The sequence below is a fragment of the Halichoerus grypus genome, chromosome 9 (assembly GCF_964656455.1).
Source record: "Halichoerus grypus chromosome 9, mHalGry1.hap1.1, whole genome shotgun sequence".
Taxonomy (NCBI): Eukaryota; Metazoa; Chordata; class Mammalia; order Carnivora; family Phocidae; genus Halichoerus; species Halichoerus grypus.
The window spans coordinates 95,667,307-95,793,283 of NC_135720.1; the positions used below are offsets into that span (position 1 = coordinate 95,667,307).

The 125,977-nt window shown below is 35.8% G+C and overlaps 1 protein-coding gene across 1 annotated transcript; it reads right to left on the bottom strand.

Moving 5' to 3' along the window:
• Positions 1 to 33,055: 33,055 nt before the first annotated feature.
• TINAG (tubulointerstitial nephritis antigen) lies at positions 33,056 to 120,999 on the bottom strand. The gene is made up of 11 exons (XM_078054408.1): positions 120,645 to 120,999; positions 113,218 to 113,281; positions 112,470 to 112,559; positions 107,424 to 107,538; positions 96,853 to 96,976; positions 93,173 to 93,323; positions 90,851 to 91,031; positions 89,313 to 89,358; positions 86,012 to 86,135; positions 48,680 to 48,725; positions 33,056 to 33,269 (listed from the first exon to the last, which is right to left on the bottom strand). The coding sequence occupies exons 1-11, from the start codon at positions 120,997 to 120,999 to the stop codon at positions 33,135 to 33,137; spliced, it is 1,431 nt and encodes a 476-aa protein (XP_077910534.1). The 3' UTR covers positions 33,056 to 33,134.
• Between the last annotated feature and the right edge of the window lie 4,978 nt (positions 121,000 to 125,977).

Here is a 125,977-nt window from a genome sequence, read left to right on the forward strand (position 1 = left end):
AGAGTGGGCATCCTTGAAGTGTTCCTGATCTTAAGGGAAAGGCTTTCAGGTTTTCCCCATTGAGGATGATATTCGCTGTGGGTTTTTCATAGATGGATTTTATGAACTTGAGGAATGTTCCCTCTATCCCTATACTCTGAAGAGTTTTAATCAGGAAAGGATGTTGTATTTTGTCAAATGCTTTTTCTACATCAATTGAGAGGACCATATGGTTCTTCTCCCTCCTCGATTGATTTGTGAATGTTGAACCACCCTTGCATCCCGGGGATAAATCCCACTTGGTCGTGGTGGATGATCCTTTTAATGTATTGTTGGATCCTATTAGCTAGGATTTTGTTGAGGATTTTGGAATCCATATTCATCAGGGATATCGGTCTGAAATTCTCCTTTTTGATGGGGTCTTTGTCTGGTTTGGGGATTAAGGTAATGCTGGCCTCATAGAATGAGTTTGGAAGTTTTCCTTCTGTTTCTATTTTTTGAAACAGCTTCAGTAGAATAGGTATTATTTCTTCTTTGAATGTTTGGTAGAATTCTCCAAGGAATCCATCAGGCCCTGGACTCTTGTTTTTTGGGAGGTTTTTGATCACTGCTTCAATCTCGTTACTGGTTATTGGCCTATTCAGGTTGTCAGTTTCTTCCTGTTTCAGTCTTGGCAGCTTATAGGTTTCCAGGAAGGCCTCCATTTCATCCAGATTGCTCAGTTTATTGGCATAGAGTTGTTGATAATAATTTCTAATGTTTCTATTTCCTTGGTGTTAGTCGTGATCTCTCCCCTTTCATTCATAATTTTATTAATTTGGGTCCTTTCTCTTTTCTTTTGGATAAGTCTGGCCAGTGGTTTGTCGATCTTATTAATTCTTTCAAAGAACCAACGTCTAGTTTCGTTGATCTGATCTACTGTGTTTCTGGTTTCTAATTCATTGATTTCTGCTCTAATTTTAATTATTTCTCTTCTAATGTGTGGCTTAGGCATCGTTTGTTGCTTTTTCTCTAGTTCTATAAGGTGTGGAGTTAGTTGGTGAATTTGGGATTTTTCTGTTTTTTTGAGTGAGGCTTGGATGGCTATGTATTTCCCCCTTAGGACCGCCTTTGCAGTATCCCATAGGTTTTGGACTGATGTGTTTTCGTTCTCATTGATTTCCATGAATTGTTTAAGTTCTTCTTTGATTTCCTGGTTGATCCAAACATTCTTGAGCAGAGTGGTCTTTAGCTTCCAAGTGTTTGAATTTCTGCCAATTTTTTTCTTGTGATTGAGTTCCAGTTTTAAAGCGTTGTGGTCTGAGAATAGGCAGGAAATAATCTCAATCTTTTGGTATCGGTTGAGACCTGATTTGTGACCCAGTATGTGGTCTATTCTGGAGAAAGTTCCATGTGCACTCGAGAAGAATGAGTATTCTGTTTTAGGGTGGAATGTTCTGTATATATCTATGAGGTCCACCTGGTCCAGTGTATCATTCAAAGCTCTTGTTTCCTTGTTGATTTTCTGCTTAGATGATCTGTCCATTGCAGAGAGTGGAGTATTGAGGTCTCCTACAATTAACGTATTGTTATCAATATGACTCTTTATTTTGGTTAACAGCTGGCTTATGCAGATGGCTGCTCCCATGTTGGGGGCATAGATATTTACAATTGTTAGATCTTCTTGTTGGATAGACCCTTTAAGAATGATAAGTGTCCTTCTGTGTCTCTTATTACAGACTTTAGTTTAAAATCTAATTTGTCTGATATAAGAATTGCTACCCCAGCTTTCTTTTGAGGTCCGCTGGCATGGAAGATGGATCTCCCTCCCTTCACTTTCAGTCTGGACGTATCTTTAGGTTCAAAATGAGTCTCTTGTAGGCAGCATATGGATGGGTCCTGTCTTTTTATCCAATCTGCAACCCTGTGCCATTTTATGGGATCATTTAGGCCGTTCACATTGAGAGTGATTATTGAAAGATATGAATTAATTGTCATCATGTTGCCTGTGAAGACATTGTTTTTATAGATTGTCCCTGTAAATTTCTGTTGTATATGACTTTTGGGGTCTTTTTCCTTTTATAGAACCCCCCTTAATATTTCTTGCAGGGCCAGCTTAGTGGTCACATATTCTGGCTGCATGTTCTTCTCATTTAGTACCCAGAATATGTCTTGCCAGGCCTTTCTGGCTTGCCAGGTCTCTGTGGATATGTCTGACGTTATTCTGATGTTCCTCCCTCTGTACGTGAGGAATCTCTTCCCCCTAACTGCCCTTAAGATGGTTTCCTTGGTTCTAAGATTTGCAAGTTTTACTATTACATGCCAGGGTGTTGGCCTGTTTTCCTTGATTTTGGGAGGGGTCCTCTCTGCCTCTAGGATGTGAATGTTTGTTTCATTCCCCAGATTAGGGAAGTTCTCAGCTACGATTTGCTCAAATACATCTTCTAGTCCTCTCTCTCTCTCCACTCTCTCCAGGACATTGGAATGCTTCATGGTATCACTTATTTGTCTGATTCTATTTTCATGGATTCTGAGTTGTTTTTCCCTGGCCTCCTCTTTTCCCTTTTTATCTATTATATTGTCTTCCAGGTCACTTATTCATTCTTCTGCCTCACTTACCCTAGCTGTTAGGTTATCTAGATTGGATTGGATCTCACTGATAGCATTTTTAAGTTCTGCCAATTCAGCTTTCATTTCTGCCCTTAGAGACTCTATGTTGCCATTAATTGATTTCTCCATTCTAGCCATTGTCTTCACAATTGCTACCCTGTATTCCATCTCCGACATCTTGGTTATATCTGCATCCATATGTAAATCTGCAGCATAAGTCATAATCTCTGAGTCTTTTCTATTTTGGGGGTTCCTCCTCCTAGTCATTCTGTTGATGCGTGGTTGAGGGAGTGTATAGAGTCCAAATTACTGACCAGAACCCAAGCAAGATGCACCTGTTTTCTAGGGACCTTAGGGTTGCTGGCCTCTTGTTTTCCCAGCCTGTCTTCTGGAGGAGGGGCCTGCTGTGCTGTTACTAGGGCAACCCTATTTGGGCAGAGTTGTCCTGCCCCCCAGTGGCAGGTGATGGGCTCAGTAGGAATCAGTTTTGGGGGCTTTTGTTCTCTGGCAGCTTTCCCTAGTGGCTTTCCACGTCTCTTCTGTGAGTCAGGGCAGAAGAGACCATTTCCAACCCTCTGCCTCAGAGCAGAGAGATCGCAGTCTGTTCTTCAGTGAGCTCTCCAGGCCACACTGTCTCCGTTTCTGTCCGTGCTGTTATAAACTGCAGCGGCCTCAGTTGTACGCCCGTCCGCAGTGCTCCCAGTCCTGCCTCCAGGTCGGAGCACGTCTCTGTCCTTTGTGCTTCTAAAACCACCAGCCACTCCCAGTTCGAGCAGGCGCGACCCCGCTGCTCTGGGTTTCTGCCCTGGGTGCTGCAGTTCGCAGGTGCGGCCCCGCCACTCCAGGTTTCCACCCCGGGGGCTGCCCTAAAGTCCTTTCTCCGACGCTACCAGTCTGCGAATCTGTGCCTGTCCCCAGTGCACCAGGCTGTCGCTCACCGGAGGTGTAGGATCCCCACGGCCAGGCACCCTCCCGCTGCTGTTTATCCTCCGATATCTGCCCGCAGAATCATGGCTCCCCATTTTGAACCTCGACACCAACTGCCTGCAATATTCTGTTTGTAGAGATCCAGATCTTACATCTCAGGCTGATTTTGTGGGTGCTCAGAGTGGTCTGGTAGATATCCAGCTCAATTCCAGGGACCAGGTGAAATAGGGTCCCCTACTCCTCTGCCATCTTTCCTCTCCCGTCTCTAATCTGTTTTTGAGGCCAGCATTACCCCAATACCAAAACCAAATGAAGACATCACAAGACAAAATAGTCACAAATTAATGTATCTTAGTAATCCCCCTTATTATTATTGTACCATTTAATGATATGGAAAGTATGGCTTAGAGTAACTTGTCCAGGATCATACAGCTTGTAAGTGACAGACTTGGGGCTAGAATGCAGGCAGCTGATGCTTTTAATTACTAAAAAAAAATTCTACCTGAAGCTGGGATTTCTACTTCTTATTAGATTCCAGATCTAACACCCTATAAAATTAGTATCTCTACAAATATCTGGTACCTGATACACTTTGCAGACTAATTGCCTCAATTGGGTAGAGAAGTACATAGGATTCCCTAAAAACCAGAAGTCTTGCCATAAATATATGTATAATTTCCACTATAAATACTAGCATTCTTTATTTTGGTTACTAGTTTTTAGGCAAGGGAAACAAAAGCAAAAATAAACTATTGGGACTTCATCAAAGTAAAAAGCTTCTGCATAGTGAAGGAAACAATCAACAAAACTAAAAGGCAACCTATAGAATGGGAGAAGATATTCACAAATGATATATCTGATAAAGGGTTATCATCCAAAATATATAAAGAACTTATAAAACTCAACACCCAGGGCACTGGGTGGCTCATTTGGTTATACAACTGCCTTCAGCTCAGGTCATGTTCTCAGGGTCCTGGGATCTGGCCCCAAGTCCGGCTCCTTACTGGGAGCCTGCTTCTCCCTCTACCCCTCCCCCTCACTTGTGCGCTCTCTCTCTCTCAAATAAATAAATAAAATCTTAAAAAAAAACCTCAACACCCAAAAAATGAATAATCCAATTAAAAAATGGGCAGAAGACATGAATAGACATTCTTCCAAAAAGACATCCAATGGTCAACAAATACATGAAAAGATGCTCAACATCACTCATCAACAGGGAATCAAGGAAATATAAATCAAAACTACAATGAGATATTACCTCACACTTGTCAGAATGGCTAAAGTCAGCAACACAAGAAACAGCAGGTATTGGTGAGGATGAAGAGAAAGGGGAACCTTCTTGAACTGTTGGTGGGAATGCAAACTGGTGCAGCCACTCTGGAAAACAGTATGAAGTTTCCTCAAAAAGTTAAAAATGGAACTATCCTATGATCCAGCAATTACACTACAAGGTTTTTAAATAAAAAATAAAAAAAAATACTAATTCAGAGGGATACGTGCACCCTGATGTTTAGAGGAGCATTACCTATAATAGCCAAATTATGGAAACGCCCAATTCTCCATAGACTGAAGAATGGATAAAGAAGATGTGGTGTATATATGCAATGGAATATTACTCAGCCATAAAAAAGAAAAATCTTGCCATTTACAATGACATGGATAGAGCTAGAGAGTATTATGCTAAGTGAAATATGTCAGAGAAAGACAAATATGATATAATTTCACTCATATGTGGAACTTAAGAAACAAAACAAATGAACAAAGGGAGAAAAGAGAGAGAGGGAGGCAAACCAAGAAACAGACTGTTAACTATAGAGAACAAACTGATGGTTACCAGAGGGGAGGTGAGTGGCGGGATGGGTGAAATAGGTGATGGGGATGAAGGAGTGCACTTGTTGTGATGAGCACTGGTGATGTATGGAAGTGCTGAATCACTATACTGTACACCTGAAGCTAATATTACACTGTATGTTAACTAATTGGAATTTAAATAAAAACTTAAAAAAACAAAGGAATTGAAAAATCATGAAGTTTTAAATGCAAAAACTTTGCCCATTTCTGTAAACCTTTAACAATACTTGGCCAGAACAATAGAAATCAGAGTTGGAAAAAAATTTAAAGAGCAATTAGCTCATCTACTCCATTCAATAAACCCTTCAGCCAATTCTATAACATCATTACAACTGATATTCTTTATAATCCAGGATATACTTATAGCTGTGGCAAACACCTAAGTATTCAGTGAAGGGGTAAATTTCTAGTCACTGCTCTTACATTTAGAAAAAGTCTCATCTAAAATAATGCCTGCTCTCCTGCTGCACTTCTGATTTTTAGGGCTTGGAGCAAATTTTTCAGTTTGAGTGATGAGTAGCAGGTAGGTACTTTCTAAATGCCATGAACACTGAAGGTACACACGTCTACTTTTGTTGTGTTTGTAAAGACATACACTAGGTGCATACATGCTGGCAAAGAATTCTCTACTATGTAAGAAGGGTTATAAAATAGAAATATCTCTGAAATATCCAGGTGCATGCACAGAATATATTATTTCTATCTTCTACTTGAATTTAAAGCTTCTGACTAGATTACAAAACATTATTTTAAAAAGATAATTTAACAAAAGCTCGCTAGCTGAACTTAGTTTTTTTGATACCCAGTCAAGGGGTTTCTGTTTTTGTTGTTGTTGTTGTTGTTGTTTGTTGTTTTTCCCTAATATCACTGGAAGCAAGCTAGGAGAACCTACCTAGTTGCAGCTGAATTTGTGAGCATACTCCCTCATAAATAACCAGTCAAGGAAATGGAGTCTTTTTTTGCAAATACAACCTATGCTGTAATGAATATTGACACATGAAACACTGACCACTGTTTTTGCATTCAAATTAGTAATTTGAAAACTATAAAGGTTTATTCAATAACTTGATTTAATTTTTCATTATTTAATTATTAAAACAATAAAGGTGTATTCATTTACATAACAAATATATATTCTTATTATTTATTTATTTGACAGAGAGAGCAAGTGAGCACAAGCAGAGGGCAGGCTTTGTAGAGGGAGGGAGAAGCAGGCTCCCCGCTGAGCAGGGAGCCCAGTGAGGGGCTCAATCCCAGGACCATGAGATCATGACCTGAGCTGAAGGCAGACGCTTAACTATCTGAGCCACCCAGGTGCCCCCATAATAAATATTTTTGAGGACAGTTATATAGAGGGCCCTGTAAAAGAATCAAAGATGTATGGGACATTTATTCTGGCCCCAAAAGAGTGTATAGAGTAAGAGAGCTGTCAATATATGTCAATTACCATAACCTAAGACAGGATATGATTAGAATCCATGTGCAACAGGGGGAAGGGTCATGACCAATGATGAGCAGGGAGGCTTTGCTGGGAGAAGTGACATTTATGCTGGGTCTTGTAGAATAAGCAGATTTCATTAGGCAACAATCAAAGAGAATCCAGCAAATGGCATTAAAAAAAAAAAAAAAAAAAAGGATAGAGAGCCTGAAAAAGGTGGACAGCATAAGGTATTTTGGAAGAATGGTTAGCATAATAATGCCTGGACTGATCTTTCTGAGGCAATAAATATACTTGATAATATATGATATAAAATTATATAATGATTTTTTAAATGTATGACTTACCTTAAAATGTAATATTTTGGCGGGTTTTACTTATTTAAACTAATATGCTGACCCAACATTTTTATGAGCAGGACAATTAAATCTGTACCTGAAAAATATAATTTTAATTACAAAGTTTTACTAAAATATTGTGTAGATCACCATGGAGGCTGTGTGTATAAGCAGTCAGATACGTCAAATCACTCTCTTTCTACCAGTGCTGCATTCCTGACAGACATAAAAAGTCATTGCCTATGAAAACTCCCGATTTCTTTATAAATGCACTCAAATTAGAAGTATTTCCAAGAAAGCATCAATTTTATCAAGGATAAATGAATATGAATCAAGGTACATTTTATTTTTAAACTCCACAGAGCAAATATGTATCTTGATTACCAAGAACCAAACTTTGCAGCCATCGTTTATGGTGAAAACAAATACTCATATTACACTTTGACATTAAAGGAAAATAAAAAATTATGAGGAACCATGTCTAGGTATTCAAGGGAACGAAAGCAAGTTTAGATGTGAACCCTCTGTGCCATTCCTTTGGTACCTCCTGACCGAGGGCAGCTCTCCGTGTTCAGCAGCAGCATGTAGCAGGGGATCCCATCCAGGGCCCCCCTGACTCTAAGACCCTTTTCTTAACATCAAGTTTATGAATCTGGGCTTCCTACCTCAAGATTCAATATCAAAAACCAACAATGTACTATACCTTGGCTAACTGAATTTAAATAAATAATAAAATAAAATATTCAATATTCCCCCATTCTCTCCTCCCTCCCTTTCCCTACTAGAAGAAAACAGTAATGAGGGTTACTATAGGGCCCTCACTCTCCTGATTTTCTCTATCTAAAAATGCATCAGCCCTCAAGCTCAACTCCTGGACATAGACAAGGGGTCTACCAGGATTTCTCGAATCTCATTACATGGTCTGATGTAGACCACAACTTTTAGAATTATGCCAGTTATAGTCTAAAGAACATTACTTTTTTTTAATGCTTCCCTAAAATATAGAACCTTATTTATCTCTCGCCTTTGGCAGGAGAGACATAAGACTTATGTATGTATTAAGAGGTCAACTTATCCTTTAAAATGTAAAGCTGCTGTGTTTGTCATTCCACATTCAGTGCATAGTCTAATACCACCACTGTGAAAACGTCTGTGTATTTACCTATGGCAGATTCTCTCATAAGTACTTCTGCCCAATCTCTGTTTTGGTGAACTTTCAGCACCATGTGTGCATCTCATCCTCTTTCCCTCTTTTCAGTGCTGACCCAGATAGAAAACTTGGTCACTTTTCCATGATCCCTCTCTTTGCTTACCCTCCTCAAAAAAGAGAATCAACAATGTACATATATTTTGTGGGCAGACTTGACTGTAGCTTTACAGCAATGGAAGGCTCCAGATCTGCATGTTGCTTAGCCACCTCCCCTCAGTCCTCTCCTTGCAGCCCTGTTTTGCCAGACACCCTCGGGCTCTGCTAGGAAATTCATTCACTTTCCTGTTATTGGGCTCAGTAATTTAGCTCTTCACCGCCTCTTGTGGGCAGAGTTTACTTTTGTAGATCCAAAGACTCATCAATGTCTCCTTTAACAGCAAAGGAGAACTGTCAGGGGAATTGCTGGTCCCCTTCCTCCACCAGTCTCTGCAGAGGAAAGAGAGCAACAGGAAGATTTATTTTCTCATGGATGCAAATGTTGCCCCCCATCTTAGAAGGTAGTGAGAGGTAGAGTAAGTTTGGGTTTTAAATAACATTCCTCCTTTGCACTTGTATGCTAGTTATTTGGTGGACTGTCCTTTTTTCTCACGGCAGTCCTAGCTCCTTGAAGAGAGAGTGAGGGAATTTGCAACATGCAAGCACTTCACTGCATAACAAGATCCTTTGTATATAGTATTTCTTGAGGGGAAAATGAATGAATGGGTAAATGGATGAATAAGGATAGAGGATTTTGCAATACTGCATATACTGTGCATATACTTAATGTTTGATTAATGGTCTGTGTGAGCAGTAGTTTGTGGGGTGGACAATGTCCAAGTATGCCAGTAATATGGTCTTATATGAGCTACTCAGTCTCAGTGAGATCACCTCTTAAATTAACATATTTAAATACTAAATATTCATAGAGAGCCATTAGGAGAAATAATGAAGATATAAAATTATACCAAACCCTCATAATACCAAGGATCTAACTAGAGTTCCTTACTTTCTGATGTAGTATAAGAAAGTGACTAAGTATATGGGATTGAGAATAAAGGAAGCCCAGGTGCAAGTCCTGGCCTGTCACATGCAAGCCATATTAATTCTGACAAGTTACTTGACCCCATTTTTCTTACCAGTAAAATAGTTATAATTAAAGAAGAGGTGTCGAGAGAATTAAAAGAGAAATAATAAATAAAAAGCCCCACCTCATTTAATGTAGTGTTTCCTACATGACCAGCAAATATACTAAGTCACTTATAATTGTCATGTCTCTCATTATTTAAAAAGACCAACAATAAATAATCCAACTGACAATAAAGAATATGCTCTGCACCCATCTGAGATTTTTTTCAGCTTCAACTTGCAGAATTTATTAATTCTTTGGTAATCTGGGAAGTCAAATGAAATTTTTTAATTGTCCCTCATTCCAATTGTTTTCAGCTGTGTTCAAGAGGTACAAGCTAAGCTCTATGAACATCTGTGGTTCAATGAGATCAAAACAGAAAAAATCAAAATATTCCATTATGTTATTAGCAAAAAAGAAAGTTGTCAGATGAGTCCAAGTGTAATCTAGTCCATGACACACTTATACATATTTTATTCTAAATTGTGAAGAGGAGCTGGTTGTATAGTTCATTGTAACTTGTATTGCCTACCATTGGGAAAATGGGTAGACAAATTATTTCAATGATTCATTTAACTGTCTTAAAATTATATCAAAAAAAGTGGGAACTTTGTGAAGACTATTATATGAAAAAAGACTCAATTCATTGAGTAGTTCGTACTTTGATAATGTGCGGTCCAAAAACTATCACTGGTTTTCAACATTGCTGTGTGAATTTTAACCAGGACTCAGCCATCTTTTCCCTTTCCATGTTTATGGTTGCTAAAGCCATGGTGATTAGTATTTGTGGGCCTGATTGAGGTTTCTCTGGTCCGCAGGGTGCTAACTGCCTCCACTTTGTCCCTTTGTATTGAAGTCTTTATCAACAACTGTGTGGACCTTTTAGCTCCATATAAATCCTAAGTCCTGTAAGAAATACAACTTCATCAAAGGGCAAACAGGATCCCATGCTGTTCTCTCTCCTCACATTTATGGGTAATCAATGTCCATTTAGTTGTGTTCTCTAAGGCATGGGGTCTGCCCCATTACATAAAATGAAGACTGCTTTGTATGAATGTTAATAGTATTTACTAAACTGTTTCTGGTTTCATATAGCTAGAAAGGCAATCTTTAAACACAGAAAGAGAAGAAATCGGTAATTGCCAATACATACAACTCCTTCCATATCACAAATCTATAAAAAGTCTATATTCCTAAATAAATGCAGTCTTAAATGTGTCAAATCCCCAGGAAATCTCTATCAGAGTTGAAGTATAGAGATGAAAGATAGGAAAGAAGCCTTATTTGGAAGGCAGATGAAAACGTCTCTAAGCAGCCAGCTGCTACCTATTAACAGCGTATCTGCGGAAAGACTTCTATTTTTCTTTTCCTTGTAGAAACAACATTGAATTTGATTCTTTTCTAACCTAATCTATGTCCCTACATCCCATAAGCACTTGGTGAAAGAGGAAAAACTTAAGAATAGAGAGATTCAGAACAGGATTTGAAGAAGGGACTATAAAGAATGCAGAAAGAAATCCTCCTAACAACTAAAAGTAGAAGACACTGATCTTCCATCATGGCACATGGACAGATGAGAAAGAAGAGAGTGAGAAGTAATGTGAGTTCACACATCCCTCTACATGCTTTTCCATTAAGTATTCATGTTTCATGTGAATAAGTGAGAGATGGCAAGTGGGAATAGGTGAAACTATGTAGCCTATACATTAACATAGGTTAACTCAGTAGCCAATAGATTTATATTTGATCCTATATTACATATTCATATACATCACAGTGCCATAGTTTGTCGATAGGTATAACTTTTTTTTGAGAGAGAGAGAGAAGAGAGAGTGAGCACAAGCATAGGGAGGGGCAGAGGGAGAGGAAGAGAGAGAATCTGCTTTGTAAGTTGGGAACTGAGGTGGGGCTCAATCACAGGACCCTGAGATGGTGACCTTAGCTGAAATCAAGTCAGACTCTCAACCAACTGAGCCACACACGTGCCCCAGTATAAATATTTTTTATAAGAAATTTCAGATCAATTTCACCTGGGTCATGGATGTTTGCTAAAATTAAATCTCCATGGTTGTTGACAGAATTCCTTTCCACCCCATCGCCATACTGCCTGTCTAAAAAATAATGTATTTAAATATTCAAATGAAGTCCTTAGTGGCTAGGGAGTGAGGAGAATTAATGCATTGTAGGGAATAGACTCAAATTTGTTTGAAATAGGCTCAATTTCAAATATTTAATCCTGTATTTGCCCCATGAATTTAAGTTTTATTTGGCAAAATATACAGATAATTCCCAACTTACAAAGTTGTTTTCACTTTACAATGGTGCTAAAGAGATACCTATTCAGTAGAAATGGTACTTCAAATTTTGATCTTTTCCCGGGTGAGAGATAAGAAGTACAATACTCTCATGACGCTGGCCAGTGGCAGCTCCCAGTCATCCATGCAATCATGAAGGTAAACAACAGATACACTTCCAAGCATTCTGCCCCCACACAACCATTCTGTTTTTCAAATTCAATATAGTATTCAATAAAGTATATGAAATATTTAGCACTTTATTATAAAACAGTCTTTGTGTCAGACCATTTTGCCCAACTATAAGCTAATCTAAGTCTTCTGAGAACACTTAAGCTATGTTCTGTAAGTTCAGTGCATTAAATGTATTTTTGGCTGATGATATTTTCAACTTACAATGGGTTTATTGGGATATAACCCTATCATAAATTGAGGAAGATCTGTAGTATGAGTCAAAATGAATCAAAGACAGAAATGAGCAGAGGTGGGAGTGGATAGAGGCAAGAATAGTCAAACAGCTAACCACTTTTCTTTTCACTTTTCTCTTTGCCACATTCCTCATTTGCTACTCCCGCCTCCATCCCCTTCTCAATCTGAGGAACTCCCACTTTATTATCAATGCTCCATGTACATGTTTCCTCCATAGTGAGTCTGACCTGAAAAAACTTACCCTGAAGAGTAATCTGTATTTTTTTCCTTTGTGAGCTCTAATAATTTTTTATATACTATGCACACTTATTATTTGGATATTATTTGGATAAAATTATTCATTTTTATGACCATCTTCACCTTTACTGGGTCTTTTCATATCTGGTACTTAGCATTGAGTAGTCACTCAATAAACATTTCTTGAATAAAATGGGAAAAAGCAGTGTAAGGAATTGCAGCTAAGCAGCAGAAAATCTGAGACATTCCCCATTTCTTTTCTTCTACTTACCATATTTCTTTTCCATTCCACCCTCCCTTGCCTCCCTTGCCTTCACTTTTCTTCCTTTCTTCTGGTATTTTTTTTCCTTTTTTATCTCCTATCATTTTCTTCTTTTGTCTTTTTCTCTGTTGTTATTAGAGTTTTTCATTTTTATGAGACCTATGAAACCTAAGTTTTAAATTTACTATGGACAAAATTTAACTGGGGTACCTTAGTGGTGCAGTCGGTTAAGTGTCCGACTCTTGGTTTGGGCTCAGGTCATGATCTCAGGGTCGTGAGATCAAGCCCCATGACAAGCTCTGCACTCAGGGCAGAGTCTGCTTAAGATTCTCTCTCCCTCTCTCCCTGCCCCTCCTCCTGCTCACACTCTCTAAAATAAATAAATAAATCTTAAAAAATTTAACTTTCAATTTTTAATTTATGTAGTAGAATTTCTCCTTGATCTTAAAATTTTAAGAAATATAGAGGAATTAATGCTTTATCTTTTTCTCTTTTTAATTACTCCTACTTTCTCTAATCCACCCCATATTCCCAAGATTTACTCACAATAAAGTCTAACTAAAGTTATTTCTATTTTCTTTAAAACATAACCTTTTTTTTTTTTTTTTTTCTTGATTCATGGAAGAGGAATTGCCCATCAAAAGAAAACAGATTTCTTCTGCTTGGTGCTCAAGATTGCTTATTGTTGAAATCTGTATATGCTTTCAATTAATCTGGGGAATCTTCATTTCTCGTAGATTCATGGTATCCCTAAACAGAAGAAGTTACCCGGAGCCAAGAATAATCCTGAATTTTTTTTTTTTTATCTTTATGGCAGAAGAATAAATCAACACATGAAAGATTATTGATTGCAGTTTAGATTTTTTAGTTCCAGACCTCAAATATGAAATCAGATAGGAGTATTTAAAGAACCCCCCAGTTTTTTTAATCATAGTGTAATTAATTTTGCTCTAATCAGTTCTTACATTCAAGCACATTTCAAAATAATTTCTTTTTTTCTATTTGAAATAGAACATATTCCTTGCCTTCATATAAGTTATTTAATTCTCAAAACACAATATAGAATATCTGCCTGCAGTTTTCTATTATGACAATCCCTTTCCCTGTTTATTTTTTCTTTGAGAAATAGACTTTTGTTTTATGGAGGATGCATTGTTCAAACAAAAGGTAATTTTCATTACTTTTTGACACCATGTACTCTGAAACCCACTTGTCACCACAGTGTCCCAATATGATAGGAAAACTACGTTATTTTCCTTATTTTATAGAAGAGCACACTAACCTTCAGGAAGGTTAAGTGATTTGTCGAAAGGCATGTAGCAGTGAGGAGAATATCGAAATTTATTATTCCTAAACAAGTATTTTATGAAATCTCATTTCCTCTTAACTCTTAAAGGCAATATTAAACTTACAACACTATCATTTTCGGTCCTTTTGTTCCTTCTGGCATGGTTCTTTTTGATCCATACCTATGATAAACATTTAAGGATATCATATTACACCAGTCCAATAGAAGAGGCAACATTAATATACAATACATCTCCTTGTTAGAGGAGAGGGGAATTCCTTGTAGTAGGATACACTGGAAGACATACAAATCCCCTTGGTATCCCTGTTAATGTCTAGCTTGTAAAAACAATATAATTAATTAAAACATGCACTTACAGAGTATTGGAAGAAGTAAAAATTAATGATCATATTACAATATAGTCAAACATGCAAACATCTTTAAAAATGCCTTACTTCTTTGTATTGCTATATTCTTCGTTTCTGGCAATGGAATCCACCGTAGCTGGTTTAAGCAATGAGGTATTAATGGAGCCATACTGAAAGCTCAAAGAATCATTAGGAATATCAACATCTACTACAGAACTGGCCTGATTGAAGCAGATTGCTTCAGACCCTAATGACACCACAACAACTTTGACTCTGCTATAATTGAAATTTTTAATTTGAGTGCTGTCACATTACCCACTGCCAGCCCCAAAAATACCATGCTGAATTGGCTCAATTAGGAACTTGTCACCACTGTCAACCCCAGAAACAATAATCTGATTCTACTACCAAACCAGCAAAGCACATTTTCCATGTTGAGCCTGTTTGTTCACCTAGCTCAATTACAAACCAAAGTTCAGGGAGGTTTTCTCTCATTGGGGGAACCTAGATCATCTGTCTCACCCTAGTGGGAAGGGAAGCTGAGGAATACAATTTTGTGCATTCTATCTTTGGAAGGTGGCATTCAATAAGACTATCAAAATGTGAAGGGAATGTTTAAAAGACTTTTGACAAATGGTTCTTTACAACTGTACAAAAATATTGCTCTCATTTGTAGATGTATATAGAACAGAAAGAAAAAATTAAATACTAACCATCTACTAAGTTTTTTTCATGTAGATTACCCATAGTTCATTGGCTCTCAGGTATTTCCTTGGCAAGAAGTTCTGAAGCAAGCTTTATTTTAAAATTGTAAAAGGTGTTCACACATTTTAGTTGTAGTTATTTCAAAGACTAATCAAAGGAGACTTCTAAAATTATGTTCTTCAAAGTGTTAAAGTATCTCTGGAATTAGTCGACACAAAACTGTTTAACAGGGATGTGTTTAATGAGGCATATTGCTTTCTATGCTTTTAGAGTTGCACTTCTGTTAGACTCAAGGTACAGTGCTGAACTTTATTTGCTTTCCTTTAATATAGACTTCCAAACTTGCACATTTTTTTGGTAAAACCTTAACAAACACTGTTATTTCCAGGTAGTTTTAGAAGATACTCTTCATCAGTGAAGAGATGCTATTTTGCATTGCTAATTAATCTAATCTGTGATCTATTCTCTTTTCTCTCTCTCCTGCATATTGGTTTGAGCACATAAAGTTAAATAATCAGGTGAAGGGGACAACATTATCATCCAGATAATGTCAACCACGGGATCATACCAGCAAAATCTTGTTTTGCTAGGAGATCTGCCACATCTAACTAGTAGAATATGTTTCTTGACTTGCTCATTTGTACATTTGGAGTCTAGTTTCATTGCATTATTTTGTGAATAACCTTGAACAAATCATTTAAATTTTATATGTTACATTTTTCCAGGGCAGTAAAAGCTAAAGCTGATATATATGACTTTTGCTTCCAAAGAACGTTGGTAAGATGAAACTGATAGCATCTGTACATATTCTGTGTTTCTTTCAAGGAGTTTATGAAGTAAATACGGAACTGTGGTCACCTTTCAGTTGGAGAAGCAGCTCCATTCTTCTGGGTTTCTGTCAACTTGAATCCTCTCTCTTTCCCTGGGTAACAGCATTCTCCTTGTCTTTAAGGATATCATCTTTCACTGCTTCACAGCTTTCTGAAAGGGCTACCAAATACAGAATCTCATTCCCCTGGCCAGGAGCGTGAATGCATACCTCAGGCCAACCTTATTAGAGTTTTCTACATCCATGCCTCTAGTCCATCCATCCAAAGGTTTGAGACATAACTAAAGCCAAGTCAATATGAGCCTCTCCCTGAGATTCGTGTATGCTCAAGAGACAGTCTCTTTATTTCAGGGCAATGGCTCTCTCCCAATTTTAGTATACTTCAGGATCACCTGGAGGGTATATTAAGATACAGTTTAAGGATGGGGAGCCCACGTCCAGAGTTTCTGAGTCAGTAGGTCTGTGATGTGACCCTGGCATTTGCATTTCTAACAAGTTCCTAAGTGTTGCTGATGCTGCTGGTCCAGGGGAAACACTTTAAGAACCACTCCTCTGGGATCACTAAGATGATGCAAGCCTAAAACCACCAGGGACCAATTTCCCTGCTATGTGGATAAAGTCTTTCACTTATTTAATGGCATGTGATGAGGCCAAAGCTCATAGAGGTGGAAAAAAAAGAGAGCAAGGAAGACATGAGATAGAGAGAGAGAATGGTGAGGTCACCACTTAGGCTCTGGATCCAGCTGACCCTATGCCTGGCTCCATCTGTTTGGTTTTTTGTTGTTGTTGTTGTTGTTTTAATTAACACATAATGTATTATTTATTTCAGGGGTACAGGTCTGTGATTCATCAGTCTTACACAATTCACAGCGCTCACCATAGCACATACCTTCCCCAGTGTCCATCACCCAGCCACACCAACCCTCCCACCCCCCTCCACTCCAGCAACATTCAGTTTGTTTCCTGAGATTAAGAGTCTCTTATGGTTTGTCTCCCTCTCTGGTTTCATTTTCATTTTCCCTCCCTTCTGTTTTTCCCAGTTATATGAATAAATAAATGTCCTGTCTAGCTTATTCTAATTTGAGTTGGCTTCCTAATTTTTTAAAACAAACAAAAATTCATCTTCACTCAGTTTCCAAAAAATAAAGGGAATTTTATTTTGATAGTGATCATTTAATGACCAAAGTTTTGTTTAAGGAAGGCTCCAGAAAAATGTATGGTACTGTGGCCACATTTGAGTATGTGGGAGAAAATGTTCAGGCATCTTTATACATAACAATATTTTGTACCAAAGTTTTTCAAATAGGTTTACCATTTTCATGCGTGATACACTGGAATATATTAGATAGTACAGAAGATCAGTGCATCTCTCATTGGTTTCTTAAGAAACAGATACACATAATTATTTTGAATTACCATTAAAGATGATATTTAATTTCAGCATAGCTTTTTCTCTGCTCATCATTCTCAGTTGGGTTTTGAAATAGTTCATCAACAGAGTTCAAATTATAATATAGGGGTAACATAATATTTTCCTTACTTACAAACATACTTCTAGTGCTCTAGCTTGGAAAATACCCAAAAGGAGGGGAGAATCTGTCATTTTTTGCATATTCGCCCTGTTTTACTAATTTTTTTTTAATATTTTTTAAAAATTTTATTTATTTTTGAGAGAGAGAGAATGACAGAGAGAGAGAGAATGAGAGGGGTGAGGGTCAGAGGGAGAAGCAGACTCCCTGCTAAGCAGGGAGCCCGATGTGGGACTCGATCCCAGGACTCCAGGATCATGACCTGAGCCGAAGGCAGTCGCTTAACCAACTGAGCCACCCAGGCGCCCCTGTTTTACTAATTCTTGTGTGACTCCAATCACAGAATCTATTCAGAAGTTTAAATTCCTTTCCAAAAATAAAAGTAGAAGGGTGTAAGACAGTGGTGCAGGAAAGGTTCAGGAGAAGAATTCTGATGATCCTGCTAGGTAATTAACACAATAAGTAATGCCTTCTTTGCATGAGCTCTCAATCCCCCTACAGAGCCAAAATCTAAGTCTTTTCATCTTTTATTTCACCATTTCTAAGGATCTTTTCTTTACACTTCACTGAAAAGTCCTCCATTTCTCATTAATGCTTTAAGTACAAAGCCAGCTCTGGTGATGATATAATTTTTCCCAAGTCTAAATTAGGTTTCATACAGAGCATTACAAAGTCAAAAGGCAGAACTCATGCTGTTCTGCTATTTTACTTAGTGTTTATTTGAACCAAAAGCATGGAGTTTCAGAAGTTTGTTTTTTTATTTTCTTTTCCTTTTTAAAATCAAATTTTTGTAGTTGACTTAGCATTTATTAGAGTGAAAATAGCACAAGTGGTCAGTTTTAACTATTTCTATCACTAGACTTGTTTTTCCTGCACAGATTACGAAGTATACATAGAGTTTCATTCAATAGAGAATGTTTATGTAGCCAAGGAAAGCCATCTAAATTTTAGTGAAAACCTTCCTTGTATTTGCATCATATGAGACTCTATTAAATTCAACTTCCTGTTGCTATTAATACCCAGTTTTTATTGGTTTCTTGTTGTTCTGGGATTTTGATTAATCAGAACTCTCTCATTCTATAGACACTGTTGATACTAAACTTGGCCATACATCATGCATCGGTTCTTTTATATTGTGCTTTAAAACATTGGCCATTCATTAGTGAACATATATTAAATATATGCTTAAAACAAATATTATATGATAAAGAGTTGAGGGGCACCTGGGTGGCTCTGTCAGTTGAGAGACCGACTCTTAGTTTCAGCTCAGGTCACAATCTCAGTCAGGGTCAGGAGATCAAACCCTGTGTCCAGCTCCTCAACCAGTGGGGAGTCTGTTTGAGATTCCCTCTCTCCCTCCCCCCAACTCTTTCTCTCCTCTCTTTCTCTCAAATAAATAAATAAAATCTTTTTTTAAAATAAAAGAATAAAAGCAGTTGAGGATATAAAAGTTTTCTCTCTCAAGAAAATTCCAATCAACAATGAAAACAATTACATTATACATTCAAACACACACACATGCAACACACATACACATAGAAACATAAAGCACATTTTTAGTACTTTTATGATACTGTTTAATTTCTATTTAATTGCTCATCCAATATTATAGACAAATAATGTAATATTAATCAATTCTTTTCTATTTCAGTCATTTCTATTCAAAATTAATTAACTAAGGATTTTTCTCTTTCCTGATCGCTTTCTGGAAGTATCTAATTCCTAGGACTTACTTGGCTTTAATTAGAGCATTGTGTGGTAAAGGAGTGGGAAGAAAGGTATTTAGACCTCATCATCTGCATCTGTCCATACTGGGATATGCTGACATGATGCTCATGTACTTGTCTGGTCTTGGGCAGGATCATCCCTCAATCCACTGATATGTTCATCTCATTGTCACTCTCCAGTCTATTCTCATTTTGTCCAATTCATCCAAACTTATAGGCCACTCTTGCTATTTCTCTGTCCATGTAAGTGGGACAGAGAATCTTTCATCTCTTCTATGTCACTCCAGGACAGTGGAAGGCTTGTGGTCATACCAGTGTAACATAATCGAATGTGAATTCTTGGCTTTACGTCATTACCTTCTTTGCCTCACTCTTCCACATCTTTGTGAATGCCACCACTATCAATCCAACTGGTTAAGGAAAAAACCTAGAAGTCTTTCCTAATTACACATCTAAGTCTCTTTCTTTCTACTTCTCCTTATTTCCCAGTCCTTAGTTACTGCCCTGATCTGAGCCTTTATTACCTCTCACCTGGACTACTGCAATAGCTTGCTTACTGGTTCTCTTTCCTTGTCTTTAGCTCTCTCCAATCCATTTTCCACAGAGAAGCTAAAGTGGTAATAGTTGCTTCCCACTGCACTGAAAATAACATCCAACCTCCTTACCATGGCCTCCACAGTCACATGAATCTGTCCTCTGTCACTTCTTCAAAATTACATTGGTCCATCCCCATTACATCCCACCCCACTCCACACTCCACACTTCACTTCCCCCAAAAATCTTTCCATACATATGTACGCTGTCTGGGTGAATCCTCCTTCCTCTACCTCTGTAACTGTTCCTTATTGAATCCTGTTTTCTTTATGGCCCTTAACTGCTAAGTGTATGTGTTTTTGTTCTTTTGTTTATGTTTTCTCACTAGATGATAGAAACCGTATCCATTTTTTTTTTTTTTTTTTTTTGGTCTCTATGTGACTAGGACTGTTCTCACTGTAATACAAAGTAGGCACTCAAAAGTATCTGTTGAAGTAGGTAGCAGATGGGCTGATGCAGAAGAATCACACTCAGCAAATTAACATTCTTCTGTCAAAGCAGTATTTCAAGGACAAATTCAAGAAATCCTGGAGCTTCACTCTGAAAATTCCCGAGGTTTAATTTTGTTTAATAACCCAAAACTCTGGAGTCATTCTAGAATCTCCTCTCTCCCTCACTTACCACATTGGTCCTAAATCAAGAACCTTGAACACTTTGTAGACCTGGACATTTCTCTTCTCCACTTCCCTCGTCTATACCATTGTCAACTTAAACCCCAAGCTTCACAAGCTGCTGACCAGTATCCTTGTCTCTAGTCTTGCCCTCCTCAAATCTGCCCTCCAAACAGCAGTCAGAGTGACTTTTCTAATCCTTTAACATCCCCACCCCACATTGCTTTGGGATTAAAGACAAAACTCCTTAACGTAATTTCTACAGCCTTTACAATCTGTTTGTTGTCTACATTTCTGGCATCTTCTCTGCCAATCTCTCTCATTCACTTACAAAGAAACTTTACTTGGCTTCTTTGAGATAACTCCTCCCTCCAGACCTCACTAAAACATAATTATTTGCCATTTAGGCCTACTTTCTCTGGCCAACTCCTACTTTTCCTTCAGGTATCAACCTAAACATTCCTCTTGAAGACACCTTCACCAACACTCTAAACTATACCAGTTTCTCCAGCTATAGCTCCTAGTCATGTGGAATTTTCCATCAAAATATCCCTCAGAATTTATTGTAATTATTTATTTAATGTCTATTTCTTTCATGCCAGACTGAAATCTACGTGAAATTATGGCCTAAGTCTGACTTTTTGCCCCAAATATCCCCAGTATCTAGCAGAGAGTCTAACACAGAGCAGGCCCTCGATAAATTTCTATCTAAATAATAAACTTCCAAATTTGGACATGAAAGAGACTCCTACTACCAAAGTTCCAAAAAGACTGTGTATGCGCATGCGTATATGTGTGGGAACATGTGTGTGCTCTCACCATAGAAGACATCACAATATTAAAACCACTGGCAACAAATGAATGCTGAGGCCATCCTCCCTACAGCAAGGAGCCCTCAGAATCCTGGAAAATGGATATTTACATTTCCATCTCCTGAAATAAGACTATATGTATTTACTTCCAGACCCTATCTGGCAATTGGAAAGCCTCCTCTCCTCACCATACACACACATCTTCCACCTCTCAACCCTCCCCCTCCCCCTGGCAGTCCTTGAAGTGTCTCTAGTAGAATCTCTAGTAGAGATTCGATTCTTTTTAGAGGCTTACATACAGAGTACCCATGGGTCCTAGATTTTCCGGAGCAGTCATAAGATCTAATAGACTATTTCACTACCTCCCTAAGTGCACTTGTAGATACTTGATTGGGCATCCTGATGATTGGTTTAGAAAATATGGACACTGGACTTACAAAGAACTACTCTGAGGTCAAGCTGCCTACTCTTAGCCAGGACTTGATCTTCAGGAGTAAGAAAATAGCTTCAACGATTTGGAAAGATCTGTGTTTTCTTCCCTCTGCCTTCCCTGCACCTGGCAACATGTTAGGATAGAAAGACAGACACTCTGTCTTCAAAGGAGCTGTTGCCTATGCCCCCCTTTAAATTATATTTTCTTGAGCTGCATGGACCACCTACTCAATTAAGTGAGAGAAGGTATGAACAGCACTTATTATATCACTCAGCCCATAGCAAAAGCTCAAATGAATGTTAGTAGGATTCATGTTAATTTGGTTGAACATGAACAAATAAAACAATAGAGGTTTGTAACTTCCCAAAGGCCTTAAAGCTACTTTATCTGATAATATTGAAAAAGAGGACTGAGGCCAAGTTTTACTGTATTTCTCAGGTGCCTTTCAACACTATATTAAGATAGGAAAAATGCTATTCTTATTACTTCAACTATGTCATCATCTTAATCATTGCATAATCCTTTTAAGTACTGTTCATATGCATGTCAATATGTAAAATACTCTGACAAGGGCGCCTGGGTGGCTCAGACGGTTAAGCGTCTGCCTTCGGCTCAAGTCATGATCCCAGGGTCCTGGGATCGAGTCCCGCATCGGGCTCTCTGCTCCTTGGGAGCCTGCTTCTCCCTCTGCCTCTCTCTCTCTCTGTCTCTCATGAATAAATAAATAAAATCTTTAAAAAAAAATAAAATAAAATAAATAAAATAATACTCTGACAAATAATCAAAATGGATTTTTTTTGACTATGGAGTGATTTCAATTTTAAATTAATATTTATTTCCAAGGAAAGATATCTCATGCCATATTAATTCATGAATTAAAAGCATAATTTAGAGTTGGTTAAATGCTAAAGAGATTATAAATGGCAACTATCAATGGTAATTTCAGTGATAAGAATAAAGTTTACTTCCTTTGAGCAAATACCTCTTTTCTTTACTATGAACTTACCTGGGAATTCAACATACCAAATAAAAAAAAATAAAATACCTTAAAGAGAGATATAACACACTACAAAATCTGAAACATTTTTTACAGCCAAAGTCATTTACATCTTGGCTGGCTTTCTTGCTACCTTATTTTCTTTGTTGTTGGAAAATAGTGGGCTAAGGAAGGAATGATCTACAGCTTGTACTTCTTGAAAAAGAGAAAGTTATCACCCTGAAATTAGAGAACTAACATATAACAGCCTGGCTGGCCAAAGATAGTGGTTCTCCCTTGGAACATGGCTTTCATGGGTAAATGCATCTGTGAACCAGCCTGTTGTGAATTTTCTAGTTTCAAATATATATTAGAACCTAAATGACTAAAACATGTTTCTTGAAACACAAAGTACAGTGCAGCTAGTTATCAAATCGTGGTGTTCATATTATGCTATTCAATTACTCCTGTATTGTATTTATAAACTCATTGAGTAGAGATGATCTAAGATGGTACATGAGAAATAAAAAAATAACTGGCATTGATGCAATTTTTCTCTAAGTTTGACTATTTAGAAAATGTGTTTTCTTTAAAACAAGTAATTACAAAGAGCTAAAGGAAGCAATGATTATACTGAGAGGCATCATTTAGAAAGCACTGTACATAAATGCTTAAATTAGAACACAAGAAAAGCTCAAAATTAATAAGCTAAGAATCCAATTTAAGAAAATAGAAAAAAATATGTTTTATAAAAAACTTATAAATGCAAATAAATTAGGAAGAAGATAATAAAGATGAGATAAAAAATAAAAAATAAAAAATAAAAAAATAAAGATGAGATCAGTCATTAATTAAACAGAAAACAAAGATACAGGAGAGTACAATTAAACCAAAATTTGTTCCTTTGAAAAAGAAAATGAAATAGACAAATCTCTGACAAACTTGTTTAAGAAAGTAAGAAAAAGAATGCATAAATTAAAGAATGAATAATACTAGGAAGGAATAGTAAGAAATAAATGCATATTCAGAAAGATTTAAATGATATTAATAATATGAATAATATAAACTTATATATTCCAATAATACAAAACATATGAAAGGGATATATATATTTATTGTTTATGTTTGCTACAAATATTTTTTCCTCATTTGTCTTGTCTAAATATATTTCTTTTTGAGTCACTTTGTTATAATATTAGACCTATTTTCATATAGTCATATTTATATTCATATTATATTTATCATATATAATATATAAATGTTATTTATACAAATATGTCATATAATTATATAAATTACATGATATATAATTACATATAAATATATTGTATATAAATATATATAAACAGTGACTCAAGAAAATATAGATAGTAAGACATAGAAAGCATTAACCATGAAATGAATAATTTTGCTACATGAAATTTAGAACATTGCTCACCAAAAGGCAGGATAAGGAAAGTGACCAGACAAGGCGAATAATTCAGTAAACTGAGTACATAAGGAACTAAATTTCACTGAATTCAGAAAGTTTTCTATATTTAATGAGTCTAGTAAATCATTTACAGTTTACCAAAAGAAAGCTATATACTTTCTAATGAGAAAAATTTTAATAATTTTTGTAATTAAAAACAAAGCTTCCTCAAAGTTTGTCAATAGAAATTATTTATGTCAGATCCCATGCTAGGACTGGTCATTACGTAAGCACGCTCCATGCCCTCTAGGAAATGATATTGTAATGGGGGAGACAAGGAAGTAAAGTAGTAATGACACACTAGTATGACAAGTCAAAAGCAGATTTGCCCCAGAATGATGTTTTTGATGTTCATTCACTTAATAATTCATTTAGCAAATATTTATTGTACATAAACTGTGTTTGCTACTGCTCATAGGAACACCGAAAAATAAGAAATAGTCTTTACCTTAGAGCAGCTTACAGTTTCCTGGATATCATCTTACCAAGCCCTTATGATTATCAACTTAGAATATAGAAAATATGCTCTAGAAATTGGAAGATTTAACACTTAAGGTTTTGTTATTCAAAAGAAAATTGTAGGTCAAGGACTTGCACAGACTTAATATCTCTGATGCAAGGATTTAAGCACTGTAAACTATGGCCCAGTTGTGAGGGTAATTGTAACATATAATGAAAGAAAGCCACCTACTAATGCTGACCTATAAAATGGGGGTGACCAAGGGAGGGAATCTAGCTTTGTGAGATTTGACTGACCTGAAGAAAAAGTGAGCAGTCTAGAAAGATAAATTCTATGTAACTAGACACTTGTTCCCCTTATAATCTCAGAAGAAAGATAGAAAGTCTTAGTCATTAATCAGAAGTCATCTATAACTTACACAGCAGAGGGCTGGAATTATTGGTAGCCTAGACCCATGGGAAGATTCCTTCCACCATAACGATCATAAAAGTAATGATGGTGATTGGTGATGATAATAGCTGATATCTATTAACAACTTACTCCATGACAAGAATCATGCAAAATATTTAGCATATACTTTCAATTACTACTCATCATAGCAAGGGTTATAACTATTTATTACTCCACTTATCAGATTCAGAAACTGAGTCTCAATAACTATAATTTGCTGACATGGGGCTTCCAGCAACTAGCTTGCTGCCCTGCAGAGAAAATTTACCTAGGAAGAAGCCTTATGGAGTCAAAGCTGAGACCTAGAGAGAAAGGCAGAGTATGAATGGAATCATTTAAACACCTGGAACCAACCATGTGTAAAGCTAGATCCCCCTCTTAATCATCCCTATTTTATAATAGGTCAATGTCATTCCTTTCTGGCTTAAGCTAGTTTGACTCAGTGTTCTGCACCCGATTATCAAATGAGGTCTAGTACAAATGGTTGGACATTCACAACCTCCTTGTGGTGCATCCCATACAGATGATAATTTTTGTCCTTCACCGGTTAAGTTTAGGAAATCTTTGATATAAGGATCACTGGAATCTTGGGCTGTCCTTAAAACATAATTCAATGAAGCACAGTTCTCTCACATACTTTAATGGTACTAATAACCCACAATCTTTGATTCTGTATACCAGTGCACTATCATAAGACACTTCAGACTAGCTCAGACCTAAGGTACATCCAGCCCAAGGCTGCATTCTGAGAGTGGCACCAAAGCTGATTTGTAGGCAAAGGTAAATGTTCCCACTATATTAATACTCAGAGGTTAGGGTATACCAACTTCTCACTAAAAGCTGATTATGGAACTTACTATTCAAAACTGTATCTAGGCCAGTGTCTGTCAAAATTCATTTTATAAAAGAGTAATTTGTGAGATAAGACAGGGCAGGGACTGTCTATCTTGTGAGTCTTCCTGTATCTACTTAGTCCCTAGCATAGTAGCCAGCACCTTGCAGGCATATAATAAATACTGAATGGACAATGTGTGATTTCACGGGGATTTTTAGGAGAAAAGAGTCTGTGGTCATATATGGAACCACTGTAAATACTTGTTGGTCACCCCAGAAGAGTGCCTGGCCAAGGTGAGTGAGGACTGAATCTGAGTAGTGCTTTGTCAGTGGCCTGACTATGAACTGTGAATCTCTAAAATGATTGATATAATACAAGATATATCTTAAATTCTATGCAACTAGACACTTGTTCCCCTTATAATCTCAGAAGAAACATAGAATCAAACAGCTTGTTTATACAGGGGTGACAGTTACAGAGAGGAGACAGATAATAGAGGGAAGAGTATTGCCAGCCACTCTTTTTCTAAATAATGAGACTCTTACTGGAGGTATCTAAGGAGAGATTCCACTCCATTGGATTTACCTGTCAATGACTTTTTAATTATTTCTATAAGATATGGTAGCAAAATGACATACAATACTGTTCATGGCTGAAGATGGAGAATATTTTCCCCTTCATTCAATTACCCATTCTTGACAGTGTTAGATGGATTTTCTTTTCTTCCTTCATTGATTTTTCTAGGGCAGGGATGTCTGTGAGTCCTGTAGAAGTCCCATTTCTCATACAGTGGCACCTGACAGATTGATGCCTTTCTCTCTTGAAACATTTCATAAAACAGCAGTTTGGGAGATAATATTCACTTTTCCCTCCTTTTTTTTCTTTTGAAAATGGGATCAACTTCTACCCAAAGAAAAATAAATGTCTTGAGATCAGATTATCATAATCCTTTTGATAGGCAATGATGTTAAAACAACATACAAAGTCCCCAGAAACTACTGTGAAGAAAATGGGAAAAGATTTTTCCCTACATAGACTAGAATATATTCCCTAGATGTCCCCTGAGTTTAACAACAAGACATGTAACAAGACATGTTTACAAGACATGTAACAACAAGCATTGTAGTACTTAAGACCCATGCATTAACCAAGGAATTGAGTTCATGAGCTAATCAATCACTGAGAAATTGTTCCTTTACATAATCTTAATTCCCAGTATCTATATGGGATGAACCAAAAATGCATGTTCCATATTTATCTTCTTATTTATCCCCTGCCCTTACTCTATTCTCCTCTGCATCTGGTAAAGGGTGAGCACTCACCCTGACAGCTTAATGTCATAACCTCCCATATCAGTCATCTTTCATCAGGGTCAGTCAGTGAGAGGCCCTGATGACAGTTTGGAAGGCATGAGGGAGGGATACACCTTAGTGTTCATGTCCCTTTCTTTCTGCCTCAAGTGGTAAACTGGCAACACCATGTTTTTTCATGACTCCCCCTTCCATCATACAGGCTAGTCATGGTCCTAGGTACCCCCAGGAAAATACCAGCCCCTAGATTCCAGTAGTGCACCTCTTCACTTTGTTCCTTCAGGGGATGATGGCAACTTCCTACTGTTGCTCATCCTGGACTGCTTCACCATCCTCTGTTGCCTTCTCTGCTCCTCCATCACCCATGTAACCAATTCCTTTCACTATATTCTTTCTGTTGGAGATGCTTAAAGAGGTTTCCTTTCTTTTCAGTTGAATACCAACTAACAAATTTAATTCCATTTTATGCATTTTTAAGACAATTTGTGAATATCCATTTTAGAAACCTAGGGAAGCCTTTTCATTGTTTACAACAGAATGAGATAAAACTCAAACACTGTAAAGCAGGATAAGGCATGAGATCTATCTTCAAAGTCTTTCCCACTTCTTTCTGAAGTACATTTCCTAATGACACATCAAGAAAGAAGAATTATTCAACTGAGTAGAGTGGGAAAACTTTAATTCAATGAGCTACATTGGGACTATCTCCTCTTCTTCCAAGGAAAAACTATACACAGTAAACAGTTTAGACTGGAACCCATGAAAAGTATGTAAATGGCACAAACTTCTGATTGGACAGTAAGAAAACCAGGTTTTGGTGCTCACAGTATTATCCAATCTGAGATACATTGTCCTGGATGCATTATGAACAATGTTTTTCTCATAGCTCTGGTATACTCTTTTTTTTTTTTTTAAGATTTATTTTATTTATTTTAGAGAGAAAGAGAGAGAAGAGAGGGGCAAAGGGAGGGGTAGAGAACCTCAAGCAGACTCCACCTGAGCATGGAGCCCAACATGGGGCTCGATCTCATGACCCTGAGATCATGAACTGACCCGAAAACACAAGTCAGACACTTGACCAACTGAGCCATCCAGGTGCTCCTTCCCTTGTATATTCTTAACACAAAGTTATAAGACCCTATATATGCAAATAGAGACTAGAACTCTAAAGACATATGCACCAAATGTGCGGTCTTTCTCATTGCTTAGTCCTAGCTGAGGTGAGTAGGGCATACCTGCAGGCCAAGAAAGCCACAGTGCAGGAGGAACCATCCAGTCATCAATCCAATCAATTCTACAAATATTCCCTAGAGTTGGTGAAATGATATGCCAATCACTATTTTCTAAACGTTGATTCAGGACCTTTGGATAATAAAGAGAGCCAAACATGCTCTTTAAAGTTGTAAAAATGAGAAGCAACATCAAAGAAAGACACTGACTCAACAAACCTCAGGAATAGTATTTTCCTTGTCTCATTAGTATACTTCTGTCCCAACTAGCCTTGATCTCTTCTTTAGGTCTTAGTCTTACTACTGGACAAATATATCTCATGTCTTCCCATGGGGCTTACGAATGTGATATTTTCCTTCTTTTTTTCTTCAAATCTCTGCGGTTAGGTTCCTTACCAGTTCGGATCCTTAGAAAGGTAGTAAATTTTAAAACAACATAATCTAGGCCCACATTCTAGACTCACAGACCACAATGTAAAAATCAATTCCACCAAGTTTTATCCATTTACATAACAAGGACAAGAGGGTTTCAACTCAATTCCATATGTGTTTTTCTTTTTTTTTTTTTTTTCTGTTTTATTTAAATTCAATTTAGCTAACATATGCTATAATATTAGTTTCAGGAGTAGAATTTAGTGATTCATCAGGTGCATATACACCCAGTGCTCATTACTTCAAGTGCCCTCCTTAATGCACATCACCCAATTACCCCATCCCCCCCTTACCTCCCCTCCAGCAACCCTCAGTTTGTTTCCTAGAGTTAAGAGTCTCTTATGGTTTGCCTCCCTCTCTGTTTTTATTTAATTTTTCTTCCCTTCCCCTATGTTCATCTGTTTTGTTTCTTAAATTCCACATAGGAGTGAAATCATATATTTGTCTTTCTCTGACTGACTTATTTCACTTAGCTTAATACCTTCTAGTTCCATCCACATTGTTGCAAATGGCAAGATTTCATTTTTTTTTTTTTTTTGATGGCGGCTGAGTAATATTCATACACACACACACACACACACACACCACATCTTCTTTATCCGTTCATCTGTCAATGGACATCTATACTCTTTCCATATTTTGGCTATTGTGAATGTTGTTGCTATAAACATTGGGGTGCATGTGCCCCTTTGAACCACTTGAACATGGATGCAAAAGTCTCACCAAGATACTAGCTAATAGGATCCAACAGTACATTAGAAAGTACATTATTCACCTGGGCTGCAGGGGTAGTTCAAAATCCAGAAACCAATCAATGTGATACACCACACTAATAGAAGAAAGGACAAGAACCATATGATCCTCTCAACAGATGCAGAAAAAGCATTTGACAAAACATAGCATCCTGTCTTGATAAAAACTCTCAACAAAGTAGGGATAGATGGAACATACTTCAACATCATAAAGGCTATATATGAAAGATCCACACTGAATATCATCCTCAGTGGGGAAAAACTGAGAGCTTTTCCTCTACAGTGAGGAACATGACAGGGATGTCTACTCTCACCGCTATTGTCCAACGTAGTACTGGAAGACCTAGCCTCAGCAATCAGACAACAACAACAAAAAAATAAGAGGCATCCAAATTGGCAAAGAAGAAGTCAAACTTTTACTCTTCACAGAGTCCATGATACTCTATGTAGAAAACCCAAGAGACTCCACCAAAAAATTGCTAGAACTAATACAGGAACTCAGTAAAATGGGAGGATATAAAAATCAATGCACAGAAGTCAGTTGCATTTCTATACACTAACATTGAAGCAGAAGAAAGAGAAATCAAGGAATTTATCCCATTTACAACTGCACCAAAAACCATAAGCTACCTAGGAATAAACCTAACCACAGAGGTTAAGGATCTGTACTCTGAAAACTAAAGAACGCTTAAGAAAGAAATTGAGGAAGACACAAAGAAATGGAAAAACATCCCATGCTCATGGACTGGAAGAATAAATATTATTAAAATGTCTATTCTACCCAAAGCAATCTACACATTCAATGCAATCCCTATCAAAATATCATCAGCATTTTTCACAGAGCTGGAACAAACAATCCTAAAATTTCTATAGAACCAGAAAAGACCCAAATAGCCAAAACAATGTCGAAAAAGAAAACTAAAGCTGGAGGCATTATAATTCCAGACTTCAAGCTGTTTTACAAAGCTGTAATCATCAAGATCATATGGTACTAGCACAAAAACAGACACACAGATCAACAGAACAGAATAGAGAGCCCAGAAATGGACCCTCAACTCTGATCAACTAATCTTTGACAAAGGAGGAAAGACTATCCAATGGGAAAAAGACCATTTTCTCAACAAAGGTATTGGGAAAATTAGACAGCAACATGCAGAAGAATGAAACTGGACCACTTTCTTACACCTACACAAAAATAAACTAAAAATGAATGAAAGACCTAAATGTGAGACAGGAATCCATCAAAATTATAGCAGATAACATAGACAGCAATTATGTGTTTTTAAAAGTGAGGTTAATCATCTATCATTTTAGTGCATTATCATTTATTATTTCCTCAGCTTTTAGCATCTAAGGAATGTTTTAAAAATATTTTAACACCTATGACAGAGACACATCACCTCACCTGTGCCATTTCAGTGGACATCAGCCTGATATCCAACTCCCAGAACCTGCTTTTCTTTGCCTGTGGGCTTTTTTCTTGACACTACAACCTGCCAGACCAGACCAACCAAGAAATTCATGGCCCTCTGGAGCAGTCCTGAACCAACACACATCCTTCATGGGTGACATTTATCTGAGGAATATATGAACTGCCCCTAGTGGGATAAGAATGCATTGCCTGTGGTACCACTTTGCTTGGTAACGCAGCCTTTGTTGTCTGCCTTCAATGACCCTACATCCTACTCATGCTCTTCAGTGTTCTCGTCACTGCTCAAACTATGTGCACTCAAACCTTTGTTTCAGGGGCTGTTTGTGGGCAATCCAAATTGGAACAAAACTAAATTATTTCTCAGTCCACTGGGGGAACTTTGGCCAAGGTGAATCAGCCTTGTGGGCATAATCTAGGGCAGAACCAAGTCAGTAGATGCTGCTTCTGATGAAGCTGCAGTGATTAATGGAGAAAGTAACTGCAGCTACACTCACTTTCTGTGCTCAATTTCCTTACATTTTCAGCTTGTCTGGCTTATCTAATCAGGGCACAAAAGCATAGAAAAGTTCCAAAATGAAAATTCCGATCACAGAGTGCCCAGAAATTGGAGGCCACGGATATTCCACCATTGTAATTATAATTGGCCATGCTCACTTACTGATCAGCTTTGCTTTTTCATTTGTTAGTTTGCCATTTAAGATGCCAGTGAATTATTAAAAGATTATATCCTTTCCCAACCATTATGATGATGCTATTTTTGTTTCTCTGACTATAGAGAACTAAAATAAAAATTAGATGCAAACTAATGCCAATTTAGCTTACTTTTTAGAATCTCAAGTACTAAACTGTGACATGGTTGTGATAAAAGTCTATTTATTCTTTCTGACTCATGGTATCAGGTTGCTGTTTTCAGGAGTAAATATGTTATCTTTCCAAATACAGCTTTGCACCTGGTTTTAATAGACTTTACACAAAGTGTACTGGATTCCAAAAAATAGGGGTATGTGTACGTGTGTGTAAAGACTGTACTTCTATTGTTAGCCTCTAAGCTTTTCCATTACTTACCAGTGATGGGGTTCAGGGCAGCCTGCCCCAGAATATGCCACTTTGACATATTGACTACTTTGAATTAAAGTTACTTGAGAATAGCCAGTACAATGATTCTCTGACACTCCTCTCTGTCCCCCTGAAAAAAGGAAATTTCCTGTGTGAAATGTACCCCCCCAGAACCAGAAGAAAGAGAGACATCCTTAGCACCAGAGATAGGGTATTCAGGGCTGAGAAAGCTATGTAAGCAAACTCTGCTTAGTTTCTTCACCTATTAGTACCCAAACCTGGGTTTCTTTGTCTTGTCATTTCTTCACAAATCTATTGTTTCTTTGTCTAGGAGGTATAAAATATGCCTGCTTCGGTCCCTTGTTTGAGACTCATATTTTTATGGGGCACCTGTACATACAATAATTAAATATTTGTTTTTATCCTGTGAATCTGTTAATATAATTATTAGACTGGGCAAAAGAACCAAGAGAGGTGGTGAGAAATTTTCCCTCCCAGACACCATCTTCTTTACAGCACAGGCCATTACACAGTATAAAGAGTAAACTACCATAACGAATAGTTATTTCCTGTGGAGAGTTACTTTCCTTTTGAGCTCAGATTGCAAGTTAGGTTAAGACAATGAAAAGAAACAAATGTTAGCTTATTGAAACAATTAATAATCTATTTCCATTGTTTTTGGAAAATCATAAGCAAGACATGAATTAAGACAACATTGAAAAAAAACCATGAAGATAGTAAATTGGTATTTTCATTGTTCTGGGTTTTTGTTGTTGTTGTTGTTGCTTGCTTTTGTTTTTCATCTGAAATCCTCACTGGTTAAAGACAGAAACTACTCCATTTCTACAAAGGAATGCCATGAACTTTTATGACAAGTACTGTCACACTTTTGTGAACTATCAAAGTCAAAAAGGACATTATTATGAGAGAAAAAGAAAGACAACCAGAGAACTTTAAAGGCACTTAGCTACTCTGCTGTCCTCTATTAGTGTTTTTATATGTCCAGTGATATAAAGGAAGCAGAAGCATGGAGCCTGGGGTGAAACAGGAAAACAAGCACATTATAATAACAAGGTGAAGAGACAAAGAGTCCACTGTCACAGAGAACCTCACATTGCTTAATTTCAATTTACGGGGTTACTTAAATGCATGGCCTTATGAAAATTTAATGATATGTTATGGTTCATCTGAACTTGTCAGATGGCCCCAAGCTGCAATAATCAACTTTTCAATGTCAGATTCATTTACTCCTCGAAGAATCCTGAAATAGCCATTCTCTCCCCATAACTTTCCCCAGGAATTGGCAGCAATCTGTAGAAAAAAAAAAAATTAGAAAAGCTGAGTATCATAGTTGGATATTTAATCCTGACTGTAAAAACACAAGGAACTCATACGTAGCTTGAAATGCTTTTAACTTATTAAAGATCATAAATATTAAGAGCCTAAATATTTTCTAAATAAGAATAAAACAGTTATATTATTTATCAATTACAATAAAATGCATGCATACTCAAGTTCACAATAACCAGAACTGGTATATATAAAACCTTTCAGTTCCCAAGCATACCATGGTAATATATGTATGAGAGTTTGAAATACCAGATCAAAAGATGATACACAAGCTGCAATTATAGTGTCTCCTACATGACTGGCTCTGTGCTAGGCACCAGAGGAACACAGATAAATAATATATTATCCACTGTTCAGGGAGTTAACGGTCTAATGAAGGACAACAAACATAAGCCAAGGACTAAGGTAAAACTATGCACAGGGAGCTACTGAAGACAGCTGAGGGGCATCTCATGGTTCAGGAAAGTTGTCATGGAAGAGGTGCCACGTGGGGTGCATATTAAAGCCTGGGAATAAATTAACCAGATAAAAACAGGAAGAAAGGAAGTCAGGTAAAGGAAAACAGTAAAAGCATAAACAGTGTGAAACACTGAAATGAAGCAATGAAATTATTATAATTAGATCATAGAACAGAGGCAGGTTGGTAGGTTATGAGGCTGAAAGGAAGTTAAGGAAATACATACTGAGAAAATAATGGTGAAAATGATGACAAGTTGTTGAGTTTCTTCCAGCAGGAGAGCAGGGTGGACAAATTTATATTTTGATTACATTACTCTGTGTGAAACAAGAAGGATGGATTTAAGAGGGTAAACACAAGAGGCAGGGAGACTAGCTAGTAAACTTGTAATAATCAAGTCAGATGTCTTAACCGGTGCAGGGAAACTAGGAAGAGAAATAGGAAAAGTATTTGAGAAATATTCAGCATAAATTCAGTAAGAATGAAACATTTTCTTTCTACTCTTATTTTTAATTTTAAAATATGAGTATGATTAGAAAGTTAGACTAGGTTCAAAATGTCCCCTGAGGTTTAGAACTTGAGTGAATAAGTCTTTGGGGGGGGGGAGCAAAAACATTAATGGAGTACATAAGAATATCATGAAGGCCAGAAGGGAGCTATTTGACCACAACTAAACATAACAGAAACAGCCCTGAAGAATATATACCCAGAAATGGAATTGTTGAATCAATGGTAGTTCTATTTTTAATTTTCTGAGGAATCCCCATACTGTTTTCCACAGTGAGTGCACCAGTTTGTATTCCCACCAGCAGTGCACTAGGCTTCCCTTTTCTCTACATCCATGTCAATACTTGTTTTCTCCTGTCTTTTTGATACTAGCCATTCTAACAGGCATGAAGTAATATTTCACTGTGGTTTTGATTTACATTTCCCTGATGGTTAATAATATTGAGTACATTTTCATGTAACTATTGGCCATTTGTATTATTTTCAGGGGGAGGGGAAATGTCTATTCATGGCGTTTGCCCATTTTTTAATTGGATTATGTGTGGTTTTTGCTATTGAGCTACATGAGTTCCTTATATATTTTGCACATTAAACCCTTATCTGATAGATTGTAAATATTTTCTCCCACGCTGGTGGTTGCCTTTTTATTTTGCTGATTGTTTTGCTAGGCAGAAGCCTTTTAGTGTGGTGTAGTTCCACTTGTTGATTTTTGCTTTTGTCTTTGCATCTTTGGTGTCATACCCAAACAATATTTGCAAAGATCAATATCAGAGAGATTTTGCCCAGTGTTTTCTTCCTGTATCTTAGCAATTTCTGGGCTTATATTTAAGTCTTTAATCCATTTTGAGTTAATTTTTTGTGAATGGTGTAAGATAGGATACCAATTCCATTCTGCATGTGGTTGAACAGTTTTCTCAACAACAGTTATTGAAAAGACTATCCTTTCTCCATTGCTTCTTCTTGGCTCCTTTGTCAAATATTAGTTGATTATATATATGTGGGTTTACTTCAGGGCTCTCAATCCTGTTCTATTGGTCTGTGTGTCTATCTTTATGCCAGTTACACTGTTCTATTATAACTTTGTAATAAAATTTGAAATCAGGAATTGTGATGCCTCCAGCTTTGTTCTTTCTCAGGATTACTTTGGCTGTTCAGGGTCTCTTGTGTTTCTATACAAATTCTACGATATTTTTCACTTTTGTGAAAATTGTCATTGGAATTTTGATAGGAATTTTATTGAATTTATAGATGGTTTTGGGTAGTATGGACATTTTAACAATATTAATTTTTCTGATCCATGAACATGGGATATCACTCCATTTATTTGTATCTTCTTCAATTTATCAATTTCTTATAATTTTTATTATACAGATCTTTCATATCCTTGGTTAAATTTATGCTAAGTATACATTTTTTATTGTATTATAAATGAATTATTTTTTTTTCAAATGGTTTACTGTTCGTGTATAGAAATGCAACTGATCAGGACACCTGGGTGGCTCAGTCCGTTAAGTGTCTGACTCTTGATTTCAGTTCAGGTCATGATCTCAGCTCAGTTCAGATTGTGAGATCAAGCTCCACACTGGGCATGGAGCCTGCTTAGAATTCTCTCTCTCTCCCTCTCCCTCTGCCCCTCCTCTCCCCCTCCCCCTGCTCATGCACACACTCTCTCTCAAGAAAGAGAGAGAGAGAGAGAGAGAGAAAGAAAGAAAGAAAGAGATACAACTGATTTTTGTTTGTTGATTTTGTATCTTGCCACTTTGTTATTAGTTCTAATAGATTTTTGGTGGAGTGTTAAGGTTTATATATATATAATCACATAATCTGCAGAGACAATTTACTTCTTCCATTCTGATTTGGATGCCTTTTATGTATTTCTCTTGTCTAATTGCTCTTTCTAGGACTTCCAGTACTATGAGGAGGCACTCTTATTTTATTCCTGATCTTAGAGGGAAATCTTTTAATCTTTCACTATTGAATATGATGTTTACTCTGTTTGTCATATAAGGCCTTTATTATGCTAAGGTATACTCCTTCTAAACTCAATTTTTGAGAGTTTTTAACCACTAAAAGATGATGAATTTTGTCAAATGCTTTGTCTATATCTAGTGATATGATCATATAATTTTTATATTTCATTGTATCACACTTAATTGATTTGCTTATGTTGCCAGGCATAAATCCCTTTGATCATGATTATGATCATTTTAATGTACTGTTGAATTCAGTTTGCTAGTATTTTTTGGAAATTTTTGAATATTTATTCATTAGGGATATCTTCTTTTCTCCTAGTGTCCTTTTCTGGTTTTGATATCAGGGTAATGCCAGCCTTGTGAAATGCATTTGGGAGTGTTCCCTCCTCTTCAAATTTTTGGAAAAGTTTCAGAAAGATTTCGTGTTAATTTTTTAATGTTTTTATTTAAATTCCAGTTATTTAACATACAGTGTAATATTAGCTTCAGGTACAAAATATCATGATTCAACAATTCCATAAAACACCTGGTGCTCATCACAACAGGTGCACTCCTTCATCCCCATCAACTATTTCATCCATCCTCCCACCCACATCCCTTCTGGTAACATAGTTAAGAGTCTGTTTCTTGGTTTGCCTCACTCTTTTTATTTCCTCTTTGCTCATTTGTTTTGTTTCTTAAATTTCAGACATGAATGAAATGGTATTTGTCTTTTTCTGACTGACTTATTTCACTTAGCATAATACTCTCTAGCTCCATCCATATCATTGCAAATGGCAAGATTTTCTTTTTTATGGCTGAGTAATAATCTATCGTATACATATACACCATGTCTTCTTTATCCACCCATCGGTCTATGGACACTTGGGCTGTTTCCATAATTTTGCAATTGTAGGTAATGCTGCTATAAACACTGAGCTGCATGTATCCCTCTGAATTAGTATTTTTTGTATTCTTTGGGTAAATACTTAGTAGTCCAATTGCTGAATCATAGGGTAGTTCTATTTTAACTTTTTGAAGAACCTCCATACTGTTTTCCAGAGTGGCAGGACAAGTTTGCATTTCCACCAACAGTGCAAGAGGGTTCCCCTTTCTCCACAATCTCACCAACACCTGTTGTTTCTTGTGTTGCTGATTTTAGCCATTCTGACAAGTGTGAGGTGATATCTCATTGTAGTTTTGATTTGTATTTCCCTGATGATGAGTGAGGTTCAGCATCTTTTCATGTATCTGTTGGCCATCTGCATGTCTTCTTTGGAAGAATGTCTATTCACGTCTTCTGCCCATTTTTAATAGGATTATTATTCATTTTTGGGGTGTTGAGTTTTTAAGTTCTTTATATATTTTGGACACTAACCCTTTATCAGATATGTCATTTGCAAATATCTTCTCCCATTCCATAGGTTGTCTTTTAGATTTGATGATTGGTTTCCTTTGTTATGCAGAAGCTTTTTTATTTTGATGAAGTCCCAATAGTTTATTTTTACTTTTGTTTCCTTTGCCTTCCCTTCCCTTCTAACCCATATCTAGAAAGAATTTGCTACAGTTGATGTAGAGATTACTGCCTGTGTTCTCCTCTAGGAGTTTTATGGTTTCAATCTCACATTTAGGTCTTTCATCCATTTTGAATTTATTTTTGTGTATAGTGTAAGAAACTGGTCCAGTTTCATTCTTCTGCATGTTGCTGTGCAGTTTTAGCAACACCATTTGTTGAAGAGACTGTCTTTTTCCCATTGGATATTCTTTCCTCCTTTGTTGAAGATTAGTTTACCACACAGTTGTGGGTTCATTTCTGGGTTTTCTATTCTGTTCCATTTATCTATGTGTCTATTTTTGTGCCAGTGCCATACTGTTTTGATCCCTATCACTTAGTAGTATAACTTGAAGTTCAGAATTGTTATATCTCCAGCTTTGCTTTTCTTTTTCAAGGTTGCTGTGGCTATTCAGGGTCTTTTGTGGTTCCATACAAATTTGGAAATTGTTTATTCTAGCTCTGTGAAAAATGCGGGTGGTATTTTGATAGGGATTGCATTAAATGTGTAGATTGTTTTGGGTAGTATAGACATTTTAACAATATTTACTCTTGTAACCCATGAGCAGGGAATATTTTTCCATTTCTTTGTGTGATCTTCAATTACTTTCATCAGTGTTTTATAGTTTTCAGAGTACAGGTCTTTCACCTCTTTGGATAGTTTTATTCCTAGGTATCTTATTATTTTTAGTGCAATTGTAAATTGATTCCTTAATTTATCTTTCTGCTGCTTCACTATTGGTGTATAGAAATACAACAGATTTGCATACATTGATTTCGTATCCTGAAACTTACTGAATTTGTTTATCAGTTCTAGCAGTTTTTTGGTGAGTCTTTCATATAAACTACCAAAACTGAAATCCGAAGAAATAGAAAATTTGAACAGACCAATAACAAGCAAAGAAATTGAAGCAGTAATCAAATAACTCTCAACAAATAAAGTCCAGGGCCAGATGGCTTCAAAGGCAAATTCTACCAAACATTTAAAGAAGCGTTAATACCTATTCTTCTCAAACTATTCCAAGAAGAAAAAAAAAATAGAAAAGGAAGGAAAACTTCCCAATTCATTCTATGAAGCCAACATTACCCTGATACCAAAACCAGATAAAGACTCTACTAAAAAAGAACTATAGGCCAATATCCCTGTTGAACATGGATGCAAAAATTCTCAATAAAATACTGGCAAACTGTATCCAACAACACATTAAAAAAAAAATCATTCAACATGATAAGTGAGATTTATTCCTATGTTGCAAGGGTGGTTCAATATTTGCAAATCAATGTGATATACTACATTAATAAAGAAAGGATAAGAACCATATCATCCTCTCAATAGTTGCAGAAAAAGCATTTGACAAAGTACAATAATATTTATTCTTGATAACAACCCTCAACAAAACAGGAATAGAGAGAATATAACTCAACATCAAAAGGCCATATATGAAAAACCCACAGCTAATATCATCCCTAATGGGGAAAAATTGAGAGCTTTTCCTCTACAATCAGGAACAAGACAGGAATGTCCACTCTTACCCCTGTCATGTAACATAGTACTGGAAGTCCTGGCTTCAGCAATCAGACTACAAAAAGAAATAAAAGGCATCCAAATAAGCAAGGAAAAAGTAACACTTTTACTATTTGCAGATGACATGGTACTCTATACAGAGAACCCAAAAGATTCCACCGAAAAACTGCTAGAACTGATGTTAATTTTTATTTAAGTATTAGGTAGAATTCACCAGTAAAACCATTTGGTCCTGTGCTTCTCTTTGTTGGAAGGTTTTTAATTACTGATACAATCTTTTTACTCCTTATTGGTCTGTTCCCTATTTCTTAATAATTCAGTTTTAGTAGGTTGTATGCTTCCAACAATTTACCCATTTTTTTCTAGGTTACCCAGTTTGTTGGTATACAGGTGTTCATAGCAGTCTATTATGATCCTTTATATTCGTTGTGATGTCTCCTCTTTTATTTTTGATTTTTACTTATTTCAGTCTTATCTCCTGTTTCTTAGCCTACCTAAGGATTTGTCAATTCTGCTTGTTTCAAAAAAAAAAACAGCTCTTAGTTTTGTTGATATTTTATATTGACTTTCTGGCCTCTTTTTCATTTACTATTACTCTGATGTATATTATTTTCTTCCTTCTACTAACTTTAGGTTTAGTTTGTTCTTTTGCTAGTTAATTGAGGTATAAAATTATTTATTTGTGATCACTCCTCTTTCTTAATGTAGGCATTTAATGCTGTAATGTTTCTTCTTATAACTGTTTTTGCTGCATTCTATAGGTTTTAATATGTTGTTTTTCCATTTTTGTTTATTTCAAGATCCTTATTAATTTCTCTTTTGAATGCTTCTTTGATCCATTGATTTTTCACAAACATGTTTTTTTCAGGAATAATTTCCACACATCTCTGAATTTTCCAATTTTTTTCTTGTTATTGATTTCTAGTTCCATATAATTGTGGTCAGAAAAAAATACTTGGTATGATTTCAATCTTTCATTTGCTAGGACTTGTTTTGTGACTTAATATATGAACCACCCTAGAAAATGTTCTGTGTGGGCTTGAGAAGAACGTGTTTTATGCTGCTCTGGGGTGGAATGTTCAGTATATGTTAGGTCCATTGGTCTAATGTATAGTTAAAATCCAGGGTTTCCTTATTGAATTTCTGTCTGAGTAATCTGTCCATTGTTCATAGTGGAGTATTGAAGTCTTCTACTGTTACTGTATTGTCTATTTCTCTCTTCAGATCTGTAAATATTTGCTTAATTTATTTGGGTGTTCCAATGTTGGGTGCATAGCTTATATACACTTGATGAATTGATCCCCTTTTCATTATAAAAACCTACTTTTCTCTACAATTTTTTACTTAAAATGTTTTGTCTGATATAAGTATAGCTACCCCGGCTCTCCTATGTTTTCCATTTGTATGCAATATCTTTCTCCTCCTTTCACTTTGAGCCTATGTGTTTCCTTAAAGCTGAAATGAGTCTCTTGTAGGCAGCATACAGCTGGGTCTTGTTTTTTAATCCATTCACGCACTCTATGCCTTTTGATTAGAGAATTTAGTCATTTACATTTAAATTATTGATAAGTAAAAACTTAATGCTATCTTAGTATTTTCTGGCTGTTTTGTAGTTCCCTGTTTCTTTGTCATCTTTTGCTATCTTTCTTATGGGTGATGATTTTCCATAGTGGTATGCTTTAATTCCTTTCCTTTTAACCTCTGTGAATCTACTGAAGGTTTTCGTTTTGTGGTTACCACAACACTTATATAAAATATCTCATACATATAACAGTCTATTTTATATTGATAACAACTTAACTTTGATCACATGCAAAACTCTATGCTTTTACTCCATACATAATTTATGTATTTGATGTAATAATTTACTTCTTTTTATATTGACTCTTTGCCTTCTTAATCAGTCCTGACATCATAAAGGAGCGCTTTCAAAACTGTGTCTAAAATTATGACTTCAATTTACCACTTCAAGGATGGAATGGCCTTAAATTAGCTAGAAATGAGACAGCAACAAAATGTGTGGGAGTTTTAGCAACAATGAACTAAACTGAATTCTGATTTCTAAACTTTTTATTCAGTTCCAATATGTATACTTCCAAAGATAAGAAGTTAAATAATATTAGTCATAACTTAAGGTGAACTGTCAAAGATAATATTTTTAAATTCTTGTAACTATGATATGTAGCACTGTACCTATTCTCATTTAGATGTCTGAAAATTATTACTACCCACATTTCATCATTAGATCTTTGGTAAAGTCAGAAGATTATGTGATGTTTTTATAAGCAAATGCAAATTTATGTACTAATGAGAGCTAACCCTATAGGTTTGCAAAAAAATACATTATAAATTATAAAGAGCAGTACTTAGTAAATCAGCACTAATAAAAGGCACCTCAGAATATGTGTTTTGTTTATTAATCTTATTCTTCCTACTGTTATTTCTTCCATTCCCTCACCAATTTTTTGTTGTTTCTTCCAAATGCCTGAATTTTTAAAAATCTAATTATAAAGGAATGGGTAAAAATGTAGGGAAGAAATTTTCTAATGATTTAAATTTCTGAAGATTTTTAAATCTTTTTTTGAGATATATAGTACAGTCACATGTATAAACTATATTAATAATAAGTGCACAGTTTAGTGAGTTTATACACGTTTATGAGGTTCGGTTCATGCCTATGTAACCTCCATGTAGATCAAGATAAAAACCATTTCTAGAATTCCAGAAGGTCTACCATGTTCCCTCCCTGTCAATATGTACTTTCCTACCATCAGTTCTTCCTGGAATTGATGCTTTTAATAATACAGTAATGCATTCTTTTATTCAATAAATAAATATATGTGTTATAGCATATATAACTAATTTATTATGTTTAATTGCTGTGTATTTTTTATTATATATCTGTACCACAATTTTTTTATCCATTCTCCTGTGGATAAACACAATGAACATAAGTAGTTGTACCATCTACACATTTAACAGTAGAATGAAAGTTCTGTTACTCCATGTTCTTACCCATACTTGGTAATATCAATCCTTTTAATTCAAGCCAATCTACTGAATGTGTGATATCTCACTGTGGTTTTAATTGGCATTTGCTGGACAGCTAATCATGTTGAACACCTTTTCATATATTGGCTTGCCATTTGGATTTCTTCATTTGTGAAGTTCAAATCTGTTGTCCAGTATTGTTACTGAGCTATTGTTATTTATTTTTTCTTTCTTCCGGTATATCTGTAAGAATTTTATATATTCTACATGTGAGTCCTTGCCACGTAGATAGATGATAGGTAGATAGATAGATGATAGATAGCTAGAGAGATGATAGATGATAGATAGATAGATAGATAGATGATAGAGAGATGATAGATAATCTTCTCTCAGTTTGTTTTATCTTTTCTATCACATAATGCTGTCTTCTGATAGTTTTTATTTTAATGTAGTCTGATCATTTTTTCTTACAAAATTTATCCATTTTCTGTGCAGTTTAAGAAAGCTTTCCCTAATTGATATTAACATATTTGTCTAAGTTTTCTTCTACAGGTTTTATTATTTTGCAATCACACTTCAGTCTGCTCCACTTCAAATTAGTTTTGCATGTATTTTGTGAGTTAGGGGTCAAGGTTCAGTTTTTTTTCCATATGAAAAGAAAGTTGCTGTAGCTAAGGCATTGATAAACTATGGATCATGGACAAATCTGGTCAGTAACATTTGGTACAGATCATGAGTTGAGTGTTTTGTTTTGATTTTTTTCCCTTAAAGAGTTGTAAAACAACTAAAATAGAATATATAACAGAGACTTGTTGTGACCCCAAAAATGTAAAATATTTGCTACCTGGCCATTTATAGAAAAAAAACAAAACAAAATAAAACAAAAAACCCTGCTAACCTTGGTCTAGAAGTGTTTATTATAGTCTCCTTTCTCAATTGAAATTCAGTGGTTTCTTTATTGTAAAACAAGTGACCATATCCTGTGCTTTAAATCCAGATTGTTTTGTGCTATCAGCCCATTCTTCTATTCTTTTGTTAATAAAATTTATTTTCCAGTTGTATTGATATATAACTGACATGCATCAGTGTATATAAGTTTAAGGTGTAATAATGGTTTGACTTACATATATTTTGAGATGATTACTACAATAAGTTTAGTTAACATCTATCACCTTATATAGGTGAAATAAAGAGAAAAAGCAAAAAAAAAGACAAAAAATTTCCTGATGAGAATGCTTAGGATTTACTGTCTTAACAACTTTCACACATATCATACAGCATTATTAATTACAGTTATTATGCTATATATTATATCCTTAGTACTTATTTATCTTATAACTGGGAGTTTGTACCTTTGACCACCTTTCTCCTACTCTTACTGCCCTCAACCCCTACCTCTATTAATCACAAATCTGATCTCTTTTTCTATGATTTTGAGGGTTGGTTTGTTTTAGTTAATACATATAAGTGAGATCCTATAATATCTGTCTTTGTCTGACTTTATTTCACTTAGCATAATGCCCTCAAGTTTCATCCATGTTGTTGCAAATGGCAAGATTTCCTCCTTTCTGGCTGAATAGTATCCCATTGCACATATATACCACCATTTTTTTTTTAATCCATTGATTGGTTTATAGACACTTAGTTCCATATCTTAGCTATTATAAATAATGCTGCTATGAACATGAGGGTGCAAATATGTTTTCAAGTTAGTGGTTTCATTTCCTTCGAATATATTCCCAGAAATGGAATTGCTGGCTCACACGGTAGTTCTATTTTTAATGTTTTGAGGATCCTTCATAACGTCTTCTATAGTGGCTGTACCACTATATAATTCTGCCAGCAATGCACCAGGGTTTCCTTTCCTCCATATCCTTCCCAGCATTTATTATCTTTTGTCTTTTTGATGATGACCATTCTAACAGGCATGGGGTGATACCTCCTGGTGGCTTTGACTTACATTTCCCTAACGACTAGTGCTGCTGAGCATCTTTTCATGTACCTGTTGGCCATTTTTATGTCTTCCTTGGAGCTAAGTCTATTCAGATTCTTTGCTCATTTGTTATTCTCATTATTTGTTTCCTTGCTACTGAATTGTAGGAGTTCCTTAAATATTTTGGATATTAAACCCTATTCAGAAATATGACTTACAAATATTTTCTCCATTCCATAGGTTGACTTTCATTTGTTGCTTTTGTTTTTATTTTTGCTTTGTTATGTGGAAACTTTTTAGTTTGATGTAGTCCCACTTGTTTATTTTTTTGTCACTTGTGCCTTTGGTGACATATCCCAGAGGTGATTGCAAAGATCAATATTAGGGAGTGTTTTCCCTGTTTTCTTCTAGGCGCTTTATAGTTTCAGGTCTTACATTTAAATCTGTAATCCATTTTGAGTTAATTTTTGCAAGTGGTGTGAAATAGAGGTCCAATTTTATCCTTTTGCATGTGAATATCCAGTATTCTCAACATCATTTATTAAAGACTACCTTTCCCTAGCCAGCCATTAGTTAATGCTACTTTTTTCTGAGAGAAACTTACCCTTTTAAAAGCTCTGTCTGCTTTAAAATTTCTTTCTTTATCTTTTATATTAAACTATTTAATTATGAAATTCCTGGGTGTGGTTTTCTTGATTTCTCTTTCATGGAGTTTATTGAGCTTTCTGAATCTTTGGGTTGATGTCCTTCAGTTTTGGAAAACTATTGGCCATCATGTTTTTAAATATTGATTCTGGCTCATTTTCTCTCTCTCTCTCTTCCTCCCTTAATCCTTCTGAGAATACAATTACATATATGTTAAATCATTTGATTGTGTTCTACCATTTGATTGTATTTACACTGTTCTGTATTTGCTTTTGTTTTTTCATTATGTTTTTCTCTGTGTACTACAAGTTGGATATATTTTATTGAATTTTATTTAAGACCACTAATTCTGTTTGCTATTTAACACATACAGTGAGTTCTTAATTTCAAACGTTGCACTCACAAATTCAATGATTCATATTTTAAATATATTTAAGTCCTTTGTTAAAATTCTCCATCTTTCATGCTTTTTAAAATGTTTTTTACGATGATTATTTTAAAGCCTACATCTGAAGTATTATCTATTGCTTCTATTGACAGTTTTTCCCCTTAGTTATTGGTCACATTTTTCTGCTTCACATGTCTCATAATTTTTAAATGTATGCTGGATATGTTGCCCTAATAAATAGAGATTGACCTTGGTATTATTTTCCTAAGAAGGTTAGCCCTTTCTTCTGCTAAAGAAATATGGTAAGGGACTAATCACCTCAATTTGTGCAGAAACTAAGTTGGGTCAGGGCTGGAGATAAGGTTTTGTTAAGCTCAGTACACACCTGATTTAAAATGGGCGGGGTGGGCCTATGCCTATTATGTTTGTGTTTCAGGCTCTCTTCCAATGGAACTTCTCCTGTAGGTTCTTCAAGACTGCAGACTTCACTGCCTTTCATCGCTCTCCTCAGCTACTCACCCCTGTTTAAGCACTCAGTAAATATTCCATAGGAAGAAATGGCTGTGTGTTTCAGGTTCCTCTAAATTCGAATCCAGCTGGATTCTCTTTCTCTTAGAGGTCTCTCTCTCTCTGCATATTTCAAATGTAAGCAGCTTGTGCCCAGCCCTACCGAATGCTCACAGACAGAAGATCTTCTCCAGATTCAGGTTTCTCATTTCTTTAAAAATATGAGTTTGGAAAATTAATTCTGATGTTATTTTCAACTTATTTAGTGGAATATATGGCTTATTTTTATGTATTACATTTTACTTAGTAATGGAAGTCATCCATTTTTATTATAATTTACTATATTGTAGGCCTACTTGCAAATATTTTAAAACATTCATATATAATTGTGAGCAGATAAAACTTCTCTGAACTTTTCAGTGCTCTTGCAAAAAAAATTTAATCCCCTGACACACAAAAAGTGTATATGATATAGAGATAGAGAATATTTGCTTTCATTTCTGCCAGAAATATTTTATCTTCACATTCAATGAGAATTAGATCTGTAGCCATTTGTCTAGTTAATTGATTTGATCCAAAAGGATAATAAAACTTCTCTTATCTCCCCAAGAGGGCCAAAGAGTCAGAGACCAGACAAGGTCTAAATTAAGCCCATGGTGCCAGGAGTACTAGAACATTATCTCCCTTGGTATTTATATGTTAAAAAGGATGAAGTTCGGCATTTACAGACATTATCTGTGTTTATCTGGCCCTCAGAAAGACATACTTATATTCCTAAGGGTAAGGGTAAGAACACAAGACCCTTTCTATCCCATCTTAATGGATTTTTTTTCTCTCCTTGCAAGAAAGGAGGAGGCTGCCTGTCTCTTATATAGATAGATGGAGAAAATCCCCTGTTCTCTGTCCCTCATTTATGAGGTTTCAGGTGCTACCTGTATGGAAAAACGTTGTTGCCTCTTATCACTGCCAGACTAAAGTGTGAGGACCCATGTGGTGACATGTGGCTGTTGATCTGGATGTGAGCATCAGTTAAGTACTCTTTTCTTCTGATCCAAGTTCTTTAATTCAAATAGGATAACATCTCAGACCCTTCATACTTCTTGGCAAAACAGTAGTACTAGTTAAGGATTTCATATTTTAATTAAACCAAACATTAATTTTTATGTAAAATGAAAACTATTTTAGTTACTTGACTAAATTTTTCCTGAATGCACACATTAATGTTATTCATTCACTCATTCAACAAGTATTGTGCATATTCCCAATATGTACCAGGCACTTTGCTTTGTCCTTTGGACAGAGTGGTAAATAAGGCCGATATGATACTGGCCCAAGATGATGATACAGTTAAGTGGAGAAAAAGATCAACCAAAATGTGCAACTTAATAAAATATGGTAAGTTTTAGTCTGATTCTCATCCTTACCACTGACATTAAACAATTATCTAAAAGAGTCACAACAGAAAGAAATCCTGCCTGTATGCCCATGAAATATAGTTTTCTTTGAAATTTTTTGACAAGTAGTAAGTTCAGAATTGATAGTAATTGCAACAAAAATAATTTAAAAGGATAGTATAGTATACATATATGTGTTGGATATATAAGAGTGAGTAAGTTAGTGTATGTGCCTGTGTGTATATGTCTGTGTGTACACTACCCATGAGGCTCCAGGGGGGAAATGATGAGGTTGAAGGTGAGAGGGTCACAGAAAGTTCTCTTGTACACTTCCATTCATGGTTACTCCACAAACAGCTATGAGGTGTTATATGCTACAAACTGTTGTGAATTCAGTATCTTAATCAAAGAATTTGTTTTTGCCTCTAAATATTATATTATGAAATTGAATAACTGTTTAAACTCATTTAGTAGAAATCCCATACAGAAACTTAACTGTAGGCATTCAAAAAACATATCCCCTCCATAAATTATGAATTTTAACTATTGAGCATTAATGTTAATTACTGGCTACTGCAAGCTTCATCCTTATGAAGATAATGATATTTAAGAAAGCTCAGTTCAAATACAAAGAAGCATCCTTCTATTTAAAAGCAAAATACCTCCATGTATCAACAAGATAGATATGAGGGGTAACCGCATATTTGGGTGATTGATTTTTGTGAGTGCCTTGTGAAGAAATCTAATTATCATGAGTCACCCTGATGAGTTTCACTCCTAATAGTTAATGTTTTATAAGTTATAATATGCTCTCTACTGCATATATTCAAATTCAAATTTCATAATGAATATCATTACCTATTCATTCTATTTCTGCTTTTTTGCAGAAATTAAAACTAAAATTAAAATATACATAATATAAGGACCTGGGACAATTCACCGAAGTTCATTGTAATTAATGAATATTTGAGGTAATATGTTCCAGTCTTCTTTAAACTTTTTCTTACATTTAACTTTCTATAATTTTTTAGACTAGACATTGTTTCTTTCTCAGTGAAGAATCATGTATGTCATAATTGGCAAAAACAAAAATAAAACACTTTACCAGTAGGAAATATTATGTATACAGATATAATATCAATATGTATAATTGATTATAACATTACAAAGCCATCATCCATAGCAAAAAAAAAAAAAAAATGGAAGAACACAAAACTGACATATGAGAGAAGTCTAACCATTAATACAGCTGATAACAAAACGTTTTCCTGGTGATTCTCACTTTGAAAAAAAATACTGATTCTTCATTTATAATTTGAAATAAGAGGAGTAGAGAAAAACTATTACTATAATATAAATGATATAAAAATATAATGATTTTTCTGCTGGAGGAAATACCATTATTACAAACAATATTACAGTAACTTAGGAAAGGACTAACACAAATCAGGAAGTAGAGGCTCAAATGATTCTAAAATACTCACTTCACAGTAGAAAGTCAGTTGGAAAGAGTTACATACCCAGAATTTTTCTTTCTGCCCTTGTGCTCCTTTCAGTGTTCCCCATCTACAAATAATAATAAAAAACATTGGCATGGTTAAAAATGATTGATTTGAATCTTGATAAAATGTAAATTATTGCCAGAATTTTATCTTTTCTATTTTCCTTATGGCCTCATCCTGGTTTACTATGGAATTGTCATCATAGCCCTACAAAAATGTGCCTGTGCAGTTTTCTTTTTGACCATAATGTTATTTACTTGCTCAGAATATACTCATTTATGTCCAAATTGATTAAAGTCAAATTCATTTATCAAAGAAGATAAATTCTAGGACAACTGAGGTATGGAGGTTTTAAAGTACTTAAAGATGCCTCCCCTCTTTACATCTAGCCCTCTGAAACTCCACCCTACATGGTGTAAACTAAAAATCTCCAAGACTACTGATAACCATAATATAAATACAGATAACAGTTGTAGATAAAAGAATTTATGTGAAAATATGTATATGTGTATATTATTTCAAAAAATAGCTATGTGCCTAATGTGAGATTTCTGTTTACACATGTATGGAAATCAAATCTTTTACTCCTATAACTGGTCCATTTTCAATGTAGCATATAACAATCCAAAAAGAATCCAAACTTACAATAGCTCATGTTTTCTCTTGACTAAACCCAGCGAGGGAGATGTTAGTAACATATTCTATTTACTAATAAAATAACAAGACTTGTCTAAGAACATAGAGTGGGAGATGTTGGGCCCGGACTCCAAATCCTATATTCTTCTTCATCTTATATTTCTCTCTTGTAAATATCCAGTCCCCAATTGCAGTGTGTCCTGAACAGCAACAGTTTTATGTGGCGAAAGCATATGGACTACCACTTTCATGTGCTGTGATGGATTGTGAGAATACAATTCTGCCCACATATCGCCCCACCAATCCCAGTATCCCTCTCTATAACAAACATTCCTTGGAGCGGGGCGGGGGAAATTCTTGAAAGAAATGCAAATTCACTCAAATATTTTCAACATGACCATTTGGTAGAAAGCTGTTCTTAGTAGGTACAGAATAAAATGATAGCACCATAGCACAGAGATATTGTCTAAAGAAGGCGGGTTTGTGGTAGAGATCTTGGGGGCACTCAAGAAAATATTTTAATGCATATAGATCCTTTGGCACAAAGGAAGGGAAGAAAAAAATGATGTGGAAAATGGGATAATCCTGAAAAAAACAACTTTTCTTTCTCTTATTCCCGGTAGAGGCTAGGAGTGGTGATTGCAAGGCTTCCCATCTCTCTCTTGGTTTTCTGCTACACACAGGAATAGTAGACTGGAATACTTTAAGGTTTCAAATATTCTGGGCAGCTTAATGTGTAAGTTCAAGCAAGTTTAATTTTGAAAACCATTCTGCAGTTTTATAATTATATTCACATCCTTGTAACTTTTCTACAAAAAGCTATTATCACCATTGACAAAAATTACCATTCACAATAAGTGCTCCCAAATCTTCAAAGGTCATTATGTACTTCAGGTAGTAGGTCATATCTGAAACTTTGAGTTGCTCATTTTCTACTCATTTATCATGACTCTCATAACAATTTCAAAAAGCCTTTCCCGCAATCAAATTTCCTTTTAGGTGGTCCAGCTACTAGTTACTTTAGCTATTTACATAAAATACAAGAGTAAATCAGAAGTATCTAAGGAAACATTCAACTCCAAAATAAAGCAGGCAGGAGAGGAATCCCATATCTGAGATTCCACCAAATACATGAGAAGTTCAGGGCAGTTTTGCTTGAGGCACTAATGAACCTCCTAAGAAAGAATGCCTAATCAAAAAAGAATTATCCAACAGGACAAGCTTGATCCAGCAACTAAGCTGAGATCAAAAGACAGGAGGAGCAACTGAGAGGATAATTCTCTCATTCACATCTATCCACACTGGACTTAACTAAGTTTAGAGCTGGGGGGAAGGGCCAGACTTGTTATAAAAACCTGATAGAGCTATTTCACTAAGAACTATATATTGTATAAAACCCACTAATGACACTCAAATAGAGAGCAATACCAAGTTTCTTTCCCCTTCTGTAAGATCTTTCTGACTTCCTGGGCTCCAATGCACTGAGGATGGTGCATGGGAAGACAAAGGAGTATTCAACAGAGGGAATGGAAAAGACATACAAGAAAAATGCACCAGGAGCTGAGTACTGCATTTACTGTTAAGTCCTTTTCAGATACCCCTAGGCACTCTCAAAAATATTGAGACACTGGGGGCATGAAGATCCACAATCGCATATGGGGTCCAGATTTAGCAAAACAATGACTATACATAATTCCATTACTAACAGATCAGAGACTAAATTTAAGGAAACAGAACATTTTCTCACAAAGGAGAAGAGACTTCAGAATGTAGTCATTTGTCTTATTCCCGTATTAACAAATAAATTAAAAGTGAAATAAACTACTTAATTTAAAGACATCTAAAAAATACGAACTATCATTTTTACCACTGTTCAATCACCTATTTTTTCATATGTTCCTGTACATTTTGTTAAGATTACTTAAGTAATATTTTCAATGATATAATAGACAGCAATAATTCTTATTCTGCAAATCAACTTTTTGGAGTCGCTATAAGTTTCAGGAAACACTACTGTTCATTATAACTTTAACCTTTATGGAAACACATTTCTAACCTAGACAGAATGCCAGCATTCAGATTATTACAAACATTCTCAAAATGGACAGAAAAACAAATCAAGTCTTTAAATAGAGGTGAGAGAGGAAGAAGAAAAGGAAGTCCACTGAGGTTGAGAGTTTCAGAGACTAGAATGCTTGTGAAAGAGAATTATAAACAAAGGATACTAACCTTGACACAAAACTCAGATAAAAAGGAGATAGCACACCTCACCAACGAAGCTATTGTGCCGTTCCCTATGTTATACAGCCTCTATGTCAAATGACAGGCAAGGTCCATCCATCACAGGATTTAATGTTTGCACTGCAAATTTCCATTATCTTTTCTCACCTGTATCATTTTAGACAGTTGCTAAGATGGTAATCAGCCCATAAAGTCACAGTGGGGTATTGCAGAGAAATAAACCTGTGGGTTGTTTTCTAAATATCCCATGCTTTATGAAAGACTGGGAAAAAATCACTTTGCCCTAGGTGATTTCCCACTGGTATCATTGCAAATTCATGTAACTAAAACCTTTAACTGGTACAAAAAAGGAAGACTACCTATATCGCTTGCTTATGGGAGAGAGTTCTTCTTTTCTTGATCTATGAAGGGCATTTTCATATATATAGGTATATATATATATATATATATATATATTCCTGAATTATGGTACTAGACTTTGACTTGCCTTTATACCAGTAGGCTGAATATTCTAGAAACAGGTATATATTTTCACAAATATCCTCTTGTAAGTCAATGGCTGTCTTTGGGGACATAAGGAACTTCATTACATTCATATATATTCTAAACGTAACTATTTACACTCTTTCTTCCTCCACTTATACATCTTCATTTTAAGGACTATTCATAAACATTTCTTTAGAAAGACCAGGACCATAACCTTACTCTGCTGAGATTGTTTCCTTAACCCTGCTAATTTGAAACCAATTATACAATAGGATCACAAGTTTGAAAGACCTTGATAGTGGCTATCTTGCTTCAAGAAATTCTACTTCATATGAACTTTATACTGTTCTTTTGAATTTTTTTCTAACTCATTAAGTTAAATTGTTTCAATTATTTAAGACCTATTAATACTTATTTTAATCTCAAAATTTCATGACACCTGGGAAAATGCTGGTATTGAAAAAATCTGGGCAGCTCTCATACCACATTCCCTGAGGATGCCTGAGAACTGAGGGTTCCCGATGCTGAGTCTATGTTTACAGCTCTCACTTCAAACGTGATCATTTAAGCACTTCCTTCTGGATGGGCCTCATATGCCTACTTTTAGGTAGTTCTGGAAATACTACTCTTTTGCAGAACATCAAGAGTCTTTCCGGAGAGACCATCAATTCTGCAGGGTAAAGCATCAAAACCCATTCAAGGATGTTGTAAGATTTTGTATTACTAAGGTTATGAATATCTTTATGCATGTCCTTTTTTTTTTTTTTTTAGATTTTTATTTATTTATTTGACAGAAATCCCAGGACCCTGGGATCATGACCCGAGCCGAAGGAGATGCTTAACAACTGAGCCACCCAGGCGCCCCATGCATGTGCTCTTTAAAAAGGATGCTGTTCTTTTCAGATAACAGTGCTAATCAATACTAGAATTATGAAAAGCATATCTTAATCTATTTCTAGATACCAAAATTAATTGGAACTGAGTAACTACTTTGCACAGGATCATAAGTGCTGTTGTTTCTTCCTTGGTTTTGGTTGATTTTGTGCTTCAGGTGTGTATATTCAGTAGTGGTCACATTAGATATGGTAAATAAGAGAGAACTGAAGATATGACTTTCTTAAGGTAATATTTATATTCCCATAAATATCTCTTTCAAAAGAAAAAAAAAAAGCACAGAATCTCTGTGTACTTCATCCACTTATTTCAGCCTTTATCCAGAAAACTTGTTTAGTACAAAAAAGATATATCTTTTGCCTTCAAGAAGCCGACAATTTAATGAGAGTGATTAAATTGTTTAAATTATTTAATTTAATTACTTAATTTAGTCTTAAATTATTTAAGAATCATTAATACTTCTTTCCTCTCAAAATTCAGTGACACCTGAGAAAATGCTGTATTGGAAAATTTGGGAAGCCACTGTACCACATTCCCTGAGGATGCCTGAGAATGGATGGTTCCCTATAGTGAGTGACAAATATATCTAATGGGAGTGAAATGAAAAACAAACAGGTATAAAAATAATTTGAAGCTGCCCAAGAAATAATTTGAATCCATAATTGCTACTTTTGTAAAAGCATGTTTTAAAATTTTCTATGGGTTACAGACAAAGAAATTAACTATCTGTAGAGGGCAAAGGTGACTGACTCCCTTCCCAGAATTGAGTAGAAATTCTTCAGGTACAAATGAAAGTATAGAATTTTAGGCACAATAAGTGCAAAGTCACAAGAGAGCTGGTAAAACTTCATCTTATGGGCGCCTGGGTGGCTCAGTTGGTTAAACGACTGCCTTCGGCTCAGGTCATGATCCTGGAGTCCCGGGATCGAGTCCCACATCGGGCTCCCTGCTCAGCAGGGAGTCTGCTTCTCCCTCTGACCCTCCTCCCTCTCATGCTGTCTCTCATTCTCTCCCTCACAAATAAATAAAATCTTAAAAAAAAAAAAAAAAAATTAAAAAAAAAAAAAAACTTCATCTTATTCTAAGCCTATTCTAAGAGCAGCACCTGGTCTTGTGGGACTGGAGAAGAGTGAAGGGAGTAGCAGGAAAAAAAAAAAAGAAAGAAAGAAAGAAAAGAAAAGCAGATTGGGCTCAGGCCATAAAGAGCATCCATAGCCACCAACCTTGGCACTTAGAAAGTTGGTGATAAAGAGTCATTCAAATATGGTAATGCCGTGATCCAGACAGTCTTTCAGAGAGACAACTCTGGTGTTTGCGTGAGGGAGAGATTCCAGGGGAAGGAGACTGAAAGCATGAGATAAATGTAGGTCATTAAAGCAAGAAATAATGAAATTCTGAAGAAGAATGTAAGACCCAAAAAAGAAATCTTGTTTATTCTTTTAATGCCTGTATCTCCAACACCTAGAATAGTGACTAAGACATTCATAGTCAACCCTAAATATATATTTGTTGAGCAAGTGAATTGAACTATACTGGCAGCAAGTGAATTAAATGAACAGGAGGACACAGATTTGAGAGCTATTTTGGAGGTAAAAATGATGGAGGGTATTATGCTAAGCGAATAAGTCGGTCAGAGAAAGACAAATACCATATGATTTCACTCATATGTGGAATTTAAGAATCAAAACAAATGACCATAGGGGAAAAAAGAGACAGGAAAACCAAGAAACAGACTCTTAACCATGGAGAACAAACTGAGGGTTACCAGAAGGGAGGTGTGTGGGGGGATGGGTGAAACAGATGATGGGGATGAAAGAGTACACTTGTCATGATGAGCACCGGGTGATGTATGAAGTGTTGAATCTCTAAATTGTACACCTGAAAATATTACACCATATGTTAACCAACTGGAATTTTAATAAAAACTTTTTTTTAAAAAAAGTGATGGAATTTGTTGGCCAAGTAGAAAGGGAGAAGAAAGAGTCAAGGTTAACTCTAGGATTTTTTGAATGAATAGGTGCCTCCAAAGTGGTGTTATTTGTAGTGCACTTCACATTACATAGAGATGTGTTCCCGACGATCAGGTTGATGTGTTATTGCCTAAGACTGTAATTACAGAGTGGCTTCATCTACTTTTGAGTTCTCTCTACTGATAATGGTTCTGCGTATTAACCTTTAAATTCATTACTTTTCAGGGTTTCTAACAGGTAAAATACTGTAAGAACCAAGAAAAGCTGATTATTAAAAGAAATTGTGAAAGAGCCTTTCTACAGATTGAGGAATTGCTCTGTGATGAGAATAATTATCTCCTAAGTCACATGTCAAGATCACATTTGCTTAAGAATCAAGTTCTTTAAAGCAGATCTCACATTATCTAAGAATCTGGAGTTACAAGGAGAAAAAAAAAAAAGTTTTATTTTATATTGATGGTAGGTGTAATACACTAGCAGAATCATCTAGACCACAATGTTTCAGTGGGCCTGACAATTTACCACTTCTGGGATCCCAGCGTGTGCCCAATAGACTAACAATAGGAATTCAAACCCATGTTTTCTGGGCAGACCAATTCTGTATTAGTGAATATAGATCCACACAGATAAAAAATAAAGTTTCTCAACAGTGGACATGTAAAGAAATCTTACAGCCTAATAGAACAGGAAATTTAGGAGGAAAACAAGGAACAAATATATAAGAGAGCCTGATATGGAACTCCAACTCTTATTAAAGAAATGAAAGTCAGATAGGATACAGGTATAAAGAAACCACCAGATGAGCCTCAAGCCAATAACAATGATATGACTACTCTGGATATACGATTTTGCTTTTAAAGGTGAGATTGCAGATAGACTCTCAGCTCCCTTTACACAAAATTTGAAAGATTAGTGCAGCAAGAATGAGGCAAAGATAAGCAGGGTCTTGTTGCCTTATGAATGTTCTCCCAGAGACAGTAACTTCATTCAAAAAATGCTCAGGCCTAGTGAGTGTGGCAGTGTTGAATAGGATAGAGAGCTCTAGAAGGTGCTAATTAATGCTAGATCAAAGATGAAAGAAAATAGACTGGGGGGAAGTAAAATAAAATGAGGGCATTCCCCATCTCCCTTCATTTTCCACTGAAGCAAAATGTAAATCAAGTCAGGGTTTACTCAACTTAAGATCAGGTATTTTTATTGATATGTTCTGCTAAGGGGTTACCAATTTTGTCATAGTTTGGAGAAGCATATGGTGATTTGTGAAAGATCAATTTTTTTGTGTATGAAAATGTCAAGAGATGAGTGTGTCCTCCTAATATTAATTACGCATCCAATCAACACTATTTACTGAGCTGCTGATATATTCCTTATCCTACCCCACCCTAATATTTCGGAAACAAAAATATTATAACTATAATATCACACATAATTTGACCTATAAAAAGGAGTATGGAAGAAAATGACAAGACAGTTGTGCCCAGGTATGCTCTGGTCAGAATGATCTGCTGTGGAACTGAGAAAATGAACCCTCTGCATTTGCTATATTGACAGAATATATGTTAAAATATTCACAATCATGTGAAATGTACTTGGCAGAGGGAGTACAAGATCAAAAATTTCCATCATCATCACCAATGGCAATTAACTAGGGTAGTATCTTATGAAGACATACTGTGAGGGAAAACTTCAGTCCTTTGATGTTAGGAATAGAAATGGCTTACCTTCTCATAAAATCTCAGCACTCAAAGGAGACTCAACGATTACAGTATACTCCAGGTTATGGCTCACGGACTAAATCTGGCCCACTGTCTGTTTTTATAAATAAACTTTTATGGAAAAATTAAGCTCACTTGTTTACATATTATCTGTGACAGCTAATGGCAGAGTTGAGTTTTCAAGACCATTGGCACTAAGTGTTAATCTGACTCTACTCCAATTTCCTTGCTTCATAGATAAAGTAACTAAGGCCCAAAGAGGTTAAGTAATGTTTCAAAATTGTATGGTAAGTGGCTAAGCTGGTACTAGTGTCTAAGGCACAATTAATAACACAAGCAATAAAAAATAGGACTAGCAGAAGACAGAAAGGTGTGGGATCATTTATAGTTGAGATGGAGAAGGCATTATGGGCCCCCAGTAATTTGTAGCAGATGCCAAGAGGAAATGAGGGCATACCTGAGAGAAGAGCATTTAATGCCAAGAATGACTCTGTGTGCATTCCTAGAGACACCATGAAAGGTTTGGAAGGAGGATTGTAGACAGCCATAAAAAGATAAAGCTGGTGATGGTGAGCAAAGACTAAAAGGGAAAAGAACAGGGTTGGAGGCAGGAAGAACAGTTTGATCATTATAACAATATTCCAATCAAGGATGCATTCATCACACCCAACAATCTCACTTGTATCCAGAAATTTAATGAATATAATCATTACAATGATGGGGATGGAAAAGAATAATATTTAATACATTTATTTGAGGATCAAAATAAATCAAAGTTGTCAGTATCACATATTCACATTAATATCACTTAATATCAATTCATCACCTGTAAAATTTATATTTCTGCAATCTTTCCCTTTTTATTGTAATGTAGACTCGGTCTGGCCTTCTCTTTCGTCTTACTAAAGTAGTCAGTAAAATCCTCCATGTTTCTGCTTAGAGAAGACATTGGAAATTGCCATAGCAACCCATGCACTTTAACAAAATCTCCCGGTTCGTTCATTCATCAGGATTGTCATATATATCATATTCCTGGAACACAGGATAGAATCCTGATCTTAGATTCTGAAAAGGTAAGCTTGTGAAATACGCCTTCTAAAAATGTATAGTGATTACCCTGAAAGTGCTCTATCTTTTAAGAAATAGCCAATACATACTCCAGCTGACAGAAAGAAGTCAGAAGCCACTGTACTTCCTACTCCTAATGTCCCCTTGCCCCACCGCACATCTCTGGAAATTCACATTTACTTTTCTTTACCTCATGTAAATTCTATAACTCTTGGAATTTTGAGGGCAACACCTACCTCAGAAGATACGAGTTTATAGGACAAAATCACAAAAAGAATTTAAGCTAAATCTGGAAGGTGGCACTCACCAGGGGCTAATAAAATCCCATCACACAGGCCCCCCAAATCTGAAGTATCCACAGACATTAACACTCATTCAACAAGAAGGTAAAGTGTATTTTCCCAATTACTGAAAGGCATTTTCAGCCTTGGCATAACCCATTGCCCCCGTTCTTAATGAATCTAAGAAATTGCCTATAATCATCTTTTTCAACTGACCATTTGTTCATGTACCATGTCTTTCCCTGATGTCTACCACCTAGAAAATTGTTATTTCCAACCATGCTGATTTTACACGATCCAGTAGAATTAAAGTGTCTGTGACCAAACTCTTACTATTTACATGGCTTTCTTGGTACAAATAGAATCATATTATCTAAGGCCATGAAACTTTTATCACATTTACCAAAGAAGTTATTCATTTATTCCTACAGTCACATGTGTAAAGATGTATATCATAGATAAGTACTCATTAATGCCATAATTAGAATCAGCTCCAAATTATAATCTCTAAAAATAATTCTGAAAATAGGTTCAGAGGAATAAAGAAAAAGTTAAGGGAAGTATGAACTTTTACAAAATTAAATGAACTATAAAGTGAGTAGCCTATTAGGTGGCAGACACACTGTCTCATTTTATCCTCACAACAAGATGGTGAGCATTAAATTATTATCCAATGTAATAGATGAGAAAATGGAGATACACAGATTAAATTCCCTGCCTGAGATCACCTAAGGAGAAGGTCAGAACTAGTATTTGAATCTAAACTTGACTCCAAAACCCAGTTCTTTATGGTCTACAGCATTGCTTCCACAATCTGTCCTGAAGCAAAAAAAACCTTAGAGACCTGTGTGTGTGTGTGTGTGTGTGTGTGTGTGTGTACACAAATACATTGTTTTATATGTGTTTTATAAGCCACATTCTTATGAATGTCAAGAGAGCTTTCTAAGAATTCTTTTTAAAACAATGCTCCTACCATGCCTGCACCTAAATAAAAAAACGAAGCTTTTTTTTTTTTTTTTTTTTGGCTATTGTTTTGTTTTGTAAAAGGTCAGTTCATAGTAACAGCAGTTATAGAGTAGAATGGACCTGGTCAGGGTTTGAGATGACAAATCAATGAGACACCAGTGTCAAACAAGAGAAAACAAATGGAGCACAAACTGCTCTGTCAATTTGATTCAGTGCTGACAAAGGCAACACGATTCAATCAGCACTGAAAATAGAAGAAAAATAAACCTCATTTATCAGTTGCACCGTCGCCAGAGTTCCTCTCCACTGCCACTCTTCTGTTTGTTTGTGAGTTCAACTCAAAGAATCTCGAGTCTGCAGAACCTCCCAGTGGCTTCCTTGAACAATTGAGTGATAACTTTCCATAGCTGAATCAAATGAGTAGGTATTATTTTATTTTACTTATTAAGGTTCTTCACATTATTCCTCTTATTATCCTCAGCATCTAGCAAGGTGTCTAGTACATAATCATTGCACAATAAAATTTGTTTAAATTTTCGGTTGAGAATCAATGTGGGAGGTATCTACATGGACTAAATTACTGCACTTTTTTTCAAAGAAGTTAAAATACTTTTGGAAGTCATTCAATATAATAGCCAAAGGATTCTTTTAGCCATTGCATAGTCTTAATTAGGTTTGTTTTCATCAAGTTTAATACACACACAATAGAAAAATATATGAATGCTAAGGAAACTCACATAGACAAAGTCAAATCTGGCAGGACTTAAGATGGAGATAAAAACTATTTTAATGTAATTTGCACCTATCATTATAACTACAGATAAAAATGCAAAGCTTTAGCAAGAAGAACCAACTGCTATTTATTCTTTCTTTTTCTGCAGACTCTGATAGCACCAAGCCCAAAGGGCATTTTTCAGTAACTGTTTTCGGAGACCTGTCAGCAACATTTCACACTGTTAGCTATTCCTGCCTGCTTGGAACACTTTCTCCCCCAAGTCTGTGTGATACCTAGCCTGGTCCTCCCTCTCTGACCTTAGTCTCCTTTACTAGCCCCTCCTTCTCTATTTGACCTTTAAATATTAGGGTTCTTCGGGTTTGGGTCTGCAACACTCCTTTCCATTCCCATGGTTTCAGCTACCATCTAAATGCTGATCACTTTCAATGGTTTCTCTTTGGGCTCATAAAAGCCTATAGTTTCACTCCAGAAATATATATAATTGCTTATTTGACCTTTCCATTTGAATGTCTCCAGAAATCTCAAATTCAGTATGTCTACATTGAACTCCTGATTCTTCCATTTCCACCTGCTCTTCTTCTACTGTTCTCTGTATCAGTAAATGGAACACCTGTGCAATCTCTTCCTCACAAAGGATAACTGGGCTGTATTCATGATACCTACCTCTCCAATCACCACCCCTTCGGACAAATTACCAAGTCTTGTCAATTGTACCAAAAAAGATATAACCTCACACTCATTTACTCATATTTAGAACTACCAACCTAGTCCAAGCTACCATTATTTCTTGATCAGAGCTTCTGACATTAATTTCCTAATTGTTCTTCCAGTTCCACCTTTCCAGCCCCATAATTTCATTCTCTAAGCATCACGTAGAGTGACCTTTTTAAAAAAAAAAAAAATGCAAATTATGCAATTTTCCTGTTGAGAGCCCTTGAAAATAACTTCACTAAAGCTTGGGATGAGGTTCAAAACTCTAACCATAAATAACAAGGCTCTGCAAGCTTTGTCCGATACCTACTTCATCTCTTGTCTTTCGACCCCATTGTCCATACTTGTGTTTATCCTAAATCATTCCTAGTAATTCCCAAAAGACATCAGGACAGTGACTAAGAGGAGATAGTGAAGCAGAATATTTTAGGCAACATACTCCTTATAAAGAAAGTGTAATAATTGGCTGTAGAGCAGGAAGATTTATCCAGTAGTGCTGAATACTGATTGGCACTTAGTGTCATGTGCCCTGTTGGGGCAGTAAGGGCTTGAGCAGAAGCATCAAAACAGCGGAGCACTGGAGCTAGTTGCTGCACACACCAACGGGAACTTCAATTCAGAATGTAGACTGGGGATTATACCAGTGACCAACGCGACGGTGAGTGAGGCGAAGAACAATCTACCCTGTCTGTCGGCAACCACAGAGTCTGGATAGATTTCTTTTATTTATGGAGAGGGTGAAAGAGGGAAAAACCATTTGACAGCAAACATATATTCATGGGATAGAAAACATTGTCCTGTGCTCTTGGAAAAAGATAATGCCTCAGAAAAATTATCAACGATAAGAGAACTTTCTATGAGATTAATTTGCATCCTCAGGGGACTGAAAGAAGGTTTGGCTTTAATGCACTGATGACATTAGCAGAGAGCAGGTTGAGACATATGGGTAACAAGATAAATAAAGAGCAAGTATTATAAACAAATTGAAAGGAAATCAGGTAAGGTAAGGAAACTACAGTTTCAATAGCAGATTTTTACAGGTGAGTCTAAGGTTATTGTGAATCAGAATTAATTCTTTGGGAAACTAAAATAAAGATATAAAGGGGGAGGCACCTGGATGGCTCAGTTGGTTAAGCCACTGCCTTTGGCTCAGGTCATGATCCTGGAGTCCCAGGATGGGGTTCCGCAATGGGCTCCCCACTCAGCAGGGAGTCTTCTTCTCCCTCTGACCCTTCCCCCTCTCATGCTCTCTCTCTCTCTCTCATTCTCTATCTCCCAAATAAATGAATAAAATCTTAAAAAAAAATAAAGATATAAAGGGCTCATTTGATAAAACGCCACACAATGCTCCATGGTATCTTGAAACGAGGCATCAGAAGTTCAGCAAATTATGTTGTCTTCTTCAGCAAGTATTTTATGACAGCTTTCCTGATATTATGCTTTTTACTTTATATAAATTTGAGAGTAGAGGACTGTATTTTTGTAAGATTAATATCTTGTTCTGTTAATTAAAAAATTTTGTTGGTTTTGAGTTCATGCTTTCTGAAATTGGGTAACTTCTACTTTATTATCTTTTTCTTCACACTTGGGCAATTCAACTTTGTGTGTAATTTTATTTTAATATTTCTACATTATGACTTTTTAAAAAATAGCACAAACATACTTATATATAGTAATCTCTATATGTATATTATACAAGGAAATAGAAACATAAATATAATCCAGTGTTTTTGAGCCAAAATATCAGAATCTTGTTATTAAGATGCTTTTTTAGTTATACATCTTTTGAGAATATGTTTAACTCTATCAGGAGCAGGATTATGGTGTTGAGTTCATGTATGTGAAGCATTTAGAACAGCGCCAAGAATTTAAATGCTACACAAAGGAGTTCGCAACAACTGCTACTATGTTGTCAGCACATTATTATAATATCCAACTCACCAAACTTGATGAGTTAATTTTCTGGAAAAATATCAATTTAATCAAAGAGTTGAAAGCCAAATTAAGTAAATGAACATAAGGTATGCTAGTAAAGATATAAAATAATTATTACTCCAAAATAGCTTTAGAGTCAGCAAGTTTAATATGAGTTTTAAGGAAAAGTTACCTTAGATATAGCTCCAGAAATTTCAAAATTACCAAATTTATTTTATGAGACTATCATAATGTTGCCAAAATCTGAAGAGGTAATAACATAAACAGACTTTATTTTAGTTTCCTTAATAAGTAAAATTATAAAACTTGAAATAAAATGCTAATAAATCATGCACATTGGTGTATATAGCCTATGAGCCTTTACCTCATAATAAATTCCAGAAATATAACTAGTTAACTACAGAAATTCACTGATAGAATATAACATTAGATCTATTGAAAAACATTCACTCATCTCAACATATATTAAAAATTTCTATTACATTTTTAAAACTCACTGTGATCAAAACCCCTTCTTTATTTTTTTAAGTACATGGGGCTTAAACTCAAAACCCCAAGATCAAGAGTTGCATGCTTTACCAGCCAAGCCAGCCAGGCACCCTTGACCAAAATTCTTTAAAAAAAACAGGAGAAAAAGGTAATTCCTGACTTTAAAAAAAGAAAATTGATCTTGAGTCAAGAACCAACACATAGTTAAAGATTCAACCTCAGAGGAATTTAATTTAAAGGAACAAAATTATTGTGAGTCCTCTTTCCAAGCTAGAGAGTTCTTGAAGCCCTGGACAATTTAATATACATGAAATAAGCTTTTGTTTTGCTCTGGAGTTATTTTGATGTGTACAATAGAATATTTTCTCTACCTATCAATACACCAAAGCTAATTTCCTTTTCAAATTTCACTAATTACCTCTATTACCTAATGTCACCTTTTTTCACACAAAAATTAAGGGTTTTTTTAAAATTTTATTCAAAAAATTTAAATCCATAATCTGTCCAGATTTCCTCCAAGAAAATCAAGGAATAGTATTTCATTAGATTTCTTCCCTAGCAACCCAAGAAATTCCCAATTACACATATAACACACAAAATATATTTTATTTTCTTAATTTTTCCTAAATTCTGTACTAAATAGTGTTTTTTCCCACCTTTATAAATGTTTTAGGAAAGCACCAGTACTTAAAGAACCCAAATAGTGCCACTGAAGCTAATATTTTCAATTAAATTCATCCAAATTTTGGAAAATATCAAATTACACAATGTAATGCTGCATTCTGTTCCCTAGCAAAATTCATTCTGAAGTCAATTACCAAATAGCAATTGTGGCTTTGCTTGAGAAATCTTGAAATAAAATTGCACAATTATAACTATATTATAACGCATAAATTTAAAATTTTTGAACGTATTAGAAAAGGAAGATTGAGTCAATTTTTAAAGAATTTTTTAGATGATATCACTTGTTTATTATACACATGATGGTTTCACTTTCCAAATAATCAGTTCAGATTTCTCAAATCAGAAGTTCAGCTTTCATTCACAAGGAAGGAATCTGAAGAACATAATTTGAGAATGTCATTTAAAAATTTTAACCTATTTAAAATGTTATAGATTTGGGGCAAAGTATAGCATGTTTAAAAAGTCGTTACTATATATTAATTACAAATATAGTCTTATCAATTTCCACTTTTGATATTAACTAATAGTAGTCAATAGCAATAGCTGTTGTAGTAATATTATAGTAATAGTTAATAGCATTTATTGAATGCTTTCATATATTAAGCATACAAATATTGTGTATGTATCTCATTTATCCATCACAAACACCCTTTTATCCTTACAAAAGGCTAAATACAGCTAAACAAATGGCAGCCAGATGATTTAGATGTGCCTGACTTCAACACACATACTCTTAACACTGTATTGTGTCCCAGTGGTTTATCAAACAAGATTAGTATTGAAGTGGCTTGAACTGAGTATTGGTTCTGAAGCTAACCAGCTTGTAATATCTGGAAAAATCTATATTACAATGTCTTCTTCTTTTACATTAAGCTACTTGATATATAAAATCCATGATCTTTTACAGATCTTAGATGGACAAAATGTTTTAAGTTTGAAAATTAGTAAATTCTTTAGTCAGTTTAATCAAACTATCATTTTAGTATTTCTTTTGTTTTTAATATTATTTACTATTGAAATACTTCAACTTGGTAACATAAGTGAAATAAAATAACAGCTTAGCAGCCAGTTAGTTCCATTTTTGAAAGTTGCCTTTAAGAACGATATAAAGATCTCAGGGTATAGAGAAAAAAAATATTACAAAAACAAAATCCTTGAAGAATAGCATTTCTCTAAAGAAAAATAAATTCAGTGTTCTTAGTAATAGTCTTTAGAAAGTGAAGAAAAATCTATGCTGTCTTCTTCATAAATAAAACAAGTTCTAATTTAAGTTGCTCGGAGTTTTTTTAATCTCATTGGAAAAAATAAACAGGAAAAATAACTGCATAAATATTGAAAAAAATGAGAGCAATGAAGCAATGCAAACACCATCTGGTATTAAAATGGTAGCAGTTGAATAATAGAGTATTTTGAACAGGACAACTGTTCAAAATCAAACGTTAATAAATTTATATAAGAATTTAGTAAGCAATAAAAATACATTGTAAAGAGTAAGGAAGAAGTGAGTTATTCATTTTATGGCCTTGATGCTCTTAGCTCAGAGTTTGGAGGGGAAAAAATTAAATCGTCACCACACATCATTTACCCAAATATCTTCCAGGTACATTTTTACTCAATTAATTTAAAAATAAAACTTTAAAAAGGTAGGATAAAAGTTCAAGTATTGTCCAGGTCAAAACCATTAAAAATAAATTTCTAAAAGCCAACAATAAACCAGAGTTTAGTCAATAATGTAAAAGGATTAATGCTTTCAATGCATTATGAGCTCATACACATCTAGATTTTAAAAATTAAGACTCCATTAGAAAAATAAGTAAAGGGCAAGGATAAATTAGAGTTAACAGTAGAGGAATAATTAATATATTTACCTTTATTCTAGGATCATTTCCTACTTTACTCCTCACTTGTGCTATCTCCAATGAACCTGCACACTCTTGTGAGGTTCCCTCCTGTATGTTTCCATTCATTTTTTTTTTAATTTTATTTTGTTATGTTATGTCAATCACCATACATTACATCATTAGTTTTTTTTTGTTTTTTTTTTTAATATTTTGTTTATTTATTTATTTGACAGAGAGAGAGAAACAGCATGAGAGGGGATAGGGTCAAAGGGAGAAGTAGGCTCCCCGCTGAGCTGGGAGCCCGATGTGGGACTCGATCCCGGGACTCCAGGATCATGACCTGAGCCAAAGGCAGTCGCTTAACCAACTGAGCCACCCAGGCGCCCCACATCATTAGTTTTTGACGTAGTGTTCCATGATTCATTGTTTGCGTATAACACCCAGTGCTCCATGCAGGACGTGCCCTCTTTAATACCCATCACCAGGCTAACCCATCCCCCCACACCCCTCCCCTCTAGAACCCTCAGTTTGTTTCTCAGAGTCCATAGTCTCTCACGGTTTGTCTCCCCCTCTGATTTCCCCCTCTTCATTTTTCCCTTCCTACTATCTTTTTTTTTTTTTTTTTTTAACATATAATGTATTATTTGTTTCAGAGGTACAGGTCTGTGATTCAACAGTCTTACACAATTCACAGCGCTCACCATCAAAATCGAGGAGGCACAGAGAACCCCCCTCAAAATCAATAAAAATAGGTCAACACCCCAACATCTAATAGTAAAACTTACTCCATTCATTTCAGAACCAATGCACTTACATTGTACGGTTGGTTCTGGGGCTGTCTCCACTGCTTGACTGTAAACATCTGAAAACCAGCCAAGTGGATGTATGTATGTATGTATTTCCCAGAGCTCAGCTCTGCCATAAAGCGTCAGGAAAAGAAAGATTCCTTTTCCTTTTTAAACCCTGTTTGAAATCCCATTTAAATCCCATTTCTTTTCTTTGGTAACAGTTGCTACTCTGAGATATATCTCATCTCAAAGTAGAATGACTCAGCACTAGGATGCTGAACTGTACTGCTCGTAAATGTGAAAGACTTATCTTGGTCTCTATAGGGAACAACACTTCACAGGATATATGGGGAGAGATGTCACATGGACACTTTTTGGAACTTTTACCGTAAACCAAACAATGCTCCTGAAAAGACACGTAAGTTAATATAGAGATAATGGAGGAATATGAAGCAAACTCAGAGTGAAGCCATCAGAGCCAGGTTAGGCTTTGCAGGATAAGTAAGATAATTATGATTAAATTGAATGCCCCTCTACTTGGTTACCCCTTAGTCTTATTTTTTACTAGATTCCTCCTCTCTTTATACTCAACCCATATTAAATTCCTTCCAATTCTGTAAATACGTCATATTCTCTCTTACTGCAAAAGTATGCATTTGCTGCTCACTTTTCCTGAAATATGGTCTTCTCTTCCCATATACCTTTAGTCACTCCCACATGCTCTACAGCAGGAGCCACCTCTTCCCCAGAGTCTTCTCTGGCCCATGAAATGGGAGTTATGAGCCTTCCTAATAGATGCACATCCTCACTAATCAATATAAATCCCTATTCTATTTCCATCTCTACTCTTTTTTTTATTATTATGTTATGTTAATCACCATACATTACATCATTAGTTTTTGACGTAGTGTTCCATGATTCATTGTTTGCGTATAACACCCAGTGCTCCATGCAGAACGTGCCCTCCTCAATACCCATCACCAGGCTAACCCATCCTCCCACCCCCCTCCCCTCTAGAACCCTCAGTTTGTTTTTCAGAGTCCATCGTCTCTCATGGTTCATCTCCCCCTCCAATTCCCCCCCCTTCATTCTTCCCCTCCTGCTATCTTCTTTTTTTTTTTTCCATCTCTACTCTTAAGACATTGTGTGTTAGTACCTGCTTCCTCATTTCCCCCTCTCTCTCTCCCTCTCTCCCTCTCCACTCCAACCCCCTTTCTCTCTCTCAACTTACTTGAGGACAGAGGTAGTATATTATGGTGTTTGTATTCCTAATGCCTATCACAGTACTTGACACATATTATGGACTTTAAAAAAGTTTCTTGTTGAAAAATGGAGCAAAAGTCTTTATGTACAGATGAAAGATGGTGGTCAAAGTAAGTGAGATTAGAATTTTAGATAGGAAAAAGAGATACATTTATTTTTACCCTAAGAAAATTTTTAGTAAAAGAGAAAGTACAGCAATTGCTTCAGAAAACCCAGGCAGTAAACAGACATTGAATGAATCTTGGCACTGGACTTTCCTTACAGTATTGGTAGGATATACTCATCAAAACCAAAAGGACCTGAAAAGTTTGGTTTTTTTAAACTTTCTCAGTCTTTGATTTCTGGTAAAATGGAATAATAATTCTCATTTCATAAAGATTTTTAAGTATGAGGGTTGTACAACACTACTACATCAATGAATATGGATAAAGTTGGCACAAAATACTTTAATTAATTTATTCAATTTTGTGAAGCAGTGATTCTCAAAATTTTTCAATGAATATTTTCTAAAAACAGAACAAATAATCAAAGAGGGCCTGGGAGATGTAGACCAAGTCAGCACTCGAAGTCAGCACTCCACAAACTGAAAATTTGTGTCTTTGTTTTTTTCCTTTAAAATTATGAAAATTTGGAATTCTACTCCAAAATATAACTCTATTTGTTCTGATATTAAAATATGCCTGCCAACTGTCTTACATTTTTCAGCCACCTTTGCAGTTGGGTGGAGCCATGTGAATGAGTTCTAGCTAAAGGGAATGTGAATAGCGTGATAAGAGTCATGACTGAGTCAAGACTTTACATAAGTGAATTTAAGAAGCCCTCCTCATGCTCTTCTTCATTTTCCATGAGCTGACTGAAATCACATGTGACCCTAAGAGGTGGCAGAGCAACAGCGTGTAAAGAGCTTGGGCCCTGAAACCATATGGAAGAGAGCCACCCAAAAAACTAGGATCACCCATCTTGAACTATTATGTGAACAAGAAATACAATTCTAGTAACATATTTGAACTATTAAGTATTTTTAGTGTATTTGTTGCAGCCACTACTGTTATTCAAACCAGTACACCCCCCTCAAATAAACAAGAAAGAACTAAGCATTTTGCAGTTCAAAAATATCCTAACACCCAAATTGAATGTTTTTGTACTGTCTATACCAATTATCACATATGTATTTGCATTTTTGAAATAAGTGTAGTTGAAAAGTTCATTCCTCAACTGTCTTAGACTTTGCCATGCATTAAAAACCTTTAATTAAAACATCTGCTCAGAATTTATCAATTTGCCATGGGTTAAACATAATCTAGCATGAAAATTCAGGCTTAATATTTAGTTGTTATTCAGAAAGGAAGAAGAAAAAAAAAAGATGAATGGGGAAAAACAAGTGGTGGCCACACAAAGCTATGTCAAATAATTTGTAATGGCACTAAATAATAATAATGTTCCTGGAATCCTTGTTATTTATGATATGTATAGAAAATATGGAAAAAATATGTTAAAAACTTAACTCTGAGATATTTTTATACTTTCTTAGACAGCAAGTATCTTCGATTGGATGGATGGATCAGTGGATGGATAGATACATAGATAGATGGATAGATATCAGAGGTTTATGGCTACAAAGTAAACAATCAGTATTACAACATAATCAGGCACTAACAAAAAATGATGGCCTTTAGTCACCCTTTAACATTGCATTCATAATCTGTAAAGTATTACTTCCTTAATATTACATGATTACATTTTTTCTCATAATGATTAAAAAATCTAAAAGGTAAGAAATATAAATTAGAGAATCAGAAAATCACTGAAATTAAAATCATCATGACCTCTAATCTAATGATTTTTCTATTTTCTCCAAATCCATCAGTTCTCTCTTTTCATTGGTGTTATTAAGCTTTCTGTCATTTTAGCAATACTTAGGTCAACACTCATAACCTAAATCCCTTGTTTTTCTGACTCTTCATTGTATTCATCTAGAAAATAGAAAACTGCCCATCTTGAATGAATTCAACTACCCATTTTTGCTGCAAACACCCAAGCAGCTGCAGAAAGCACACACAAGAGGGCTGAAGGGTACCATCAGCAATGTGTAGCAATCCCTTCAGGTTCCTCTGGGCAACTCCTTCTCCAAAACATCTAGATGATCATTGCAAACTATCACTGTTCTACACATCAAATTTCTGATAATGCATCTCTCTCACTACCTCTTTCCTTTATAGATAACCTTACCTTCTACATTCTGAAGATTTTTTTTTTAAAGGACAATTTGATGGGAATTTTCCTCAATTTATATCTACCTTAAATGCTAAAACATTTCATCTAACCTCATTCTCTTTGCCTTCTCTCTGATACAAGAAATTTGCCACTCCGTCTCACTCTAAGACCAATCTCTTAACTTACTCTGGATTACCATTCTTATAGCTTTATAGCTTTCTCAGAAATCTTTAAAACAAACAAACAAAAAACTTGCTAGCCTCCTTTCTCTTTCTTTGTAGACTCGTCATTTTCTAGCCAGTCATTAAATATTGGATTTTCCCATAGTGTAGTCTCAATCAATCTTCCTTTTTTTCTTATTCTGTTTAGTCCCATCCATCTTCAAACCTTATCTCTCCTATGACCTTGAGATCAGTATATCGGTCTTCTCTGATGCTAGTCTGCATATTTATGTCTTAGAGACATCTCAAAATCATCACGCCCAATGGTGAACTCCTTCCCCATCTCACTGTCCATGCTCTATTCCAAAACCATTCCACATCTGCCAGCTTTTCTCCTTAAATATTTTTTGATCCATTCATATTTCTCCAACTCCTCCACCAACTTATCAAGTCCAGATTGTTATCTTTTACCTGGTTTACTACAATTTGTTTTTTTGTATCACATTCTTTATAGTCAAAGCAATCTTTAAAAGAAATACGAAGAAAGATCATGCCACCTTCCTCCTGAAAACACCAGTGACTTCCCATTGCTCAAGATCCTTAACCAAATACTTAACATACTTGACTACATGCTGTAAAATGGTCTACAAGTCCCTGCCTTCTGAGAGGCAGCAAACACAACCTTCTTTATGTTTATGTAATGTTTTGTATCCTTCTGACTATATGGCCCTTTATACAAGTTGCCCCTTAGTCTGTGTCTACACAATCCAAAAATCTCAGCTTAGACATTTCTGCCTCAGGGACATTTCTCAGATCTTCAATTCTATTTCAAGCATTTTAAACTCTCTTACCACTTTCTACCATGTCTTTGTAAAATCTATCATAACTTTACATTTTTATGGATTTTGTTTAATATCTCGTTGTAGTGTGAAGGTAAGGAGTGTTTTTTATTTGTCTCATCATGCCTACTACTCAGCACAGTATCAGGAACAACATGAATTCTCTTTTAATATTTGTTGAATATATAGAAAAGAGAAATTTAAAAGCATTCTATTTGTACCCAATTTAAGTCCTATAATGGATTTGCATCAAAGTTTACAGAAATTTTGGACTTGACTTTTTTAGTGATTCACTCAAACCAGATTATCTTCACAGTTACGTATAGGAAAATGCCCAATTTCAATCACTTTGCAGCATTTTTAATATATTTTGGGGTGTTCAATTTAATTTAAAAAATTGAAATTATCATTGATAATCTACTTGCAAAACATCTTTGTTATTCTTCCATCTACTCTTCTTGAACTATTTTAATTTTTGCTTTTTTTCCAGCTTCCATTTCACAATAGTTTGTCTCTGGGTCACTATGCAATATTTATAAGTAAAAAAGTTGATAAGGCTTTTTTTAATCAAAGTATAATTAACAGTGTATATTGATTCAACAATTCTATAATTGATTCAACAATTCTATATATTACTCAGTGCTCATCGCCATAAGTGTATTCTTAATCCTTTTATCTATTTCTCCCATCCCCCACGAACCTTTCCTCTGGTAATCACTAGTTTGCTCTCTGTATTTCAGAGTCTGGTTTTTGTTTGCTTGTCTCTTTTTCCTTTGTTTGTTTTGTTTCTTAAATTCCACATATAAATGAAATCATATGGTATTTCTCTTTCTCTGCCTGACTTATTGTATTTAGTGCTATACCCTCTAGATCCATCCAAGTTGTTGCAAATGAGAAGACTTCAAAAAAAAAAAAAAAAAGTTGATACTGTTGACCCCAGACATGCACTGAAACACAATTTTATATGCTTAATAGCTATATGTCAATTAGTAAACAAAAATTTAATGAGGATCAGAATCTGTGTCTACTGATATATCCCTGGCATCTAAACCAATTTCTAGCACATTTAGGTACTCAATAAATATTTTTTGAAGAAATGAACTTTCACATAAAACATTATTGAACAATGGCAAAAATATGTCCTAAAATTATTATACCAATCTTTTTTGGTGATATTTAGACTATGTTCAATAAAACTCTGCCTCACAAGCAGAACAACAATACAAGGAAACATCAATGTTTATCTCAATTATTGCCCTTAATTTTCTAAAATTTATACCTGCTAGATTTTTTTAAAATTTGAGTGGTAGTGGTGATTCCTGAGATCATATATAAAAGTAAATGTATTAACTACATTACTTTATCAACTTCTGATTTAGGGATTAAAGAAAGCTCAGAACCTTTGATGGACAGAGACATGAAATACCATGATGGATATGTAGAGGTGGAATAGGACCATAATACAGAGAACATTACCCAGTATTAAAAAAATCTCAAATGACATATATATATATGTGTGTGTGTGTGAGTGTGTGTGTATTTTGCAAGACACACTTTCCCCCACATTTTAACATCTCTAAAATTGAAATATATCTAACAATCACTGGAGTTTCTTAAGTGGTAATATTTTCATCTTTTTATTGGTATATAAATAATGTCTTATCTCAAAATAAACAGCATTTTTTATTCAATTAAATCCTTTTACAACATAGTATCCATAATGGGGATAGACAAGGTTTTGGAAAGAGAAGAGAAAGGAGTAAAATAAGATTATTAGGAGCAAAGAAAGTCATTACAAGTGTTTCTCTACCTACTGCAATTCTGTGTGTATACCTATGGAAATATATAGCTTTTATTACCTTATGCTAGAGTCAATTGTGAATGTGTCAGCTTCATTCCCTAAACTCCTTGAGAGCAGGATTATGTGTTAATCTTCCTTGTATTCCCCACTCCTGGGCTCTTGCTAGAAGTTTAAATTCATTTGTTCAAGTAAGTTAAATCTAATAGCTTGGTCTTCTACAGAAAGGGCAGCAAATAGAATTTGTTGTGATAAATTTGTAAGGTACTTCATAGGAGAATATTAAGCTTTCTGATAAGGAACATTAACTTGCTCAGGCTATTTGATTACTCTCTAATTCACTGATGGATTAATTTTCTGAATGCAGTAATTACCATCAGGAATTACTAATGGAGAAATGAATTAAAACCTACTGCTTCAGGACACCTAACAATGCCCAGATGACATAAAATATTTCTGAAAAATAAACATATTCTCCAAAAGTAATTTGCCTACTAGCAGAATGAACCATGCTAATTGCCACACATGAGGTAAATTTATAAAAATCTCAATTTCCTAGGATTTTATAAAAGTGAACACATTACTGCAACTGACATACTGAACATGAGAGATATACAAAGAGTGTCTGTGTAATTAAATATAAACACATATATATCTTGTTCAGCCCCAGCATGCATGAATTTAGGAGTAGAGTGAAGAAAACATGACCAGCATGGCTAAATACGTGGTAGCAATGATAAATGATCAGTTCTAATAAATCAAGAAAGACTCCACCTCAATGTTGGCATTTTCATAGTTCTATAAATGAGAAGAAACATCATGTCAATCAACAGGTATGTGATAGGAAAATTTTTCTAAATCAAGAACATCATTAGATAAGACAAAAATTAATACTGAAACATATATAGGAAGGCGAGGTTTAGAAAGAATATGACTTACAAACTGAAGGAAAATGGAACTAAAGCAGAGCTGAATTTCTAGTTTTAGTGGAGGTAACAAAGGTATTTGTATACCATTTGCCTTCCTGAAAAGTCACCCAACAATTAGGAATGAAAAAACAAAATAAACAAAACAGATTTTAAAATCTCACTACTTCTTTCTATCTTTAGTGAACCAAGCAAACAGCTATAATGCCAAATAACAACTGTGAGTAATAATGAAAAAACACATTTTGTTCTGTACCAAAACAAGAGTGAAAGCTGAGCAACAACACAGACCACAACCCTCCTCCTTCATCTCCAGACCTTAACAGATACATTTTCCCCTTAAAAATATGCAAGACAGTCCAGAAATACCTCTCAAGATCTTTATAACAGGCATGAACAGGCCATGGCAGTCAGATTATGTCAATCCTTCCCACTACACCCAAGGGAGTTCAGCTGAAGAAGAAACTACACTGGAAGCCCACTGGGCTGCCAAAGTCCTGGCTAAACTGTCAGACACAATGGTTGAAAGATAGAGCAAGGGGAAGCAAAAATAAAGGCAAAGAGTAGCATACGACAGCAAAGATACTTGCAAGATATTCTGAGAACCACCAAATTCTCTGGGCTGTGAACTAAGGGGGCAGAGTTGATCTGATGAGCATGGGCCCAAGAATTACAAATTTCAGTTAAAGTTGAGTGCCTGAGCTCTCTCCTCTAACTGCCCCTCACTCTATTTCTCAACAAAGAGCTGCTCCATTTAAAGATGAGGATTACATAAGAACTAGCAATGAGCATAAGGTTAAAAAAAAATTCTTTTTTTGAATAGCGAAACCATTAAATGCCTTATGGGTCAGCACTATATTAGGTGGTTTGGCAATATTAATGAATAATATAGACACCTGTCCTCATGTAGCTTCATTCTACTAGGGACACAGAAATCACAATCAACATAAAAAGCTAATTAAATTAAATTGTATGTTAGAAAGTGATCATTATTATGAAAAAAAATTGAATAGATCAGGTAAGGGGGCACAGAAGTGCTGGGGCAGAGGGCAGGGAGCAGCATTAAATAGGACAGTCAGGAATTCACACTGAGAAGATGAGATCTAAGCAAGGAGTAGATGGAGACACAGAAGCTAAGGAACTGGATGTCTGATAAAAAGCATTTTAGGCAGAGGGAGAGAATTGTTATGTGGGTTCCTGGAACATTAAAGGATACCAAAGCAGGAAGAACAAGGTACAGATTAACAGAAATTGAGATCAGAAGTTGAGGGGGTGTTGGCAGGCAGATGGGAGAGTCCTCAGATCATGTAGGCCTTTGTAAAGACCTTGGCTTTTACTCTGTGGGAAATGGAAAAATATTGCAGAGTTCTGAGCAAAGGAGTGACAAGATCTGTTCTAAAGGGAATATTTCTCTATTGAGACTAGACTGTTGAAGGCAAAGGTAAATGCAGGAAGACCCATGTACAAAATAATGGGTAATGTTGGTTCAAGCAAGGGTGGTAGTAGTTCAGACAATGAAAAGTGGTTGGATTCCAGATATAAGCTGAAAGAGCCAACAGAGTTTCTGACATTGGAAATGAGTTCAAAGGAAAGGAATAAAAGTTAATTCTAAGGACTCCAACATTTCCAGTTAGAGCATATGGAAAATGTCACTGTCATCAACTAATACAGAAAAGGTAGAAGCTGTTCAGCAAGTAGAAAGGGGAAGATCAGGAGGTCAGTTTTGGAATGTTGAATTTGAGTCATCTATTAGGTATCCAGGTGGGGATGTCAAATAGCCCATGGAATATAGGAGTCTGGAGTTCAGGAGAGAGATCTGGGCTATAGATACCAATTCAGTTGATGACCTACTTAGATGGTACTCAAAGCCAGGATGAGCTCAGAGACTGATAAGAGAATGATTGAGAATAGAAGGGAGAAAAGGACCAAGAATGGAATCTGGAACATTCCAACAGTAAGAAGTATAGAAATACAGAGGGAAAAAAACTAGCTGAAACTGAATGAAAAGTCACAGCCAGTAAAGAAAAATCAGAAGGAGGGGATGGGCAAGTCTGGATTCTGACTAATTGATATAGCAATGAGAAAGCCATTGATAAACTTAAAATGAGTATTTTTGTGAATATGAGAGAGGAAATGAAAAAAATGATGAAGAGGTTTAAGAAAACATGGGCAGAGAAGAATTGAAGAAAATGAGTCCAGACAATCTTGAAAGTAATTTTTTCATAATATCTGAGAAATAATGGCATGCTTGTATGGTGGCAGAAATAATATTTTTGATTACAGAGAGAAAAACAGAAAATTGCTTCTGCATATTCTTGAATAGTGGAGAGGGTTTGGGGTCTACACTATAGCAAGAGGGATTTAAATAGGAGCATAGATGTTTTATCTATGTAAGAAGTGGGAAGAAAGAGTATGAGGGAAGGCATGTGGGTAAGTGGTATCTGTGATACTGGGGGTTGTTCTCGGAGTGCTTTAATCTTTTTGGTGAAATAGAATTCAGGGTTATGAGCTAAGAACACAAGGATGTAGGGATTGGGAATTCAGGAAAAAGAAAAAGTTTTGAGATATTCAACTGCAGGGAGGAGCAGGAAGCAAAACAGGAATCCAGAATATGATTGCCTGGCAGTATTAAATAACTGCTTGAAATTTGTAGTTATAAATTAAAGTGAAACCATCTGAAAAAGACATACAGATGGCTAACAGACAGATGAAAAGATGCTCAACATCACACATCATCAGGGAAATACAAATCAAATCCACAAAGAGATATTCTTCACACCTGTCAGAATGGTTAAAACCAAAATCACAAGGAACAAAGAAGACACACACACATAAACATACACACACACACACAATGGGCTATTACTCAGCTATAAAAAAAGAATGAAATCTTGTCATTTGTAATGACATGGATGGAACTAGAGAGTATAATGCTAAATGAAATAAGTCAGAGAAAGACAAATACTGTATGATTTCATCCATATGTGTAATTTAAAAAACAAGACAAATAAATAAAGAGACAAACAAAAAAACCCAAATTCTTAAATATAGAGAATTGCTGGTTACCAGAGGGTAGGTGGGTGGGGGAATGGATGAAATAGGTCAAGGGGATTAAGAATACACTTATCTTCATGAGCACTAACTAATGTATAGAACTGGTGAATCAGGGGGGAGGAGCAAGATGGCAGAGGAGTAGGAGACCTAAATTTCATCTGGTCTCAGAAATTCAGCTGGATAGGGATCAAACCATTCTGAACACCTACAAACTCAACAGGAGTTGAAGAAAAGAATAGCAACAACTCTCTGAACAGAAAAGCGACCACTTTCTGGAAGGTAGGACATGCGGAGAAGTGAATCCGAGGCGATATTCAGGAGGATAGATGGCGGGGGAGGGAGCCTCCCTCGGGGGCTTCTGGCAAGTGATAGAGCCGCAGAGCACAAAATCGGAACTTTTAGAAGTCGGCTCCACTGAGGGACGTTGCTCCAGTGAATAAGCGGGGGGTGGAACCCTCGCAGGACAGTGTGGTCTCAGGACCCTCAGGGTCACAGAAAGACCGGGGGTGCCTGAGTGCGGCAGAGCTCCCAGGTATCGGAGCGGGGAAGCCGGCTGCAGAGACAGAGCCCAGGCGCGGGCTCTCAGCTCGGGGTTGCTATAAACTGTGATCCGCGGCACAGTCGGGCCACTGCTCCTCCAGCAGGGACCCAACAAGCGGCAGATCCGGGGAGACTCACCTTCTTCCCCGGGGAGGAGCGGCGCGGGAGCGCACCGCGGGGATCTGCTGGGTTTGGAGACTCCACATGGGGTCGGGTGCCAGAGATAGAAACGCTCGGTCACAGGCCGGGTGAGCACGGAGTGAGGCCGGAGACCGGGGAGATGGGAGTGACTGACGGCTTTTCTCTGGGGGCTCACTGAGGAGTGGGGCCCCAAGTTCTCGGCTCCTCCAGGGCGGAGATTGGGAGGCCGCCATTTTCACTCTCCGCCTCCAAAGCTGTACTGAAAGCTTGCAGGGAACAAAAGCTCCGGAGAGCAAACCCGAGCAGATTACTTAGCCCGGACCGGCAAGGGCGGGGCAATTCCGCCTCCGGTAAAGACATTTGGGAACCACGGCAACAGGCCCCTCCCCTAGATCAGCAAGAACAGCCAGCCAAGACCAAGTTTACCGATCAATGAGAACGGCAGAACTCCAGCGCTAGGGGAATACTGCACATAGAATCCATGGCTTTTTTCCCATGATTCTTTAGTCTTTCAAAGTTAATTTTTTTTTTACTTTCTTTTTTTTTTTTTGAATTTTTCTTTTTCCCTTTTTCAACCAACATCTTATAAATCCCTTTTTTAAAAAATCTTTTTTATTTTTCATTTTTAGAGTCATATTCTGTCCCTTCATAGTAGTTAACCTTATTTTTGGTAGTTACATATAAGTTGTTCTCTCTTTAAAATTTTGGGATACAGTTTCTTCTAACAGACCAAAATATACCCTAAATCTCTAGTGTATGGCTTTGTTCTAGTCTCCTGCCTGATCACATTCCCTTCCTTATTTTTTTTTTAAATCCTCTTTCTTTTTTCAACCAACTTCTTATCTTATAAATTCCTTTTATATTTATAATTTTCATCTTTACAGTCATATCCCATCCCTTCATCATACTAACCCTTATTTTTGTACATATATAAGTTTTCCTTTCTTTAAAATTTTGGGAGGCACTTTCTTCTAACAGACCAAAATACGCCCAAAATCTAGTATGTGGCACTGATCTATGCACCAGCCTGATCATATTTGATCATATTCTGTCTTTTTTGTTTGTTTGTTTTTATTTTTTTTTCTTTTTTCTTTCTTTCCCTTTCTTTTCCCCCATTTCAGGGCTCTTCTGATTTGTTTAGTGTATATTTTCCTGGGGACATTGTTACCCTGTTAGCATTTTGTTCTCTCATTCATCTATTCTCCTCTGGACAAAATGACAAGATGGACAAAATCACCTCAACAAAAAGAACAAGAGGCAGTACTGACTGCCAGGGACCTAATCAATATGGACATTAGTAAGATGTCGGAACTAGAGTTCAGAATGATGATTTTAAAGATACTAGCTGGGCTTGAAGAAAGCATGGAAGATATTAGAGAAACCCTTTCTGGAGAAGTAAAAGAACTAAAATCTAACCAAGTCAAAATCAAAAAGGCTATTAAGGAGGTGCAATCAAAAATGGAGGCTCTACCTGCTAGGATAAATGAGGCAGAAGAGAGAATCAGTGATATAGAACACCAAATGATGGAAAATAAAGAAGCTGCGAAAAAGAGAGATAAACAACTACTGAATCACAGGGCAGAATTCGAGAGATAAGTGATACCACAAGATGAAACAATATTAGAATAATTGAGATCCCAGAAGAAGAAGAAAGAGAGAGAGGGGCATAAGTTATATTGGAGCAAATTATAGCAGAGAACTTCCCCAGTTTGGGGAAGGAAACAGGCAGCAAAATCCAGGAGGCACAGAGAACCCCTCTCAAAATCAATAAAACTAGGTCAACACCCCAACATCTAATAGTAAAACTTACGAGTCTCACAGACAGAGAAAATCCTGAAAGCAGCTCAGGAGAAGAGATCTGTAACCTACAATGGTAGAAACATTAGATTGGCAACAGACCTATCCACAGAGACCTGGCAGGCCAGAAAGGACTGGCAGGATATATTCAGAGCACTAAATGAGAAAAATATGTAGCCAAGAATACTATATCCAGCTAGGATGTCACTGAAAATAGAAGGAGAGATAAAAAGCTTCCAGGACAAACAAAAACTAAAGGAATTGGCAAACATGAAACCAGCCCTACAAGAAATATTGAAAGGGGTCATCTAAGCAAAGAGAGAGCCTAAAAGTAACAAAGACCAGAAAGGAACACAGACAATATACAGTAACAGTCACATTACAGGCAATACAATGGCACTAAATTCATATCTTTCAATAGTTACCCTGAATGTAAATGGGCTAAATGCCCCAATTACAAGACACAGGCTATCAGATTGGATAAAAAAACAAGACCCATCGATATGCTATCTGCAAGAGACTTATTTTAGAACCAAAGACACCCCCAGATTGAAAGTGAGGGGGTGGAAAACCATTTACCATGCTAATGGACACCAAAAGAAAGCTGGGGTGGCAATCCTTATATCAGACAAATTAGATTTTAAACCAAAGACTATAATAAGAGACAAGGAAGGACACTATATCCTACTTAAAGGGTCTATCCAACAAGAAGATCTAACAATTATAAATATCTATGCCCCTAACATGGGAGCAGCCAATTATATAAGCCAATTAATAACAAAAGCAAAGAAACACATCGACAACAATACAATAATAGTAGGGAACTTTAACATCCCCCTCACTGAAATGGACAGATCATCTAAGAAAAAGATCAACAAGAAAATAAAGGCTTTAAATGACACATTGGACCAAATGGACTTCACAAATATATTCAGAACATTCCATCCCAAAGCAACAGAATACATATTCTTCTCTAGTGCCCATGGAACATTCTCCAGAATAGATCACATCCTGGGTCACCAATCAGGTCTCAACCAGTAACAAAAGATTGGGACCATTCCCTGCATATTTTCAGACCACAATGCTTTGAAACTAGAACTCAATCACAAGAGGAAAGTCGGGAAGGACTCAAATACATGGAGGCTAAACAGCATCGTACTAAAGAATGAATGGGTCGCCCAGGAAATTAAAGAAGAATTAAAAAAATTCATGGAAACAAATGAAAATGACAACACAACTGTTCAAAATCTTTGGGATGCAGCAAAGGCAGTCCTAAGAGGAAAGTATGTAACAATACAAGCCTTTCTCAAGAAACAAGAAAGATCTCAAATATACAACCTAACCCTACACCTAAAGGAGCTAGAGAAAAAACAGCAAATAAAGCCTAAACCCAGCAGGAGAAGAGAAATAATAAAGATTAGAGCAGAAATCAATGAAATAGAAACCAAAAGAACAGTAGAACAGATCAATGAAACTAGGAGCTGGTTCTTTGAAAGAATTAACAAGATTGATAAACCCCTGGCCAGACTTATCAAAAAGAAGAGAGAAAGGACCCAATAAATAAAATCATGAATGAAAGAGGAGAGATCACAACCAACACCAAAGAAATACAAACAATTATAAGAACATATTATGAGCAACTCTATGCCAGCAAATTAGATAATCTGGAAGAAATGGATGCATTCCTAGAGATGTATCAACTACCAAAACTGAACCAGGAAGAAATAGAAAACCTGAACAGACCTATAACCACTAAGGAAATTGAAGCAGTCATCAAAAATCTCCCAAAAAACAAAAGCCCAGGGCCAGATGGCTTCCCAGGGGAATTCTATCAAACATTTCAAGAAGAATTAATACCTATTCTTCTGAAACTGTTCCAAAAAATAGAAATGGAAGGAAAACTTCCAAACTCATTTTATGAGGCCAGCATTACCTTGATCCCAAAACCAGACAAAGACCCCATCAAAAAGGAGAATTACAGACCAATATCCCTGATGAACATGGATGCAAAAATTCTCACCAAAATACTAGCCAATAGGATCCAACAGTACATTAAAAGGATTATTCACCACGACCAAGTGGGATTTATCCCTGGGCTGCAAGGTTGGTTCAACATCTGCAAATCAATCAACGTGATACAATACATTAACAAAAGAAAGAACAAGAACCATATGATCCTCTCAATAGATGCAGAAAAAGCATTTGACAAAGTACAGCATCCTTTCTTGATCAAAACTCTTCAGAGTATAGGGATAGAGGGTACATACCTCAATATCATAAAAGCCATCTATGAAAAACCTGCAGCGAATATCATTCTCAATGGGGAAAAACTGAGAGCTTTCCCCCTAAGGTCAGGAATGCAGCAGGGATGTCCACTATCACCACTGCTATTCAACATAGTATTAGAAGTCCTAGCCACAGCAATCAGACAACAAAAAGAAATAAAAGGCATCCAAATTGGCAAAGAAATCAAACTCTCACTCTTTGTAGATGATATGATACTTTATGTGGAAAACCCGAAAGACTCCACCCCAAACCTACTAGAACTTATACAGGAATTCGGTGAAGTGGCAGGATATAAAATCAATGCACAGAAATCAGTGGCATTCCTATACACCAACAACAAGACAGAAGAAAGAGAAATTAAGGAGTCGATCCCATTTACAATTGCACCCAAAACCATAAGATACCTAGGAATAAATCTAACCAAAGAGGCTAAGGATCTATACTCAGAGAACTATAAAATACTCATGAAAGAAATTGAGGAAGACACAAAGAAATGGAAAAACGTTCCATGCTCATGGACTGGAAGAACAAATATTGTGAAGATGTCAATGCTACCTAGAGCAATCTACACATTCAGTGCAATCCCTATCAAAATACCATCAACTTTTTTCAAAGAAATGGAACAAATAATCCTAAAATTTGTATGGAACCAGAAAGACCCCGAATAGCCAGAGGAATGTTGAAAAAGAAAAGCAAAGCTGGTGGCATCACAATTCCGGACTTCCAGCTCTATTACAAAGCTGTCATCATCAAGACAGTCTGGTACTGGCACAAAAACAGACACATAGATCAATGGAACAGAATAGAGAGCCCAGAAATGGACCCTCAACTGTATGGTCAACTAATCTTTGACAAAGCAGGAAAGAATGTCCAATGGAAAAAAGACAGTCTCTTCAACAAATGGTGTTGGGAAAATTGGACAGCCACATGCAGAAGAATGAAACTGGGCCATTTCCTTACACCACATACAAAAATAGACTCCAAATGGTTGAAAGACCTCAATGTGAGACAGGAGTCCATCAAAATCCTAAAGGAGAACACAGGCAGCAACCTCTTCGACCTCAGCTGCAGTAACTTCTTCCTTGAAACATCATCAAAGGCAAGGGAAGCAAGGGCAAAAATGAACTATTGGGACTTCATCAAGGTAAAAAGCTTTTGCACAGCAAAAGAAACAGTCAACAAAACCAAAAGACAACCGACAGAATGGGAGAAGATATTTGCAAATGACATATCAGATAAAGGGCTAGTATCCAAAATCTATAAAGAACTTCTTAAACTCAACACCCAAAGAACAAATAATCCAATCAAGAAATGGGCCGAAGACATGAACAGACATTTTTCCAAAGAAGACATCCACATGGCCAACAGACACATGAAAAGTGCTCAACATCGCTTGGCATCAGGGAAATCCAAATCAAAACCTCAATGAGATACCACCTCACACCAGTCAGAATGGCTAAAATTAACGAGTCAGGAAACGACAGATGTTGGCGGGGATGCAGAGAAAGGGGAACCCTCCTACACTGTTGGTAGGAATGCAAGCTGGTGCAGCCACTCTGGAAAACAGTATGGAGGTTCCTCAGAAAGTTGAAAATAGAGCTACCATATGATCCAGCAATTGCACTACTGGGTATTTACCCCAAAGATACAAATGTAGTGATCTGAAGAGGTACATGCACCCAGATGTTTATAGCAGCAATGTCCACAATAGCCAAACTATGGAAAGAGGCAAGATGTCCATCAACAAATGAATGGATAAAGAAGATGTGGTATATATATACAACGGAATATTATGCAGCCATCAAAAGGAATGAGATCTTGCCATTTGCAACAACGTGGATGGAACTGGAGGGTATTATGCTGAGCGAAATAAATAAATCAGAGAAAGACAAGTATCATATGACCTCACTGATATGAGGAATTCTTTATCTCAGGAAACAAACTGAGGGTTGCTGGAGCGGTGGGGGGTGGGAGGGATGGGGTAGCTGGGTGATAGACACTGGGGAGGGTATGTGCTATGGTGAGCGCTGTGAATTGCATAAGACTGTTGAATCACAGACCTGTACCTCTGAAACAAATAATACATAATATGTTAAAAAAAAATAGAAGAAGAAGATAGCAGGAAGGGAAGAATGAAGGGGGTAAAATTGGAGGGGGAGAAAAACCATGAGAGACTACGGACTCTGAGAAATAAACTGAGGGTTCTAGAGGGGAGGGGGTTGGGGGGATCGGTTAGCCTGGTGATGGGTATTAAAGAGGGCACATACTGCATGGAGCACTGGGTGTTATACGCAAACAATGAATCATGGAACACTACATAAAAAACTAATGATGTAATATATGGTGATTAACATAACATAAAAAAAAGAACTGGTGAATCACTATATTGTACACCTGAAACTAATATAACACTGTATGCTAAGAATACTGGAATTTAAAAATAAATAAATAAACACAATACTTTAAAAAAAAAAATAGGCCAATTAGAATTTAACCAAAGTTGAGATTTTGCTAAGCAAGTATATTGAATGAAGCAGGGGCAGAGTCCAGGGTGTGTGATTGAGTATAATGATTCGTCATGGCATTTTAATTAAATAAGGAAGGAAGTGTAGCATCAAGAAGAAGGATGGTTAAATAGTGACCAGACTGAATGCCATAATTCACTGATAGCATGTACGGGGCTGAGGAATTTTTGAGGTCAGAGTAGAGAAAGTGGACTAGAGAGGGAGGACATGATAGAGAGTAAAATGTGTAAATTTAAGATCAAATTTTGAAACAGAAGGCAGGGAAAGACCATGAAGAATGTATAGCTCAAAAAGAATTATTCAAAAAAAACTAGAGAAGTCAGACATACACTCGAAGAAATTACAGACATGAACTCTCTAACCCATAGCTCAAATAGCTTGAAGGACAGTCAAAAGAAAAAAAAAAAAATTAAAAAAACATTTCAGAGGCAAGAGCCATTTGGAGAATGAACACCAAATATAATAAATGTTCAAGGATAGATGGGAAAATGTAGAAAGAAATCATACACAACAAAACACAAAGAAATTTACAAAATAAATGTTATTAAAAAGATAATAGGAGATATAGAATATCCAACATATGTATAATATGTACTTTAATAAGTGAATATATTTAATTCAAGGATGAAAGAAACAAGGTTAGTATGAGTGTTCTAACAGAAAAAGTCATGTCACTTCTAAGGAGACAAAAACACCTGGTTAGTCAGAGATTTTTCTGTGGAAAAACTCAATGCCAGAAACCCTGGAACAACATCTGCAAAGTTCTGAAGTTACTGTAGTCCCAGAATTTTATACCGAATATTATTCTTAAATCAAAGGAAAACAAACACTTTCTCAAACATGTAAGAAATTAGGGACCACAGCATTAAGAGTCCCTCTTGATAAAAAATAAATTTAAAAAAATCATAAATTAAAAAAAAGAATTGCTGGAAAATAATTCAAAATTATTCAACAAAATAACTGATAAAAATTAAACTCAAGGACAGAAAAGCCATCATAAAAAATATTTGCTTATCATTGACTCTATTAATACACAATAAAGTTTAAACAACTATTAGTATTATAGTTTCAGAGCAGAATGTAAATTCAATAATTGTGTAATATATTAAAATCATAATATTACTAATAAATATAAGATGTATGAGAGGAGGAGAGGTGGGGAGAAGTATAAGAATGATAAATTTCTTCATTTTTTTAAGAAATCAATAGATATAGGGGCACCTGGGTGGCTCAGTCAATTGGGTGTCTGCCTTCAGCTCAGGTCATGATCTCAGGTGCTGGGTTGAGGCCCCATGTTGGACTCCCTGCTCAGTGGGGAGTCCGCTTCTCCCTTTCCCTCTTTCCCTTAGCCCTTCCCCCACTTGTGCTCTCTCTCTCTCTCTCTCTGTCAAATAAATAAAATCTTTAAAAAAATTAAAATAAAAAAATAAAATAAAGATGGGATGATGATTAAAGAGACATCACAGAAGATAACTTGTCTACATACCTTAGAACTGACTCAGAACGTTTCAAAGATCAGTAAAAAGAAGGCAGCAATTTGGTTGGAGTTGAGGTTGCTTTTGTGCAGGCTCAATCAAATTTAGACAGGAAGGACATTTTCAATAGGAACAAAGTCATTTACCAAGATGGCAAAGTAAGAAAAGTGAGGGTTTGGATGGAAATGAAAGAAAAAGACCCAGAAACCTTTCCTGTAGCATTTAGTTTGAGTTGGACTGAGATATTAAGAGAAAGAGCTTAAAGACAGGGCAAAGTCAAAATGAGCTGGAGAAGGCACTGGGGAAAGTGGTCTAGTTGACCACAGTCTCTTCTTGAGTACAGTCTGTGAAACTACTTACTCTTGAAATGCAATCCAATTTTGAAGCTATTTCTTGCCCTGGTAGAGATGAATGTATTTTACTCACAATTTGATAAGTGTAATTTCTAAAATGCTTACAGAAATACAAAAAATAATCTTGTACTGAAATAAAAGTGACCCTATTCTTTCTTCCTGCTAATCGCTACCATTCGTAATTCCATCTAAAACCTTCTCGCCAAATCCTAATATACTTTGGATTTGTACCCTTCCCCTGCTTATGCCATATGTAGAATTTATTCCAATAATATATTTTCCTGTCCTTAAAACAGATTTTTAGAACACACTCACAACTGAGAGATAGGAAATGATCATCTTTTCCAGAATATTGAGTTACCCTTTAACCAGACTTTAAAATAATGACTAAATAGTGCCAAGGTTTGGATACTTTTTAATTTGTATGGAACTCTCTCATACCAAGGAAAATTCTGGTACCTGTATGCACTTTATACACGTATGTTTTGTTTCATTTTCCAAAAGCATTAAATGAAGATTTTTAAGAAATTGCCTTACCCAGTGAGTTTGACAGCGTGTGTCTGGAGCTTTTGATATTTGCTTGACTCTTCATTTGTTCTGGTAACATGTCTATATATCCCTGTCTTATAATGGAAGAAATCCTCATGGACTTGCATTATGGCTAAAATAAAACCCAACAGAATGAAACAGTTTGAAACAAATCTCTTTAAAAATCTCTAGAAATTCTCACAGAACAATCAATGGTTAAATTGCCAGGAGGAGAATCTAAGAAGGGACTTTGCAATTCAGCCTAATTCTCTTTCCTACTTGATTTAATTGCTGCAATTTTTGTTGTTGTTGTTCTCTTATAAAAACAGCTTTTAGCTATTTAGAATATTACTTAAGTACACATTATATCTTTAAAACACCATCTATTCTTAATTGACAGAGACACTATTACCAGGAATTGAAACCCTTGCAGAGAAGCCCCACTGCACTTGGCTAGTGATTGCTGTTTCTCCATTAACCTTGAACTTCACCATGAGCCTCTTAAAACTCCAATTAAGCTAGCAGTGAAGGGTGAACCTAGCAAACAGGGCTTAAAGTAATTGTCCTTAATCCTTGGAAGTAAATACAAACCTTTCCTTGGCGAGTTTGAATAAAAAGTAAACCTTTGGCAAAAGAATACTCTGACAAGATTTCAACCTCCCAACTCCGCAGAGCTAAGCCACTGCTGTATTCTTTAGAAAGTAAGAGCTTATATTTGATAAAGCTCTCCTTCATTCCCTCACCTAGATTACTTTTCTGTATCGTGTGCTGCTTTGTTGAAGGGCTTGGACAATTCAGGGTGAAGACTTTAAACTTCTAGAAGACATGAATTAAAAATATTTTTAGTTGGGACTAGATAAGTATACCTTGGTAAGTGCACAATGCTTGTCTATAATTAGTTTGACATGTTTTTTAAATAAAATAAAAACTAAGGTCACAAGCATTTGATAGATCCTAAAATGAAGCTTCTATTCCGAAGTCATATATAACTTTTTAATGTTCCACCTTTTATTTCCTTTTTTAATGTTTCATGTCTTTTCTGATGCTCTTTAAATATTCTCAAAAGAGGTTAAGTCTTCTTTATCTACTTTAAAATACATGTCCCCAAAAATAAATAAATAAAATACATTCCCATAGGATTTTAAGAAGTTATATAACTGTACTTTACACAGACCTTGTTTTGTTCTCTTTTCAGCACCTAAACTTATTTCTAATTCTACAGATTTTAGAAGAATGCACACCATGTTATTTATCCAGCATCCCATTGCCTTTTACATTCTTTTGTACTGAGAGAGGAGAAAATGCCGTTTGTTAGCCCAGGCAACGCTGTGCAGACAAACAAGTTGCATCTACAGCAAGACGAGTCAACCAGCACTTGTATAAGTGTGAAGATACTGCTAGGGGTTTTTCTCCTCTATAGAACCATTGACCCCTTAAGCTCTTCTCAACTCTCCCTAAGCATCAGGAATAAAATATACACTTCATTGCTGAGAAACAGTACCAACTGAAGAAGTGTGGGAGAGAGACCATCACAATTAACTTGAAGGTGGCTCCTTGCTTCAGTTTCTGACACCAAAACAGACTTGATGAACCCAAAGATTAACTACATAAGTTACTGTAGTGCCATTTTACTTTTGGAAAGCTTCAGCAAACATATTACACAGCATTATAACAAGGCTACGGGCAAGATGGAGCCCACCTTGATTGCAGTTCTGTCTCCTGCTCCTGGCTCAGGCTGGCAGGAGGTACGTTCTTGACAGATGTGTTGAATAATTTGGATTTCAACTTTACTATTTTAAAATGTTTATCTTTGATTCTTACGGTGATTCTTACTTTTTATTATTTTTTATTTATTATGTGAAATTCATGAATATTTAAGTACTTGACCATAAAATAAACCTCCCGGGCTCTCAATTTTAAAGAATTATGATCCAAATTTCTTCTGACTGATTAAAAGACAGAGAGAAACTTGAAACAGTACTACAATGACTTGAAGATTCAGAGAGCTTAAATAACTTGCCCAAAGTCATTTAAGTAGCAAATGCCAAAGGTGGAATTTTGAATTCAGCCTTGACAACACTTTTGCTCCTTTAAAATCGTCACACGAACTTAACTTATTGAAGCATGCATGTAAATTACATGATTCCCCCAGTCTTATAACAGCCAGTAAAAATTACATAATTACAAGGAAAAAATTCTCTTCATTTGTTTGTGTTTTGTTTAAGGTCCCAGGATTTTTAGAATTCAATTCAGGACATGTTTAGTGTAAGCTCTAGTTTCTCAATAAATGTTAAGTGGCAATAATGATCAATAAAAATATTCCAACACAACTTGAAAATCCATGGTTTCTGCTAGAGGTTGAACCAGAACTAATTAGGTCAGCGCTCAGAAAAGCAAAAGTAGATGCTGGCCAATAATTCCTTAGGTATATATCAAATGTTTTACATTTAATTTTGGTTAATTTAAGTTGATTTAGTTCATTCCACTGCACTGATAATACATTTTGGGCCTTCACATGTTCACAACCTGAATTTCCATTTTAGGCCTCGCTGGGTCTGTTCTTCCATGCTCTTCAAGGCAATGTTTAGTACAGGAAATATACTCTATGAACTTATCTTCTTCATCCATTGCAGTGGTGCAAAATAAAATTCAATAGGGAAGCAGAGGAACTACATATCAGAGATGATATCTTAAAAATGAAAGTCAATGTAAACTCGGTCTATTATTTTCTTATTTACTGCTAATTTACTATCCATAACACATCTACAAAATTGATCAAAATAAAAGGCATTTTATAAAACACAAAAATCACACTGACTTATTTAATTTATTTTGAGTTTATGGAAAAAGGAAAATATTTAGATTTTTTCCACTGCTAAAGCTTGATTTGTTTTCAATCCATTACCTAATCCCTTTAAAATGAAGGTGAGGAAATTTCTAATACTATGTGTGGCCCTTAAGTATAGACTGGATAATTAAATGAGCTCCACTACTTAGCATTCCATGTTTGACTGTCGGCTTGGCCCATGATCACTTTTGGAAAAACTTAGCAGACTTTCATCAAATGTGTTATTAATATTTAGGAATTCGATTTATGAATGTGTCTATCTTCTTAAAATAAAATGGCAGATAATGAAGGTATTAGGTAAACATATATCCTATAATTGTACTGATCTTAGAACTGTTGAACCTTTATGAACACTCTAAAAGTAAAAATTTTCTTTTATTCAGCTCCTTTTGCATGAATTAAAAGATAATATTGTTTATTAAAGAAATAAATAAGACACAACCATATTTCACTCAAGCTTACCTTGTACTGGTCCATTTTGCATGATTTCTTTCATGATCTCAGTTTCCTAGAAGGAAAAGTATCAATGAACATTGTTATCAGACCTATTTTCTATTGGTATCTATATCAGATCTGTTATCTACCTATACTTATTATCAGGCCAAACCTATTGTTTGGTGTATAATGTTAGGTGCCGTATCATCAATTTAAGAATTATACAATCCAATGTGCCTTGACCACTTATAATTTACTTTTAACCATGCCTTGAAATACTCACATGAAACACCACATTGATCAAGTTGCTAAAAACAAGATGCACCCATTTGTTTCACTGACTTTTACCACTGGTAATAATTTTGGAATGAAGAGGAAATAAAATAATAGCTTTTTCTGGTCACAAAAAAAAATAATTAACTATGTTTTATCAATGGAGACTTTGTCATCTCCATTCTTTTGACTATGAGAACCCCAGATGATTGTTTAGTGAGGTTCCTCAGTGTGGCTATAGTATATAAATATCTCTATGTTGTCACCCACTGTGTGATCAGCCCTTAGTTAAAAGGCAGGTCATTCGTTTTTTCATTTGTTCATATATGTGCATTGATCATAGAGTATATACCAAAAACTAGAACAGAAACAAATATTGACCCTGTACCTATCCTCAAGGAATTTACATTTTGGTAGAGTAGAAAGACAGTAGCACAACTAATTGCATTATGATGTAATAAGTTCTATTACAGAGATAAGCACAAAGTTCCCAGGGATGCAAATGAAAAAGGAAAGTAATCCCATGTAGGAGTCAAGAAAAGGTCACAGAGAAGATGAGGTTTTGACCTGGGCCTTCACCCATGTGTTGGATTCTACCAGACGGAAATAGGTGGGATAACCACATGGGTCAGAGGAATCATCACCTGGCTAAGTAGAGAAGCATGAGAGAGAATGATGTATCTAGGGAGCAGACAGTAGTCCTGTTTATCAGGAGCATTTGGAGCAGGTGGAGGGGCATATGCAGGCAGGACAAAAGTCTGTAAAGGCAGTAAATCAGAGCCAAATCACAGAAGACCTATATGCCATAGTAAGAATACTAAACCGTATTCTGTAGGTAATTGAAAGCCACTCAAGGTTCAGATATTCACTGAAAGTGAGGTCTGGGTAACACTGATATGATGGAGTAAAATTTGTCCAGGCTTTCAACATGAAAAACTAGACTCTAAGGGAGTCATTTTCCTTTTATGGCTATGTCTACTTCAATTATTTTGTGGACTAAGGCAAAGGATTGACACAATGAGCTACTACCACCAAAAAGTCAGTGAAAAAACGTCTGATTTAGCTTTTATTTGTCAAGTATGTAAATATATATCATATAATCATTCATGCTGCTAATATTACAAAGCTCAGAAATCTGAGAGTCTTTAATGGACACTTTAAGAATATAAACAATTATATCTGAAAACTAGCATTATTTTAGAATATAATAGCTTTTAAATAGTTTAAATAATAGTAGAGCTCTATCTTTCTGAGAAAGTTAACCATTGTTAATTCTTTCCATTTAGACTTACGTTGGAGGAGACTCTGTATGGAGGAGAACATTGGTAGATCCTGTTCGATTTCTCGATGTTGTTGGGACATGGCTTTGTGGCATGCCGTTTTCCCCGCCCATCAGACCTACTTGCCATGGCGCAGCCATAATTGGTAGCATTTTGGTCCTTGAAAAGTGGATAGCATGCATGGGATACCAGTCTATGAGGAATAAGTAAAGAAGTAATATTTAGGAAAATGCCATAATATCCTATCTATGTGCAATTTTACTGAAAATTTATAAATTTTCCTGACTGCTTACATGTGTAACTTTCAAAATGTGAATTAATTCCAACATACCAGTTCAATATATTATACTCTTCCCTGCCCCTTCATTTTTATTATAATTTTAAAAGTCTCATTTCAATTCATTTTAATAAATAATTTATCTACAGTACAGAATTTCCTAAAGATGAAAAGTGACTGTCAGTAAAATCTGTGGTAATATTAATAGGGGAAGTACTTCATCCTGCATCTACAATTATAATGTAGAAAAGCCAAGCTTAATGTGAAAAAGACAACAATTTTATTATGTTGAGATGGGGTATTTGATCAATGAAGTAAGTTTTGTAATTAAGGCTGTTTTGTTCTTGGTTTTACTTTTACATTTTTATTGAGTTAATAAATATCTCCTCATAAGATTTCAATTATTATGTTTCTATGGTTCATGATATTTTGGGAGAAATACTATACAATAAGATAGTGTTAAAAGTTAATAGAGTAGAAAGTTATCAGACACATACAATGTACAAAAGATAAACAAAATAATTTTGATTTCTGATTTTGAAACTGAACATAGAAAAGTACAAATTATTTGGTACCAAAACTAATGTAATTTATTGAACACAGAAGAAGATCATAAGGAAAATAAACCATAAAATTGACTTTATATATATTCAGTTTGAACTGGCCATAGAAGTACCCAATAAGATTGCTTCAGAAAAATTCAATAGTGTTCAACAGAGTAAGAGAATCTGAGCAAGGAGTGTGATGGAAGCAAAGCCGTTAAAGACAATAAACACTTCAAAAAATTCTTGCATTAAACATACTGCTTTGGGGTAATGAGTGCCATTGATTGAATTGTGTCACCCAAAATTCATGTGTTGAACCCCCCAACGCCAAATGTGATGGTGTTTGGAGGGGCGTTTGAGAGATAATTCACTTTAAATGAGGTGATGAAGGTGCGGTCCTCGCACTGGCACTAGTGTTCTTATAAGAAGGGGAAGAGATACAAGTACTCTCTTTCCGCCACGTGAGGACACAACAAGAAGGCAAATGAGAAGAGGGCCCTCACGAGGACTAAATCAGCTAATATCTTGATCTTGGACTTCTCAGCCTTCAGACCTGTGGGATATAAAGTCCTATTGTTTAAGCTCCCCAGTCTATGGTATTTTGTTACAGTAACCTAAGCAGACCAACACAGTAAGATTTAGTTGGGTCTCAATGTTAATTTATATTTCTAAGCTTCTAAAGGGTATTAATTTTTGTCATAGTACAAAACAGAAGCCAACCAAGCACTACTATATCAGGAAGGTATCAGCCCAAGTTGTTCGTTTTAAGCACTACATTATTAAGCAAAATGTATGACATTTTTTTAAAGAAATTTGTTGCCACCCATCAATATCTGACATCCATGCTTTCATAGCACCTGACTGTTCTATAGCAAACCAAGAGGACTCAGTGGATGATAAAAGGACAGGGGAGCAGTACATATGCATACTACTAGTTATCAGCTGCAGTTTCCTTACCCAAATAACTTAGCTTTTAAGTAGATTAGCTCTTACAGTAGATATGAGGATGCAGTAGGTATTACTACATGAGAGTAAGGAAATACAGCCTGCCTTTTCCCATCAAATGGGGCAGTGACACTTAATGATGTTGATAAGTTGAGGCAACCATAAATTCTTTATTTTATTCATCTCATTCTTAATCTAATTTTTACCTGGCATTATCCATCTACCTGAGTAACTGAAAGACTCAGCAAAGATATCAGCAATATCAACTACTCTATTCCCATTGAGACTCAGTAGAGCCATTTAGCTTAGAGCAACAAGAAGACAATGCTTACTTGAGTCTTTCCATTAATTTAGTGAGGAATGTATACATTCTTCAAATAATTGCTTCCAATAGCGTATAATCTTAGTAGATACCAAATATAGTGTATATTTAAATGTAATGCACACATTTATCTAGATGTAGCATATATATATTTTCAGTAAAAATCTTGCAATTTATTTTTTTCCTTATTGACCCCAAACAGAACTTACAAGAATCCTAGAAACATATGTTGGGCAGCTATTTACCCACGTTTTCTCAGGAACCACCAAGCCCTATCGATGCTTCCACTATTGCATCCATGTCGGTTCTTGGCACAGCAGGAGATCAAATTTTGAGGGGATAGATTGGCTGTGTATCGACCTTTGGACTGAATTGCTATTCGGTCAGCTGCCACACCTGTTCCAAATAGAATACTCATTAATATTCAAGTGGCACACGACATTTTTAATAATTTACATAGCCCTTTTTTTGAATCCTAGTCTTCAGAACTTAATGTAATTTAAAATTAAAAATGAATGTCATTAATATATCTCTGTATTCCAGCAAAGTCAACTGGGTCATAATTTCAGTCATAATTTTTATCCGATTTTGGTATTGCTCAATTGTCTTATCGACTTCAAAGACTTTTCTAGTCTCTTGTTCCTTTCATGTTCTATACACTTATGAATTTTTCATTAAGAAATCTGTGAAGTGAAACTCCTCGAGGGCAAGAATCATATCTCATTTACATTTGTAACTACTCCTGAACCTCACATATAGTCATGGATAAATATATAACTTTTGAAATGAGTACAACTAAATGGAGGAAATCAGAAAAAACTTATCATAGAAATACCAACTGGAAATTCATCCATGTTAATCTGATATATTGGAATAAACTGAATCCTTGGTTTTTAAACCAGTATTGAGGTTAACCACTCTGAAAACCATTCATAAGCTAATCTATACTACTATGAATCTTATAAAATATCTAAAAACAACATAGCACATATTTATTCTCATAATATTTTGAAAATTATGATCCTAATCTTATTACATAGACATGGAATTCACCTTGTTTATACTTGATATAAATTTATAACAATATAAAATTCCCATGGTTGTTGTTAATCAGTTCATTCCTTTTCCCAGCACATATTTATTGGCTGCCTACGAGGTGAGAGGCACTGTACTAAGCACTAAAAATTACAATAATGAACAAGAGTCACAATGCTACCATCACAGAATAATAAACTAGGGAAATTAATCCACCAGTAGCAGAAAACTATTTATGCTATCTTTTTGATATGAATGATGAGATCATGGGAAAATTTTGGTACAAATTTTTGTTGTTGTTGGATGGCTGGTATAGTTTGTTCTTGATATTTCAACTTAGTTACTTTTCATTAAAGGCAACAAAGTTGTAAACTTTCTTTTATTCATCCAATTTTCTCAGAAGAAGTTATAGCTTTTGCCCATCAAAATTGTCTGTATACTGGAACTTCTCAAGGTGCTAATTTAGAATTATTCTAAAATAATTCATTTTTAAATAATTCATTACATACATATTTCTGTATGTACAGGGTTTTTATGTAACTACAGCATATGTACAATTCTGTAGTGCAATTTTGGCACATTTTAAATGCTCAATATCTGTTCAATCTATAACCTCCTACTTCCTTCTCGATTCCCACCTCTTACTGCGTGGGGATATATTTTATAAGAGCAGATGACATTCTACTATGACCTCTGCTAGTCTCAAGAAATTAACTCCCTCTTTCGTAGAAGAAAATAGAAAATTTTTGATGTTTTGACTTTCAGTACAATGGTTCAGAATCCAATGTAAATTTGAAAATGTTAGTGTAACTATTCTCTAGTTCAAAAACCACTTGGGACAGCAGCAGTCAAGGAATCAGTAACCTGGCTTCCAGGATCATTTCTGAGATAGGATAAGTCATTTTATCTACTGTAACTCTTCTATAAAACCAAAGGCTTGAAAAATTTGACCTCTAAGATCCCTCCCAGCCCCATGAATCCGTAGATTTCAACTTAAGGATAAATATTTTAAATTCCAACGGGACACATGTTGTTCTTCTCAGACATTTCTGAATCTCAGTGAGTGTTTAATCCAAATTCACTTGAAATACTTAAGAATGACTCAGCTCAGCGAATTGTTTCCCACCCTCCTTTTGAAAACTGTTATTGGCCTTTACCTCTGAGACACACTCTACCATTTCCCCTGCTTATTTATTCTATCTCTACATTTGCCTCTGACATGCATCACCCGCCCCCCATTTCAAACTCTTTCACCTCTTCAGCTTCTGACATCGTCCTTGAATTGTATTTGGCTGCATACCTATTGTTTTATATATGTATATTTTTAAATGTCTTCTTTATTCCATTTAATAGCTTTTAGCTTCTTTGAAAAACATTTTTTTTCTTATTTTAACTATTACTTTCTGATGTAATTATCTGGATCTTTAAAAGAACCTAGTTTATTCTTTTCTTTGCTTAACACACTCCGAAAAAAATAGCTTAAGCCTGAATATAAAACCATGTCATCTGAAACCTCAGAAGTGTTGAAAACCCTCTTTCTGGTGTTTTGGTGAATTAGGTAGGTGGACAAATCCAGACATAGCCCTGGGCTGAGGCCATCAGTGGGACTGTGTCCTGGGGATACCAAAGTACACCACCCAAATCAGGCTAGCAAGTTACTCTCACTATTTAACCAGCAACATCTTTCCTAAGACATCTTCAGAATACTGGTGTAACTTCAATTTAAAGCAAAATTCTTATATATCACCTAAGAGGTGTAATACATTAACCACATGAACATAAAATGACAAATGTTTTATCTGATTAAATATCTCCCTACCCATGTGAAACAAGGCTCAAACAGGTCCCCCGTGTGGATTGCTAGTAAGTGAGGACAAATATCAGAAATCCAGAAAACATTTGTTTTAGAGTGGGAAGTAGCATAGGCTTAATAGATAAAGCCATTCCAGAGGTAAGCTTAGCCAAAGGTACCATTTCTAGAACAAACTAGCTGACATATGAAGCAATGATATTTGGACAATTATATCAGTAATTTTCTGTCCAAAATAGTATCACGCTTCAGAGCTGGCTTCTCTGCGAATCTATGTCCCTATTTTACAATGCTTTCTGTGCTAAGACTTTAGAATTCTGAGCACTCTTGGAATTACCTTCAGAGCCTAGAACATAGTTTTATGAAGATCTTTGATAGTAGTCAATCAACATCATGTTAGGTTATTTGCTGGAATATAATTTAATTTAGAGACCAAATCTTAAGATTAACCTGAGTATTGATTTATTGGACCTGTGAACTTATATGAAAGTAATTATAAAAAGTAATATTCCTCACACTTTTGAAGTAACAGCAATACTAATTTGGAAGCTACTCATAACTTTGGAGTCAAAAGCTACAAATTTGCTTTCACTTAAAATGATAAAACCCATTTAATCCATTATTATTTTGTTCTGAAGTGTTTCTTTACATCAAAGTAGTTTAATAATAAGGTTTATTTTTGAAAATTTATAAAGAGAAAAGAATATAAGAATCATATAAGTATGTGTAAGTTCATATTAGTATTACAGATAATATTATGAATAAAGACATACGTTATACTCTTCTTATCATCTGGCCTTAACTCTCAAAGGACAAACAAATTTTGGCAACTTTTCTTTGTTGCTCTTTTGATTTATTCTCCATTTAAAATTACACCCTAAAAATCAAGACCAATTTTCAGAGTGAATATGGATTTTTATATAATGTTCAGGGTGCTTTCTCTGCTCTGAATACAATTTTATTTTAATTGGCCAAATGTTAATATTTCAAAATTCTGAATTTCAAAATCTTTTAATTACTGTCCCAGAATCTTGACTTAAAGGGAGAATCATAAGGAAGTAACTAAAATGACTTTATTACTTGCAGTAGAAAATGCCCATGATGCAGCACAATTTTTTTGATCCAATGGGCCATGAGTCCATCCAGGCCATTTATAAGAAGCAATAAAAAACTCTGGAAGATCAGTTGTTTCAGGTAAAGAAGCCTAAGGAAGAGAGGCAGACGTCAGATGTCTTCAAAGGTATCCCAGTAACCATTATAAGAAAATGCCATGATCTTTTATAATATTTATCATTATTTTTTTAATTTCATACATTCATGTTTTCTGAATGACATCCCTGAAAGGTATTAGTAGTGTAGGATTTCTATTTCATATATGTTTAAAAATAATTCAATGCAGGGAATCTTAACACAGAGCAAAATCATAAGAACAAGATGTAGAATTTTTTCTGAGTTACCATACAGTGCAATAATTTTAGCCAATGTTTCTATCATCTTGAATGAGAGTTGGGGTCACCCATATGTAAGAAGACATGGTGTTATTTAAATTTGGCCTCAGAAATAACATTTACTTTTATGTCCCTTCTTATGTTAGAGAGTGTGATTCTGTATGAAGTTAATGAAGTTTCAGCTGCTGTCTTTCCAAGAAGGTAAATTAAATGTTATGGACCTTGCTCCGTTCAAGTCACTCAAAGAAAATCTCAAACACAATACCCTATTTTTTTCCCAAACTTTTCTACAGAGTGATAACCTTCACTTCCATAAATAATAAGGACTCAACCCAAATAAGGATTTTGTTTATTAATTTTTATCACTTATACACACACATTCACATACATCATTTTTGAGAGTGTTTTAAAGTTTTCAATTTTTTTCTCAATATTTTATCTTCTCAATAGCCCTATGTTGTGTAATCATGGCAAATATTATTTACTCTATTTTACGAATGAGGAGACAAACTTCTAAAAGTTAAATGACATGCTAAGGTTAAATAAGAAATACCCCTGAAACCAGATCCAGGTTTTAGAATTCTTTTTTTTTTTTTTTAAAGATTTTATTTATTTATTTGACAGAGAGAGACACAAGCAGGGGGAGGGGAGAGGGAGAAGCAGGCTTCCCGCGGAGCAGGGAGCCCGATGTGGGGCTCGATCCCAGGACCCTGAGATCATGACCTGAGCCAAAGGCAGATGCTTAATGACTGAGCCACCCAGGCGCCCCAGGTTTTAGAATTCTTAACACTAAGCTCCATCTATCATTTCCTTACTTTATCAGAAATACATCGATATTTTGCAACAAAAGTAAAATGTCTATAAAAGCTAAAATTTTATCTATTTAAAAATATTATGATTATGCTTTCCATTAAACAAGTTGGGCTACTGATCCAGTATCTTGCAAACAAAATTACTTCTGACAAGTATATAATTGCTTCAGAGACTAAAGGAAGATTTGGAATTTACATGTCAGCTTGAAAAGGTATCCCTCCAAAATATTTATAAATTTGAATTTTAATGAGAGAGTTCAGTTTTGATTTAAAGAAATTACTATCACTCAATAAGAAAGTTATTAAATCCTGAGTTCCATTACTAAAAACACTGCTATTTAGGTGATGGAAGAAAAGTACAGAAAATGTCAAGCAGATCACAGTAGAGTGCCTGCATGATACTTTAAGAGCAGTATCGTGGAAATCCAGGTGATGTTAGATCTTTATGCCATTAGACTGACCACACTGCAGAAACCTAGAGTTGGAGCAGAATAAATTGACTGCTCTGAATAGATAGTTCCAGAGAGATAGATTCACTCTCCAAAGGAATCTTTCTAACTGCGATGGAAATACACCTATCTTATTAATTACTGATACCTTCCAACTTTATTGTCATTGCCTTATCAGTGTGCTTTTAAACATTTATAGTACTAAGTGGTCTCAAGTTTCCAGAAAAACAGGTGCAGTGCTGGTTGTTACTTTATCACTTTATAATTTAATAAAATAGATAGGATATTTTCCTTCTACTCTATTGAAGCAATAAAGATATAACTATTACATCAAACACATTTCAGCCTAGTTGAGTTATTTAAAATTTGACTTTCATATGCCCAAACCTACCAGGATGCTTTGCACATAGGAGGTATTCAATAAATATCTCATAATGATGAGGAAATATAGATCTAATTGGTGGGTTTCATCTCTTTAAAAAAATGTTTTTCTCCCTTAGGCACATTAAATTAAATTATAAATATCAGTCTGCTTTTGTTTTTATGATTTATTACTTAAAAAAATACTAACGGTTCATCCTTCTCAATAAGATAAGACAATAGAGAAATAACAAGCAAAATGGCATTTTTATTGAAAACATACTTACCAACCCATGAAGCCAGATCAAATTCAAAAAGATCACCTATTGGATCTTTCAGAATTTTTATCATTTATTTAATATTGCTTTTCCTAAAAATAAACCCATAGGATTTGAAGATCAACAGGCACATACTATGTTGCAATTTTATTCTTCTTATGATATCAGATAATCTGATGTAATAAACAAAGAGCAAATCTTATATCCCATTATTCCATAATTATTGCATGCCCCTGTAAAGTAAGAGTGTTTTTAAGGGCTTATAAATAAAGGTAAGCATCACAGAATAATAGCTTTTAGGAAATGGTAACACAAGTTTGGCTTCAACGCATACTTTTTGTGTGTGTATGTCAAAAGATACCTTAGTAAAGCAAAAGAATCAAGAGTATCAGCTGAGAGTGACAGAAATTTCAAAGTGACAGTGGCTTTTATTTTTAAAAGGATTTACACAGTGGTATATGGGCATTTTTAATTCTTTCAACTGTAATGCTAAAAAAGTTTCAGTCATAATGTAGTCGTATTTCCAAATTAACATTAGTCAAATTTGAGGTTAAATTTGAACAGTCTCCCTGCTTCAATATTTCTATTTAAAATTAGAGATTAAAAATATTGTGAATATAAAAATTAAAGGCAATGGTGAACACTGGAGAATTTTTTACAGTACTTCCTGCATTTAATTGAATGAAAATCTCTGAAAGAGTAATGCAAACATAATCACAGAGCAGCTTGAGAACACTCTAGTCAAATTCTGGACATTCTGGACATTCTTACTCTGAGCCCATATCTCCACAATATCCACCATGTGAGTGACCGCCCCTATCTCTGGCTGCACTTTCCTCCACTTAAATTTGGATAACCAGAGTGACCTGAGAATCAAAAGAAGGCAACAGAGAATATCATTTTGTTCTGCCCTTCACAATCCAAGGCCATGAATACCAAGAAATTTCTTCTAAACTATTTGATATTAGAGAGGATAGGGCTAATTTACTGGTTGCAAATGGCAAAATGAATTTTTCACCTTCAACGATATTTGTCTTCATGTTATTAACTCTGGAAGGATTAGCTTGGATATTTCTCTAGTTTCGGTTTATAGGGTAATTTACCTAATTATCTATAAATATCAATATTGCATGATCATACTATGGCAGGTAGTGCTAATTCTTTTTTAATCCTTCCCTTTTCATAGGATTTCCCCTTATTCATAGAAATAACAATTTTAGCTCATCACATGCAGCTCAGAAAAGATGACCGCATTCCCTAGTCCCCCTTGACTACTATGTGTGGCCACCTTACTAAGTACTGGCCTCTGGGATATAAGCCAAAGTGTTATTGGCAGTTTCTGAGAACTTTCTTTAAGAGACAAATGGCACTTCACTTTTATTCCTTTTTATTGATTTTCTTTTATTTTCCTGCTAGCAGAAATTATTTTCCTGCTACAGATAGACATGGAGCAGCCTTTTTGAACCACAATAGGACTTTGGATATAAAGACTGGAAAACAGAACAACAAGAAGGAAGAAGTCTGGGTCTCCAACACCATGGAGTGTAATTCTAATGGAGGACCACCCATCTCCAGATTTGTTGGTGGTAGCCCAATTCTTATGTTATTTAAGCCACTGTCATTTTGAATTTTTGTCTCTCTCAGATGAGCCTAATCATAATTAAAATAGCACACATATCTGATATTAAATTTGCTAGGGAAATACCATATTTCACTGAAGCCAGGACATCATTAACTATAAGAAGCATCCCAATTCTAGAGGCATAAAGAAGTGAAGACAATAAGCATCTAGAAATTGATGAACTATGATATATCCTCAAATGAGTTTCTTAGAACACTAGTTCTGGGGGAATTGTAATAGATAATTACAAAAGAAGGAGTTGATTAATCTAACAGTTCTGAAAAACACTGGTTTTGAAAATTAAATAGATTTTTGTCCTCACTGCAATACTTTTTTACAAGCTACCTAAGTGTTGTGAGACTCCAGGAAGTGGAAATCCTATTCATGGTTTTAAATGTTCATGACCCAATGCCAAGTATTTTATTTCATCTTATTTCATTTCATTTCACATCCTTTTGATTGTGAAGCAGATCAAAGGACTACTGTTTCCTGGAACATGCTCTGGGAAGAACCATAGTCTAGACTAGATAACCCAGGTTTGGGAATAACCCAGAGAACAGGTGCTTGTTCTATCAACACACAAACCACCTCAGGAATCCACTTTTCACAGCCCCAAATATTTATTCACAGAGAGGGAAAAAAATAAATTTTCACATTTCTTTTTGGAGATTTGCCTTGTGGTGATCAATTCAGCCCCACGATGTTGTTCAAGTCATGTTCAATTATATCACAGTGTTATGCACCAGATTGCAACTGGTACAGAAAAATAAAACTGAGAACTAAAAACTCAAAAACTGACGTGAGAGATAAGACACTGCCACGAGCTCATTCTGCCACAAGTTAAGCTGAATAAGGAGTGAGGCAGGTTATGTATTTTCTAAGGTTTCTCAAAGGGTGTGGGGTTCCATTCTGGGAAGGAGGGAATGGAGGCATAAGCACGTGCTTTAATGCTCTTTGAATTTTAAAAATCTTAATTCAGAGACAGTAAGAACTGGCATCGTAATCTGTCCCTCGCTCTTTATCTACATAGATGAGAAGTTTCTGAGATGAAGGGAGGAAAATATATGCTTAAACAGACTCCACCATGACATCTGGCTGTGCCCCTCTTGTGCAGCATCATTGGCACCTGCATTTTATAAAGTTATTCAAGCCTGATGCCATTTGCCTATGTTCACATATGTGGGAGCTAAACATCACTTTTATGGGGAAAATGGTCATTTTTGTTTCACATTATGTAAAGAACCAAACCATATAACTGTGTCCTTCACTTTTCTAGTTAGTGTTTCATTTTTTACAGAGGCTTCTTTTTACAAAGTTGACAAACATATTTGGAGTCAAGTAGATTACTTTTAATCAAATAAAAAATTTCAATAGCCTATGGAGGGTTACAAACTACACTTGGTAATATTCCCTTTGATTTTTTCCAAGGGTACTTCTCATCCCTCAGTACTTGCTATCATTGAAATATACTTCAGAAAGGAAAAAAACAAATTCCTCCTATTATAACTAATGACAATAGAAATAAATCCAGGGGTACTGGATCTGCCTTCAGCTCAGGTCATGATCCCAGGATCCCGGGATTGAGCCCCACATCGTTGGGCTCCCTGCTTAGTAGGGAATCTGCTTCTCCCTCTCCCCCTCCCTGCCACTTGTGCTCTCTCTCAAATAAATAAATAAATAAATAAGTTTTTTTAAAAAAGAAAGAAATCCAATCTGTCAATACTGAATATTATCTAGACAATGATCAAGTATTCAGACAATTAAATTTTCATTTCTCATCTCAATGATTGGTGGCTTTAAGAGTTATTATATAATACATAAAATATTTTACTTTAACTTCCAACAAACCATAAACACATTATTTTTCCTATGTTAGTAATTCCAACTAAAACACACCAAAATCCACTCATATTGGGTGACTGGGAAAAGATGTTATACTAGTAAGCTATTAAAATTGATGAAGAAATTTTTAAAACATCTGTAACAACTTTGTTCACTTCATTGTTCTCCCTGGGGAATCAACAACAACAAAAGTATCTTAAAAAATTTTTTTAGCTGAGACAAGTATAGAAGTGAGCTCTTAATTTCCCCATTTCTGTTTGAAAATAGTATTTTTCATTCAAAATATTTGCAATATTTATAATAGGATAGAACACAGTGAAGCTTCTTAAAGTTATCTCCCAAATTCAAAAGCACTTGAACATTATGCCTGGAAAAACATTCAGGTACAAAGCTGTTGATTTGATTAGATTAGATTTGGATATGATATGACTTGATCTGATTTGATTTGATTTAGGAGCATAGTAGAAGAACTTTCAGGTTCACCAGAAATATGTAAACTCCATCAGGGCCAATAAATCCAGAGCTATACCTTTCTTTATGAAATAAAAATCTCCAAGTGATGACGCTTTTGATAATTTAGTTCTTACTAAATTAGTAATAAGGAATAGTAGGGAATTGACCCTACTATTCTCCCAAGATTAATCCAAGGGAGAAAAAACAACTTTATATGGTATATGATAACATTTCTGTTATATATGTATATAATATGGTATATAATAAGCACTTCTCTTTCAGCATTTCATGGACTTCTAACAACCCAACAAGTAAGGTATTACTGCCATCACCATTGCACAGAGGACGAAATGGAGGCAATAAGTGAAAGAGCCAGACTGAGCTCCAAGTGCACTGGCTCCAGAGCTCATGTTCATCACGGTAAATGGAATGGTGCCCACATGGGTAAACACACTAGCTCACACATGCCTATTAACAGACTTCAACTGTGATGTTTCTGCTGGCTCAAAAGGACCTGAGTCAATGCCAGGTTTGTTTGCATGCTGTCATAATAATTGGTTGTCTCCATTGTTTTCTTTCTGAGACACTGAGAAAGTTCTGATTTATCCCTAAATATACTTCTGCTCTAGTGTGAATTTTCAGTAGGAAGATATAATGCACCATTACACAAATTTATTTGACCACAGATAGGACACCTTTATTCCTAAGCTTGCAAGATTGCTGGTCCATGGAACACATGTTGAGAAATATTGAAATAAGGGTCAAACCATGTCATAGCCTATTTTGTAGTTTAAGGAGACAAAATTCTCAATAGGCAGAATTTGAATTTCTTGTGGGGAGCTGTAGTCCTTCTGATGGCCAGCTCCCAATCAATCCCATTGTGAATCTATCCATACAACATACAAAGTTTCAATGGAGTCCCAGAGAATGGTTAATTCATCCAATAGTTCTTAACACTTTTAGTGTAGAACCATTTAGAACAGAACTGTCCAATCAAGACATCACTTTGAACAATCTCAAACTAAGAAAACCTTCCAAAAAAGGGGAAAGGAGCAGGGAAGGAGAAGGAGGCAAACCATAAGAGACTCTTAATTATAGAGAACAAAGTGAGGGTTGATGGAGGGGAGGTGGGCAGGGGATGGGTTAAGTGGGTGATGGGCATTAAGGAGGGCACTTGTTGTAATGAGAACTGGGTGTTATATGTAAGTGATGAATCACTAAATTTTACTCTTGAAACCACTATTACACTCTATGTTGTTAACTAACTAGAATTTAAATAAAAACTTGAAACAAACAAACAAAAGAGAAAACCTTCAAGGAAAAAAAATAGGCATGCATTCACCAACTAGCCAGCTTTTGTTGACCTGACACCAGACATAATCATTCCAGTGTGGATGAAGTGAGTCTTCATACACAACAAGGAGTTGCATGGTCTGAACAATGTCCCTCTCAGCTTTCTTTTCTTCCCTTTTTTTCACTTCCTCTCATGCACTCTACTTGTACGCAGGGATAATAGTAAGTTTATGCTTCCTTTTTGTCAGTCCTCACTTAGGATTGTCATCCAGGAAGGGCTCCCCAAAACCCTAGAGTTAACTTTTTTTCATCCTCCACTATCAACATCTTTCTACTCTCCACTGTTACTAACCACACTCTACAAATATTCATTTGGATTGAATGAATTCATATAGATTCAACAAATCCATTTAGGTCATATCTATATGATCGTAGAACTCTTTGTACAATGCCTACTGATATTTCTCTAACTCATGCTCAGCAGATACATTATGGGAATAGTGACTTAACCCAAGGAATGAAATCAGGAATCCAGACAGGGAAGGGAAGAGCTTTCCCAGAAACCAGGAAGGACTCATGGCTCATCTTTCCCACCCCAGATAAAGAATTATATGAACTCCAACTCTCATCCAGGTAACATGGTCAAGGAAAGGAAGATGTTTTGGGGGTGGGAATGCAGTGGAGTTCCTCAACAAAATCATTACCAGTCTTGGCAACTGCCTACCTACCGTAGTTCTACACATAGACCAACCTATGTTGAAAATCATATTAAAAAAAAAAAAGTTGGAAAAAAGTGAGGAGAAAAAAGTTATCCAGAAACATATCTACAAAAAAAAAAAGAACTCATTTTCACTGTACTTTGAGGCAAGTTGATGTATTGAGGTATTTTCTATGTAGTCACCAGGCTAAAAATTAACGTGTTTTTTACCTCTTTCTGTAGTAACTAGTTCAACTCGGTTCACTTCCTGCAAGTATGTCTTATATTTCTGATTTTCTTATATCTCCAGATATTAGGACAACTCTAATACTCAGAAACTTTTGAAAGACCCTCAGTCCTCAAGCTACTATGCCCTAGAAATAAGAAGCTATTTCCTTGCCTTACATCATAAGTGGGTAATGGAACTCTTACAGATCAGCCAAATTTTCCTTATTGCTTTCCTGGAATAAGCTGACAACTATATTACACTAATTCATAGCACTCAGCAATTTTAATTCTCCCAAAGTACTACTAATCATTAGGATTTTTCATTTAAATATCACCACAAAGACTTTCATGCAAACAAATCTCTAGCAGCCAATAAATGACGAATTAGAATTTGACTTCCTTTTCTATACTGAGGTGAGTGACAACCTCATATTCTCTAGAATATAAAATATTCCAGGTTGCAAAAATTAAAGCTTAAAAAGGAAAGGTTAGAAATAATCCAGAGAAAATGTATATAGACACCCAAATGAGTATTTGGCTGACTGGGCCCTTAATAAAAGGGAAAGAGCAATCCTTATAAAGGGAGTGAATTTATTCTTTTCTTAAATAATTCTTCCTCTTTTTTTTTCCCCAGTTGGGGATAAAGATGAAAAAGAAAGCATCCAAAAAATAATAATAATAATTCTTCCAATTGATCCTATAATTAGGTCACTAAAAACCATGAATCCAAGCCACATCTCTAAAGATTTTTATATCTTACTGGTTCTAGGAAAGATCCAAAAGTATATCTAAGCTGATTATTTCATAAAATTAGCTCTGCTTTTTGCTATTTTGAACCTGCGTTGACCAAAGCTAACTGATTCTACTGGAACTCTAGGGACTATTTTTGGGAGATGTTCTAAGATGTCCTGGCTCTGCACTTTAAGTAATTCTGTGGTGGCTTTTCACTTTTCCCAATATCAGTGTGACTTAACCTCTCTCAATCTCAATTTTCTTGTCTTTAAAATGTGGATAATTAGAGTACCCACTACATCAAGCTGCTGTGGGAATTAGATGAGATAAGGTATGAAAGTGCTTATAAGAGCACTTAACCACACATCTCCTCAATACGTGGCAGCTATTATGATCTTTTCTGATACTGGTTATAATTTAGCAAGCTCTTCTACTGCAATTTGAATTGGTATAATAACTCAGGGGATTACATCTCTGGAAAGCAAAGTACATTAAGTGCTTCACGAGAAACCTGTGGATTTACAACTCATCCAAAGGCGAACAACAACCCTGCTGGCTCCCAAGCCACTGGGAGCTTCCAGGCAGCCAGGATGCAAAGCCTGCCTTGCAAAGAGAAAAGGCTGCACTCCCACCACCTGTGAGCACCGCTCAGCTTTGGGCATTTGAACTAGGCCTTGAATACAGTCAACATCTCAACTGGGAAGTCTGTGTGCCTGCGACACCACACATCTGGTGGTTAAACTGCAGCTCTATGAGTTAGAGGTCTGTGATCCTGGAGAGATAAAAGCCTCTTTATACAAGATACCCATTATGGGATGATACCATCTCCTAAAAATGAAAGGGAAAGCCAATACAATGGCATGAAGCTTAAGAGTGTAGGAAATGCAGCAATTTCACGAAGGAGTTTGCGAGGTCACCTGGCAAAATTTGAAGGTATTCCTGTAGTGGAAATTTTGAGGAAATTTATGAATCACCAGAGTGCGCACATCTGCAGTCACTGGCATTTCTCTTAGCCTTGTATGATAATGGGCAGCCCAAAGGCAGCACAACTCTGTTTGGATGAATTCAAAAAATAACTGTGTTTACTTAAAAAAGAAAAACAAGGACAACTAATGATTTGCTTGAGCATTGGGTCACTGAACAACCAATAATCAGAAATAGGAATTTCTATGAAATCATGATCAGTGTAAAGGAACACAACCATTTGTGAAGACAGGACACTTTATCGAATGGACAATGGTGAACTTCAAAGTTCACGTGAAACGTTTACGGAAGGTAACAAGCATTTTGCTAAAGGTTTTTTATTTATATATAACATAATTACAACTCTGAAAGCTCAAAACCCACTATTTTAGTTATTTAAAATTTCTTTAAACGCACATACAAACATACCTGTACAAACACACACACACTTGAGTCAGACAGAGAGAACACTTACTGTCATTTCATTCATGCTGAGAAGCATGGGGTTAGGTGGCAGGGTGCCAAGACGGTGCCTGAAACCTTCTGCCAGAGTCATCCCCCAGAACTGGCTATAGTTCTGGGCTGTCCATCTGCCTTACAAATGAAAGAGAAAAACTGGTACAGGTTATGTAATATCACTTTTATAAATAATGTTTGTTTATATTTCTGAAATTATACAAAGTTGGAACTATTCCTGTAAGCTAGATATTCTTTATATAAAGAATGCATGATTGCTTACTCTAACGGGAAAACTTATGAGACACTCTCCCTAAATTAGGTCTCTTTCAATTATTTTAATGACTTATATGAGGAACCTAAGGCAATGTCAGTGTAGACTAAATAGAAGAATATAAAATCTTTACATATTATAAGGGATTAATTGGCAAAAGGCCAATATATGTAGTTTCTTTTAAATGTCATTAAATGCATTTTAGAAAGAAGCTTGAATGTATAGAAATGCACTTGTAAATAGGGTAATTGTTTTATATATAATTTAGATTTGAAAAGAATTTGACCATGTAAAAGGAAGTATCCATGGAAAACTGAGGATAAAATAGTTATACTTTAAAAAATTACATCAGTGCTAATTAATTATACTGAAATATTTTATTTAAATACTGGAATATTCTACCATATATTAAAGAGTTAATTTGTGTTAAGTGCTCAATAATCTTAGTTATTATTAATGATGATACAAATTCAATTGATGTGAAATTAGATGGTAAAATGTACATATTTTTTAGAGACAGGGTTTGTGTCCTTACATAGGAAAAGAAGCTTTGTTTTCAAAATCTAACATTGACATTTAAATCCAACGAAAAATTTCTGAAGAGATGAGAGTAGATGAGAAAGACGAAAGTGATTTAATCATCGCTTGTTTGAATTATTTACAACTTGAGGACAATATGTCTTCAGTACTTAACTCAAATCTAAACTTAATCCTGTTGTGTTAATGACCAAAACTGCTTATAATGTGATAGACTCTCATGAATGATGGAAGATACAGCTTGATTTTCAATAATATGCCTAGCAAGTTCATGTTTTCTTTTATAAGAATCTGTTAGGTCATAAAACCTTAAGCAACTTGGAGCCACAATTTTAGGAATACAATCTCCATCACCCAAGGAAACCTCTGACGATATTAGATATTGCAGCATATGTAAGAGACCATTAGGACCAGCCTTAGGCAAAACCATGACATCAGTGAAGTATGTTTTTGGTGCCCTACACTAGTAGTTTTCAAACATTCAGATACATTTGTCGTCATTTAATTAATCTCTCAATTTAGTGAGCAGGGATCAATATTTTAAGAAATAAATAGAATACAGGAGAAATAATGGGAAATATTAGAACTTATTGCATGTAGTGAGAGTGAGTACTGTTTTTATATACGTAGGTGTGTGTGTGTAGCATGTATTTGTACAGATATTCATGTGCACATATGTGTGTGTACTAAGTCACAAAGTTAAATGTATGTTTTACTATGACTTATGCTCAAAAAAGTATGAAAGGACTACCACTCTAAACCATCCTCTTTGATCTAGACTCATAACTTTCCCTTTAATCCAATTTAGCACTTACTGAACAGTCTTCATTTATCATATTCTCTCTTAAAATATGGTAATAAGTAAATTTCTCTACCCTCACAGGGTTCATACCCTAAAAAGACGGCAAAGATTATTAGCAGTAGGTCAGGGTATGATCAGAGTAGAGAACTCAAATATAACTCTGCCCAAAGGAGTTGGCATAATTTCGTTACAGAAAGTGACTTTAGTGCTCAGTCTGGAAGGATGAGAATAAGTTTGGTGGACAGATGTGAAAGAAAAGGACAATTATTCTTTTTCTTTCTTTTTTTTTTAAAGGCAACTCAGGAGCAGGTTTGAAACTGGGTAGCACATTTAAGGAAGAGCAGGTAAGTTCAATGCTGAACCCATGAGAGGGCCAAGGGAGACAGAAGCTGGAAAGAGCATAAGAGATGAGGTAGTAAAGAAGCATTTGGGCCACTGTTATGTATGCTAAGGAGTATAAAGGTATTCTACAAGCAATGGAGTATCACTGAGGATTTTTAAGAACATGAACAGCAGAGTCAGAGCCTTGATTTAGAGGGATAACCATGAAAGTATAAAGAATTGGATGCAGTTTGGTCAGACTGGAAACAGAGAGAAAAATCAGGTTATCTCAAATGAGGCTTGATAAAGAAATACACTAGAATATAGCAGAGATGTAGAAAAAATAAATATCTGAAGAAACTATGAATGTGTAAATTATAAGAGACTAGTGACTGAGAGAGAAGAGGAGATAAGAATCAAAACTAATTTCCAATTTTCTGGCTTGGCTAACAAAGCAGAGGGAAAGGCCATTCACCAAGGGCAGGTTGAAGAGGTTAACCTGTCTGGTTTGGGGTATGTTGATTTGAGAAACCGGTAAAAAAAAAAACCAAGGCCAACTTATCCAATAGACTAGGTTTTGAGTTCATAAAAAAAAAAAAAAAAAAAATCAAGTTTAGAGATGTGACAGATTAAAAATGGCCACAAATTATTTGTGACTCTTGGTACCAAGAGGTGGAATCTATTTCCCCAACCTTTGAATGTGGGCAGGGCTAGTGACTTGCTTCACCCAATAAAAGCCAGGAGAATTGATGCTGTGTGTCTTTCAAGCTTAGGCCTACAGGGATGCCCTTTACAACTCTCCCTCATGCCCTCTTAGAACACTCACACTATATGAAGAGGCTAAGGCTAGCCTGCTGGAGACGCGTGGGCCCACCAAAAACCAGCACCAACCACCAGGCATGGGAATGATGCCACCTTAGACAATTCAGCTCCAGTTGAGTCTCCAGATATCTATAGACATCTGAGTAACCCCAAGAGAGATCAGGAAAAGAGCTTCAGCTAAGTCTATCCCAAGTTACTGAAGTAAACCAATGAAAAGCTTATGGTTTTAAGCTATTAAATTCTGGAGTGGTTTGCTGCCCCACAGCAGAAAACTGAAACAGTTATCTATCTCTCTTTGTTCCACTAACATTATTACTTGCTACCAATTTGGCACTTACATACTGCCCTATCATCAGAAATCCTTTCACAAAGGGATGACATGTTGACTCCTCAGCTAGATTGTAAATTCCTGTAAGACAGAAACTATTTATTTCTATCCTCAGCCGTGCCATAAGAGAAACACGTTTCGTTAATATTAATTGGTTGTGTTGAACAATAACACAGGGAATAAATATGCACTGAAGTAGCTTATGTAGAATGAAGAAAGACTTGGATCTAAAACACCATCAAGATGAGAAAAATAAATGTCTTAAAGCAAAGATTGTATATATTTGCGTGTAGGCTATTTTAAAAAGCACTTAGTAAGTATTGAAGGATATGCTTCTATTTTCACACATGAAAACAATTTGAACATCAGGACCAGAATATATCTGAGAGTCAGAACTGTCTTTTAAATTCAAGGCCTCCCCTTGCCTTTTTGTCATCTGGTAAATAATTTTAGTTTCACTCTGTTTCTTCATAAGCTTGTCTCTTTTACTTAACTTTTTTTCCTTTGGGCAAAGGATGTTTCCTTTTGCTCCAAATATCCCTCACTTTTTGTCCTTTTAAGGTCATCGATGTTAGGGGCAAAAGGCAAAATCTGTGCCTCTTAACTTGTCCAGGAGTCATCTCACAGTGAACAAACGATGGCAAGAAAATTCTTCCTTCCAAGGAAGACAACATGCCTACCAGCTTCCGTATTCTTCCGCCTTCAACTATGGTTTCCCGTGGGTTCTGGGACAGTGGAAAAGCAGGCTGCTGAGGGCTTCTTGGACGTATGTGCTCCGTAGGTCAAGCATTTGAATTATTTTAAGAACCTGATTCAGATAATTTCTTATGATGACACATACTCTGATGTTCTTTTAATGATTTAATTATCACTTAGCCACAGAAAATTATAACATATTTTCCCTAGAAATACTTAAAATATCATATTATCACCTAAAATATTGGCTAAACATGTATACACACACAGGAATTGAGCATGGCTTAAGAATATTAATGTGAAAAATATATAACCTTCTCAATTTCATGTCTTCCTAGAAAATACTTTGGGGACATTGAGTGTCCCCACGGTGTTGTAAAATATCTGTCTTATGGTCTTCTATGTGGAAGCAAGTGATACTTTTAATTTTTTAAAATGCATTTCAACATTACATCACTTTTATAGTTACTTGATAATAGATCTTCTTATGTGAAATCTTTTCCAGAATGTGGAAAATGTTACCGAGGTTATACAGAGATTCGATCAATGGCAATGGAGAAATCCTGAGGCAGATAACCAGGCGGGCTATCCCTCTTCCTTTCAGTTCAGTAAAGAAAACCCGTGTTAGCAATGACATCATAATTCCCTCTATGTGATTGGAGAAGCCATCTAATTTATTAATCTGTCAGAGAGCATCAAACCATTATTTCCCATGTTTAAGTGTCAATCAGCTCTATATTTAGTTTATTAGCAAAGTAATGTGCCTCAGCCTGTCTTTTGATTCAACTGTAAATGAAATTGGCTACATAAGTCCTGTCAGTGAAATTGTCTAGATGGACTGGCTATTTGGGGAATCATCAAGATTAAATACTAACCTGTTAGGGTCTGATTCTCCCATGATAGCTGACTGGCTGGGTCAGGGCAGCAGCAGAGGGAGAAAGATGGTTCATATGAAAAAAATCAATTTTGCCTACTTCCTAATTTTGCCTAAATCTTTATGCAAACTAAAGCTCCCTCCCCTGACTCACACCATAACACTGCTCCTTCTGAGACGGTTTAAGACCCTGTTCTATATTTCTTTGTGCATTTTAATTTTTAATTATTTAATATTTACCTCAATGCATTCCTATTTTACATGTCTTTCTACTTCTCTTCCCATTTCTCTCCCACTCTTTCTTTTGAAATAATGGCCATTTTTAGAAGTAAATGATACGAAATACATTGTTTGAAGCCTGAAAACTAACTGGGACTGCCAAAAATGTCTATAAAGCAAGATTTTTCTCACCCATAGTCTCCTTTATTGACATGTTCAATTAGTTCTGGTTGAACAAGGCAGACAAGCTGGGAACATTTCCATTGCTGTCCTGAGCATGTGCTGCAAAGACGTAAAAATTACAAAAGTGGCCTAGCTTTTACGAAGTACATTTACAAAATTAGCAACCAGAATTTCACACTGTTAAGGCATAAAACATATTTTTGATTCATGATAGCCATATACCTATTGGATTCTTGGCAAAATAATAACATATGCATTAGCTACCACTCAATATACTCTTAACTTCTCCTCTAGGCAGTTAATAAATGAAATGACCACACAGTCATTGAAGTTTGAAAACATGAGAAAATTTAGACAGTAGATTCAGTGTATTTGTATTTGGAAACTTTCTGCAGGATAACCATTTGAAGGCAGCCTGTTTTTATATATAGCTACTGTGATCAAAGAAACACAATTTGCCTGTAGTATATCTTGCCTGTTGAATGCTTATAATTAAGAGGTATATTTCATGCAGGCCTGCTGTATGATGAAGGCCACTGTCATGAATAACACGCTATAGCATTAAAAGATATATCCAGGATTAGATTTGTCAACATGCATCAAATATGCTTATATAAAGCTACAGCTATGCGATATCCTATGACTTATGATTCTATCTGTATTTATATATATATGTTTTATTTCACAATACTACTTTTATTTGAAGAAAACATACACAGACAGTAGAATTCAGTTGTGTGCCACTTAAATTCATTACCAGGAGTTGCAGTTTTCTTTAATTACTGATCCTTCTTCATAAGGTTGACCATCTCTGAGGCAACCTGTCAACATAACATGTAAACAAATGAAAATTCTAAATTGAATAATAAAGTGCATTAACATCACAAGTAACCCAAAATTCTGTTTAGTTTCTCAAATATGCAAAAATATTTGGTGTCACTGTGATGAAAATCCACATCTGGTTTGTGTCAAAGTTTACGTACGGAATTTTTCTAAGCTTATTCCATGAGCTTTTATCTTTAAAACTGCATATTATGTCCCAACAGAGGATTTGTAAAGCATGAAAACTTGATTACCACAGAATTAATCACTAACCACACTGAAAAAATAATTTATGTGTTTAAATGGGTGAGCAATAAGACGGTGTTTGGATAAATTTATGGCTTTTCTTGTTTAAAAAATCTAATCAAGTCTCAGAAGTGAATATGACTAATTGTATATGACAGGAGTAAGGAGCTCAAAGTTTTGGACCAAAATGTGAAGCTATCTCATTGAATTCACCTTTTAAAGACAAACTCTATTTTTTTCTTCAGAATTTGGATCAGGAGAAAAATTCATAAAGATTATAGCCATTTGTGTTCCAAATCCAAATGTTTCTCAATTAACTGAAACTAGCTGTTAACTAGTTTACCGGATTATATAAACTACTTAAAAGAGACCAATGGTGTATTATCATTATATGAAAACCATCAATAAGATATGGTGAAAATAGCACCCTGTTTACAAAAGAAATCCATTTCAAAAATATAATTCACACAAATTTAAAATTCACTCTGACTTGGCAAAGGTAGTAAAATTTACTACCTTTACTATTGACTTTGTCATGTGAAAACTTTGATAGAAACATGTAATTGATAGATCACATCAATGGTCTCTATTCAAACAAAATGAATCCTAACTTTTTATTCATACAATCATAGGGAAAAATGTACATGTTTAGAAATCATTCCAAGGGACTTGGTTTAACTCCTAACCACAACGTCACAAAAGCCACTTAGGGAATTTGCTCTCCTCTGATTCTTCAAATAATGGTTTCATAGAAAACTTCACAGCTGCCACTCTTCATCATGTACTGTTTTTAGAGTTCAATATGTTGCTTAATGAATCTAAAATCTCTATGCATTTGCATCTATTTATCTCTTTCCCAGGACTTTTAACATCCCACAATCATAGGAAGAGAAGCAAAAACCACCTTTCTCCTGGACCACAGGCTTCTAGACATAGCAAATTCAGGGAGGGGAAAGATTTAACTTTAAAACAAGTCCAGAGTTTTAATCACTACTCAGTATTAGAGACTTGAAATAAATGAACTTCCACTATAGAACTTAAAGAAACCCTCAAACTTTTATGACCTAGGGGTGACAGAAAATTCATGCAATAACTCAAGTTTTCATAATCAAGGAAAGTACTTTTCTGACTAGTTTTAAAGGACAAGGGAGAAGTCAAAACCAAAGCTGATTTTTAATCATACCTCATAAATATTCCTTGTCCAACATACCAGTTACATAGATAAAGGAAACAGAAATCACAAAAGTCTTAAGGGGAAAAAAAAAAAAAGTCCCTTCTCTGACCTGTACTCTAGCTAATAATTTTGAAGTCAAGAGAATGTTATCACCAGGCCTACCCCAAATCACCAGTACTAAATCTAGTGTTAGCAAAAGTTCCCTTTCTTGGTCATCCTTCCTTAATACCAAATCAGAGTTTACTATGAGAAACTATGTTTATTGTAATCTCACTTGAAAGTTGGCCTCTTTTTTTTTTATTTAAATTCAATTATCCAATATATAGTACATCATTAGTTTTTGATACAATGTTCAACGATTCATTAGTTGTGTATAATACCCAGTGCACATCATATCACATGCCCTCTTTAATGAAAGCCATAATCAGTTCATCTGAGCCTTGTCAAGGGGCTGAAAAAGTAGAGTGTCAACTTCTACATTATATAGAGATAGTCCAATCCTTTTCTATACTCCTGCCTGGTTCCAATGTATCCCTCATTTCCCTATCCAGCATTTAGAGAGGACTTTTAAAATCTCTATTGGGTCACTTCCTGCTTAAAATCCTCGTTATTTCCCATCAAATTTAGAATAAAACCCAACTTCTTCTTATTATGTTAGTCACCATACAGTACTTCATTAGTTTTTGATGTAGTGTTCCATGATTCATTATTTGCGTATAACACCCAGTGTTCATTGCAATACATGCCCTCCTTAATACCCATCACCAGGCTAACCCATCCCCCCCTCCGAAACCCTCAGTTTGTTTCTCAGAGTCCATAATCTCATGGTTCGTCTCCCCCTCTGATTGCACCCCCTTCATTTTTCCCTTCCTTCTCCTAATGTCCTCCATGATATTCCTTATGTTCCACAAATAAGTGAAACCATATGATAATTGACTTTCTCTGCTTGACTTATTTTACTTAGCATAATCCCCTCCAGTTCCATCCATGTCAGTGCAAATGGTGGGTATTCATCCTTTCTGATGGCTGAGTAATATTCCTTTGTATATATGGACCACATCTTCTTTATCCATACATTTGTTGAAGGGCATTTCGGCTCCTTCCACAGTTTGGCTATTGTGGACATTGGTGCTATGAACATTGGAGTGCATGTGCCCCTTCTTAAACCCAACTTCTCATGGTAACCTATGAGGCCTTACTGAAAATGTCTCTGCCCTCATCACTTACCCAGCGTTGAATGGGGTGGGGCTGCCAGAGGAATGAAGGATTTGCATAATAACAGTGAGGAGGGAGAGCAGTGGTTGGATGTAATTTGGAGTTTAAGCAATGAACTTGTTCTCGGACTGAATTTGGGGAATAAGGAGAAAGAGGAATTAAGCATGTCTCACTGGGATTTTGGCTTGAGCCATAGAGGGGCAGCGAATCTATCACTGAAATAAGGAACAGGCTTGTTGGCAAGAAATCAAGAGTTCCGCTCTCATATTTTAGATTTAGATTAAATCTAGGTGAGACATCCTAGTGGATAATGTCAAGTAGAGTAGTTTCTGGAAGTCCAGAGTTAAGTCAAGGCTGGAGAACAAATTTGAGAGACAGTAACATACAATTAAAAGAAAAGCCTTGAGACTAAATAACAGTCCATTTGAGAGACTGTATATAGGTGAGAGAAAGAGGGCCAAGATTGAGCTTAAAACACTCCAGCCAGTAGACATTCAGAAGAGGAAAGGGAAAGAGTTGCCTGTGAGGAAGTAGGGAATTCAGGAGAGAGTAGAGCCTTCGAAGCAAGAGAAGAAAGTATTTCATAAACAGAGATGGTCAACTGTGTAGAGTACAAATGAGAGGTCAAGAAAAGGAGAACAGACATCTGACTGTTGCATTTGGTGATAGGAAAGTCACCGACCCTGCCAAGAGGGATTTTGGCGAAGTAGCAAGGAATGACATCCTGTAGGAATGGGTTGATGAAAGACTTGGAAGTCAGGAAGCAAATGTTTCTTTTAGTTATTTTACCAAAGGAAAAAAAAAAAAAGGAAATGAGACACATGCTGGTTAAGGCCAAGGGAGGGCTTTTTCAAACTTGGGAGCTAGAAAAAACACATTTTGTAAATTGATCACTGATCCAGGAAAGAAGGGGGAGAAATGATGCTTTAGGAAAGAAAGAGAGGGAAAGAGGGAGAGGAGGAGGGAGAAGAGAGAAAAAAGAGAGAGACAGTTATAATGGTGAAGATTAAAAAGACAAGAGAGGACAGGATTCAGAGCTCCAAGAGTGTAAGAATAACCCAGAGGGAGGGAGGTTGAAAATTATGATGATGGAGATGAGAGAATCCCTGGTGGCTTTATTATCTCAATCAAATGTGTATGAAGCACCTCAGAGTGAGTTAATCAAAATGGTTACCCACATAGCATCTCGACAAAAGAAAAAAAAAAGATATTGGCTGTTGAAATTAATAGGATTTTACAACTTAACAGCCATTAATATAAGATAAGGCAAATCAGGTATTTGGAGAGTGAAATAGTTGGCCCATCGATTTTTTTAAAAAGATAGTAATATGATGTCTGTAATTTATTTTAATACTTCATCATAATGCTTTATAATATCTGTGTTGGTCTAAACTTCACTTTAGGAAGACAGTTACTTGCTCAGATCAGGAATCCACATCCCAGAGGTGGTCAGTAGCAATCATTCTGAAACGCCAGACTCCGGGGTAGTTGCTGTAAATGCTTCCATTATCCATCTTTGGATGAACACTAGACTACCAGTATAATGAACGTCAGAAATGGGCTTTAATTGGTAAAGTTAGTGGCTTGTTAATCAACATAATGGATATAAGTAATCAGCTCTTATTGGCTAAATTAATGGTATTCAATTTATATATATTAGCTAAACTATTTAAAAGTCATGCCCCATACTCCCACTCTTACAGCCAAGAGGTTATGTTTCTTTTAAGGTCAAAAGCCTTTCTTCATAGACCTGATGCCCTAGGATTGATCTCTAGAAAGTTCTGTGTCCCAGCCACTGGGTAGTAGGCATTCTCATTCCCTGATGCCCACTGCACAGGTAACAAAATTCTACCTTTGTGTTATTATCACATGTGCCCCCAATAAATTACTCAAGCAAGGTAGATGTGGGAACCTCTAAAGGACAGGGACTTGAGACTTCATGACGCTTACACAGGTTATTGAATTGGTGTATGTCTCCTTACCAATATATATTTTTGTAACTATCAGTGTGTATGGCAGAATTTGGACTGTGACTTATCTTCATTATAATGTGGTTAAGGAGGTTGTGAAGGAGTGAATAACCCTTACCCAATTCAAATGTGTCAGTGGTTTACACACATTTTTTACCAATGTGAACATAAAAGTTCTGCATAATTAAATTAACTGAGGTCTGTTCACAACATATGATATACTAGACTATTCCCTTAAAATCTGCTACACCAAAAGATTTGTCTGGAAAATCCATTCTGGTTCTCTTTTGAACTCTATTACTTGCTTTCAGTATCTGACATTGAAATCCTCCAATTACTAGAAGTTACCATCAGAGATGGAGAGGAAAAAAAACACACAGAAGGAAGTTATTTACCAGTTATGTCCTACTTCCAGTTTATATAAAAGGTACATTTTATTTTTATAACCTTTAAGATGGTGTACATAGTGTTAAGTCCCTGGTTTAAAAAGATCTTGGGACAGTTGCAGTATAAAGAACTAGATAATACCATATAATTAGATAACTGAAAAATAATGTTTAGTAGATCAGTGAATGAACAACTTAGCATCTCAGAAGAAAGTCAGATTATACATGCAAAAATTGGTATAAATAATAACCATTGTGTTTTTAATTTTGTACGATTTTTAATATTGTGTAGTGCTATTTTCTTTCGACCAGCTACTTTCACAAGATAAAACAAAAGAAAACAAATTACCTTCATAAGAGCAATTATAGTCTAATGTGAACTTTTTGCTACTAAATAAAATGATTAATTGCTTCCCTTCATAATGAATGGAATAAAAACTATACCTGGAACATAAGTTCTACCTAAAACATGACCCTAAATTAAAGTCACAGCAAAATTCTAGCTCTCAAGCAAAAATGGACATTGAAGAAGTAGCAATTACTTTTCTAAATGAACTATGTCTCAAATAAGAAAAGCTCAAATGCATTGTAGTGCATCAAAAGCACTACAGCTTATATGTAATATTGAGACTCAACACTCATGAAGCCAACACTATTCCTACTTAACATCTTTCAATAAGTCGTTGTAACAGAATAAAATCTCAAATCCTTAATATAGCCTATACATCCTGGCATAATCTGACCTCTCCTTACCCGTCAAACCTCATTTCATGCACCCCTCCAAGCCCTCTGCTAAACATTACTCTCCAGAAATGTCGGCCACATTCCAGTTCCTGGACCAGGCCAAGCTCCTCTCTCTCTCAGATCTACACATGTCAATTCTCCTTCAGGTCAGCTCACTTCTCCTCACTCCCAGAGTCTCCTTGCTGACACTCCCTTCAGGCTGATGTTCTATTTTACATATTAATGTCACGTTCTGATATTCTCTTACAGCACCCTAAGTGTTTCCTTCCTAGAATTTATCACAATTTGCAACAGCACAATGACTTTGTTAAATATCTTACCTTCTCCCTGGCAACTTGACTGTCACTTCAAAGAGAGTAAGATCTTGTCTTTTTCTTCCCCATTGGTGCCCCAGCACTAAGTACAATGCCTGGCATAGCGAAGATATTCAATGAAAAATTTTTGATGAATGACTAGATTCTCCATTCTTAGTAAAGGATGTGCCACTTTTTAGGATAAAATAAATGTTTGATGTTTCCTGAGCTGTATATTGGTAGAGGCAAAGGTCTGGGATAAATGACAGTTCTGTGGAAATTTTAACCCAATACATACATCTTTTAAGGGGCATTCCCTCAATTTTACAAGCAACGTAACATTATTGAGAATGAAGGCAACAGCATCTGGATTTTGAAATGAGATCTGGATTTTGAAATAAGGACGCCAAATCCTAGTTGATCCTAAATTGTCTTCAACTGAAATTTCTAGTCATCATCACTCATTTACAGTAGTGTTACAGAGCTCTGATCAAACCTGCATTTCTGCTGAGGAGATCTGATGTGATGGGCAATAAAAAAAAATAGGGCTTTATTTAAGTACAGCAAAAGAGTGTTGCTTTGCGTTTTGTTGCAAATCTTAGATGTATTGATTGCTCAGAATCTAGAACCATTCTCCTATAATTAGACCAATGTAGTAAATACCATCATTCTCCTTTTGAATTATTTGTACTTATCCACTCAATCTTTGACTTTTACAATTACTCCATAGGAAGCTTTCCTTTGTTTCAAAGGTTTAAAAAATCCCAGATTAGAAAAATGAAACAAAACAAAAATGCATATGAAAAATCTATTTGGTATTACTTAGGCAGGTAGCTAGCTGACTTAATTTTGCTTTTGCACTGGTTTTAATGGCATTGCTATACCACAAGTTCTAATGCCAGGAGGTCCCTTAGTCATATGACATAATAAGCAAAATGTTAGACAAGTCTGCCAATGATCAGGCCTGTGACTGATGAGATGCCCTAAGAGGTTACACTCAAAAGAGCTTAAGAGTCCTGTTGTCAAAACATTTTACAAAGAAAGAGTTTTAAGGAACCCTTATATACACTGGGTCAGTATTCACAACAGGATCCAGACCGGCATTCATGGCCATCACCCCGGAACTTTTTTGAAGGTTCTAGTATAATACAGGTATCTTGCATCTAAAGCAAAGCACTTTAACAATCCAAGGAAATTTATTCAATCATAATATTCATTTTTCACCTCCTCTTAAGAAAGGAAGGAAGGAAGGTAAGAAGGGAGGAGAGGAAAAGAAAGTTTGACAGATCTTGCAATGAACCAGGCACTCACTTAAACACACTCCCAAAGCCTACCTTCTGGATCCCAAGGCTTTGTGTGAGGAGGCCATTCTTTCTCTTCACGGCAAAATGACTTGTAATCAGGACAGCAATCAGAATTTTCCCTTTCACAGAATTTATCACAGTAACATGATGCATTTGCCTCATAAAAGTGAGTGGCACAGTCATCATCTCTGTCTTCACAACAACCAAAACTTCTACAGTATTGCCCTTTGAAAATGGCTCTCTTGAATCGAGGACCTTCCCAAATTGTGTGATTCCTAGTGAAAGCAGGTCCTGAGTTCACTTCTCTTTGAGAAAAATACTGTTTCTCCATCCAAATTTCTGTAGTAAGATAGGAAAAGATTAAGATCTTATATCCAGTCCACATTTTCTAGACGTCAGATGGGGCTACCACTTTCTGTTATAGCCAATACCCTTGGCTTTGGGGCTTCTCCTTGGAGCCGGAATTCTAATTATCAAGACAACTCAGCCTGAATCCTTTAACAGATTCTTTACTTGACCTGAGCATACTTCTTGTAGTTAAACATTAATCAAGAATTTCAATGTTTGCCCAAGATAATGTAAGTGTTAAAAATAGACCCTTGTCATTCCTTCAAAGTTAAAAATGTATAATATTTTATATCATGCAAAAAATATCCATCACCATAAAATAAATACATAAAATCTTAGGCATAGATGAACTACATTGAATATTGCTTACCTCCCAAAAAAATCTAGATTCTTAAATCAGAAACCTCTCTGGATTACACATGGCCCAAATTATGGCTGCAATAACCACTGGCAAGATGTAGGAAATTGGAAAGTCAAAAACACAATTACTCATTTCACCTACTTGCACTGCAACTAAAATCCAAGCTTTCATGAGGTTGCCTGCTAGGATCTGTCATATCAATAACAGTTGCTCTAAATCATGCCCAGTCACACACCAGTTTGATTTCCCATCTGTACCCCATTTACCTACCAGAAGCATTCTGATTTCAAGGTTTAGGGGAGCCTAATTCATCTAGAAATTCCCTGAGAGTGACCTTAGTTCCTTCCACCTGAGTCCCTAGTTGTCACCAGTGTAGGAATCTGCAGTATCTGAAAGGCATTTTGTAGTCAAGAAAAGTCCATCTCTGTGCTAAAAAACTGCAGGAGGAGGGAGTCATGAAGGAAACCCAAAGGTCAAGATGTCTTTAGTAGAACTGTACATTTACAGTGGATTTTGCTATACTGTGTTTATTCATTAACTACAATAACTCCCTTTGGATTGGGGAGAGGTAACCAGTGAATGATGAATCAGCAAGAGTGGCTGGGTGGCCTAATAGAAAGGATTTGTCTTGACAGTCAGGAAAGCTGGACTCTGGTCCCTGGCTACTATTTAATTGGCTTTATGACTTTGGGTTCACAATTTGCTTCTCTGGTCCTCAGTTATCTTTTCCTATAAAACAAGGGTCTTCTCTAAGGCTGATTCATAATTCCAACTCCCCATAAGTTATCTGATTCACACATCATTGTTTCACTTTCTTGCCCCTTCCTCACTAGCTATAAACCAGCCTAAGTCCCTTTATCTTTTCTGTTTCAAGTTTACACATCTTGGCATCACTCTCCAAAATCATCCTGACTCTCCAATCCCAAAATGGCAAGTAGAGACTTCCTTGCCATTCACTCCCTAAACTACAGCAAAGTGCAGTCAACATTCTCACCACCTATGACCAGTGACCCCCTAACATCCAATTCCCGTACACCTGTGTCCATCATTCTCAGACATGAATCTTCTGCAGCATTTAACACTATATTACAAACTGGAGCCTAAGAGACTAATAGAGCTCAAAATCTTATTTCACCATTGACTAAGAACATGTCTTTGGCTTAATCTCTCAATTTCTTCATCTGTAAAATTTGGATAATAATATTGATTACCACACCAGGTGGGTGGCAAATTTAAATGAGATAATACCCAAAGTACCTGGCACATCGCACGTGCTAAGTAAATGTTACCTACATTAATAAGTGTATTGTCCCCCTAGGAACCCTTTTCTCCTTTAACTTCATTCTTTCCTGATTCTCTTCCCATTCTTTATAAGGCTTTATATCTGCTTAGACTCCCTTTTGTTTTCAGTGATGATTTAAAGTATGTTTTTACCAATATTCTCAATTCTTTTCTTCCCTAGTCCTCATCCCTCATCTTCTCTCAAAAAATCCCAGCACTCAATCAGCCTAAAGGCCATGAGCTATAAGACCTCATGGAAGGTGGACCTCCAAATCCATTATCTCTCTGACCTCAATTTAAACGATTCTACTACTCATCCTGGTCCAGTCATCACAGTAACCTTGCCATTCCTCAACATACTCCTATCTTAGAATGTTTGCACTTGCTCTTCACTCTACCTGAAGCATGCTTTGCAGATACCCATATGGCTCAATTGCTCACCTCTTTCAAGTACTTTTTTCAAATGACACCTTCTCAGAGAGGCCTTGCCCACACTGTCTATCTAAAATGACACTTTCTCTCCAGCCCTATCACTCAATATCACCCTTCTGTGTGATTACCACTAGCATACTATAATTTTATTCATTGATCTTATTTATTTTCTGTATTTTCTCTCCAGAATGTAAGCTCTACAAAATCACAGAATTTTGTTTATTTATAACTTGTCTGTTATCTGTTTTATCTCTAACAATTAGTGCTTGATACATATTAGGCACTCAGTAAATATTTATTCAATAAATGAATGAATCCTACAATTTACATTTTCTGCCCTTGTATCACATCTACTGAGTACTGTTGGAGATGATCCAAGGGCCCATAGCATTGGTACCACTACAGATTTTTGGATTTTTTTCTCAGCTAAGCTCTTGAATGCTGCTCATATTTCTTTAACTCATCTCCATTTCCCCTAGTGGACATTACAAACCTTGCTTTCCTAACTTACTGGAGATCAACACTTTCTAGGGATGACTTTCTCTCAAAGGCTACCAAGAAAACAAAGAGAGCAAATGCTAATCCTACACCTTTCTATCATCAAACCCAAAAACCTATCTATATTTTCAGTCATCTTTCCCATCTTCCTTTCAGACTCATAACATAAAGTGTCATCCTGTTCTCAGGCAATTCTTTCGCCTATGATTTTTAGTCGGCTGCCATTTATCTTATTCCTTCACTTATCTGTTGGTCCCTATACATCAACCTCTCTCTCATCCAATTCCTTCAGTCTGTTAGTAGGATTGTAGTAGATTGTAGATTGTAGTAGACACTGTTTTCACTCTGCCCATATTCCCACCATCCTTGCCATTTTAGGACAAGTTAGCTGAAATTCCCACTATATGAATTAATGGCTAGATCCCACTCCTCCCCCCACCCCCATCCCACTGTATAAGGAGCCAGAAGTTAACACCCTCCCTGTGACCCAGAAGCAACCTTTAAACAATTTAAACAATTTAACCTTTAAACAATTCCTAGAGTTGGTGTGTAAGCACCTTACTCTCCGATGAACTATCTCTGATATCTCTGTATACATAGCCCTCTTCCTAAGGTAAGAGGAGGGGTTCCATAGTCAGAAGAGATTGACAGTGGTTCCTTAACTTTTTCTTGACAGCATAAGGTTAAATACTGCAGTTTCCACAGTCTGGTGAGTGTACGTACCAGAATTACAGTGTTTTTACCAATCTAACTTCTCTAAATTGATAAAAGCTTTCAAATTTCTCTGCAAAGAAACTTCACATTGAAAGAACATATTTCACACAAATTCCACTACTAATGAATTCCTTCAGACCAGTGGTTTCAACAGGGGTGACTTTGCCTCCCAGGAGAAGTTTAACAATCTGAAGATAGTTTTTACTGACCTAACTGGGGAGGTGCCACAAGCATCCAGTGGATAGAGGCTAGGGATGCTGCTAAACATCCCAGAATGCACAGGACAGAACCCACAACAAAGAATTATCTGACCAAAAGTGTCAACAATGACACCACGGATAAACACTGATTTACACACATCACACAAATTAAAAAAAAAAAAAAGAAATCTGAAAAAAATAATCATGCTTACTTGCAATTTGGATTTATATAAATGTCAATTATATGGACCTCCAATAAATGGTTGCTTTGAGATAATAGCTAATGACAGTAATACATATATGCTAGAGGTGTCATTTTGAAAATTTGGGGTTCAGTATATGCCACATTCTTTTCCAACTTGACCATTCTCCTTGGATGAGCTACATTTTAGGTAAGAAAAGTGTCACATTCCTTCTTGTGATTTTTACAACCTCCATTTCACAAAGAACAATGGAGGGGATCAGCACGTTCTGATTTTGCCTTGGGAGGAATGAAATCAACCAAATAACTTTCTTGACACAAGATCTTAGATGCTGTGAAAATGGACTGGACACTGGAAATTTTAGTGATTTTTATAATTGGAAGTTTGCAGGTATATTTAAACAGGTGAAATATAAATTTGAATGGGAGAGGGGAAGAAGGGAAGGGAGAGAGAGAGAACAGAGAGGGGGGGCTTCCTGAAAACACTTTATTTTATTGTTTTAAATTCTGTCATTAGAGATTTATCTCTTTGAATTATGGAGGCTGCAAAAATGTCCTGTGGTAATAAGTGCTCTTTGGTGAAGTAACTTAAATAACATCAACTCACCTTTGAGGGTTTGGGGCTTGATCCCTTCACCTGAATAAGATCTAGGATGGGGACACCTGGGTGGCTCAGTCAGTTAAGGATCTGACTCTTGATTTCAGCTCAGGTCATGATCTCAGAGTCATGGGATTGAGCTCCCCATCAGGCTCTGTGCTCAGCAGGGAGTCTGCTTCTCTTTCTCTCTCTCTCCTTCTCCCTCTGCCCCTCCCCCTGCTCATGCTCTCTCTCTCTCTCTCTCTCTAAAATAAATAATCTTTTTTTTTTTTTTTAAAGAGAGATCTAGGATGGTCTCATGAGGGACTAGTGAGGATGATATATAGACCAGATGGAGCTGAGTCATTCAGATACTGACACTCCCCCCCAAACTGCCCATGACTTACTAACCAAGATCCCGATCAGTTTTTCCTTAATTTCTATGAATATCAATATCCTTCAAAAATCCTTTTTGTAGGACTTTAAACTAATCTGAGTCAGTGTCTGTCATTTGTAACTAAAGAATCATTGAGACAGGATGTTATGTCAGGTTCATAACAAGACAAGGTTATGGACAGGATAGCATTTTCGGTAGATAATTATGCTAGAATAGAGGATGGATTGGATGAGGGTGGGATTGAAGACTGGGAGATCAGTCTGGAAACTATTATAGTAGTCTAAATAGAAGATGGGAACTTGCCCTTGAGAATTCTGAAATAGAAGGTAAATAAGAGACATAGAAAGGAGTTA

What these genes read in the sequence shown, in the direction of transcription:
- TINAG (XM_078054408.1), bottom strand. Translation starts at nt 120,999, where the DNA reads ATGTGGACTGGATATAAGATCTTAATCTTTTCCTATCTTACTACAGAA. An exon ending in AAAGCCTTGGGATCCAGAAG is followed by an intron (nt 113,282 to 120,644) that starts GTAGGCTTTGGG and finishes TTATGTTGACAG; the next exon opens with GTTGCCTCAGAGATGGTCAA. An exon ending in CATACAGAGTCTCCTCCAAC is followed by an intron (nt 89,359 to 90,850) that starts GTAAGTCTAAAT and finishes TTTTCCTTCTAG; the next exon opens with GAAACTGAGATCATGAAAGA.